At 42.1% G+C, this 144,179-nt stretch overlaps 6 protein-coding genes and 1 long non-coding RNA gene across 9 annotated transcripts in view; 3 read left to right on the top strand and 4 right to left on the bottom strand.

The window, feature by feature from the left end:
• The window catches only part of LOC121577938 (deoxyribonuclease gamma-like), a 24,730-nt gene extending 2,086 nt beyond the window's left edge, over positions 1–22,644 (bottom strand). The window contains exons 1-10 of one of the 3 annotated variants that reach the window (XM_041891926.2): positions 22,574–22,616; positions 21,372–21,543; positions 10,648–10,733; positions 10,413–10,501; positions 10,081–10,167; positions 9,828–9,940; positions 9,535–9,647; positions 9,131–9,288; positions 8,828–8,924; positions 8,581–8,647 (exon numbers count right to left, since the gene is read on the bottom strand). In XM_041891926.2, the coding sequence (XP_041747860.1) occupies positions 8,581–8,647; positions 8,828–8,924; positions 9,131–9,288; positions 9,535–9,647; positions 9,828–9,940; positions 10,081–10,167; positions 10,413–10,501; positions 10,648–10,728 (805 nt within the window). In that variant the 5' untranslated portion in view covers positions 10,729–10,733; positions 21,372–21,543; positions 22,574–22,616. Of the gene's footprint in view, positions 1–8,580; positions 8,648–8,827; positions 8,925–9,130; positions 9,289–9,534; positions 9,648–9,827; positions 9,941–10,080; positions 10,168–10,412; positions 10,502–10,647; positions 10,737–21,371; positions 21,544–22,573 lie in introns of all 3 variants that reach the window. The other 2 variants (XM_041891925.2, XM_041891923.2) reach the window with 2 other exon arrangements.
• On the top strand, positions 11,901–13,899 carry LOC121577942. Its single transcript, XR_006002716.2, has 2 exons — positions 11,901–12,251; positions 13,809–13,899. It is a non-coding gene; the product is annotated as an uncharacterized LOC121577942 (long non-coding RNA).
• Positions 22,645–54,283: 31,639 nt separating the features above from the next.
• On the top strand, positions 54,284–59,182 carry si:dkey-222f2.1 (keratin, type II cytoskeletal 8; the record flags this gene model as incomplete). The annotated part of the gene is made up of 7 exons (XM_041891936.1): positions 54,284–54,415; positions 55,947–56,155; positions 56,895–56,955; positions 57,651–57,746; positions 57,973–58,137; positions 58,540–58,665; positions 58,946–59,182. Coding segments are annotated over exons 1-7 (1,011 nt in total), but the record flags the coding sequence as incomplete, so codon positions are not given.
• A 2,063-nt stretch (positions 59,183–61,245) lies between these two features.
• On the bottom strand, positions 61,246–63,108 carry LOC121577943 (pre-miRNA 5'-monophosphate methyltransferase). Its single transcript, XM_041891935.1, has 2 exons — positions 62,827–63,108; positions 61,246–62,597 (listed from the first exon to the last, which is right to left on the bottom strand). The coding sequence occupies exons 1-2, from the start codon at positions 63,031–63,033 to the stop codon at positions 62,004–62,006; spliced, it is 801 nt and encodes a 266-aa protein (XP_041747869.1). The 5' UTR covers positions 63,034–63,108; the 3' UTR covers positions 61,246–62,003.
• A 34-nt stretch (positions 63,109–63,142) lies between these two features.
• On the top strand, positions 63,143–64,116 carry LOC121577945 (cytochrome c oxidase assembly protein COX14). Its single transcript, XM_041891937.1, has 2 exons — positions 63,143–63,252; positions 63,553–64,116. Exon 2 carries the CDS (start codon positions 63,566–63,568, stop codon positions 63,743–63,745), a length of 180 nt encoding a protein of 59 aa, XP_041747871.1. The 5' UTR covers positions 63,143–63,252; positions 63,553–63,565; the 3' UTR covers positions 63,746–64,116.
• A 13,044-nt stretch (positions 64,117–77,160) lies between these two features.
• On the bottom strand, positions 77,161–87,249 carry LOC121577946 (glycerol-3-phosphate dehydrogenase [NAD(+)], cytoplasmic-like). Its single transcript, XM_041891938.2, has 8 exons — positions 87,143–87,249; positions 81,751–81,928; positions 81,235–81,375; positions 80,821–80,959; positions 80,435–80,547; positions 79,544–79,780; positions 78,185–78,291; positions 77,161–77,365 (listed from the first exon to the last, which is right to left on the bottom strand). Exons 1-8 carry the CDS (start codon positions 87,181–87,183, stop codon positions 77,269–77,271), a joined length of 1,053 nt encoding a protein of 350 aa, XP_041747872.1. The 5' UTR covers positions 87,184–87,249; the 3' UTR covers positions 77,161–77,268.
• Positions 87,250–92,577: 5,328 nt separating this feature from the next.
• Positions 92,578–127,367, bottom strand: LOC121577947 (SWI/SNF-related matrix-associated actin-dependent regulator of chromatin subfamily D member 1). Its single transcript, XM_045223728.1, has 12 exons — positions 127,139–127,367; positions 110,200–110,375; positions 109,806–109,971; positions 109,354–109,476; positions 109,119–109,235; positions 108,825–108,926; positions 104,659–104,820; positions 103,846–103,943; positions 98,432–98,567; positions 97,254–97,376; positions 94,804–94,905; positions 92,578–94,322 (listed from the first exon to the last, which is right to left on the bottom strand). Exons 1-12 carry the CDS (start codon positions 127,322–127,324, stop codon positions 94,269–94,271), a joined length of 1,545 nt encoding a protein of 514 aa, XP_045079663.1. The 5' UTR covers positions 127,325–127,367; the 3' UTR covers positions 92,578–94,268.
• Positions 127,368–144,179: the final 16,812 nt, after the last annotated feature.

The raw sequence follows: 144,179 nt of genomic DNA, 5'->3' as shown, positions 1-144,179 counted from the left end.
CTCTACTAGGTCTTTCTTAACGAACTAATAAACACTTTCTTATAGAAATAAAATCAGGATTTCCCTTTAAAACAAACTCTGTAGGTATAGTTTTGTTTTATCTTTATCGTTTCCTTGGGTCGTTTTTTCTTCCCCAACGCCACTAACGTCTCTCCTCTTTCTCCTCTCAACTTTTCCCTCTCTTTCTTTCCCCAGCAACCAGTCCACTCTCCCATTGGCCACAACTTAACAAGTTACCTCATTGGTCAAAACTTTAACAAGATACGTGGGAAATTTAAACTTAAAAATAAACCAACCTATTACTTGTACATTTTTTTTTAAACATTGCTTCAAAAGAAATGCATTAATGACATTACAAATCAGGAGCTATTCGATCACCTTTTAAATCTAATACCAATGAATTATAACAAATAAACTCTATACTTGGTTTTAGCAAGGTATTACCTCTCCCCCCACCAAAATAGGCATGTCCTCATGACTTGTGAACATAAGTGAAATGTAATGACAAGTAAATGTGTCAACTCTTAACTACAACCTACAGCTGAGACAAAACTTGTTAGATAATTGAAAATGAGATACATTTGTGTTTCCCTTATCCAATCCACTTGTACAATGTGGAACAATATCTGACAACTGGGGCTATACTTGGAACTCCGGGTTTATCATAGGTAAGTAATACAGGTGCTTTCTTTACTCTCTGAGATCTTCTTATCCCTGGTCCTTCCATTTCCTCCGAAGTTTCCACTTCTCCCTGAACTTCTCGTTCCTCTTCTGTAATCTCTTCAACTGAGTTAGATGCCTCATTATCATCTACTTCAACTCCAGTTGCGACCTCAGCTTCTTGACTGGACTCTTTTACTTCCAGAACTTGGTCTGCTCTTTCAGGTTCCCCTGTCATTTGATTCCAAACTATGTCTAAGTCCAAGCTAAATGGTTCCGACATCTCTTCCACTTCTCGGCTTATACAGTTTGTATTTGGCACTTCATACCATACTCCGATGTCTTCATCTTCTGAGTCAAAATCCTTCTCATCTTCTGGATTCTCAACCTCTTCAACTTTCTCATCATTCTGAGGAGTACAGTTTCCAGGCAACTTTTCATTTCCCTTTCTCTTCCTCCTTCTTTGCAGGGTCCTTCTACCAGGTGTTGGTTCTATGTTAACCACAGGTTCTATGCGCACTTTCTGCCCCAGTGGTAGCAGGTGGTTTCGATGAAGAATCTTAATGGGTCCATCTCCAATTTCAGGCTTCAAACGAAACACAGGTAAGTTTGACATCTGACTTTCCACCACATATGGCGTAGAGGCCCAGCGATCTGCCAGCTTATGTTTTCCTTGCAGTCCTAGATTCCGTATGAGAACTCTGTCTCCAGGCATAAGTTGCGTGTAGCGGATCTTCTTATCATATCGCTGTTTGTTTTCTTGGTTTTGCTTTCCAGCAGTGCTCTCAGCAAGTTTGTAAGTAGCTTGTAACTGTTTCTTCATATCAGATACATACTTGAGGTAAGTTCTCTCTGAAGAGCTATCACTCGAGACTCCAAAACAAATATCAACAGGCAATCTAGCTTCACGTCCAAACATCAAAAAATATGGCGAATAGCCAGTCGCTTCATTCCGACTACAGTTATACGAGTGCACTAGATGCCCAACATACTGACTCCATTTGTTCTTTCGTGTAGGATCAAGAGTTCCAAGCATGTTCAACAAGGTTCGGTTGAATCTCTCGGGTTGCGGATCTCCCTGAGGATGATATGGTGTTGTCCTTGACTTCTCCACTCCAAGCATATTCAGTAGCTCATGGATGAGTCGACTTTCAAAATCTCTACCTTGATCACTATGCATCCTCTTGGGCAGACCATAATGGATGAAGTACCTCTCCCACAATACCTTGGCGACCGTGGATGCTTTCTGATCCTTCGTAGGAAAAGCTTGAGCGTATCTTGTGTAATGATCCGTAATGACAAGAACATTCGCTGTGTTACTGGAGTCTGGCTCAATGGACAGGAAATCCATACACACAAGGTCCATAGGTCCATCGCTTTGCATATGACCAAGCGGCGCAACTATCTTTGGAAGTGTTTTCCTCTGTACACAGCGAGCACAGGACTTACAGTACTCTTCTACTTCCATCTTCATGCGTGGCCAGTAGAACCGGTCTCTGACAAGTCCATATGTCTTGTCAAATCCTAAATGACCTGAGTCATCATGCAGCGACGTGAGAACCATAGTTCTGAACTTCTCTGGAAGAAGTAACTGAGCACGACGAGTCTTGTTTGGCGGATGTGTGATCCTGTACATAACTCCATCTTCCATCTTTAGCTTCTCCCACTCTCAGGAGCAAAGAGATGAGTGGATGTTTTGTCTTGGTCACCCTGGTGATATCATGTTTATTAAGAGCAACCCACATCTCTCCTAAGCAAGAATCTTCTTGTTGCGATGCAGAAAGTTCCATAGTGCTCAATCTGGGCATGTTAGACTTCAGCATGCTCAGGTTACAGTATGCTTGAGGCACAGCATGCATAGAGGCTCCCAACTGATCAATCACTCTACTATGAGATGATCCAGGAGTTATTCTAACAACATTAGACATCTGGCACATGGCTCTAACACCGGATGCAGGAATGTCTCTCCAATCTTGTTCCACTGCATATTGCTGATGAGGGCGGCGAGATAAAGCATCGGCATCTATGTTCTGCCTGCCTGGCCTGTACTTGAGACTAAAGTCATAGGTAGACAACGCAGCCAGCCAACGATGACCAGTGGCATCCAGTTTTGCGGACGTGAGGACATATGTCAATGGGTTGTTGTCTGTTCTAACCTCGAACTTGACCCCATACAGGTAATCATGTAGTTTATCAACCACGGCCCACTTCAACGCAAGAAACTCTAACTTGTGAGCTGGGTAGTTGCGTTCAGAAGCGGTCAGGCTTCGACTCACAAATGCCACAGGACGCAGACCCTCACCTTGGTCTTGGTACAGTACTCCACCTAACCCTTCACGGCTAGCATCTACATGTAGAACGTATGGTAACTGAGGATCAGCAAAAGCTAACACAGGAGCTTTTGTGAGGCTTTCCTTCAATGTCTCGAATGCCAATTCACACTTCTCATTCCACCTTGATCCAAATGGTTCTGAGTTGTTGAAGTAGGCTTTCACCTCTTCCTTGGGCTTTCTCCCTTTCTTGCCTGCGGGAAGATATCCACATAAGAGCTGATTCAGGGGGTAACTCACTTTAGAGTAGTCTTTCACAAATCTCCTGTAATATCCACAGAATCCTAGGAAAGAACGCAGAGCAGTCACAGTTTCAGGCCTTGGCCACGTGGTGACAGCTTCAATTTTTGATGGGTCTGTGGCCACTCCATTCTGGGATATGATATGTCCAACATAGTTGACAGATGTGCGGCAAAACTGACACTTGTCAAGGGACAGTTTTAGGCCTTCACTTTTCAAGCGGTCCAACACCTTGAGCAACCTCTGCTCGTGTTCTTCCAGCGTCCTTCCAAACACGATTAAGTCGTCAAGGTAAACAAGAACTTCGAGTAGATTCATGTCTCCAACTGTCTGTTCCATGACACGTTGAAATGTTGCAGGTGCTCCGGACACACCCTGTGGCATCCTCTCAAATTGGTAAAATCCAACTGGACAGATAAATGCAGTCTTCTCTTTATCTGTGTCACCCATTGGGATTTGATAGTATCCGCTTCGGAGATCTAACACACTGAACCATTTGCTCCCACTCAAACATGTCAGAGCATCCTCCACACGTGGGACTGTGTACTGGTCGGGAACAGTGCGCTTGTTGAGGGTCCTGTAATCAACACACATGCGTATGGTGCCATTCTTTTTCCTCACCACCACAATAGGAGATGCATAGGGGCTTCTCGACTCAGATATGATCCCAGAACTTTTCAAGTTATTTAGATGCTTCCTTACATCTTCAACATCAGCTGGAGCCAAGCGGCGAGATCTCTCCCTAAACGGTTTGTCTTCAGTAACTCTGATGGTGTGATGAGTACTCTTTGAACAACCCACATCAAACTCATGTGTTGAGAACACTTCTTTCCGTTCCATCATCTTTTCACATAACCTCTTCTTCCATCCCTCAGGCACTGGAGAATCTCCAAAGTTGAATGAAGAAGACGTCAACTTCTCAGATGAATCCTGCTCTCGTTTCAATGGAAACCCAGGAGCAATATCTACAGGAAACAGATGAGCAATAGGCATACCTCGTTTCAGAGTGATCTCCTTTGTCGAGACATTCCTGACAGTAAGGGTGATTCTTCTAGACGACACAACTGCAACCGTCTGGATTTCAGGCCTCACTAGTAGTTCTTCAGGGAACCGGGGTTCTTTCAGGCCTCTCTACCAGAAGGGTTTGAGTAGAAGGTATCCCAGGAAACTTTGGAATTCCAGTAACTCTCGCCTGCCCACCAGGTGGCAGGGTGACAGGTTTTGTCTGTGCAAACCAGACCGTTCCTTTCTTCTCATCATCATCAGTTGAGCTTTCTCTCATCCTCTCATATGCCTCCTTGATAGCAGGATGAACTTGTAGTGTGCTAAGGAAACCTTCACCTTCCTTTTCTCTACAAGCAGTCATAAGTCTCTTCACTACAGACGTATTTGTGCCGACCAGAATAGACACGTCACCTTTCATGGCCGGATCTGGACATACCAACACAAGTGCTTCAATGGTCTCTGCTACGCCCCACAACCGATCCCGAGAACTCAAGCTTGAGCGACAAATAGCCATCATATGGATACTGCTCAGAGCTAAGGCCCCATATCTCTAAGTTTCCTATAGGAATCAATGGCAAATGCGTCAGGTACTTGTCATAAAAGGATCTGTGAAAGTAGAGTAATCTGAGAACCACTATCTAGTAAAGCTTTAGTATAAACACCTTCAATCTGTACAGAAACGACAGAACTTGGGCCAACTAAACCTGTAGGTAGCATGTCTTTCATGTCTTCATACTTGTGGCACTTTGTGGAACGTGTCTTCACCGGGACGTCAGGCCGCTCCTTTACTGGGTCCCTCTGTAGTTTCCCATAGACCGTTTTTGTTTGATCAGGCGTGTGTTGACTTTCCTCAAGTTCTCTTCACCTTCACAGTTTCTCTTGAAATGGCCATCTTCTCCACATCTATAACAGAACACTCCAGGGTTTCTGTCGGCCTGTGTCTGTTCTTGTGATGGATTTACCCTTTTCTTTTTGGCTTTTAAATGCAACATCTGACCTTTGTGTGTCAGAGTGAGCTGCTGTGACGTTAGCAGACATGAGACGGGTCATTTCAATTTTCAAACCTTTTAGCTCTTTTCTCAGCACTTCTATCTCAGTATTAGCTTCTTCACAAACTGTAGCAACAGGAGCAACAGCTGATGACTTCACAACACTCTTCGTTGTGTTCCTGTCTTGAATCATGTCCTCCTCCTCCCTTACTTCCTGCAGCAGCTCAGTAAAGGTTGGTGGATCACGCAGCTTATAGGTCATGCGAATACGAAGCGCAACCATGTCATGTGAGGATGCACCTCTCGCTACTTGGCCAATGCGTGTGCGATTCATCTCTGACAGCTCAATGCCTCCTTTTCGATATACAGTGTGTAGCAATTTGTCAAGTCTCAATAGGTAAGCTGAAAGCTTCTCTCCTTCACTCTGGAATGTGCTTCTGAACCTTACCATGAGATCAGGTGCACTTTCGGTGGTACCGAATGCGGTTTCTAGAGCCTTCATGTATTCGATCGCTGTAGCATGGGGTTTCCGGTCCTAAAGAACCTCACAATGTCAGCAGCAGGCCCTTTAAGACTTTCTATTATTCTCTGTTTTTTCACATTGTCGGTGCACTGCCATTCCTCTAGAAAATGGGTGGTTTGCTCAGCCCATGCATCATACTCTTCCTCTCCACTAGGAGTGGGCTTCACACCTGAGAACATACGTAGCTTACGGTAACTCTGAGTCTCAGATGGCACATTGTTGCATTTTTCTACCAGTGAACTTATGGCAGTAACCAGTTCAGCGTTGAGGTCAGCACCAGAGGGACTTACCAGGCCTTTAACATCAGCCACAGTCTTCCCTTCATATCTCAGAAAGGATAATAGCTTTGCCTGGAAATCTTCACCCTCTCTCTCAACTGGAGATGTGACTTGTGAAACTACATGTACAGGCCAGGGACCCAACTCTCCAGGTATCCCAACAACACTTGGCACAGCTATTTCGTTAAGGTTGTTTGATATCTCTACCAAAACATACTGCTTTTTACCAGCTGAATAGGAACAACGACCATGCAGTCTAATTTTACCAAAAGCCTTAACATAAGTCAGCGTTTCCAGCAGAACCTCATCAGACACATCATCTGTAACACTGCTAAGGACAACTGCACGATTAGTAGCTAGCTGTTTCTCTCTACACCAGGTAACAATCTCTTCAACATGCATGTTGTAGGTTTATGCCTATACAGCAATGTCAGAAGAAAATCCAAAATTTCAATTCAAAATTGTCAAATGGGGGAGTCAAAAATATCCCATCAACAATAACCAACATCCCGGACGAGCCCCCAAAAATGTAACCCTCTCACCAGGCTCGAATTTGACTCTCAAGATATTACCTTATTTAGAATATCTGAACAGCATGGGATATTAGGTGAGAAGGACATCTCCAATAAGAATCCCTATTGTAAACTTGCTAGGGTGAATGACAAATAGGGTATTAACTTCAGATAGAATGATTATAGACTTGGTTATTGGTATAAGGATATGCTTTCCCATGCATTAAATGAAACTGAAACAGTAAATGACTCCACCAATACAACAGACATAAGGTTCAATATCTATATTAATGAAATGTTCAATATATCACATCAAAAGAAATACAAATTATAAACCCCAATGATTTTCCCACAACCCATGTCCAAATTATTTGCAAGCTTGCTTAAACCCTGGGTGCGCGTTGGAGCTCATAAAAAAAATGACGACATGCATAAAGTCCCGAAGTCCACCACACATTTGTAGTTACTCACTACTTGTAGATAATGCCTCAGCAAAATATAGTAGTTCCGTGCAGGTGTCCTCACAAGATCCACAGCGAACACAGCTATCAATGCAGCCAGTAATCCGTAGCAGCAACAGACATCCGTTGGAAACCCGAACTCGTTGGTCGTCACAAGCAATTCTCTCCAAGTCTTGCACGATGCTAGGCTAACCTCTAGGATGTCGAATGTCTCCACAATGTGACGGCAGCTTCAGTCTCTACTAGGTCTTTCTTAACGAACTAATAAACACTTTCTTATAGAAATAAAATCAGGATTTCCCTTTAAAACAAACTCTGTAGGTATAGTTTTGTTTTATCTTTATCGTTTCCTTGGGTCGTTTTTTTCTTCCCCAACGCCACTAACGTCTCTCCTCTTTCTCCTCTCAACTTTTCCCTCTCTTTCTTTCCCCAGCAACCAGTCCACTCTCCCATTGGCCACAACTTAACAAGTTACCTCATTGGTCAAAACTTTAACAAGATACGTGGGAAATTTAAACTTAAAAATAAACCAACCTATTACTTGTACATTTTTTTTTAAACATTGCTTCAAAAGAAATGCATTAATGACATTACAAATCAGGAGCTATTCGATCACCTTTTAAATCTAATACCAATGAATTATAACAAATAAACTCTATACTTGGTTTTAGCAAGGTATTACACTCAACTCGTCGTGTTTGGAGGACAAAGAATGCTGAGTTGCATCCAAAGAACACCATACCTACTGTGAAGCATGGGGGTGGAAACATCATGCTTTGGGGCTGTTTTTCTGCAAAAGGACCAGGACGACTGATCCGTGTAAAGGAAAGAATGAATGGGGCCATGTATCGTGAGATTTTGAGTGAAAACCTCCTTCCATCAGCAAGGGCATTGAAGATGAAACGTGGCTGGGTCTTTCAGCATGACAATGATCCCAAACACACCGCCCGGGCAACGAAGGAGTGGCTTCGTAAGAAGCATTTCAAGGTCCTGGAGTGGCCTAGCCAGTCTCCAGATCTCAACCCCATAGAAAATCTTTGGAGGGAGTTGAAAGTCTGTGTTGCCCAGCGACAGCCCCAAAACATCACTGCTCTAGAGGAGATCTGCATGGAGGAATGGGCCAAAATACCAGCAACAGTGTGTGAAAACCCTGTGAAGACTTACAGAAAACGTTTGACCTGTGTCATTGCCAACAAAGGGTATATAACAAAGTATTGAGAAACTTTTGTTATTGACCAAATACTTATTTTCCACCATAATTTGCAAATAAATTCATTAAAAATCCTACAATGTGATTTTCTGGAGAAAAAAATTCTCATTTTGTCTGTCATAGTTGACGTGTACCTATGATGAGGAGAACTTGCACAATTGGTGGCTGACTAAATACTTTTTTCCCCACTGTATGTGCATGTGTGTATGGAGTGATATATGCATGTGTGTATGGAATGATATGTGCATGTGTGTAGAGTGATATGTGAGTAAAGATGATGCTGTTTTGTTCTTTGTCTTTACCCCATTTTGACAATTGTCTATAAGAGGAAAGTTTGGGAGATTCAGAATGAAGAGCAATGATGCTGCTTACTCTGTTCTGTAGGTGTTGATCTTTTCAGCTCTACCTCCACAGGGTAATGGTCGCTCACCTTCAGGGCCTAATAAAGCATGGTAGTTACATGTTGAGACATAAGCCAGAGGGCTCAACTTTTACATGTCCTGTATTTCTAGGACATGTTGTCAAAATGTAGGCTACTAACATGTTCATTTCATCTAGTTATAATATTGTAATCAAACCATCTACCAGGATAGAACTCGTCTGTAACGTGCATACTTACATCTTCTTCAGAAAGACCATATGCAATCTGGAAGTTGAATGCTTTGGCAGAGTTTGGCACAATGGCGTCAAGCATGTCATCCCCATATATCACAATCCTAGATGTTGATCAGAAAATGAAGTCAGCAGTCATTCCAAATTACACACAAGTAAATGTGTTTTATAATAGCTCTCATTACAGCTCTTATGACATTTTAACCTACTTTTATCAATACCAAAGAAATGTCAAATTAACTCCATAGGTAATTATCTGTTTCAAACACGAGTCGTTCGTTAATTAATTTCACAAATCACAGTGAGCCACCTGTCATAAGTGTTCTCGTTGCCTGTGTTTGCTGTGGTATCCACGTCATCGTTAATCAGCCAGTGGAAATTTTTGTCACTGCGGATACGGATAGCTTTCATGCCCTTCTTAGAAACGTAGGACCCGTCTGCGTTGAAATCACCTAGGATCATAACATTCTGGTACAGAGAGAAACATTCCACAACAAAGTTACTTACTTGTCAACCAGAATAAGGACACTGTTTTTAGGAGAGCAGTTTGTTCTTGAATCCATGTTATTCTCATACATAGTTATCTTGAAATCACCATGTGGCTGGTTTTGTATTTTACTTGTCAAAGGCTCATAAATAGGATTTGGTGTCAAGTACACTTTCTAAACCCAAGGGTGGTGTTAAACTCTGTCAATGGCTTAGCTCAGAACTTACATCAGTCTTCCATTTCTTTGTCACTTCCAGGAAGACATCATAAAGCTCATCCAGCTCCTTCACTGAGTCGTCAGGCTTGGTGTGCACTGGGATCAGGACCAAGTCCTTCAGCACTGAGAAACACAGGAAGAGATGAGAAGTATATATTACAGCTGTTTATTAATTGTATTTTATTCTCTGCTGCAATCTCCAGCTGTCTGTCTGTTTGCCTGCCATTCACTTTCATATTATTTGCTAAATCAAATGCCATATGGATGGATCACGCTTAATTCTAGTGCTCCTGTGCCCCTTACCAGTGTTGAGACATTCAAAGCGGAGAATGTACGGCTCCCTGGCGAAGGCATCCACATCTCCAGCCTGGTTGTCCTCATATTGCCAGGAGCCGACCAAGCGCACCAAATCATCCCTTTCAGAACAAACAATGCAACACATGTAATAGCATTAGTCCTGCATTAGATGTTTATTTTATCCAATCACAATTTAAAAAATGACTGGCATCAGATAAAGGTTTATGAAGGTAAAGTTGACCATGGGTTTGAATTGTACCTGTACAGAAACATAAACTGCTCCTTGTATCTGCCTCTTCCCAGACGAGTGCTGATTTGCAGAGTGTAGCGCTGCTTCTTATTGGTCCTTTTTGGACAAGAACACAAGATCAAATGGCACACCTGTAATGAGTGATACTTATCGTGTAGGGCCAGGAGTTTTCCCAGTTGTATATTTATAGCGTGAGGGAAATCACATGGCTGGAGTATTCCTAGATATATAGTTATAGTGTCTCAAGGTTCGGAAAGAACATCTGGCTACAGCACCCTGATATGACCATTCAAATCACTGCTATGAAATTACACAGCCTTGAGGGAAATCACTTGACTTACTTATTTAATTCCTCCAGGAGCTTGTTCACTGAAGTGGTTTTCTCATCCACCACCTCCAGAATCACTATGATGTCATAGCGAGACACAATCTGATAGGACGAAAGGAAGGAAAAGGGAGAAAAAATTAATTAGTTTATCTGTTTATGTATAGGACAACGTCCTTGTTTTGAGGATAGTTTGCCAAATGTTTCTCTGAGGGAATTATAAGATCACGAATACAATCATATAACTGTACCTTCACAAGGATAGCAAGAATCTTTGGATCTGATAGCTTACGCTTCCCAAATTTCTGGATGTTGAAAGATGCAACCTTCATGACTGCTGCTGGAAAAAGATAAAACAATTCACATTCATGTTTTTACATCCATGTAAAACTATCATGAACTACTAGTTGATTAAATAAGCCAGGATTCCAGAGAAAGGAAGTCATTACTTAAACCAATAAAAGTTTAATAGCCTACTTGTGTTTACTGCCCTTAATGCACAACAGCAGTGTCTCATAAATGGCTCAACACAAGGAAACATGCTTCAGGACATACATCAGGATATACTCTGTCCATCTGGCTAGATTCTTGTTATATCAATTCCTGATGCGAAGGTAGGGTTTCAATTTTCATGGCCACATGCTCAAACTACTGTATTTTAATGAAAGTGTTGGAAATCATGTCTCTGAGTACACTTACAGTGAGGGAAAAAAGTATTTGATCCCCTGATGAGTTTGCCCACTGACAAAGAAATGATCAGTCTATAATTTTAATGGCAGGTTTATTTGACAGAATAACAACAACAAAAATCCAGAAAAACGCATGTAAAAAATGTTATAAATTGATTTCCATTTTAATGAGGGAAATAAGTATTTGACCCCCTCTCAATCAGAAAGATTTCTGGCTCCCAGGTGTCTTTTATACAGGTAACGAGCTGAGATTAGGAGCACACTCTTAAAGGGAGTGCTCCTAATCTCAGCTTGTTACCTGTATAAAAGACACCTGTCCACAGAAGCAATCAATCAATCAGATTCCAAACTCTCCACCATGGCCAAGACCAAAGAGCTCTCCAAGGATGTCAGGGACAAGACTGTAGACCTACACAAGGCTGGAATGGGCTACAAGACCATCGCCAAGCAGCTTGGTGAGAAGGTGACAACAGTTGATGCGATTATTCGCAAATGGAAGAAACACAAAAGAACTGTCAATCTCCCTCAGCCTGGGTCTCCATGCAAGATCTCACCTCGTGGAGTTGCAATGATCATGAGAATGGTGAGGAATAAGCCCAGAACTATACGGGAGGATCTTGTCAATGATCTCAAGGCAGCTGGGACCATAGTGTAGTATCTTAAACAGTCTAGAAATGCTGATTGTTGCAGAAAGTGTGATAGAGGGAACTTGGCCCTAAGATTTTGCTGATGTGGCAAAATGGTGTACTCTACTGTGCTGGAAACATCTGGAAAGCATTACTAAATTCCTGGAAAAGAGGATATGTAATGGCCAGGGATTGGTTTTTTAGAATCACACCATAATACGTCATAAAGGATATAAAACCATGTCTTGAACAATAGAATAAGGAGAACAGCAAAATACTGATTGGCTGTGCTGTCTCACAGATATCTGCAGAATCTGTCAAATTCTGATGCTGGAACCTTTGTTATAATAAACCTTTGAAAACAGAGTACAGTGTCGGCGGATCTTCTTATCATCACAAGCATGGACCAGCAAAAGTGTTTCTTTTAGTCACTACATTAATGGCGACGAGATTGTTTTCTTTGGGACGTGCTACGTCTCTTCTTTGCATTCCATTCCTGGGCTACAAAACGACTACCTCTCAAGAAGCCGGCAACTAAGGGTGAGTTTTTATCACTAAATCATTGGGCGTTGGTCGTTTTGTGAGTCCAGAGAGTGTGTGCGTTAGAGATGTACCGTTAAATTACTTATGCGTGCATTTTGCTGGTTCTTTTTGCTGTGTGGTAGGAGTTCCGTTCTAAATTTTCTGAATTAGTTTGCGTTGAGAACAACGCAAACAGTGGGGAGTGTCTGTAGGGCACACCGATTTGGACACACATATTTTGCCTTGAATAAAAGTGAAAGGAGTGTCCAATGAAAGGCTTAGAGGATAACGCGTGATATGAGTCAACAGTATACTTTTAGGGCGCCGTTAATTTAAGGAAGCCCTTGTGAGACCAAGGCATCCATATGATGGCCGTAAAACCAGGGGAGTTGTTAGATTGACTCTCTGGTCTGTTCTGGGAACAGTGAGTTTGTACGACATATATTAAATTGTATGTAACCTCTTGGAATATAGTTGACGAATTGTATATCCAATGTCGCCTCTCATTTAATGTCGTCAACTTAAGGTAGCAGAAATTTAGCAAAACAATTTAAAAGACAAAGAAACGGCGATAGGCATGCCTTGTGCGAACGGATCCTGTATGTGACAGAAACGTAGCCTGTGTGTGTGTGTGTGTGTGTTTGGGTGAAACGGAGTGAGTTTGGCTGCGTGCTTGATGACTTCCAGATGTGTGTCGACTAAGGTTTTGAGCAGAGTTTTTAGTCTCTTGTAAATAAATGTGTTAGGTATCTTGGGTTTCAAAAGTTAAGCCCCTAGAGTAAAAAGTTGAAACCCCTACAACACAGTTAAGGTTAAATATCTTATGAGTCTCTGTTTGTGAGAACGTTTGTAATTCTTAAACTATATAAACTATGAGCCCCCTGGAAGGACTATAAGTTTAAAGATCTTATGAGTCTCTATAAAAAGAGAACGTTTACTAACGAATCATGAGCCTACAGGGAGGACTTTTTAAGAGTGTATAGAGGTGTTTTGTAATTGATAACAGCATAACTATAAATCTGCAGATAAGTGAAAGATAACAAGCTTGGTAGTGGGTTTGTGTTCTGTGTTCTGTATGTTCTATGTGTTCAGTTTATGAGCTCTGTTAAAGTCTTAAGTGTTATTGTCTATGGGAGGAGAGAACGGAGCAACAGTCTGCTCTGTCTATAGCTCCTTCCACTCTGAAATCACATTGGTGACTGAACTGCGCACGCGTAGGATTTGTGAGTTTAGCCACTCCCCTGCACTGAACTGGAGAGAGAACGGGAGAGTCCGTTTTCAGTGCAGACAAAATAGAAAACGGGAGGGGGAATTTTGCACACAAGTGAAATCTTCTCTTGAATTAACTATTGCTTGACTGTAAAACTGTTTGGTTGATAATCGGTTGAGTTGGTGAATGACAGATATATTGACGGATTAATAATAATAATAATAAAATAAATGAATAAAATAAAATGATATTGAGCTATTTATAATATTCCTGAGTTAAGCTGTTTGCTTATTTCTTAGCGTGAATGTGGGAAAAAATATATACACTAAACTCTTCTTTGTGCTTTTGTCTTTCTGTCATACGAGAGACGAGAAGGAGGAGACAGAGAGAGAGAGAGAAAGAGGAGGGGCTGACATCAACTGACACCAGTGACGGCAACCCAGTCCAAATCAAGGCCAGTGCTGTCATTATTCACAAATCTACTTTCCCTTACAGGATATCATTGATACATTGTGTTTACATAGAATATTTCATGTTGTGACCATTTCGCAAGAGCTTGGCAACAGACTGATGAATTTATGTAATTGATAATTGCACATTACAGTTTCCGTGAATGACTTGTATTGATTAGAGTTGTCTTGGAAATCCAGCATTAACATTATTCTGTAAAATTAAGGTAATTAGGTGCTTATTAAGCAATTGGGTTGTGAGTTGGTACAGATCTTTTATTTTTAATTGCTCTGGAGTTGACTACTTTCCTTTACCTTTCCTGATCGGATGTGGTAAGACTGCCACCAATCAATAATTTGGTAAAATAAAATTCACAAACAAATTGATATATTGATTGAATTGATGGATTGAATTAGTTGAGTTAATTGGTTGATTGATGTGGTTAATTAGTTAATTGATTGATTGATTTATTGAATTGGTTGATTGATTTTATTTTTAATTAATTAATTGATTGATTGATTTATTGATTGAATTTGTTGATTGATTTTATTTTTAATTAATTGATTGATTGATTGGTTAAATTTGTTGATTGAAGTAATTAGTTGATTGATTGATTGGATTGATTGTTTGATTGATTTAGTTAGTTTATTGATTGATTTAGTTAATTAATTGATTGACTGGTTGATTGATTGATTTCATTGATGATCGATTGATTGATTGATTTGATTGGTGATCAATTGATTGATTGATTAGTAATTGATTGATTGATTTGGTTTAATTAGTTGATTGGATTGATTTGATTGATTGATATAATTAGTTGATTGATTGATTGATTGATTTGATTGATTTGATTGATTAGTTGATTAATTGGTTAATTGATTGATTGGATTAATTGATTAAATATTTTTTAATTTAAAAAAATAAAAATAAAAAATAAATAAATAGGAGGGAAACAAGAGGGAAACACATAACATAGTCATTACAATGGGGAAAAAGGACATCAAAACTACAAAAGCAATTACTCCTCTTCATGTAGTACAGAATAGTAATCCTCTAGTTAATGGTATAGCAAAACTATCTGAGAAATGGAATAAACGTTGGCCTGACATTGAACAACCATGGCCATTGGAAGGCACTTTTAATCCAGACGTCATCAAGATAATGCAAGTGCTTGTATCCACGTATAAGGCAGAACAAAAGAAGGGGAAGAAGGGAAAACTTCGCAAAGAAAAAAGACAAAGAGAGCTGGATGTTCTTAAGCTGTTTGAAAATGAAGGACAAAAACTGATAAAAGATACAAAAGACAGGAGAGACAGAGATACAGAGAAAATGGCAAAAAAGGTGAAGGTGACAGAAAAACTGATTGCAGAAGTCAATACACCTTTCTCATATATGGATTCAGCAAAAACACCCCCACCTTATGAGAAAGAAGCCAAGTTTAAGGACGTTTATCCTCAGCTTCCAGTGATCATTCAGGAAGGTGATTATTGCATCAGAGATGAGGATGAACGAATAATAGAGAGAGGACAAGCAGAAACGACAATAAAGATGAATCCAAACTCCAAAGGCAGGAAAACAACGAGATGTCTGGAGACTAAGGGTAGAGTGAGATCAAGGAGGATGGAACTTGATGATGACGATGATGATGATGATGATCAGAGTGATTCAGAAGAGATCATGGGTGGATATGACCCTGTCATCAGACAGAGGTTGGCCAGAGCGGAAAGAAGGGGTGATGGAAGTTGGAAGAAGAAGAATACAAGCGATTCAAGCCCTGATGAAAATGAAGATGGAGACAGCGATGAAGATTTGGAGACTAAAGGTGCTTCATATTCAAGAGGATTTTATCCTCCATTGACTAACACAGAAGAAGTACAAAGAGATATAGACCGATGCGTATCATTCCTGCATAAGGCCAATAATTTAGAAGAAGTAAAAGAACTGGAAGAACGACTCGAGAAGCTGAAGATGAAGGAAAGGAAGCTGCTGAGAAAAGAATCCCAAAAATCTGAGAAGAGATATACATTGAGGCCAAGGAAAGATGGCACTAGTAAGAAAAATTATGCCGGTGATCATTCGAGGACAAAACCTAGAATATAAGCCTTTGCAGAATACCGATATGTCAGATATACTTGAGAAGCTGCCTACTCTTCAAGATGGAGCATATCCTTGGATTTCAAAGTTGGAAGAAATTACGGTGGGAACACAGTCTGCCATAGGAGACATCAAGAGACTTTTGGCTAATCTCCTTGGGATTCCAGGCATGGAAGAAATTTTTCAGAGAGCTGGACTTCATAGATATGTGGGGACTGCAGTGAACGATCCTGAATTGTTGGCTGCAAGTAGGAATCGGCTGTGGAGAGCACTGAAGGATACGTTTCCAACAAATGTGCATCCTGACAACATTCTGATTGACCCACTAGGACAACAAGAAAATCCAAGAGCCTACGTGTCAAGAGTTCATCAAGTGTGGAGAAATATTACCGGAAATGATCCAGATGTGAGTCAAATTGAGCAGTCAATCTTGAGAGCTAAACTACAGATGGGACTGCCCTTACCGGTAAGGAGCAAACTGGCAGAAGTGGTTGGACTTGGGAGCATGACAAAAGGTGTCTATACAGATCATATAGCCCATCAAGTGGATCTGTACCGGAAAAAAGAACACAACCAGAAAGAACAGGACCAAGAAACTCTCAGAAAACTCAATCAAATACAACTGGTGGAGAATAAAAAGGACAAGAAACAAGCTCTGGTGATGCAGAATCAGGGTAAACCAAATCAACAATCACTGCTACAGTTTCAACTGAACAAGGTCAAATGCAACTGTACCAGCCACAACTAGTGGTACAAGTTGTTTCATATCCATAGATAGTTTCTGGAAAGAAATAATTTCAGAGGAAGATACAGGAGCAAGTGAAGATCATCTGGAGGACAGGTGAACCCTTTAGAGGAAAGGAGCAAGAATTCTAGAGGTGCCCAGAAGATCCGAAAGGAGGAGTTTCAACTGATAGCACCGATTAGAGAAGAAGGGAAAAAGATCCAACAATTGAAGTGAAAGTAAACAATGGACTATGGGAAGTGATGATGGATAGCAGAAAGGCTTTTATCTGTGTTCAGCCTGAAGAGGTTACACATCTCACTATGTCAAATCAATAATTATGAGAAGGATTTGGAGGAGTGAAAATCAGCGATTTCTGAAAATGATGATTTTGGCTCAAGGACAAGGAGAGTCATAAGCTGTACGGAAGATAAACAAATCTATTTGAAGTGTGAAGATGGATTGAGAATCTATGGAAGAAGAGATGTTGAAAAAAGTTCAAGAATGTTTGTGATATCAAAGAAGGACTGATATTGAACTCAATTGAGGTGAAAGTTGAACTTCGACCAGGAGCCAGACATCCTTGGAAGAATCAGTATCCATTGAAAGATGAAGCAATCCAAGGAATTGAACCATAAATTGAAGGACTTTCGAAAGCAAGTGTTTTGAAGACAATGAAAGAGAAAAATCGTTAGAGTAGTAATCAATTATTGTTTTGGAGAAACCATGATGATTTAGGAAGCTATGGGTTAGCTAATGTTGTAAAAGGGGAGATTAGGATAAAGATCACAAAGGAGTAGAGTTTTTGGGAACCATATTTTCTTGAATAGATTGACTATGTCATAGGTAGGTGCATAATCTGTCCGAAAAATAAGGTGTGACTGTTCTTCCTGGCCACATTCCCACACCGAGAGGTCCTATGCGTGAGTTGGTTATCGACTATGTTGATATGATAAAACCAGTTGATGGGAAAAGATACATGTTGGTGGTTGTAGATAGATTTTCACGATGGCCGGAGGCCTGTCCAACCAAGCGAAAAGATGCTCGGTCGGTTGCTAAGTTCTTGTGCAAAGAAGTCATAAGCAGGTGGGGATTTCCCGACCGAATATCCTCAGACAATGGGAAAGAATTTGTGGATAAATCAGTGAAATTGACGTTGCAAAAATTGGGAATTAAGCAACGTCTAGGAGCAGTTTATCACCCACAAAGTCAAGGGATTTGTGAAAGAATGAACGGTGTCTTGAAAAATCGCATTATCAAAATTTGCCAGCATACGGGTCTCAACTGGATAGCGGCGCTTCCTTTAGCATTAATGGTGTGTCGCTCAAGTGAGTTGCGTGATCTACGTATGACACCCCATGAACTGGTCACAGGAAGAAGGATGCCTACGCCTTGTTTTGCGAACAAGCGGAAAGGGTCCAAGCTTGGCTCTCTTGGAAGATGAAATGAGAGCATACGTTACATATATGGCCAATTTTCATAAAAAGCTGTCCACGTATGTTTCTGACAGGCAAAGAAAAGAAGAGGTGCAGGAGAAGCTTGATGAGCAAAAAAGGAGTACAGTGCAACCGGGGGACAAGGTGTTCGTGAAGGTATTTAGAAGGAAGTGGTATAACGAACGTCGTGAGGGACCATTTGAAGTTGTTCGTAGTACTGGAACAGCTGTGCAGGTTAAAGGATCTCCAACGTGGTATCATTTGTCACATTGCGTTAAAGCGCCTGGAGAAGTGGTGCCACGCACAGAGAGACAGGATGTTGAAGGCTCAAGAGAGCAGGATGACGATGGAGATAAACAAGTGGAGCTAGATGGAGTATTGATGGATAGATATCCATTTTAAATATCCGATCATTTTTCACGTCTTTACATATTATTGTGATGTTTAGTGTTTTGATATGAATCAAAGGGGGGAAATGATGGAATGTGATTCATTTTATATATAATCTTATATATACCTTCATATATCAATTTTAGTTGACATTGATGTTTTAATTTGCATGTGTTGTTTTGCAAAAGATACTGTTTGGTATTTTCTTTTCTTCCAGAAGCATATGGGGGAATAAGTAGAGGGACTCAAATACTCAAACATGGACAATATGAATGGACTGGAGGAAGTGGAACAAGGAAGGAGTGGAAATGTTCCGATTCCATCATCAACGTCGCATTGAAAGACGACACTGTGGAGGAAATGAAGTGTTGTGGACTACATTCCAGTGTTATATTCTTTCTGTATTAATTTTTGAAGAATTATGTTTTCTGTGTTGGGTACATGTGGGGACCTCAGATGTTTTTGTTTATTTCGTTGAAGTTTAGGGATATGGGGTCTAGGCAAGGACAGAGAGAATCCACAGGAGGGTCCGATGGGTCGACCAGCCTGAATGTGGACATTTTGATTGTATTTTGTTTGCTGGGGTTTTCATATGTATTCAATTGCATCATAGCTTAAAATGTATTCATGAAGATGTGTGAATTGATCTGGAGTACTTAGGTGGTCGCCTAGGGCAGAGGGGCCGTGAGAGAATTTTCCTGTCTTGACTGACTGATGGATATTTGGAATGAAAGCTGCCAGACAGGTTTTTCGCTCTTACACTCCATGACAATTCATTTACACTCCATGACAATTCATTTACACTCCATAACAATTTATTTACACTCCATAATAATGTATTTACACTACATACAAAAATGTGTCTATATAAACATGTGTTTAATCTCCATTAATTTTGGTTTATTGTTAAAGTTACTCAAGAGCAAGAATTGTTATTTGTCATAATCCTATTCTTTTTGTTTTCGAGACTTAATTAGTCTCGAAGGGGGGAATATGTAGTATCTTAAACAGTCTAGAAATGCTGATTGTTGCAGAAAGTGTGATAGAGGGAACTTGGCCCTAAGATTTTGCTGATGTGGCAAAATGGTGTACTCTACTGTGCTGGAAACATCTGGAAAGCATTACTAAATTCCTGGAAAAGAGGATATGTAATGGCCAGGGATTGGTTTTTTAGAATCACACCATAATACGTCATAAAGGATATAAAACCATGTCTTGAACAATAGAATAAGGAGAACAGCAAAATACTGATTGGCTGTGCTGTCTCACAGATATCTGCAGAATCTGTCAAATTCTGATGCTGGAACCTTTGTTATAATAAACCTTTGAAAACAGAGTACAGTGTCGGCGGATCTTCTTATCATCACAAGCATGGACCAGCAAAAGTGTTTCTTTTAGTCACTACAATAGTCACCAAGAAAATAATTGGTAACACACTACGTCGTGAAGGACTGAAATCCTGCAGCGCTCGCAAGGTCCCCCTGCTCAAGAAAGCACATATACAGGCCCGTCTGAAGTTTGCCAATGAACATCTGAATGATTCAGAGGAGAACTGGGTGAAAGTGTTGTGGTCAGATGAGACCAAAATGGAGCTCTTTGGCATCAACTCAACTCGCTGTGTTTGGAGGAGGAGGAATGCTGCCTATGACCCTAAGAACACCATCCCCACCGTCTAACATGGAGGTGGAAACATTATGCTTTGGGGGTGTTTTTCTGCTAAGGGGACAGGACAACTTCACCGCATCAAAGGGACGATGGCCAGGGCCATGTACCGTCAAATCTTGGGTGAGAACCTCCTTCCCTCAGCCAGGGCATTGAAAATGGGTCGTGGATGGGTATTCCAGCATGACAATGACCCAAAACACACGGCCAAGGCAACAAAGGAGTGGCTCAAGAAGAGGCACGTTAAGGTCCTGGAGTGGCCTAGCCAGTCTCCAGACCTTAATCCCATAGAAAATCTGTGGAGGGAGCTGAAGGTTCGAGTTGCCATACGTCAGCCTCGAAAGCTTAATGACTTGGAGAAGATCTGCAAAGAGGAGTGGGACAAAATCCCTCCTGAAATGTGTGCAAACCTGGTGGCCAACTACAAGAAACGTCTGACCTCTGTGATTGCCAACAAGGGTTTTTCCACCAAGTACTAAGTCATGTTTTGCAGAGGGGTCAAATACTTATTTCCCTCAATAAAATGCAAATCCATTTATAAAAATGTTGACATGCGTTTTTCTGCATTTTTTGTTGTTGTTATTCTGTCTCTCACTGTTCAAATAAACCTACCATTAAAATTATAGATTGATCATTTCTTTGTCAGTGGGCAAACGTACAAAATCAGCAGGGGATCAAATACTTTTTTTCCTCACTGTATTTAGAACCTTTAAAAACGGTCATTTTGGCCAGTAGAACCCTTTATGGTTCCAGAACCTTTTCACCCAACAAATAACCCATTTAGAGCCCTTTATTCTGTAGAGAAGGTCCCTGTAAATATAACTCTTTCTAAGAGTGCAGTCATGCACCTTGCTCTGTGGCCCTTTGAGATCCATAACAACCCTCCATTGTCTTCAATGGCAGAAGATCTCCTCATGGTGTGAAATAACATGACTATTACAGTGCTACACATGAAGCTGCCAGAGGACATATTAGTAGTTTACAAACGATGTAATATGATGGTCATTACATTGTAAATTGAATACAGCAAATCTAATTTGGACCAGTCTCCCTCAAAAAATCAATTATTTATGTCAAGGGACTAAGCTATAATGTCCCTTCATTGTGTTAGGTTAAATGTCCACTATTATGATTTGGTATCCAGAGTACTTGTCATATCAACGGTCACTCACGGTTGGGTGGAGGTGAAACTAGTTGATCAAGGTAGGATGGAGCTAGATAAACTGGAGCTGAGGCTTTCAAATGCAAATGCTTCAAGATGAGTGGATCAGTTGACAACAGAATGGAGGGTTAGTGTAGGCTTTGTCACTCCATATGTGTAATTCCTCACCAGACGTGAAATTCCTGGTTGTGAGGAATTCCACCAAGCAGGACAGATAAAAAAACACATGACATCACTTTAGTCCTACAGTGACTCAGCCTATGGACTGGGACTCAGCCTATGGACTGGGAGTAGGTTACTGTAGTAACAGTCTGTTACTGATGCTAACTTCTATTTGTTTTGCAATGAACAGGGTTTCTTCTCACAGAATAGTAGTTCTGGATGACTGGCTGGAACAGAATTACGAATTCCATGTCATGTAGGTAGCATGCAAAAACAATCCAGCATGTTTCAGGCAAATGAAACCACTTGAGTTGTAAAAGGATGTAACATGATCTCTGTTGACAAGCTCAAACATGCTCAGACATTATCTGTGGTATATTGTGTGGGAAGGGGCTTACAAGAATGTTATATCGGGTTTCTTTCACTGACAAACTTGCAAAAACAAATTATATATTGTTTACTTCCAAACCCTAATAGCACGATAATAACAGAAGGCTTAGAACAGTGGTTCCCAACTCCAGTCCTCCAGTACCCCAACAGTGGTTCCCAACTCCAGTCCTCCAGTACCCCCAACAGTGGTTCCCAACTCCAGTCCTCCAGTACCCCCAACAGTGTTTCCCAACTCCAGTCCTCCAGTACCCCCAACAGTGTTTCCCAACTCCAGTCCTCCAGTACCCCAACAGTCTTTCCCAACTCCAGTCCTCCAGTACCCCCAACAGTATGCATTTGTATTGTAGCCCTGGACAAGATCACCTGATTCAACTTGTCAACTAATCATCAACTTTTTCCAGGGCTTCAACAAAAATGTGTGCCCCTTGGGGTACTGGAGGACTGGAGTTGGTAAACACTTGCTTAGAGAGAATGATCTCTGTAGAGTTGGCTACATTTCCAACATTTCACAATTCCCTAGCCTTTTATTGCAAAGCAAAACAATAATCAAGAAGAACATCTAAAATATTCAGAGAGAGTATTCCAAATAGTTTGTGCTGGAGTCTGCATACGAATGAAGCAATACCTCATATCTGTACATTCCAGTTCGACTTCACTTACCTGAAGGGATGATAGGCTCTACGATGTTGTGGTGCAGTAGAAGATGTGGTATCTTGTTTAGCAATGAAACAACTGTACCTCTCTGACAGGGGCTTGGCCTTCGTATAGCGAGCACCTGTCACTTGATTGGCTGAAACTTGTGTGTGAGCTGATTGGGAGGCCCTATAGAGAGGCCCCAGCTGAACCAGCCAGTACATGATAACCATAACATTAACATCCTGCCCACACACTATTCTCACAGATCTCCTGCAACTATATCAGGCTTATCTCCTCTTGAAAGGAGGATATTGAAGTAATATACATTAGAAACACTCCTACACTTGTTTAATAGTAATATACATTAGAAACACTCCAACACTGGTTTAAGAGAGGTAGGCTCATGTGCTATCTATAGATACAGTAGCCATGTATTTCTGTATGTAATGCTTTTGCATACAGAATGAGAACTTCAGTCTCAGAGAGAGTCCAGAGTCCTGAATAGAGGGCACTCTCTGTTCAAGTCAAGTCATGCTGTAGATGTTTATTTACATTTACATTTTAGTCATTTAGCAGACGCTCTTATCCAGAGCGACTTACAGTTAGTGAATACATTTTTTATTTTATTTTTTTATACTGGTCCCCCGTGGGAATCGAACCCACAACCCTGGTGTTGCAAACGCCATGCTCTATCAACTGAGCTACATCCCTGCCGGCCATTCACTCCCCTACCCTGGACGACGCTGGGCCAATTGTGCGCCGCCCATGAGTCTCCCGGTCGCGGCCGGCTGCGACAGAGCCCGGATTCGAACCAGGATCTCTAGTGGCACAGTTATCAGTGGAACAAGCAGCTAGGGATGAAGTGTCACAACCTATAACCAGAGGAGGAGGCTCTTAGCAACCCAAAACATTTTTACAGTAATAGTCTGTGATTATAAAAATAAGCAAACCCCAGGGGGTGTTAGGAGGATTTGGGGACATTTTCAGAAAATTGGTATGACATTAACCACTTCTTTGAGTCAATAAAAAAGTAAACAATTGTTCACAAAAAAATGAAAAACATAAGCTACAGTGGGGGGAAAAAAGTATTTAGTCAGCCACCAATTGTGCAAGTTCTCCCACTTAAAAAGATGAGAGAGGCCTGTAATTTTCATCATAGGTACACGTCAACTATGACAGACAAAATGGAAAAAAAATTCTCCAGAAAATCACATTGTAGGATTTTTAATGAATTTATTTGCAAATTATGGTGGAAAATAAGCATTAAGTTAACATGAGAAATGTTTGTGTAATATTTCATGTTCATGTTCGTGTGAGAAACCGCTGCGTCTGGCCGCACAGGAAGCAACGACTGGCTGCACAGGAAGTAACTCCATTGTATGCATGTCAGATGTTTTGAGGCTTCCGCTCTTTTTGAGGTAAGACAGTCTGCAAGGCTAGTGTTCTGCTTTCTGTGCGTCAGACACAGGAGGTTAGTAGCATCCCAATTGGGGAGGATGGGCTCGTGGTAATGGCTGGAGTGGAATGAGTGGAATGGTATGAAATACATCAAACACGTGGTTTCTAAGTGTTTGATGCCATCCCATTCCAGCCATTATTATGAGCCGTTCTCCCCTCAGCAGCCTCCACTTATGTTAGATCAACATCTTGTGTAGAAATCTGCAACAACATTTAAAAAAAAGGAATTGTACTGTAGATAAAACTTTTACCATATCCATATAACTCCACACACACATTCACATATCACTCCACACACACATTCACATATCACTGCTGTGAATGTGTGTGTGGAGTGATATGTGAATATGTGTGTGGAGTGAAATGTGAATATGTGTGTGGAGTGATATGTGAATGTGTGTATGGAGATATACAGTATGTGAATGTTACTCAGTTCTGTAGGTGTTGATCTTTTCAGCTCTACCTCCACAGGGTAATGGTCGCTCACCTTCAGGGCCTAATAAAGCATGGTAGTTACATGTTGAGACATAAGCCAGAAGGCTCAACTTTTACATGTCCTGTATTTACATGCCCCTTGAGCAAGGCACTTAACCCTAATTGCTCCTGTAAGTCGCTCTGGATAAGAGCGTCTGCTAAATGACTAAAATGTAAATGTAAGTTAGTGTACTGTTAGCTAGCTGGCTGGCTAGCTAGCTAATGTTACATGTACAGTGGGGAAAAAAAGTATTTAGTCAGCCACCAATTGTGCAAGTTCTCCCACTTAAAAAGATGAGAGAGGCCTGTAATTTTCATCATAGGTACACGTCAACTATGACAGACAAATTGAGAAAAGAAAATCCAGAAAATCACATTGTAGGATTTTTAATGAATTTATTTGCAAATTATGGTGGAAAATAAGTATTTGGTCACCTACAAACAAGCACGATTTCTGGCTCTCACAGACCTGTAACTTCTTCTTTAAGAGGCTCCTCTGTCCTCCACTCGTTACCTGTATTAATGGCACCTGTTTGAACTTGTTATCAGTATAAAAGACACCTGTCCACAACCTCAAACAGTCACACTCCAAACTCCACTATGGCCAAGACCAAAGAGCTGTCAAAGGACACCAGAAACAAAATTGTAGACCTGCACCATGCTGGGAAGACTGAATCTGCAATAGGTAAGCAGCTTGGTTTGAAGAAATCAACTGTGGGAGCAATTATTAGGAAATGGAAGACATACAAGACCACTGATAATCTCCCTCGATCTGGGGCTCCACGCAAGATCTCACCCCGTGGGGTCAAAATGATCACAAGAACTGTGAGCAAAAATCCCAGAACCACACGGGGGGACCTAGTGAATGACCTGCAGAGAGCTGGGACCAAAGTAACAAAGCCTACCATCAGTAACACACTACGCCGCCAGGGACTCAAATCCTGCAGTGCTAGACGTGTCCCCCTGCTTAAGCCAGTACATGTCCAGGCCCGTCTGAAGTTTGCTAGAGTGCATCCAGAAGAGGATTGGGAGAATGTCATATGGTCAGATGAAACCAAAATATAACTTTTTGGTAAAAACTCAACTCGTCGTGTTTGGAGGACAAAGAATGCTGAGTTGCATCCAAAGAACACCATACCTACTGTGAAGCATGGGAATGCAAACATCATACTTTGGGGCTGTTTTTTCTGCAAAGGGACCAGGACGACTGATCCGTGTAAAGGAAAGAATGAATGGGGCCATGTATCGTGAGATTTTGAGTGAAAACCTCCTTCCATCAGCAAGGGCATTGAAGATGAAACGTGGCTGGGTCTTTCAGCATGACAATGATCCCAAACACACCGCCCGGGCAACGAAGGAGTGGCTTCGTAAGAAGCATTTCAAGGTCCTGGAGTCTCCAGATCTCAACCCCATAGATAATCTTTGGAGGGAGTTGAAAGTCCGTGTTGCCCAGCGATAGCCCCAAAACATCACTGCTCTAGAGGAGATCTGCATGGAGGAATGGGCCAAAATACCAGCAACAGTGTGTGAAAACCTTGTGAAGACTTACAAAAAACGTTTGACCTGTGTCATTGCCAACAAAGGGTATATAACAAAGTATTGAGAAACTTTTGTTATTGACCAAATACTTATTTTCCACCATAATTTGCAAATAAATTCATTAAAAATCCTACAATGTGATTTTCTGGATTTTTTTTCCTCATTTTGTCTGTCATAGTTGACGTGTACCTATGATGAAAATTACAGGCCTCTCTCATCTTTTTAAGTGGGAGAACTTGCACAATTGGTGGCTGACTAAATACTTTTTTTCCCCACTGTATGATCTGTGTAGTAATATTATTCGTATCTCAGAGCCATTTGCATTGCTAGTTATAGCCTAATGTTAGCTAGCTTACATTGAACCTGGTTGGTTAGCTACCTGCAGATTCATGCAGGATAGTAACGTTTTGAGTTGGGATTATGGTTCATTGTTTCGCTAGCTACATGTCTAAACTAAAGACTCCACTATGCAAGTAACAATTTCAATAGAATGTTTATGATGTCACTGCGACAACTGTCGATAGACGTAGCTGGTCAATTCGCTCTGGCCATCTACTCCGATTTCAGAGCACTCGTCTGAGTGTGCCAGAGCGCAGAATAACTGAATATTCAACACCCGTTGAATATGGCCGTGTCAGTAAACGTTGGCATAAAAGCGTAATTAAATTGTTGCCAGTAGCACAGTTGCAGTCACCAAATCTCTGGATAACATAAAAACAGCCTAACCAGCTCTGTTAGTGCGAGTCAAATGGTCGAGTGAGCTGTTCTCTCATTTGTGTCTGGAAGTAGCTAGCAAGCTAGCCAACATTAGCCAGTTAGCTTGAGTGCTTGACTGCTGTTGTTAGGTCAGAACGCTCGGATCAACCCTACTTTTCGGCCAGAGCGTCCAGTGTGCGTTCTGAACGCTCAGAGAGCGAAACGCTCAGAATTTAAGAATGGCCAATCCGACAACGCTCTGAGTTTATAAACGCCCAGAGCACACTATGAGCACACTCTGGCACTCCAGATTAAATTAAAGAACACACCCATAGTATAAACCAGCCTTTAGTCTTGAAGTCTTTTTTTGTTTAGTAAATGGCCTCACATGTGAATCCTTAAAGAGATAGGTGGGGCTGAAGCTTAAAGGGTGTGAACGATGCTGAATGGGTGTAGACCAAGAAGAGCTCTCCAGTAGGTACCAAAACATTCAAGGGCATTTTCTCAAAAGTGAGGTTACAATTTATCAACTTTCAAAGCAGAATTACTTTCCCATTGTTCCTCAACTGTGGTGTATGATATGCAATCTAGCTCTGAGTCTCTACTTTTATCCAAAGTAAAAAACACAATTTCAAATGATGTCCTTTTTGGAAAGGTAGGACCCGTCTGCTTGGAAGTCACCCAGAATCAAAATTAGAAACGTGTAATATCTGAAAATGTAACATCAACTGTTCAGAGGAGACTGCGTGAATCAGGCCTTCATGGTTGAATTACTGCAAAAAAACACTACTAAGGGACACCAATAATAAGAAGAGACTTGCTTGGGCCAAGAAACACGGGCAATGGACATTAGACCGGTGGAAATCTGTCCTTTTGTCTGATGAGTCCAAATTTGAGATTTTTGGTTCCAACCGCCATGTCTTTGTGAGATGCAGAGTAGGTGAATGGATGATCTCCGCATGTGTGGTTCCCACCATGAAGCATGGAGGAGGAAGTGTGATGGTGTGGGGGTGCTTTGCTGGTGACACTGTCTGTGATTTATTTAGAATTCAAGGCACACTTAGCCAGCATGGCTACCACAGCATTCTGCAGCAATACGCCATCCCATCTGGTTTGCACTTAGTGGGACTATCATTTGTTTTTCAACAGGACAATGAACCAACACACCTTCAGGCTGTGTAAGGGCTATTTGACCAAGAAGGAGAGTGATGGAGTGCTACATCAGATGACCTGGCCTCCACAATCACCTGACCTCAACCTAATTGAGATGGTTTGGGATGAGTTGGACCGCAGAGTGAAGGAAAAGCAGCCAACAAGTGCTCAGCATATGTTGGAACTCCTTCAAGACTGTTGGAAAAGCATTCCAGGTGAAGCTGGTTGATAGAATGCCAAGAGTGTGCAAAGCTGTCATCAAGGCAAAGGGTGGCTACTTTGAAGAATCTAAAATAGAAAATATATTTCGATTTGTTTAAGACTTATTTGGTTACTACGTAATTCCATATGGGTTATTTCGTAGTTTTGATGTATTCACTACTATTCTAGGGGGTGCTGCAGCAAAAGCTTCCAGAATGTTTTAGGCAAATGTCAACAGATCTGGTTACATCCTTTTACAAGCTCAGACATGCTCAGGATTACCTGAGTTACTGTAGGTATCGGTACAGAATATTGTAAGGAGAAGAGGTTTACAGTAGTAGAATGTTTTCTGTGATTCTTGCACTGATGCCTAACTTCCAGTTAACACATTTATTTTTCCATTCTGTTCTGTCACGCCCTGGCTCTGGGGACTCTTAAAAGGGTGTGGACTTGTTATGTTTAGTTGTCTATGGATGTTCTAGATTGTGTGTATTTATGTTGGCCAGGGTGGTTCCCAATCAGAGACAGCTGTGGCTCGTTGTCTCTGATTGGGACCATACTTAGGCAGCCTGTTTTGCACTGTTTATTGTGGGATCTTGTTCCGTATGGTTTGTTGTATTACCTAGGACTTCACGTATCGTTTTGTTGTTTTTGTTCATGTGTACACTTCAATAAGAGTATGTACGCCTATCACACTGCGCCTTGGTCCGCTGCTCATAACGATCGTGACAGTTCAAATACTTCCAAAACCTCTTAGCATGATCATTTGAACAGAAGGCTTAGAGAGAATTATCTCTGGAGAGTTGGCTACATTTCCCAAAATTCTTTATCCCCTAGCCTTTTAATGAAAAGCAAAACAAGAATCAATACAAGTATTTCAAAGAGCAGAGAGTTTTGGAATCATCAACATACACATGATGGAATACCTAATAAATGTCAATAGACTTCACTTACACATGAAGAGATGATAGGCTCTATGATGTTGTGATGCAGTAAAAAAAAAAAAAGTGGTACCTTGTTTCACAATGAACAAGGACTTATAATGACCACCTGTCACCTGATTGGCTGAAACTTGTGTGTGAGCCAAGCTGCCAAGCACAGCCCCTGGTTATTTGTGAGGCCCTACAACAAGGATCATCAACTAGATTCAGCCGCGGGTCGATTCTATCTTGAGCGGATGGTCGGGGGGCCGGAACATAATTACAAATAATTTGTAGATTGCAAATTGACCGCAAGAAGCCCAAACAGATATAATATTTGACTAAAACATAATCATTTCAAACCTTGCTTTCACGTGTCTCTCTATTATGGGAAAACTTGGGAACAAATTTCCCAAATTAAAATCACTTGGAGCTGATATCCTTTTGTTTTTACAGTTTTTATGTCCAACTATGAAAATAAAAATAGAAATAAAGATTTTATTTTTTATTTTTTTTTGCTCAGAAAACTTGTGAAAGAAAACCGGGCCCTATAGGCCCAGCTGAACCAGCCAGTACATGATAACCATAACATCAACACCAGTCCTACCACAATGTCCCTGCCCACATACCTTTCTCACTGATCTCCTGCAACTACAGGAGCTACAGTGCCAAAAGTATTCATCCCCCTTGGCGTTTGTCCTATTTTGTTGCATTACAACCTGTAATTTAAATGGATTTTTATTTGGATTTAATGTAATGGACATACACAAAATAGTCCAAATTGGTGAAGTGAAAAGAAAAAAATAACTTGTTTCAAAAAATTCGAAAAAAATTAATTACGGAAAAGTGGTACGTGCATATCTATGAAGCCCCTAAATAAGATCTGGTGCAACCAATTACCTTCAGAAGTCACGTAATTAGTTAAATAAAGTCCACCTGTGTGCAATCTAAGTGTCACATGATCTCAGTATATATACACCTGTTCTGAAAGGCCCCAGAGTCTGCAACACCACTAAGCAAGGGGCACCACCAAGCAAGCGGCACCATGAAGAGCTCTCCAAACAAGTCAGGGACAAAGTTGTTGAGAAGTACAGATCAGGGTTGGGTTATAAAAAAATATCAAAAACGTTGAACATCCCACAGAGCACCACAACAAACCTGCCAAGTCCATATGTCTGGCGCAAACCCAACACCTCTCATCACCCCGAGAACACCATCCCCACAGTGAAGCATGGTGGTGGCAGCATCATGCTGTGGGGATGTTTTTCATCGGCAGGGACTGGGAAACTGGTCAGAATTGAAGGAATGATGGATGATGCTAAATACAGGGAAATTCTTGAGGGAAACCTTGTTTCAGTCTTCCAGAGATTTGAGACTGGGACGGAGGTTCCAGCAGGACAATGACCCTAAGCATACTGCTAAAGCAACACTCGAGTCTCCCGAGTGGCGCAGTGGTCTAAGGCACTGCATCGCAGTGCTAGCTGTGCCATTAGAGATCCTGGTTCGTATCCAGGCTCTGTCGTAGCCGGCCGCGACCGGGAGACCCATGGGGTGGCGCACAATTGGTCCAGAGTAGGGGAGGGAATGGCCGGCAGGGATGTAGCTCAGTTGGTAGAGCATGGCGTTTGCAACGCCAGGGTTGTGGGTTCGATTCCCACGGGGGGCCAGTATATAAAAATAAAATAATGTATGCACTAACTGTAAGTCGCTCTGGATAAGAGTGTCTGCTAAATTACTAAAATGTAAATTAGTGGTTTAAGGGGAAACATTTAAATGTCTTGGAATGGCCTAGTCAAAGCCCAGACCTCAATCCAATTGAGAATCTGTGGTATGACTTAACGATTGTTGTACACCAGCGGAACCCATCCAACTTGAAGGAGCTGGAGCAGTTTTTCCTTGAAGAATGGGAAAAAATCCCAGTGGCTAGATGTGCCAAGCTTATAGAGACATACCCCAAGAGACTTGCAGCTGTAATTGCTGCAAAAGTTGGCTCTACAAAGTATTGACTTTGGGGGGTGAATAGTTATGCACGCTCAAGTTTTCTGTTTTTTTTGGTCTTATTTCTTGTTTGTTTCACAAAACAAAATATTTTGCATCTTCAAAGTGGTAGGCATGTTGTGTAAATCAAATGATACAAACCCCCAAAAAATCCATTTTAATTCCAGGTTGTACGGCAACAAAATAGGAAAAATCCCAGGGGGGTGAATACTTTCGCAAGCCACTGTATAGACCGTAAAGGTCAGGATAAACCTCGAGATTATTCCTACTCTAACGTTACAAAATAATCCTCTTGTTTAGGGCCTGTTGCTAACATGTCAACAGTGTTGGGGAAGCTAGTCTGAAAATATAGTTTACCAAGCTACCAATTACTTCACACTGGAAGAAGTTAAGCTACAATTAAAGTTAACTTTTTACGAAAAATATAGTTTACTTAACTAAAGTTACTTTGAAAAAATAGTTCACTACATCCAAACTACTTCCTGATTTTTTTTTTTTATCTAAATCTGAAATGTCATAGACTACAAATCGCTAGAACAGATCACTCTGGAGTGTAATTTTAATTTTAATTTGAAATGTAACCTTTATTTAACTACGCAAGTCAGTTAAGTTAACAAATTGTTATTTACAATGACGGCCTACAAAGAGACAAAAGGCCTCCTGCGGGGACGGGGGCTGGGATTAAAAATAAAAATGTAGGACAAAACACACATCACGACAAGAGAAACACCCCAACAGTACATAAAGAGAGACCTGAGACAACAACCCAGCATAGCAGCAACACACGACAACACAACAAGGTAGCAACCCAACATGACAACAACATGGTAGCAACACAACATGGCAGCAGCACAACATGGTAGCAGCACAAGACATGGTACAAACATTACTGGGCACAGACAACAGCACATAGGGCAAGAAGGTAGCGTCAACAATACATCACGCGAAGCAGCCACAAGTGTCAGTAAGAGTGTCCATGATTTAGTCTTTGAATGAAGAGATGGAGATAAAACTGTCCAGTTTGAGTGTTTTTTGCAGCTCGTTCCAGTCGCTAGCTGCAGCAAACTGAAAAGAGGATCGACCCAGGGATGTGTGTGCTTTGGGGACCTTTAACAGAATGTGACTGGCAGAATGGGTGTTGTAATAGTATAATAATAATATGCCATTTAGCAGACGCTTTTATCCAAAGCGACTTACAGTCATGCGTGCATACATTTTTTTTGTGTATGGGTGGTCCCGGGGATCGAACCCACTACCTTGGCATTACAAGCGCCGTGCTCTACCAGCTGAGCTAAAGAGGATGAGGGCTGCAGTAGGTATCTCAGATAGGGGGGAGTGAGGCCTAAGAGGGTTTTATAAATAAGCAAATTTAGCAATTTAGCCTAGTAAACACAAAAACTATGTTTCAAGTGAGAATTAGGCAGGTCTGATTCCGAAAAATAAAGGAAATTCTTACCTATTTCACCCATATTTTATTTTATTTTTGTAAAAAACTAAATAATGTGTAGTTCCAGTAGTTAGCAACATCGCTACATGGCGAAAAAGTAATTAACTACTGAAAACACTACCAAGAGTTGAATTTAGCTCAACTATCACCAAGCTACTGAACAATGTAAACTATATGTAGTTCACTACTCCCCAACACTGCATGTCCACACATGTATTGTTTTTATTTACATGGAATGCCATCCCAGTCATGGCATGTTGGAACTTGCCCTGATGATCAGAGGGGGCCAAAAGAAACAGGGGCCCAGTAGACTAGGTTGGTCTAGTGGTCTAAGCCTCTGCAACACATACAGTGAGGGAAAAAAATTTATTTGATCCCCTGCTGATTTTGCAGGGGATCGAATACTTTTTTCCCTCACTGTATACCACTGGCCTGCTGGAGCGTGGGGTTTGAATCCAGCCCACTGCTATTTCAGCACACTCTCCTCTCTTTCTATCCTGTCCAATAAACAGGAACAAAATATATATGGAAGGAGTGGGACTGCCCCAGTCCTTAAAGGCCTAGTGCAGTCAAAAACCTAGATTTTCCTGTATTATATACAGGTGCAGCTCAATAAATTAGAATATTGTGGAAAAGTTAAGTAATTTCAATAATTCAATTGACAAAGTGAAACTCATATATATCGTGGATTAATTACACAAAAAGTGAAATAGTTCAAGCCTGTATTTGTTTTAATCTTGATGATTACGGCTTACAGCTCATGAAAACCCCAAATTCAGTATCTCAGAAAATTAGAATATGACATAAGACCAGTGAAAAAAGGAAATGTAATACAGACATGTCGGCCTTCTGAAAAGTATGTTCTTGTACATGCAGTCAGTACTTGGTTGGGGCTCCTTTTGCATGAATCACTGCATCTAAGCAGCGTGGCATGGATTCGATCAGCCTGTGGCACTGCTGAGGTGTTATGGAAGCCCAGGTTGCTTCAATAGCGGCCTTCAGCTCGTCTGCATTGTTGGGTCTCGTGTCTCTCATCTTCCTCTTGACAATACCCCATGAATTCTCTATGGAGTTCAGATCAGGCGAGTTTGCTGGCCGATCAAGCACAGTAATCCAATGGTCATTGAACCAGGTATTGGTACCTTTGGCAGTGTGGGCAGGTGCCAAGTCCTGCTGGAAAATTAAATCAGCATCTCCATAATGCTTGTCAGCAGAAGGAAGCATGAAGTGCTCTAACATTTCCTGGTAGACGACTGAGTTGACTTTGGACTTGATGAAACACAGTGGACCTACACCTCAGAAGATGACATGGCTCCCCAAATCATCACTGACTGTGGAAACTTCACACTGGACTTCAAGCAACTTGGATTCTGTGCCTCTCCACTCTTCCTCCAGACTCTGGGACCTTGATTGCCAAATGAATTGCAAAATGTACTTTCATCTGAAAAGAGGACTTTGGACCACTGAGTGACAGACCAGTTATTTTTCTCCTTAGCCCAGGTAAGACGCTTCTGACATTGCCTCTGGTTCAGGAGTGGCTTGACACGAGGAATGCGACAGTTGTAGCCCATTTCCTGGATACGTCTGTGCGTGGTGGCTCTTGATGCACTGACTCCTGCCTCAGTCCACTTCTTGTGAAGCTCCCCCACATTTTTGAATGGCCTTTGCTTGACAATCCTCTCAAGGCTCCAATTATCCCTGTTGCTTGTGCACCTTTTCCTACCACACTTCTTCCTTCCACTCGACTTTCCATGAATATGGAATGCCATCCCAGTCATGGCATGTTGGAACTTGCCCTGATGATCAGAGGGGGCCAAAAGAAACAGGGGCCCGGTAGCCTAGGTTGGTCTAGTGGTCTAAGCTTCTGCAACACATACAGTGAGGGGAAAAAAGTATTTGATCCCCTGCTGATTTTGCAGGGGATCAAAAACTTTTTTCCCTCACTGTATACCACTGGCCTGCTGGAGCGTGGGGTTTGAATCCAGCCCACTGCTATTTCAGCACACTCTCCTCTCTTTCTATCCTGTCCAATAAGCATGAACAAAATATATATGGAAGGAGTGGGACTGCCCCAGTCCTTAAAGGCCTAGTGCAGTCAAAAACGAGATTTTCCTGTGTTATATACAGTGGGGAGAACAAGTATTTGATACACTGCCGATTTTGCAGGTGTTCCTACTTACAAAGCATGTAGAGGTCTGTAATCTTTATCATAGGTACACTTCAACTGTGAGAGACGGAATCTAAAACAAAAATCCAGAAAATCACATTGTATGATTTTTAAGTAAATCATTTGCATTTTATTGCATGACATAAGTATTTGATCACCTACCAACCAGTAAGAATTCCGGCTCTCACAGACCTGTTAGTTTTTCTTTAAGAAGCCCTCCTGTTCTCCACTCATTACCTGTATTAACTGCACCTGTTTGAACTTGTTACCTGTATAAAAGACACCTGTCCACACACTCAGTCAAACAGACTCCAACCACTCCACAATGGCCAAGACCAGAGAGCTGTGTAAGGACATCAGAGATAAAATTGTAGACCTGCACAAGGCTGGGATGGGCTACAGGACAATAGGCAAGCAGCTTGGTGAGAAGGCAACAACTGTTGGCGCAATTATTAGAAAATGGAAGAAGTTCAAGATGACGGTCAATCACCCTCGGTCTGGGGCTCCATGCAAGATCTCACCTTGTGGGGCATCAATGATCATGAGGAAGGTGAGGGATCAGCCCAGAACTACACGGCAGGACCTGGTCAATGACCTGAAGAGAGCTGGGACCACAGTCTCAAAGAAAACCATTAGTAACACACTACGCCGTCATGGATTAAAACCCTGCAGCGCACGCAAGGTCCCCCTGCTCAAGCCAGCGCATGTCCAGGCCTGTCTGAAGTTTGCCAATGACCATCTGGATGATCCAGAGGAGGAATGGGAGAAGGTCATGTGGTCTGATGAGACAAAAATATAGCTTTTTGGTCTAAACTCCACTCGCCGTGTTTGGAGGAAGAAGAAGGTTGAGTACAACCCCAAGAACACCATCCCAACCGTGATGCATGGAGGTGGAAACATCATTCTTTGAGGATGCTTTTCTGCAAAGGGGACAGGACGACTGCACCGTATTGAGGGGACGATGGATGGGGCCATGTATCGCGAGATCTTGGCCAACAACCTCCTTCCCTCAGTAAGAGCATTGAAGATGGGTTGTGGCTGGGTCTTCCAGTATGACAACGACCCGAAACACACAGCCAGGGCAACTAAGGAGTGGCTCCGTAAGAAGCATCTCAAGGTCCTGGAGTGGCCTAGCCAGTCTCCAGACCTGAACCCAATAGAAAATCTTTGGAGGGAGCTGAAAGTCCGTATTGCCCAGTGACAGCCCCGAAACCTGAAGGATCTGGAGAAGGTCTGTATGGAGGAGTGGGCCAAAATCCCTGCTGCAGTGTGTGCAAACCTGGTCAAGACCTACAGGAAATGTATGATCTCTGTAATTGCAAACAAATGTTTCTGTACCAAATATTAAGTTCTGCTTTTCTGATGTATCAAATACTTATGTCATGCAATAAAATGCAAATTAATTACTTAAAAATCATACAATGTGATTTTCTGGATTTTTGTTTTAGATTCCGTCTCTCACAGTTGAAGTGTACCTATGATAAAAAATTACAGACCTCTACATGCTTTGTAAGTAGGAAAACCTGCAAAATCGGCAGTGTATCAAATACTTGTTCTCCCCACTGTATATACTGTATTTCCACACTATGAGGTTGGAATAATACTGTGAAATTGTTAAAATTATGGTAAATACTTTTTTGTGTAAGAGCTGTGTAGTGTATTGACAATACGATGGTGTTAAATGTTTTTAAATGGAACTGAAGGAATGTTGTTTATGGTAGTATCAAGAGGGAATGTTTTAGGTGTAATACCACATATCACCGACAGGAGGTGGGTTGTAGACAGGGGAGACTGGTGATTGGCCAGAAGAGGGGGCATCAGGGTTTATAAATAGGGGTTAAACGATGAGACGTTAGAACGGCCATAACAATCTGACGAGTCGTTCTCCGGACAACGCGTGTCTGTAATTTATGCTGTAACCTCGTGGTATGAATAAAACTTCTAACATGATGCAGCATAACGGACTCTTTGTTGACAGCAATAATTGCCACCATTCATCATATACGACATAATGGCGCCCAACGTGGGGCTTGGGTTTGCGTCTCTTCCTTGTTTCAGTCAATCGCTGGGCTAACTCTCTCTGAGGCATGGAAAGGGTGAGTGTTCTTACCGCTTCGGAGTTTGTTAGATTGGATATGACTTGTGTACACTGAAGGGATGTTCCATTATAACCTGGCCTCAGGTGGCGGTGTTGCTGGTCGACTAGAGTCTGCTAAAATTTATTCCATTGGAAGCGGCAGTTAATTGGAAGCATTTAGAGCATTAAACGGTAGGATTTAAGTATTGAAAGTGTATGGTCCATTGGTAACGGGTGACAATGGTTGGTAAATTCAGATATGCGCATTCTTTAGGGCACTGGACCGCTTCAAGACCCCGAGGGGGCCATTTTAGATAATGGGCTGGCAAATCCGTGTGTACGATAGAATGTATATTCGGTGGGTTTCTTTTTTTTAAAGAGAGCTCGGATTAATGAGGTTTATCTGATTGTGATTATGATTTGACTCTCGTCCGACGGGATGTTTGATTGGATCTGATTTCTCGGTGTAATGGTCATTAGTCTCGGCAACAAAAACGGTAGGAGAAATAGGTTAAAAATAAATAGGCCAGTGCAGGGTATGTTTCTGTGTAGTAGGCTGCAGTTGGCTAGAGGCTGAAGCTAAGGCTGGATTGTTTTGGGCCACGTGGTAAATCGTTGCTCAGGCTAATCTTTGTAAGGCTAAAGTGTGAATCATGCTATAGTGTACCTTAGGCTAAGCTAAATGCTAATGCTACAGGCTAATTGTGTTGTGTGCTACATGTTAACGTATCCTTAGAGATTCCGTTGCGACGGGTGAAAGTCTCTTAAACTTGTTTATGTGTTTGTAAGTCAGGTTATATGTTTTGTGAGCGCTGTTAAATGTTGTTTGACTATAAGGGGGGAAATGGGGAATTACAGCTGGACTGGTATTCTGTTTGGAGAGAGAGAGTAGAGAATCTTCCTTTCACGGTGAAAGTGTAGTGAGGAATGATATTTGCGCATGCGTTTAATTTTGCGACACTACAGTACCAAACGTGGGAGTTGGAGTTTATGGCACGAGATTAGGGAACGTTTTGTTTTACGGCACCATGAGGGGATGCTGAGACTCAAGTGAGGTTAAAATGATATTTGCGCATGTGTGATTTTACGGGGCTAAAAACTACAACATGTGGTTATGTGCTAAGCCTACAAAGCACGGCATTATGGGTAAGGGTCATAGGTCCCATGTGGGGGGTTTTTTGGGGAAAAATCTCTTAGGTGTTAAACGGCTGTTGTTCGAACGGGAAACTATTTGGCGATATGTAGTAAAGTTATAAATCAAATATATGTTGACGGAGTATAATTAATTAAATTAAAAGACGATTAAAATTAAATGAAATGTTTTGGAGCGATCTATGTAATAAATGATATTTGCGCATGCGTGGGATTCTGCAAAACAACACATGGGTTAAACTGCAGGGGGAGACAGAGGAACACAGACGACGGAACAAATAGGCACAAGGAGAGTTTAACACGAAGTTTACACGGCGGTGGGTTAAGATGAAACTTGTTTTGGGACCTATTGAATTTATAAATTAAATATATGGTGGCGGATTATAATAGAGTGAATTAAATAATTAAATGACGGATTAAAATCAAAATGTTTTTGGGCGATCTATAATTAGTCCTGAGTTAAAGTTTTAGAGTGAATGTAGAACGAACGAATATTGAATGGTTGGAAACACTCAGTGATGGCATTAACTATTAAAAGCTGTTTCTGTGTCTTTGTCCCTTGTCATGAGAGACAGGAGAGAGGGGGAGCGAGGAGATACAGGAAGTGATCACGTGACGCGGTGGAGGGATCAAATCATCAAACAGGTTACTGTTACAAGATATGTGAGTTTATGACGATTTTGCATAGGCTTGGCAAATACTATTTCATTAAAAATTGCATTTTGGATGCTCTGTGTATCACTGGGGTTTAATTACAGTTGGGTTGGGAATCAAGGACTGACATTATTCTTTAAATTTAAGATAATTAGGTGCTTATAGTGCAAGAGCTAATAGAGCAAGGGGTTATGGGAATTGGAGTATTGAAGGGATAGAGGCTTTGTTTTTGGGATTGCTTTAAAGTTGACTAATTTACTTGCAGTTGATGGGTTGTGGTAAGATAGCTAACCCTAATTGATATTGGTGACATAGGAATAGGAATTGGGGTTAATTATTCAGGATTGTTAATGGATTTGTTTAGGTTATATTAAGAATTTGAGGGGGGAAGTCATAGCCATAGGCTATACAGTCTAAAATAACATAGGTTACAATAAAGGAATATAAAGGGTTGATATAGGGGAAAATTGACTAAAATAGTAATTATTTAACTAAGGTAGTGTTAGGAGAGACTAATGGCAGATGTTAGTACACCTTTCTCACATACGGATTCAGCACAAAGACACCCACCTTACGAGAAGGAAGCTTTCAGTGATCATCTAGCATGGTGATTATGGCATCAGAGATGAAGACGAATACGAGCAGAAACGACGATGAAGATGAATTCAAAACTCCAGAAGTAAGAAGAACCGACATGTCTGGAAACGAAGAGAAGGAGGTTCAGAAAGATGAAGGAGAAGAGGATGATGGAGAATGAGAGTGATTGATGAGAGGTCATGGGTGGAGGTGACTCTGTGATCAGAGGGAAGTGGCAAGAGAGGAAAGAAGAAATGGATACTAGAGATTTGATCTCTGATGGAAGTTGAAGATGAAGAAAGCGATGAAGATTTGGAGATTAAAGGTGCTTTATTTTCAAGAGGAGTTTGTCCTACAAGGACTGGCACAGAAGATGATGGAAGATGATATTTCAAGAACAGAACTTAGAAGATAACCTTTTGAAGAATACTGATAGGTCCACAACGAGAAGAACTGGACGAAGAAAACTCAATCAAATACAACTTATAACTGGTGGTGGAGAAGAAGAAAAGTATGAAGAATCAGAGTGAACCAAATCAACAATCACTGTTACAGCTTCAACTGAACAATATCAAATGCAATTGTACCAGCAAAGGGGGTACCAGATGTTCCCTATCCACAGCAACAAGTCAGGAGGAAACAAGAGAAAATTTTTAAGGAAGATACAGGAGCAAGTGAAGATCACCTGTTCTCCAGGTGAACACTAAATATTCTAGAGTGCCTAGAATATCCAGAAGGGGGTATCAGCTGATAGCATCGATTAGAGAAGAAGAGAAAATAGCCAACAATTGAAGTAAAAACAACCGACCATTAGAAGTGATAGTGAATAGGGGAAAAACTTATCTGGGTTCAGCCTAAAGAGGTTAAACATATCACTCTGTAAAATAAACTAATTAGGTTAGGATAGGGATTTGAAGTAGTAAAACAGTTTACTCTTCGGGAATCAATTGAGCTCTGCTATAGAAGTCAAATAGGAATTACAATAGACATACTAATATTAGGACAATAGATCAAGGATATTGTGGGAAGAGATGCATGGTGTAAATTGAAGTGTTCGATCAGAGGCACACTGGACGACTGACTGTCTGGTGGAATATTTTAAGAAGTGGGGTGTTTGGGAATCAGTTGCTTAAAAGATAATATCATAGGAAGGATGATAATGTATTAGATTGCCTGTTAGACAATCTGTCTGGGAAAAAAAAACTTAATAGGGGTGACTGTTATTTTGGGTTATATTCTTATACTAAGAGATTTGAGGTTAGGCTAAAAGGTGTTTAGTCGGTTTTGCCAAGTCTGTGTGTAATGAGTCAGAAGCAGGTGGGGAATTCCCAATCACGTATTCTAAAATTGGTGGGGAAGGAATTTTGTCAATAAATCAGTGGAAAAAGGTTTGTTTAAAGGTTAGGAGAAGATTAGATTAAAATAAGTTAGGAGAACTAGGGGTGAAGGAACTCTGAGACAGTGAGCTAAGTTCAAAGTTAGTAGTAAGAGAGAGAGAGAACAGTAATGAATGACACTTTAGAATAGGAAGATCAAGGTAATTGTGGGTACTTTTTGTTATAATCAAAAGGTTTAAAGTTTAGAGGTAGAACTGAAAGGGGGAAAAAGTGACACTAGTGGTGATGGATGGAAGTACAAGTAAAGAGTTCAGAGCTTTGGGATGAGGTAGTAACAATAATGACATCACCACGTGAGTCTATTAAAACAACAGTGAGAAGTAATTTAACTCTTTCAACATTGATAGTTATTAAAGCCATAAATATAGCGCATTTGATTATAAGGGTTCAGCACCAATTATAGGGGGAAAATACTGTTATTAGAGTTAGGATAATAATAATAATAATATGCCATTTAGGATGATGACGTTTCTTTCACAGAGAGAGAGAGATAATTAGGGAGAATAAGTATTGTTAGCAGGATCAGAAGTAGAAGCTGTTGCACTTAGTCAAATAAGGGATTATTTTGTGTAAGGTTACAGATAAAGATCAGGGAGAATATGTGTACTTATCTAGTGAAAGCATAGAAATTTGTTCCGGTTAAGAATTATTGGTTAAAGGGCTATGTAATTTGTAAGGTGATGCTTATAATGGAAGATTTGAAGTCTGTAAAACTTTCCACAGTCACAGAGGGAGTTAAGGATAAGTTTATTACAGTAGTCACTCCAACAGGGAATAATCGAATAGGATGTTGGTAGTTTCCCACTAGAGGAAATTAAGGGTTTTAATTCATCAACTAAATCAACAACGTTAATGGTAACTTTGGGAAGGGATTAATGATACGATGGTAATAGCAAATGTAGGAAGGATGACGACAACTTTTCTGAAATTAGAGGTAGCAAGAGGGACTCAGGAGGTTATGGAAAATAGGAGGGCAGAGAGAGAGCAATATAGATTAATCTGAAATGGAGAAGAGAGATTCATCATGGAAGCTGCAGGATGAGGTCTTTTGATTTTGATGACGGAGGGGGGGGGGGCATCTGATCAGTGCTGCTCGTTCCTCTGTTGTGAAAATTAGAGATAGATTAACTCATTCTGTAAGAATCAGTGAGGAATCTTGAGGGTTGATGTCTGTTGGGGATGCCAGCCCAAGACGTGTTGGACGGTTGCGCAGCCTCTAGCGGGTCTGGGTCAGGGTTATGCTTTGTCATGACTGTGGTATCGGCAACAGTCATTGACAGATAACATAATGTAGTTGTCAGAACAGTAGGGTTTAAGTGTTCTGGGGTAAAGGGATTACCCTATGGGAATTGTTAGATGGAAAGTAAGGTCAGGTAACAGTGGAAACCTGAAGTATTCAGGTGAAACATTGAGGGCTAAAAGTTATTGTTGTTATAATAAAACATATGAGGTAAGGGGTATGTTTATGGGAATATTATATTGGGATGTTATATGATAACTTTGGATAAGCATGAACATAAGGTTAGAGATGACAAATATAATGTAATTTTTATGTACCAGGTAGTAGAAAAGCAGGACTTTGATGGTTAAATGATTAGCTTTTGACTGACAATGTGACTATTGGGAATTTTAGAGATATTTAGGGGTTTGGGGGTGATAAAGCATCTATATTCTTACATTATGGAGGGATAGGATTTTGGTATGTGTCAACGTTGAAGCTTCCATATGAGGCTTTTACTATTAAAAGAGAGTTAGCACCGAACACAGCTAAATCTAGGGTTAAAAAGGGTGACATGGCTACATGTCATAGACTCATTCTCCAATGGTAGGCTTGGAGTCTAAGGGAGAAGGGGGACCTCTTCCATGATATGGTGTAACATTTGGGAGATTTGAGAGGATTTGGTTGCAAGCTCAATTAGGCCAGTAGGGGCAGTGATGGGTCAGATTTTAGTTTCAGCTTTGATAACACTGTGTAAGATGTTTGTACTGACTTTGGAGAAAGTTATGAGATTGAGATAGGTTGGAGAAGTGGTGCCTGGAGACAACACTCAGATGCCGGTGATGACTGTTCCTGATCTTGATAAAGATGGACAAGTGGAACTGATGGATAAATATCCTTTTTGATTATTTGATCATTTTATTTTTATTGTTTCAAGGAAAACATTTTGTAGGCTGATTTTAATATGATTTTAGAATGATTTTCTGAATAAAGGGGGGAATGGATAATGTGATTCATACATCATTGATATGTCATTTTTATATTCTTTTAAATTGATGTGGAGGTTTAATTTGAAAATGTTGTTTTGCAAAGGATACTGTTTGGTCGTTTCTTTTCATTCCAGAAGCATTTGGGGGAACATGTGACTCAAACAAAGACAATATGAAGGGACAATATGACTGGAGGAGATGAAACAAGGAGGGTGTGGCTGATTCCATCATCAACGATGCAGTGGAAGTCGAGATTGGAGGAGGAGAATACGGAGGAGATGAAGTGTAGTGGACTACATTCCAGTGTCTGCAATGAAATATAGACATATTTGATGTGTAATACATAATTGTGTCATATTCTTAGGTATTGATTTTAGTAGAATGATGTTTGATGTTATTGAATGCAGATGAGGATCTTAGATGCTTTTGTTTATTTCGATGGGGTTTAGGGACAGAAGGTCTAGGAAGGGAGAGATTCATTGTACGATTCGATGGGTTGACCAGCCGTACAATGGATATTTCTGGATAGGATTTTGTTTAAAGGGGAAACATGTGTATTTAATGGCATCATAGTTTCAAATGTCTTAACATGATTTATGAGTTTATCTGGAGTACTGCGGTGGTTGCCTGGGGCAGAGGGACCGTGAGAGAATTTTACTGTCTTGATTGATTGATGGATGGATGGATTTGGAACAAAGGTTGCCGGACAGGTTTTTCGCTCTCACACTCCATAAAGATTTATTCATAATTCATAGTAATGTGTTCACACCTCATAAACAGTTTGTTCATAATTCATAGTAATGTGTTCACACTTCATAAACAGTTATTCATATGTCATAGAAAGGTATTTTACATTCTAGAGGAGAATGTTTTTGGGTTTAAGGTTAAAGATACTCAATGAGATAAGTTGTTACTAGTCATAATCTTATTCTGTTTGGTTTCGAGACGTTTAGTTCGTCTCGAAAGGGGGGAATGTAGTGTATTGACAATACGATGGTGTTAAATGTTTTTAAATGGAACTGAAGGAATGTTGTTTATGGTAGTATCAAGAGGGAATGTTTTAGGTGTAATACCACATATCACCGACAGGAGGTGGGTTGTAGACAGGGGAGACTGGTGATTGGCCAGAAGAGGGGGCATCAGGGTTTATAAATAGGGGTTAAACGATGAGACGTTAGAACGGCCATAACAATCTGACAAGTCGTTCTCCGGACAACGCGTGTCTGTAATTTATGCTGTAACCTCGTGGTATGAATAAAACTTCTAACATGATGCAGCATAACGGACTCTTTGTTGACAGCAATAATTGCCACCATTCATCATATACGACAGCTGTTTGAAAAGACCGCCTGAAATATTTCAGCCTGTTTTGGTGGGACGGAGTTTTGGCCTTCCATGGTGACATCACCATGCGGTAAATGTGTTAATAGACCAATAAGAAAGAGAGTTCCAAACCTCTTTGCCAATAACAGCTAGTTATTAGTTTCCCCTCCACACTCAGAGCATTCCCAGACAGCTATACTTGTTTCATTCCGAACCATTTTCATATAAAACAATCCCAGTGAGCTACTTAATAGTTAACCAGAAATGTGATATTAAGATTGATGAAAAAAAAACGTTAATAAGAAGGCCTTAGATACACCGGGACCAGATGGCAGGTCCCCAAGACTAATGGTCACTCTGGATCCAATAATAACACCTTCACTAACTCAAATACTTTTTTGGTGCACTATACACACGACAGTCTATACCTGGTCTCTAAGGGGCCCGATTCCGACCCGAGTTAAGCCTGGGTAAATGGCACGGAATTCCCTTTCTACGCACTTTTCTCTCTACCTTTATTCTGACCCTGGAACTGAAGCATGAGAATAGCATGTTTTTCACCCGCTAGTCATGTTGGGTGGACATCAAATAAATGAAGGTGTGGCGGAGGTGTGTCTACAGATACACCGTATTCTGGCTGAATTCCCCTCATAATTCCACCATCTTTACGCGCGATGAAACGATGAATAAGGTCGAGCAACCTGTCGGTTCCAAGTGGAACAAAAATCTACTTTCTTCTTTTCCAATAGAAATAACAGCATTCTCCATGCACTGTAATTTACAACTTGATAAGAGCTATCGATAAGAGCTAGGTAAATGAGTGATCTGTTTGGATAAGGGAATTATAAATATAAATTACACTTATTTTAGATCTATTTCACCTTATAATCACTGGAGACAAATGTGAAACCAGTCACATGGTAGCAAACTGAAGCATATCAACATATTAACCTTACCGCAGTAAAGTTAATGAAATGCCGGCCTTATAACTTGCGGATATGAAATGTGGAGACAGCACAGTGTCTGTGTCAAAGTGACACAAATGTAGATGCAGAAAGTGCTATCTGATAAAGTTTTAGCCACCACCGAGGTATGGAGGAAGAGAGAGGGTTATACACTGAGTGTACAAAACATTAAAAACACCTTCTCTTTCCATGATATAGACTGACCAGGGGAATCCAGGTGAAAGCTATGATCCCTTATTGATGTCACATGTTAAATCCACTTCAATCAGTGTAGATGAAGGGGAGGAGACAGGTTAAAGAAGGATTTTTAAGTCTTGAAACAATTGAGACATGGATTGTGTACATGTGCCATTTAGACAGGGAATGGGCAAGACAAAATATTTAAGTGTCTTTGAATTGGGTATGGTAGTAGGTGCCAGGCGCACTGTTTGTGTCAAGAACTGCAACGTTGCTGGGTTTTTCACGCTCAAACGTTTCCCGTGTGTATCAAGAATGGTCCACCACTCAAAGGACATCCAGCCAACTTGACACAACTGTGGAAAGCATTGGAGTCAACATGGGCCAGCATCCCTGTGGAATTCTTTCAACACCTTGTAGAGTCCATGCCCCGACGAATTGAGGCTGTTCTGAGAGCGAAATGGGAAGGTGTTCCTAATGTTTGGTATACTCAGTGTATAGGGCAGTTCAGGTCAGACAAGGGTCTCTCTGAAGCTGATTTCTGCTGTTTACTTAAGGCATCAGAGCATCCTTTGGCTCCTGGGTACAACATCATAACACGGTAAGGACTTGGAATACAGATATACGGTTCAAATTGACTAAATAGAGAAGTTAAGAAAACTATTATCATTGAACTTTTTTCAATCATCTTATTTGAGTTAATGTCATTTAAAAATAGTTAACAATATAATTGTTCTGTACCAAAAAAACAAGAGACCTGAGAAACAATGTAAACTATGATATTTCATGTTGATGTTCTTTGTGTGAGAAACAGCTGTGAGACTGCACAGGAAGTAATTGTATGCATGTTGTCACGATCGTTAGACGGAGTAGACCAATGCGCAGCGTTAGTTGCAAACATACTTAAACTTTATTATCTTTAGTGATAATATAACAACAAAACAACAAACGAAACGTGCAGTCCTACGGTTTACACAACCAACACGGAAACAAACCAAACGGAAACAAGATCCCACAAACACTAAGGGAAAAACAGACTGTTTAAATATGGTTCCCAATCAGAGACAACCAGCAACAGCTGACACTCGTTGCCTCTGATTGGGAACCAATCTGGCCAACATAGAAATAAAACACATAGAACTAAAACACAGAACTAGAACACATAGAATCTACACACCCTGGCTCAACATATAGAGTCCCCAGAGCCAGGGTGTGACACATGTGTTCAACGTTTTGAGGATTCCACTCTTCTTGAGTTCAGACAGTCTGTAAGGCTGGTGATCTGCAAGGCTGGTGGTCTGCAAGGCTGGTGGTCTGTAAGGCTGGTGGTCTGTAAGGCTGGTGGTCTGCAAGGCTGGTGGTCTGCAAGGCTGGTGGTCTGTAAGGCTGGTGGTCTGTAAGGCTGGTGGTCTGCAAGGCTGGTGGTCTGTAAGGCTGGTGGTCTGTAAGGCTGGTGGTCTGCAAGGCTGGTGGTCTGCAAGGCTGGTGGTCTGTAAGGCTGGTGGTCTGTAAGGCTGGTGGTCTGCAAGGCTGGTGGTCTGTAAGGCTGGTGGTCTGCAAGGCTGGTGGTCTGTAAGGCTGGTGGTCTGTAAGGCTGGTGGTCTGCAAGGCTGGTGGTCTGTAAGGCTGGTGGTCTGCGTTCTGTCTTTAAAGCCTTTTAGTCTGTACTGATATCTATTGACAATTTACTGTTGAATTAAATGACCAGGACTGAACCCAACTCCAATGAACACTTTGTGGGGACTATAATAGCAAATGATTTCTACCAGATCATTTCTGCCATAAAACTTCAGGAAGTCTAGCCTATTTTTGTATGGTAAGAGAATGGAAACATATACTGCACTAAAACAATGTTTGTTTAAGTAAAACTTAGTGTGAAATATCAGGTTTAACAAGTCATCTTGACAAACATGTTACATCCAAATACAAGCATTGTGAACACAGACTGTATAAAGACTAGACTCTATACTTACTACTAACATGTATAACAACTGTTATATTACCTGAAGAAATCAGGAAGCTGGCATCATTTAACTTCAGAAGATTGGGCACAAGCAACGTGGCCAATAAGAATGTCCTGAAATATCTCATCAAGGTGATCATTCTCTCATTCTCCAGAAAATGCAAATGTATTAACATGATCTATTCAACATATTATTCTGTTCCATCCCATGTGTTCAGATTGTTCACATGATCTATTCAACGTATTATAAGACGGCTTATAAGACACTATTTATTTAAGTACTATTTTTCTAGCATTTATTTACCACGTAACCTGATAAAGGAAAACTCTGAGGCCTAGTTATATCATTTAACTCTAGCAGATAGATTTATGAGGTCAGGAACAACTCCTAACCGTACTATGGTGCCTGCTTCTGCTCCACACTGCTCACAGTAGACATGGCCTTGGGTCCTAAACATTACATTCAGGATATTACACATTGTCCTGCTCCACACTGCTCACAGTAGACCTGGTCTTGGGTCCTAGACATTACATTCAGGATATTACACATTGTCCTGCTCCAAACTGCTCACAGTAGACCTGGCCTTGGATCCTAAACATTACATACAGGGCATTACATGATCGCTTTATATCCTATAGTGCTGAAAGACCTGGCGTTCATCCCGGTGCACACCAAGCCTGAAGACACAGTGAAGCAGCTGGATGAGCTGTACGACGTCGTCAACGTAGTGAAGAAGAAATGGAAGCCCTGCCTCACCTGTCTCGATACAGGTAGTATTATTATAGTAATGTAGGTTTACTAACTAGTGCCGACCTGGATACAGACACGTGTTATTTTAAAGGTTAAAGTTCAGTCACACTTTATTTTAAGGGACAGCACATATTAGCCACTCATTTGTAGTTTTTAAAGTTTGTATATACAGTTGAAGTCGGAAGTTTACCTACACCTTAGCCAAATACATTTAAACTCAGTTTTTCACAATTCCTGACATTTAATCCTAGTAAAGATTCCCTGTCTTAAGTCAGCTAGGATCACCACTTTATTTTAAGAATGTGAAATGTCAGAATAATAGTAGAGAGAATGATTTCTTTCAGCTTTTATTTCTTTCATCACATTCCCAGTGGGTCAGAAGTTTACATACACTCAATTAGTATTTGGTAGCATTGCCTTTAAATTGTTTAACTTGGGTCAAACGTTTCGGGTAGCCTTCCACAAGTTTCCCACAATAAGTTGGGTGAATTTTGGCCCATTCCTCCTGACAGAGCTGGTGTAACTGAGTCAGGTTTGTAGGCCTCCTTGCTTGCACATGCTTTTTCAGTTCTGCCACACATTTTCTATAGGATTGAGGTCAGGGCTTTGTGATGGCCACTCCAATACCTTGACTTTGTTGTCCTTAAGCCATTTTGCCACAACTTTGGAAGTATGCTTGGGGTCATTGTCCATTTGGAAGACCCATTTGCAACCAAGCTTTAACTTCCTGACTGATGTCTTGAGATGTTGCTTCAATATATCCACATCATTTTCCTTCCTCATGATGCCATCTATTTTGTGAAGTGCACCAGTCCCTCCTGCAGCAAAGCACCCCCACAGCATGATGCTGCCATCCCCGTGCTTCACGGTTGGGATGGTGTTCTTCGGCTTGCAAGCATACCCCTTTTTCCTCCAAACATAACAATGATCATTATGGCCAAACAGTTCTATTTTTGTTTCATCAGACCAGTGGACATTTCTCCAAGAAGTACGATCTTTGTACCCATGTGCAGTTGCAAACCATAGTCTGGCTTTTTTATGGCAGTTTTGGAGCAGTGGCTTCTTCCTTGCTGAACGGCCTTTCAGGTTATGTCGATATAGGACTCATTTTACTGTGGATATAGATACTTTTGTACCTGTTTCCTCCAGTATCTTCACAAGGTCCTTTGCTGTTGTTCTGGGATTAATTTGCACTTTTCTCACCAAAGTACGTTCATCTCTAGGAGACAGAATGCGTCTCCTTCCTGAGCAGTATGACGGCTGCGTGGTCCCATGGTGTTTATACAGTACTTGCGTACTATTATTTGTACAGATGAACATGGTACCTTCAGGCGTTTGGAAATTGCTCCCACGGATGAACCAGACTTGTGGGGGTCTACCATTTTCTTTCCTGACGTCTTGGCTGATTTCTTTTGATTTTCCCATGATGTCAAGCAAAGAGGCACTGAGTTTGAAGGTAGGCCTTGACATTCATCCACAGGTACACCTCCAAATGACTCAAATGATGTCAATTAGCCTATCAGAAGCTTCTAAAGCCATGACATCATTTTCTGGAATTTTCCAAGCTGTTTAAAGGCACAGTCAACTTAGTGTATGTAAACTTCTGACCCACTGGAATTGTGATACAATTAATTATAAGTGAAATAATCTGTCTGTAAACAACTGTTGGAAAAATTACTTGTGTCATGCACAAAGTAGATGTCCTAACCGACTTGCCAAAACTATAGTTTGTTAACAAGAAATGTGTGGAGTGGTTGAAAAACGTGTTTTAATGACTCCAACCTAAGTGTATGTAAACTTCCGACATCAACTGTAAGTAGCTTTGTTATGTCTTATTAGACATATATTAGATCTCAATTAAGTGTTTTCTCATTCAAACAGTGTAAGTCATGTGTTACTGCCCAATTCTTAATAACCTCATTGTTAGCCATAATAAAGACATATTAGTATTTAATAAAGAGCAATTTACACAAGATACAGGCTCTTAGTCAGCTGTCTCAATGTGGGACATAGTCCCTTAAAATGTGTTCCCTATTCTGAAGAGTAACCATATTTTTACTTGCAGAAATATTACACTGAAATGACCTGATTGGAAAGAAAGGGGCACATCACATCTCCCCACAACCACGAGCAAAAGCATATAATGTTTGCCTGAAATTAAGGATTTGTGTAGTTTCATTAATATGTGAAAATGATTCATATTATATCATATACGCCACACAATCCAACATTCAAGTAAACATTTTACATAAACAATTAACAACTAAACTTCCATAGTGTATCTTCAAATCACAATTACCACTTTTAGGACATCTGTGACCATAAAGGACTTATTGGTAATCATAACTTGTCATATCATTGTTGTCACATTGATGTTCCCAGGAAATGAGAGAAAAGTTTACATAAGGTGTACAAACACATATAACGAAGCAAAATCTACAAGAGCAAACTCTCCGTCACTGATTCACAGGCTAATCAAATACAAAGGAAACGTTTTAGCATCACTGTCCAAATACATATAGAGAGCACTGTATACCAGTTGCAGGTAGCCTAGAAGTTAGAGCGTTGGGCCAGTAACTGAAAGGTTGCTGGTTCGAATCCCCGAGCCGACAAGGCTCTATCGACGTGCCCTAGAGCAAGGCACTTAATCATAATTGCTCTTGTAAGTCGCTATGGATAAGAGCGTCTTCTAAAATGTCCTAATACATAGCGGTCATTCTTATTTATATACACTAGTTCATTATTTCATGAAACTACAAAATCCTTCATTTCAGGTTAACATTATATGCTTTTGCTCACGAGTGTGGGGAGATGTGATGTGCCCCTTTATGTACAATGAGGTAATTTTGGGACAATATTTCTGCAAGTAAGAATAAGATAACACTTTAGAATAGGGAACACATATTGAGGTACTATGTATAGCAGGGATCATCAACTAGATTCAGCCTCGGGCCAATGTTTTCTTGAGAGGATGGTCAGGGGGCCGGAACAGCAAATTTGAAGACGAGAAGCTGAAACAGATAAAACATAGTCATTTCAAAACTTGCTTACTGTAAAATATTTTCTCTCTATTATGTGTGTGAATACGGAATAATTTGGAACAGATTTCCAAAATTAAAATCACTCCAGGATTTCCTGGAGTTTTACGTTTTACAGTCTTTTATGTCCAACAAAAAAATGCAAGTTTTTTTTTTTTTCTCAGAAAACTTGGGGGCCAAAAATAATCACCAGCGGGCACAATTCGGCTAGTTGGGGAACCTAGATGTAGGGTGTTCAACCAAAAACGCATATTTTGACCAAAGGGTAAAATAATATGTTAATTGTGCACATTATCCTCTTAGAAAACCAATTGTCCAAACCTCATGTCTCTATAATAATCCGTTAAAAGGTTATTGGAGTTGTTACCCTTGTAGGATACCTGACAGGCTCACTTTCCCGTTGAACTCGTCATATTTCTTCTCCAATCCGCAGGACATAAAACAATATAGAGGTAAGATAGATATCGATTTTGAGACATGACATGTAGTATTTTTTCACATTTTAGTATACGCTTTACAACTTTGAAGACGACCACCACAACATGTAAAATCGTCAAAAGTTACTGCAAGAAAGCTGCGCCACTCTGTCAACAGAGCTTGATGCTTATTATTGGATGACCCCACTGAATGATTCTGAACATTAATAATTATATTTTTCTTGGTAAAATGTATTGTATAACATAAGGAAGTGAAATGTAATCACCAAAGCACATTTTCACCCACTCTGGGCAGAGTAGGTGGACACCCTATACTATGTCCTTATTAAACCCACACTGAGACAGCTGACTAAGAGTCTGCATCTTGTGTAACTTGTTCTTTATTAAATACTAATATGTCTTTGTTATGGCTAACAATTAGGTTATTAAGAATTGGCCAGTAACACGTCACTTATACTGTTTGAATAAGAAAACCCTTAATTAAGGCCTAATGTACGGCTAATAAGAGATAATAAATGCCTTATTAGATACTTATATACAGACTTATAAATTACAAAATGTTACCCACTTTTTTATCACAACATTATATAATTGTTGAGAGCATTAGGCTTGAAATAAAGAGAATATAGAAGTACTTGATTTAGTGTGGTATCACTGCCTGTGTCTCTGGCAGAACATCATGATCTTGGGCGATTTCAACGAGGACTGAAGCTACGTCACCAAGAGATGCATGACAGATATCCATATCCGTAGTGACAGGAAGTTCCACTGGGTGATTGGAGATGATGTGGACACCACGGCCAACACAGTGAATGATCACACCAACGACAGGTAGGCCTACTCCAAACAGGCTATAGACTCATGATGTAAGACAAAAAGGTAATGAATTTCATCAAATAAATCAAATACAGTACAATATAGTCCTTTCTCAATTTCTCATAATCCTTTCTCAAAAAGGTTATCCAAAATAACCCTATGGAACTAATGAAAATGGTTAACTCTTAAGCAAAGTTTTTAAAACATACATTCAGTATTGCAAACAGGTCTCTGAAGACACATACAGTGGGGAGAACAAGTATTTGATACACTGCCGATTTTGCAGGTTTTCCTACTTACAAAGCATGTAGAGGTCTGTCATTTTTATCATAGGTACACTTCACCTGTGAGAGACGGAATCTAAAACAAAAATCCTGAAAATCACATTGTATGATTTTTAAGTAATTCATTTGCATTTTATTGCATGACATAAGTATTTGATACATCAGAAAAGCAGAACTTAATATTTGATACAGAAACCTTTGTTTGCAATTACAGAGATCATACGTTTCCTGTAGGTCTTGACCAGGTTTGCACACACTGCACCAGGGATTTTGGCCCATTCCTCCATACAGACCTTCTCCAGATCCTTCAGGTTTCGGGGCTGTCGCTGGGCAATACGGACTTTCAGCTCCCTCCAAAGATTTTCTATTGGGTTCAGGTCTGGAGTCTGGAGACTGGCTAGGCCACTCCAGGACCTTGAGTTGCTTCTTACGGAGCCACTCCTTAGTTGCCCTGGCTGTGTGTTTCGGGTCGCATAAACCACAGAAGAAGACTGTCTCCACCAGATCATATGAGCGGAGTGGAGCGGGAGCGAGCGTGGAGCGTGAGCGGATGGATTTTGAACAGAGCGCAGAGCGGCATTTTTAAAAGGATGGAGCGTCGCCCTATGTCCCGCTCCAATTTCGCTCGCTCACACCAAGAGTCTGAAGCATGCTCAAGCCTGACCCAGAATCCATCTGTTTAATTTACTATGAAACTATGATAAATCAGTACTTTACTTTGTCAAATTTACATCTGAGATTCCCATTCACATGCTTCAGCTGGCGATCAAAAACGCCGTTAACGAGCACGACAACATTAATAGGCTGTTAGAGAAAGTCGGGCACCTGGTGAAAAGTGTACGCAAGAGCACAGAGGAAACCGACCAATTAGGTGTCCGCCCCACAAATGCCTGCGCCATTCGATGGAGCAGCCAGCTGCGGATGATACAGTCGTTCATCCGGTTGTTCCAAAAAGACCCGTTATGGCAAAACAAACTCAAGTCTAATGTTGCTAACATCACCCTGAATCAAGTACCGCAGCTGACGCACCTTGTCCGTGTGCTGACACCACTAGCAGACCTCACAGACAAAATGCAGAAGCAGCTGGGGAACCTGGGGATGATCCTCCCTGCTGTCACAGAAATCAAATCCCTGCTCACCGATTACACTCACGCTGCACTTCCAATGGGCATCGCTGCTTTTGCAGAAACATTGGCAAACAACGTGTCAATTCGCTATGGAATATACTATACTGATTAACATCTCAATTTAGCGTCAGTGTTAGATCCCCGTTTCAAGACAGAATGGATAATCCGAGATGAGTCTGTATGCAACAAATTCGGGGAGATAAAGTAAGGCTGTGGTTTAAGCTAAAAGTGAAATACATGCAGATTTCGTTCCTTTTTTGGAGTGAGCGGGGGCGATTTGAGTGGAGCGCGATGCAAACTGCGTTGAGCGCTGAGCGATAATGAGCGGACTGGCCTGATGTGGCTTTGAGCGGGGGGAGCGGAGGGGTGAACAACTCCGTGAGCGAGGAGCTGAGATTCTCACCGCTCCACTCCGCTCATATGCTCTGGTCTCCACAGCCTGCATCCTATAAACCACAGAAGAAGACTGTCTCCACAGACTGTCTCCCAGCATAATCCACAGAAGAAGAAAAGACAGGGGAGAAAGCCATACCAAAACATGATCTGTAAGCATCACTCTGATTCTCACACCTCTCCATCTCTCCCTCTCTGATTCTCAATCCTCTCCATCTCTCCCTCTCCACCTCTCTGTCTACAACTCTCCCTCCACCTCTCCCCTCTCCTTCTTCCCTTCCACCATGAGCCTGAGGTCCAAGCATATCTCCAGCTCCAGTGGCCACCACAGCAGCCCTCTCCACTCTGTCTCAGTCATCATGAGCCTGCTGGCCCCTCTCAACCTGGAGATCGACCCCAACCTGCAGGTCACCCGCATCCATGAGAAGGACCAGATCAAGGGCCTCAACAACCGCGTCGCCTCCTTCATCGACAAGGTCTGTGTGGTTGTCGCTTATGATTATGAAGGTCTCTTTTTTACTTAATCAGGATAGTCCACACAGTAGCAATAATTGAACTGTTTTCCAGGGAGTCTTATGTCTATAATGGTTTTCCTCTGTCTGAATGAGCTACAACAGGACTGAAAGCCAACTTGGTTTAGCCATTGATTGGAAAAAGGCAGAACAAACAGTGATTGCCATCTGTTTATTTTTTCATTACCACATTAAAGTAACAGTCTATGACAAATCAAATTCAAATGTATTTAATAAAGCCATTTTTTACATCAACAGTTGTCACAAAGAGCTTATACAGATACCCAGCCTAAAACCCCAAACACCAAGCAATGCAGATGTGGAAGCACAGTGGCTAGGAAAAACTCCCCAGAAAGGCAGGAACCTAGGAAGAAACCTAGAGAGGAACCAGACTCTGAGGGGTGGCCAGTCCTCTTCTGGCTGTGCCGGGTGGAGATTATAAGAGTACATGGCCATTAAGGCCAGATCGTTCTTCAAGATGTTCAAACGTTCATAGATGACCAGCAGGGTCAAAGGATAATCACAGTGGTTATAGAGGGTGCAACAGGTCAGCACCTCAGGAGCAAAGATGATGAAAGTAAAGGATTTTTTGATTGTTTGTTGTTCTGTACTTCGTTTGACTTTGACTTCGTATATCAGTTGGACTCGTGCTAACCCATGAAAACAAAGTCACCTGCTCTTTCACAGCCGGTGGTCAACGATACACCACTTAGCTTACATCATATCTGACGTTTCTCACGGAATGGCTAACAGAGTCACATTAGAGGCTTTGTGCCTGTTCTACTCTACGGATCACCAGGCTAGTGCACAGCCCTAAGCTTCCTGCAATAACAAACTCCTATTCGTCTCAGGAGTTAACCTGAACCCTAGACATTTTTGAGACAAACCATGCCCTATTGGTGCAGGGGATTTGGGATGCGAAGCCCATTTAAAGATGTCTAATAACAAGTAAAATATATTTAAAGCACCATCCCATGTCCCATTTCTCTCAGCTCATTCAGCTGAGCAATCGGGGGAGAAGGGCCTTGGTCAGGGAGGTGACCAAGAACCGATGGTCACTCTGACAGCACTCCAGAGTTCCTCTGTGGAGATGGGAGAACTTTCCAGAAGACAACCATCTCTGCAGTACTCCACCAATCAGGCCTTTATGGTAGAGTGGCCAGATAGAAGCCACTCCTCAGTAAAAGGCACATGACAGCCCGCTTGGAGTTTGCCAAAAGGCACCTAAAGGACTCTCAGACTATGAGAAACAAGATTCTCTCCACATCTGGAGGAAACCTGCCACCATCCCTACGGTGAAGCATGGTGGTGGCAGCATCATGCTGTGGGGATGTTTTTCAGCGGCAGGGACTTGGAGACTAGTCAGAGAAAATCCACCGTGACCAAAATGGGGTATCTTTGAATCAAAGAGAAAGGCCTCTCTTCAGGGCCACTGAAGACCCTGCATTACCACGTGCTATTTCCTCAACTATCTGCTTCTCTTTTCTCCCTGTAGGTGCGTTTCCTGGAGCAACAGAATAAGATGTTAGAGACTAAGTCTGACCTGCTGCACGGTAAGCAGACGGGCCACTCCAACATCGAGCCGCTGTTCGAGGCCTACATGGCCAACCTCCGCCGCCAGATGGACGTGGTCAGCAACAACAAGACCAAGCTGGACGGAGAGTTGAGGAACATGCAAGGTCTGGTAGAGGACTTCAAACACAAGTAGGAGTCTGTCTGTTCTGTTTCTCTGTCTGTCTGTGTCTGTCTGTCTGTCTGGACGGAGAGCTGAGGAACATGCAAGGTCTGGTAGAGGACTTCAAACACATGTAGGAGTCTGTCTGTTCTGTTTCTCTGTCTGTCTGTGTCTGTCTGTCTGTCTGTCTGTCTGGACGGAGAGCTGAGGAACATGCAAGGTCTGGTGGAGGACTTCAAACACAAGTAGGAGTCTGTCTGTTCTGTTTCTCTGTCTGTCTGTGTCTGTCTGTCTGTCTGTCTGTCTGGACGGAGAGCTGAGGAACATGCAAGGTCTGGTGGAGGACTTCAAACACAAGTAGGAGTCTGTATCTATCTGTCTATCTATCTGTATGTCTATCTATCTGTATGTATGTATGTCTGTCTGTCTGTCAGACTGTTTGTCTCTCTCTGTCTGGACTGAGAGCTGAGGAACATGCAGTGTGTGGTGGAAGACTTCCAACACAAGTAGGAACACCTCTAGTTATTTTACCAGGAACGTTGGTTGAGTTCTATTCGTTCTCTTTTTATCTGGCAATGACCTGGGGAAGAGTTGTCAGCGAGAGGGGTTTAGTCTGCAGTTTCATGGAGAAACTCCTGGCCCGGATTATGACTCATTTATTATCTGGTGTCATTTTAACACTGACTAATAACAAAGTGTGACAGAAGATGATCAAAGCCAGAACCTTTCTGACCACAGCCAGTCTCGTGTCATTCTGGTCTTACCTAGACACCAAGATGAGATCAACAAGAGACACAATATGGAGAACGAATTTGTAAATCTGAAAAAGGTGAGAACATCACATTTCTCCAGTGACACCTGAATTGTGTTTTAATGGTGCAGTCTCTGAAGTATAACATTGATGCCTTTGGACTCCTTTATGGACACAATATCATTCTATGACATCAACTTGATGTTGTATTCAGCGATACAGTGCTGCACCATGAGAGTGAGGTTAAGTTAGACAAACACTGCAGATGAAAGGGCACAGAGAGACAGAGACAACAATATGACCAAACCTGCCCCACCTTCTGCGAGATGAAAAAAACATAAGCTCATAGGTATCATATCACCACTGAAAAACGAAAGAACTGGACATGGGGTGTGTCGGGGGGGTCAAAGAACATGTCAAACCACCATGTAAAACGGGTGTGTCGGGGGGGTCAGAGAACATGTCAAACCACCATGTCAAAACCAATTTCAGCCTAACTAGTTGCCTTGCAATGAAACAATCAGTCTTCGATAAATTGCGACTGGTATGATTGGACAAGGTACTTTTACATTTACATTTTAGTCATTTAGCAGACGCTCTTATCCAGAGCGACTTACAGGAGCAATTAGGGTTAAGTGCCTTGCTTAAGGGCACATCGACAGATTTTTCACCTAGTCGGCTCGGGGATTAGAACCAGCGACCTTGTACTTGGTGGCCTACTGTTCTTTCAAGGTATTAGGTTTACAAACAGTAGTAGTATGTTGTCCTATCAGGATGTGGACTCAGCATACCTGGTGAAAGCAGACCCGGGAGACAAGGTGGGAGCGCTGACTGATGAGATCAACTTCCTCAGGTCCATCTATGAGGAGGTAAGGTCATTACTGTATTACCAAGAAACTACAATCCACAAATGTGGTCCTGTATGGCTCAGGCAGTTGGTGAGAGTGAGGGGCTATCAATGCCAAGGTTGTGGGTTCAAATCCTGCAATGATCATATACAAAAAATGTAGGAACTCTCGTTACTGTAAGATCCTTTGGAGTGTTAGAATGTTTGTTTACCTACCCAAATGTTAGTTCACCTCTCCATACATCCAGGAGCTGCGTGAGCTGCAGGCCAGTATCAGGGACACCTCTGTCGTGGTGCAGATGGACAACAGTCGCGACCTCAACATGGACCAGATAGTGGCTGACGTCAAGGCTCAGTACGAGGACATCGCTGTTAAGAGCCGAGAGGAGGCTGAGATGTGGTACAAGTCCAAGGTGAACAACAGTTGGCTATTCTAGGTTTGAAGTGGTTAAGAGGAATTTTGTTTCACTACATGGAAATCAATTCCCATTACACACATACTGAACCGAGCCGTCCTGCTCTGGCCTGGTTACACATCCATCCATAGCAGCTGGAACCATGTTTGAAGGACAATGGGAAAGGAAAAGATCAGAGTCTAAAATGTGTGGTTTGGCAGATAGTGCGAAGAAGATGCAAGAGAACTAGGCCTCTCAGAGTAGGAGTGCTAATCTAGGATCAGTTTATCCTTTTAGATCATAGTGAATAACATTATTTGGACCTGATCCTAGACCAGCAGTCCAACTCTGAGCTACTTTGTGGATACGGGCCCTGATTTTCGGGGCCTTCAAGTAATGCAAGTTGTGTTTTGATCTCAGTTGGATCAGATGGCCACCCAGGCCACGCAGTGTGGAGACGAGCTGAGGAACACCAAGGGAAAGATGGCAGAAATCAACCGCTTGATCGGCCGTCTGCAGAGTGAGATGGAGGCTGTCAAACAACAGGTAGTTCACTTATTATATAATGCTATATGGTTTAACTGCTTTGAGGCACAGTAATTTCAAACAAAAACATGTATGCAGTACATACCCTGCCAGATGGGATCTACTTTATCGGATATAAGATTCAGCAGCCATGCCATGGAGTGCCACTTGGTGTGTAAGTCGCTCTGGATAAGAGCGTCTGCTAAATGACTAAAATGTAAATGTAAATGTAAGCAAGAAAGTAATGCCATGGAGTTGATGCAACCTTAACCCTGGTGTTGATGTCCCTAATGTCCCGTAGCGTGTCAACCTGGATAACCAGGTCGCTGATGCTGAGGGCCGCGGGGAGCTGGCTGTGAAGGAGGTTAAATCCAAGATCAGAGATCTGGAGGATGCTCTGCAGAGGGCCAAGCAGGACATGGTCAGGCAGCTCAGAGAGTACCAGGACCTGATGAACCTCAAGCTGGCCCTGGACATAGAGATAGCCACCTACAGGAAACTACTGGAGGGAGAGGAGGACAGGTATGGAGGGAGAGGAGGACAGGTATTGAGGGAGAGGAGGACAGGTAAGGAGGGAGAGGAGGACAGGTATGGGGAGAGAGGAGGACAGGTATGGAGGGAGAGGAGGACAGGTATGGAGGGAGAGGAGGACAGGCAAGGAGGGAGAGGAGGACAGGTATGGAGGGAGAGGAGGACAGGCAAGGAGGGAGAGGAGGACAGGTATGGGGAGAGAGGAGGACAGGTAAGGAGGGAAAGGAGGACAGGTATGGCGGTAGAGGAGGACAGGTACGGAGGGAGAGGAGGACAGGTATGGAGGTATGGAGGGAGAGGAGGACAGGTATGGAGGGAGAGGAGGACAGGTACGGAGGGAGAGGAGGACAGGTATGGAGGTATGGAGGGAGAGAAGGACAAACCCCTTGAGTTTTTCCATGTTTTGTTACGTTACAGCCTTATTCTAAAATTGATTAAATAAATAACAATTATCATCAATCAACACACAATACCCAATACTGACAAAGTGAAAACAAGTTTTTAGATTTTTTTGCAAATGTATTAAAAATAAACAACTGAAATACCACATATTCAGACCCTTTGCTATGAGACTCGAAATTGAGCTCAGGTGCGTTCTGTTTCCATTGATCATCCTTGAGATGTTTCTACAACTTAATTGGAGTCCACCTGTGGTAAATTCAATTGATTGGACATGATTTGGAAAGGCACACACCTGTGTATATAATGTCCATAGAGCTCCGATACAGGATTGTCGAGGTACAGATCAGGGGAAGGGTACCAAAAAATGTCTGCAGCATTGAAGGTCCCCGAGAACACAGTGGCCTCCATCATTCTTAAATGGAAGAAGTTTGGAATCACCAAGACTCTTCCTAGAGTTGGCCGCCCAGCCAAACTGAGCACTCGGGGGAGAAGGGCCTTGGTCAGGGATGTGACCAAGAACATGATGGTCACTCTGACAGAGCTCCAGAGTTCCTCTGCGGAGATGGGAGAACCTTCCAGAAGGACAACCATCTCTGCAGCACTCCACCAATCAGGCCTTTATGGTAGAGTGGCCAGACGGAAGCCACTCCTCAGTAAAAGGCACATGACAGCCTGCTTGGAGTTTGCCAAAACGCACCTAAAGGACTCTCAGATCATGAGAAACAAGATTCTCTGGTCTGATGAAACCAAGATTGAAGTCGTTGGCCTGGATGCCAAGCGTCACATCTGGAGGTGAAGCATGTTGGTGGCAGCATCATGCTGTGGGGATGTTTTTCAACGTCAGGGACTTGGAGACTAGTCAGGAAGGAGCCTGTAATGTAACAAAATGTGTAAAAAGTCAAGGGGGTCTGAATACTTTCCGAATGCACTGTAAATATACAGTTTATAGAGGTTTTATACAAATGTTCTGTATAAATAGCCTCTAAAATATATGTTAACAGACCATAAATCTACATGTTTGTTTTTGTGGAAAGCTATTATATGATACAGTATCAGTACCTGTTGCATTTACAACTTGTATAAGTCCTATCATCAACTGATTTCAGCCAGTGTATGGCTGTGGATTGACTGCATTGTTGGAATGGAATGTTAGCATATTGGCAGTTAATTTGAAAAATCATTCCTCTAAAACTGACTGGCTAGCTAATAAAAATAAAGTGCAGATAAATTCATTATTTTACATAATATCTTATCACAGCAGTAGCAAACCATGGTTGACCAACTCCCTGACCTTTATACCGTCATAAGAAGGTTCATGTCCATTCTAGTATTCTAATTCTTAATTCTATGCTCTAACCATTAGACTGCCACTGGTGTGTTCTATTCAGGTTCTAAAAGTAGCAGTAACAAATCCCAAGCTGCTGATTAAAACGACTGAACAAAGAGATAACTCCAGATTCAGCTCTCACTGAAGAACCCTCAGATCCTTCTGGCTGAGGATGAAGAACCGTTACCGGTATGTGAGAGTTTATATCAGATCAATTTCACATGTATTGCTCCTTTTGTTTATCTACATTCTGTAATGAGCATGGAGAGTATACCATAAGATTATGATTCACCATCTAATAGTTTTGATTTTGTAGCTAGTTGTTTGTAGCTAGTTGTTTGTAGCTACAAACTTTTGATTGTTCTTTCTGTAAAGAAAACACAAATTGTATGACAAACTTGACAAATATGTTTTTTCCTCACCACAGTTTCAACTGGTCATTTCATGTCAATGTCAAATATTTTTTACATTACAATTAACACAGCTCGTGCTACTTGCTGTAACACATGGGATGCTGTAGAAGTTTTTAAATAAAGAACAAGAGAGTACTCAATGGCTATAATGTAAATAAAAAAGCTTCATCCTCAGGCAGAGAGAGAATGGTTATTTTCTAATAATTTAATATGAACTTTGAGAGAGATCCCTGAAGGAAGGGGGTCATGTTATTTGAAGAGATATCATGCTTTGGAGTAGTAAATTCATGTTTTTTTACATCCCAAAAAATAAAAGATCAAATTAATTTCTCAGAGAGACATACACACATATATTCACACATTGTTGATTAATAACTGTTAGCCAAAACATACCCACTATGAAGAAGAAAATAGAGCAAGATCAGTTAAATGTATAGCTGAAAGCATGCACTAGGTATGGTGGTATTACAAGTAGTAACAAAATAGTATTATTGCCTCCTAGTGTTCAATCGAAATACTGGTCCTTCACTGTGCTTAAAGACTCAGAATCTGGAGTTCCTTCCCTGCACATACACATTTCCTGAGGACCTTGTCACTTCATTGTCAAGGAAGACATTTTCAAAGGTTTTCAGATGACTCCTTTATGACAATCATTATAACAGATACTACAAGTCCAGTCACTTTATCTACTGGGATAGATGTAGGTCTACCGTCTCGCTTCTCCTGAAGAGCAGCAATCTACGATCCCAGCTGGTACTACCAAAACACTGCATCAGTGCCATCCCACAGTGTTTCTCTAAGTGTTCCCTGGCTTGTTCTGCCACATCTCCTCTGATTTTTAACTCCTTGAAGTGGTCAAAGTCAGACCGCCCTAGCTTCCTCAGCCTCCTGGCAGCTGAGCGGTAGCACTTCCAGGGCTGGGCCTCCAGGAGAAGGTGTTGGCTGACGGATGCCAGCCGGGAGAGGAGCCCCAGCAGGGCAGCGTCTCCATGGTTCAGGTGGACCCACATGGTAACAGCCAGGCACAGGGAGAGGTGGAAGCGGAAGCAGCCATGTTGTCTCAGGTAGTCCTGTAGCTGGGTCTGGCTAGCAGCATCCTCAGTGATGTCTAAGGGAATGAACGAGATGCTCTGGGGGAAAGGGTTGGTCTGTTGGGCACGGAGGATCAGGGTTTCGTCCAGGTCGAAGCCAAGGAGCTGAAGATCACTGTCGGGTGGTGTTGTAGCGTCTTCAGATAGGACCCTCTGTTGGAGGTGTCTGTACAATGCCACTGTCAGTTCCTGTTATATATTACACATGGATAGATGAGAAAAATACTTCATTAGTGTCAGACAATTGACTCAAAGTATTCAATGACCGATGATGAAACTCAGTGATTGTTCACTTAACTTGTGTGGGTGGTAGATCAATTTGTAAAGGATGGCTAACATGATTAAATCTTTCTGTGGCTAACGTTAGCTGGCTAACTTAGCTAGCGTTAGCTGGCTAACTTAGCTAGCATTAACTTACCCCTGAATTGCAGCCGACATCCAGCATCAATATGGTTTCACTGCTGTCTTTGCCATACCCCAAATCCTGAATAAGTGTGGTGGGAATGAGGCTTAGACGGTTCTCTGGTGGGTTGAATGTGTAATAGTTTATAAAATTGCCGTAAGGCGCTGCACCGGGATCATCTTTTTCATCCAGAACGTCACTCTCTGCTCCACATGTTGCCATCGTTCTTCTCACGTGTGCAGCATCAAAATACGTCCGACCTAGGAAACATGTACAGAACGTCTATACGGCTCCACCCACTACTGATTACTCAAGAACCGAATGACTTTTGACCCTCGCAAGACTCCATTGCTTTCAGTTACGGAAAAAGTTAGCTAGCTAGGTGTGTTGACATTGAGAGGGGTATCATTAATCTGACTATCGTTCTCTTTTACAAGAAAGGTAAGCAACAATGCAATTTACATAGCAATAATCTGAAACTGGAAATTCATAGAATTTTGATGTCATTTGTTGATAATAGCTTGCTAACCTTGATAGCTAGCCAATTGTTAGCTAGCTAACCTAGCTGGCTAGCTAAATTCCATCAGATACCCTGTGTCTTTAACTAACATCTGATAGTGTTATAATTTTTTGTTGAAATGTAAACAAGGAGATGTATGTAGCCAGCTACTCTTCGTTGTACTACAACTTGTAGTTGCTGGATAACCTCCTCAGAGACCCACATGTATTTGGTTCCGCCAGGAACACCATCACCATGTTGACCACCGCAAAGCGTCTCGCCGACTTCGGATACCGGGGGTTTTCTGCCTCGATGATGCTGTTGACACTCTACGGGGGATACCTGTGTACCATGCGGGGATACCGCTACATGAACAAGCAAAAAGAGCTGCAGGTAGCGGCAGAAAACCAAGACGTGGAAGCCCTCAAGCCATAGAGGACTGGAACTGGATAGTTTGTCCACAAAATCATGGACATTTCTGTTCCTCCCATGGGACTTTTATGTGATAACTGTATTTGGGTGTGGAAGTTTTGTGTGCCCAGAAGAGTAAAGGAGAATCTACTCTTCATTTGCTGTCAACTTCATCCTTTGTCTGCTAAAAGGAGAGTGGGCAGAGGACTGGAGTTGACTGAAAAATGAGTTGACCCCTTCCAGCTTAAACTAAATGTCAAATCTGTCTCCTATCATAACTCTCTCAGGACACACTGAATCACGGTTTGTGTGGTGGGATATTCAAAGTTATGTTACAACCATTAATATGAATAAAAACATCTCTAATATGAATTAAAACATCTTACACAAATAAACATCTATTTTGGTCTCTGTACTCAACACTCACAACACACCAATGGATGATCTCCACTGAAGAGGATTGTGTTGGCTTCTTCACATTAAATTCATATGCATTTTTACCAATTACATTGAGGCAAAGACATTTTAAAACATTAAACATTCATAACAATTCAATAAACATTGGTCTCATATTAATAATATAGAAACAGTCAAAACAGAACAGAAACAAACAAAAACAAAGTAACTGAACAATTAATTCTTAAAATATACAGTAGTAACTCAAGTCCACCTGACCAATAAAACAGGGCGAGAAGAGAAACTGCAGCATCACATTAAAAAAAATGGGACTACTAACAAACATTCTATGCACATAAGGTACTGCAAATATCTACAGATCTACTTGACATCAGGAAATGCAAATATTTGTTTAATCAGTTTTGATTCTCTGGGTCACAGTGTGTCTACTCATCCATTGTCTGTTGTCATAGTTACCGATCTTCTTAAAAGTACTATGATCATTGTCAGTTCTGAAGAAGAAAAATTAAAAAGAGTCAGGTGAATGAAGAAACTGAGTCTTAAACCGTCCAGGGAACTGGATGAGGCTGGAAAAGCGCTTCAAGATGTAATCTAGGATAGGATGAACTAGTAGTGGAAAGGCCTCACAGATATGCCTGATTCTCACTATAGGGCTGACCTGAACAGTACTGGCTCAGATATTGTCCTTTCCAGCACAGTTCCAACAAATAGTGGATGCGCAGCGTAACCAGGCCAGACATATTTGACCTGGCTCGGCTCGGCCCTATAGTGTGAATCAGACAGCAGACTCCTCTCTATCACCTGCTGCTGCTGTGTTTCTGTGGCCAGCTGTTAGTGGTGACGGTGTGGCCATTGGTGCCGTTCTCTGCCTTAGGAGAGAAAGCCATTTTAACCCCCCTGTCGTTGGTCCCGTTGGTGTCAGCCTCCTCTGAGACACCTCTCATCCTTAGACACCTGACAGACAGAAAAATACAATGTTACAATTCAAAGTGAATGACGTGCTTGACATCCTGGAAACATGGTTGCCAGGTCAGAACGAATAAGGCACCTTATTTTCATAGGTAATTACACATAAATTAATAACAGAATCTCTTCATATGTAACCCATTGCCAGTCAAAATGTCACAGACTGCCTTTGTGAATTCTGACTCAAACTGCACATGCTGGAGTTTACCACATTGTTTGGAGGGGAAAGTATATGAAGGCATAAATAAAAGACTTACTGAAGAGAATACATAGTCGTCAGTTAGACAGGGCAAGCAAGCAAAAGAGAAGTGGAGGAGGAAGACTCAGCCGAGAAAGAGAGATGGAAAGATAGGAGGATCCCTCTCACCCCAGAGAGAAAAGAAAGGAGCCATCTCTGCAGAGAGAAAGAGAAGGAAAGGTATGAAGCAATATATAACGTGTTATTCCGTAGTCCTTCCATAGCCTCCAACATGCAACAGGTGTTGTTATTTATAGCCTGAGCTGAGGTCTGACATGATGGAACTTCCACTCCTGAGGTTCTCAAGTCTGGGCCTGTATTCACAACAGTCTCCGAGTAACATTGCTGATATAGCATCAGTTGTGTCTTTTAGATCATAATGAATAAGATTATACGAACAGGAAGGACCTGATCCTAGATCAGCACTTCTACTCTTGAGACGCTTTCTTAATACAGGCCCTGTCCTCATACAGGCTCCGACTAGAACCCAGAGTTGTGTCCCTAATCTGGAGAAGTCAGAGCTGTACTACAACTCCCACTCACCTTTCTACATCTGACCTGTACTAGTCCTACATCCCACTCACCTTTCCTCGGACCAAGGCCTTCCCGGCTATGAGGTAGGACCAGATGACGTAAAATAAAATAACAGAAGGGAGGCTGTATAAAGGGGCGTACCGGTACAGAGTCAATGTGCGGGGGCACCGGCTAGTCGAGGTAATATGTACATGTGGATAGAGTTAAAGTGACTATGCATAAATAATAAACAGAGTATCAGCAGCGTAAAAGAGGGGGATGGGGTGGGGGGGGCAGTGCAAATAGTCCGGGTAGCCATGATTAGCTGTTCAGGAGTCTTATGGCTTGGGGGTAGAAGCTGTTGAGAAGCCTTTTGGACCTAGACTTGGCGCTCCGGTACCGCTTGCTGTGTGGTAGCAGAGAGAACAGTCTATGACTAGGGTGGCTGGAGTCTTTGACAATTTTGAGGGCCTTCCTCTGACACCGCCTGGTATAGAGGTCCTGGATGGCAGGAAGCTTGGCCCCAGTGATGTACTGGGCTGTACGCACTACCCTCTGTAGTGCCTTGCAGTCGGAGGCCGAGCAGTTGCCATACCAGGCGGTGATGCAACCAGTCAGGATGCTCTCGATGGTGCAGCTGTAGAACATTTTGAGGATCTGAGGACCCATGCCAAATCTTTTCAGTCTCCTGAGGGGGAATAGGCTTTGTCGTGCCCTCTTCACGACTGGTGTGTTTGGACCATGATAGTTCGTTGGTGATGTGGACACCAAGGAACTTGAAGCTCTCAACCTGTTCCACTACAGCCCCGTCGATGAGAATGGGGGCGTGCTCAGTCCTCTTTTTTTCCCTGTAGTCCACAATCATCTCCTCTGTCTTGGTCACGTTGAGGGAGAGGTTGTTATCCTGGCACCACACGGCCAGGCCTCTGACCTCCTCCCTATAGGCTGTCTCATCGTTGTCGGTGATCAGGCCTACCACTGTTGTGTCGTCGGCAAACTTAATGATGGTGTTGGAGTCGTGCCGGGCCATGCAGTCATGTGTGAACAGGGAGTACAGGAGGGGACTGAGCACACACCCCTGAGGGGCCCCTGTGTTTAGGATCAGCGTGGCAGATGTGTTGTTACCTACCCTCACCACCTGGGGGCGGCCCGTCAGGAAGTCCAGGATCCAGTTGCACAGGGAGGTGTTTAGTCCCAGGATCCTTAGCTTAGTGATGAGCTTTGAGGGCACTATGGTGTTGAATGCTGAGCTGTAGTCAATTAATAGCATTCTCACGTAGGTGTTCCTATTGTCCAGGTGGGAAAGGGCAGTGTGGAGTGCAATAGAGATTGTATCATCTGTGGATCTGTTGGGGCGATATGCAAATTGGAGTGGGTCTAGGGTTTCTGGGATAATGGTGTTGATGTGAGCCATGACCAGCCTTTCAAAGCACTTCATGGCTACAGACGTCAGTGCTATGGGTCGGTAGTCATTTAGGCAGGTTATCTTAGTGTCCTTGGGCACGGGGACTATGGTGGTCTGCTTGAAACATGTTGGTATTACAGACTCAGTCAGGGACATGTTGAAAATGTTGGTGAAGACACTTGCCAGTTGGTCAGCACATGCTCGGAGTACACGTCCTGGTAATCCGTCTGGCCCTGCGGCCTTGTGAATCTTGACCTGCTTAAAAGTCTTACTCACATCAGCTACGGAGAGCGTGATCACATAGTCATCCGGAACAGCTGGTGCTCTCATGCATGCTTCAGTGTTGCCTGCCTCGAAGCGAGCATAGAAATGGGTTAGCTCGTCTGTTGGGCTTGTGTCACTGGGCAGCTCGCGGCTGTGCTTCCCTTTGTAGTCTGTAATAGTTTTCAAGCCCTGCCACATCCGACGAGCATCAGAGCCGGTTTAGTACGATTCAATCTTAGTCCTGTATTGACTCTTTGCCTGTTTGATGGTTCGTCGGAGGGCATAGCGGGATTTCTTATAAGCGTCTGGGTTAGAGTCCCGCTCCTTGAAAGCGGCAGCTCTACCCTTTAGCTCAGTGCGGATGTTGCCTGTAATCCATGGCTTCTGGTTGGGGTATGTACGTACGGTCACTTTGGGGACGACATCATCGATGCACTTATTGATGAAGCCAGTGACTGATGTGGTGTACTCCTCAATGCTATCTGAAGAATCCCAGAACATGTTCCAGTCTGTGCCTAGCAAAACAGTCCTGTAGCTTAGCATCTGCGTCATCTGACCACTTTTTTATTAACCGAGTCACTGGTGCTTCCTGCTTTAGTTTTTGCTTATAAGCAGGAATCAGGAGGATAGAGTTATGGTCAGATTTGCCAAATGGAGGGCGAGGGAGAGCTTTGTATGCGTCTCTGTGTGTGGAGTAAAGGTGGTCTAGAGTTTTTTTCCTCTGGTTGCATATTTAACATGCGGGTAGAAATTAGGTAGAACGGATTTAAGTTTCCCTGCATTAAAGTCCCCGGCCACTAGGAGCGCTGCCTCTGGATGAGCGTTTTCCTGTTTAGTTATGGCCTTATACAGCTCATTGAGTGCAATCTTAATGCCAGCATTGGTTTGTGGTGGTAAATAGACAGCTATGAAAAATATAGATGAAAACTCTCTTGGTAAATAGTGTGGTCTACAGCTTATCATAAGGTACTCTACCTCAGGCGAGCAAAACCTCGAGACTTCCTTAGTATTTGATTTTGTGCACCAGCTGTTGTTTCCAAATATACACAGACCGCCACCCCTTGTCTTACCGGAGTCAGCCGTTCTATCCTGCCGATGTAGCGTATAGCCCGCTAGCTGTATGTTGTCCATGTCGTCATTCAGCCACGACTCGGTGAAACATAAGATAAATAATAATAATAATAATAATAATATGCCATTTAGCAGACGCTTTTATCCAAAGCGACTTACAGTCATGCGTGCATACATTTTTGTGTATGGGTGGTCCCGGGGATCGAACCCACTACCTTGGCGTTACAAGCGCCGTGCTCTACCAGCTGAGCTACAGAGGACCACATAATATTACAGTTTTTAATGTCCCGTTGGTAGGATAAGCGTAATCGTAGAAACATAAGATATTACAGTTTTTAATGTCCCGTTGGTAGGATAAGCGTAATCGTAGGTAATCTAATTTATTTTCCAATGATTAAAGATTGGCTAATAGGATTGATGGAAGAGGCCTGTGTGTGTGTGTCCGTCCGTCCATACCCACTCACCTCCAGTAGGAAGTCTGATGCATCGTGGACAATCAATCAATCAATTTTATTTTATATAGCCCTTCTTACATCAGCTAATATCTCGAAGTGCTGTACAGAAACCCAGCCTAAAACCCCAAACAGCTAGTAATGCAGGTGTAGAAGCACGGTGGCTAGGAAAAACTCCCTAGAAAGGGCACACATCACCAGGCTCCCGACACGCAGCATGTTGTTAGCGTAGGAGAAACTGATCAGGCTCACTGTTGCTAGGTGATGGATGAACATGATGGGGAAGTCCTGTAATTCAACAACGAACCAGGAGGAGATTATCACAGCAACTGGGTCATTACAGACCAGTTACAGGGCAATTCTAGAATACTGTTAGATATTGTATGCAGATATGCATTTATATGTTGCGTTAAAATGGCAGATTTCATTTATAGGAACTTCCCATAATAACTCTGCTCAATAATCTATGACTTCCTAGTTTATCTCCTATGAACCTCGATTTACGATTTTCTCACGTTCGATCAGAAAATTATACTTGGAAGTGTGGCAACTCAAGACTACTCTCCTTTCAATGTGTGCAAGTGTTTGTGCCTTTGTAGGGAAAACTAGGAGTTGTGTACTCTCACATGATCTACTCTTCTACAGTAGCAGTAAAACATGATCTACTCTTCTACAGTAGCAGTAAAACATGATCTACTCTTCTACAGTAGCAGTAAAACATGATCTACTCTTCTACAGTAGCAGTAAAACATGATCTACTCTTCTACAGTAGCAGTAAAACATGATCTACTCTTCTACAGTAGCAGTAAAACATGATCTACTCTTCTACAGTAGCAGTAAGACATGATCTACTCTTCTACAGTAGCAGTAAGACATGATCTACTCTTAGTAGCAGTAAGACTCCAGGCATATTCCCTGCTCCTGCTGACTCCATGCTGTTTGGGTGTGTTATTCTGTAACAAGGTGTGTAGGACGGAGTCAGGCGCAGGAGGTGTGAATCAAAGAATATGGTGTATTTGGCCAATACAGCAGTCCGCAGCAATGCGTAAACCAAATACAGTGCGACTTAAATGCGTACTGGGAAAACAAAATACACGGGTGAATATCCCGGCGATAAAAGTAACATAATGCTCAACACGAGCTAGCGACACCTCCACATGGAACAATAACACACAAAGACTTGGGGGAGCAGAGGGAATAATTATACAGAGACTGATGAGGGGATACAGTTGAAGTCGGAAGTCTACATACACCTTAACCAAATACATCTAAACTCAGTTTTTCACAATTCCTGACATTTAATCCTAGTAAAAATCCCCTGTTTTAGGTCAGTTAGGATCACCACTTTATTTTAAGAATGTGAAATGTCAGAATAATAGCAGAGAGAATTATTTATTTTAGCTTTTATTTCTTTCATCACATTCCCAGTGGGTTGCCTTTAAATTGTTTAACTTGGGTCAAACATTTCGGGTAGCCTTCCACAAGCTTCCCACAATAAATTGGGTGAATTCTGGCCTATTCCTCCAGACAGAGCTGGTGTAACTGAGGCAGGTTTGTAGGCCTCCTTGCTCGCACACGCTTTTTCAGTTCTGCCCACAAATGTTCTATAGGATTGAGGTCAGGGCTTTGTGATGGCCACTCCAATACCTTGACTTTGTTGTCCTTAAGCCATTTTGGCACAACTTTGGAAGTATGCTTGGGGTCATTGTCCATTTGGAAGACCCATTTGCGACCAAGCTTTAACTTCCTGACTGATGTCTTGAGATGAAGCTGGTTGAGAGAATGCCAAGAGTGTGGAAAGCTGTCATCAAGGCAAAGGGTGGCTATTTGAATAATCTCAAATATAAAATATATTTTGATTTGTTTAACACTTTTTCAGTTACTACATGACTCCATATGTGTTATTTCATAGTTCTGATGTCTTCACTATTATTCTACAATGTAGAAAATAGTAAAAATAAAGAAAAACCCTTGAATGAGTAGGTGTTCTAAAACTTCTGACCGGTAGAGTATTTATTATCTTGAGAGGTGAGGAAGGATAGAGGTCCCTTACATCCAGAAACAAACCCGTATTCTCTTGAGTGGTGAGGAAAGATACAGTTCCCTTACATCCAGAAACAAACCTGTATTCTCCTGAGACGTGAGGAAGGATAAAGTTCCCTTACATCCAGAAACAAACCTGTATTCTCCTGAGACGTGAGGAAGGATAAAGTTCCCTTACATCCAGAAACAAACCTGTATTCTCCTGAGACGTGAGGAAGGATAAAGTTCCCTTACATCCAGAAACAAACCTGTATTCTCCTGAGACGTGAGGAAGGATAAAGTTCCCTTACATCCAGAAACAAACCTGTATTCTCCTGAGACGTGAGGAAGGATAAAGTTCCCTTACATCCAGAAACAAACCTGTATTCTCCTGAGACGTGAGGAAGGATAAAGTTCCCTTACATCCAGAAACAAACCCGTATTCTCCTGTATGGTGAGGAAGGATAAAGCTCCCTTACATCCAGAAACAAACCTGTATTCTCCTGAGACGTGAGGAAGGATAAAGTTCCCTTACATCCAGAAACAAACCTGTATTCTCCTGAGACGTGAGGAAGGATAAAGTTCCCTTACATCCAGAAACAAACCTGTATTCTCCTGAGACGTGAGGAAGGATAAAGTTCCCTTACATCCAGAAACAAACCCGTATTCTCCTGAATGGTGAGGAAGGATTAAGTTCCTTTACATCCAGAAACAAACCCCTTGCCCTTGGGCTGCCCATCTCCTTTGCATTGGTGAAGATCTGGGGCGGTATCAAGCATCTCAGAGTAGATCTAATCTAGGATCAGGTCCCCCCTGCCCATTTAATCAACCTGGACTCAGGGGTAGACGTAACATAGTAAATGTACATCTGGGACCCTCCAATTAGTATGATATGTTACGTTTCATATGGTATGTATCAATTTGTGGATGTCCATCATGCATTTTGTATGATGTGTTACAAATTATAATTTGTATGATATGTTACAAATTGCAATTCATACAATATGTTACGAATTGCAATTGTACAATTTGTTACGAATATGCAAACGCGTGATATGTTAAGAATTCCAATTTGTTGTGGCTAACGTTAGGTTGGCTAGGGGTTATGGTTAGGTTAAAGGGTTAATGTTAAGGGAAGGGTTAGCTAACATATTAAGTAGTTGCAAAGTAGCTAAAACGTAGTTGCAACGTTGCTAATTAGCTGAAATGCTAAAGTTGTCCGTGATGAGATTTGAACATGCAACCTATGGGTTGCTAGACATTCGCTTTATACGCCCACCCATCCAACCATAACCTTCTGTCTTATGGAACCATACAAAGTGTAACATATCATACTAATTTGAATCTCCCGGATTTACTTTTACTATGTTACGTTTAGTCTCTGAGACCAGCCTGATGTTATTTTCAAAATGTAGGCCTATCCTAAAACATCACTCCTACTCTGAGACACTATGAATAAGGGCACTAAAAGTATGACCGACGTGGTGAAATGCACACAATGTCCAGAGCCACAATGAAAAGCCTACAATTTCACTCTTCAGCGTCACAATACTTTGCCTATGATTTCAACCTAACTAAGCCCTAAAACTCTCAAAAGTGAAACAGGCAACTGTTTCGATGCTGTGTCAGTTTCTCCGTTACAAGGGTCTGTTATAACCAGCTTATAAATGTTCACTCTCTCCAGCAGTTTTAAAGCTATAATTGACAGGCGTGATTTGAATTGCAGGCCCCACCTCCCGCCCGCTATTCACAGAGGTATTTTTTTTATTGTATTTTTTATTTAACCTTTATTTAACCAGGTAAGCCAGTTGAGAACAAGTTGTCATTTACAACTGCGACCTGGCCAAGATAAAGCAAAGCAGTGCGAATGTAGGGATCATTGATGGAATCCTGTTAATTTGGCAGCCTGCAGCCACCTAGCTAGCTAGCGTTCTTGTCAAAAGACAAGATAATCAATAATGATCAGTGATTAAAATCGCGTGCTCAAGATTGGTTGAATGTAAGGTAGTAGGGGGTAACTAGCCCCTGCTTGCATCAAATCTCCTCTTAGTGCGGATATTAATGGTGACATGTGCAACACCATTTCCCCCACATATTTTGTTTGAATCATTAAAATAAAACAACTAGCTTTTAAGTATTACTTACTAAATAATTTCTAAATAAAACGGATTAAATGGATTTTAACACACTTGTGTGAAACCCTATGCCATAATCTTCTACCGGGGTAACTGCCACTGAAAAAGTGTAAACTGTAGCCATTTATTTCCCTTTATAGTTTATTCGCCTAAGCATGACCTTCATCCACATACCAATTTTTTTTCAAAATGTTGCTTTTTTTTGGTCAGCAATTAGGCATTGTCCTTAGGGGGGGCTAGTTACCCCCTAGTACCCTATGTTGTATGTAGAAAATTGTCTTGCCCCAGAGAGTTGACTTTACAAGCTGAACAAGATGATGGCACCACCAAGCGGCCATCCATAGTATTACAAGGGAGACGTTCTGAAATGTCATGATTATCCCCCATTTCGATCAACCGACACCAAGAGTTCCATATAGCGCCATCTCACACCACGTGTGAATTAATTGTCACGTGTGCGTACCATGATCATCTAATGTAATTATCCACTGACTTCAAAATAATATGTTTGCCGACAATTGTTCTCATCAGCAGCTTACGCTTTAGCAGCCTACAGAGGATCCTTACATTCAGGAGCCTCTGTATCTCAATAGACCATGGCGCATGTAACGCCAAGGTAGTGGGTTCGATCCCCAGGACCACCCATACGTAAAAATGTATGCGCACATGACTGTAAGTCGTTTGGATAAAAGAGTCTGCTAAATAGCTTATTATTATTAGCCTAATGAACCAAATGATTACAATATCTTAAGGACATTATCAACATAAATATTTAACTTATTGTCTGTTATCAACATTATATGGGTATAATAGGCATTTATCTAAGAAAATTTCCGAACAAATTTACCATTTTCATTCGCTATAGAAATACATGTAGGCCTAAAAACGTAAATGCTGAGGATATGGCTTTTGCACGCGCCATTATTCCTCTCGAAAAAGTTGACAATCCCCAAATGCGAATGAATGTGCATTCATTAACATACGTAAAGAACGGAGGCGCAGTCTGGTAAAAATAATCATCTGAAAGCGTCTCCATAATAATGGACGAATCAACTGACACACAAGACCAATATGTTCTTCATATTTTGTGGGAGAGCTAGATGAAGAAGACGTAAAAAATTGTTCTGGCTGATACAGGCAGGGAACTATTCAGGCAGTGAACTATTCAACATTGTTCCGTGTACCTGCGCTGTGTGGAGGCGGAAAAGCGTAACTCTCCAAATACTGCGGTCTTTACCAAGTTGGAGAAGTTGTTGGGTTTTTATTTCTATAGCTAATGATAATAGGCTAGCCATTTATGTTCTGAAAATAGTCTACATTTCCCACTCTACATTTGCTGATATAAAAATGCCAATCATACCCATATGTATAATAATCTAATGCTAAATTGCAGGTTTTGCAGAATATATTGTTGTTTGCAAAGAGTGTCCCGGCTAGTTATTGGCGCGCTCTTTTTTCGAGCAATATTCAGATTTTGATGTTTTATATTTTCTGGTTGGATTCATAGTCTCTCCCCTTTAACTGTCCTAATTGCTCCATGTTTATAACCTCCGATGATCAGGGATTGAGTCTGTTGGAGAGGATCCGTTTGAGTGTAACTGGTGTGGCTAGCTAGTTAGCGGTGCGCGCTAGTAGCGTTTCAATCGGTGACGTCAGTCGCTCTGAGACCTTGAAGTAGTCGTTTCCCTTGCTCTGGAAGGGCCGCGGCTTTAGTGGAGCGACGGGTAACGGTGCTTCGAGGGTGACTGGTTCGAGCCCAGGTAGGGGCGAGGAGAGGGACGGAAACAACACTGCTACATGAGAAAAGTGAGGTGTAGAATCACTGATCTACAGTAGGCCTAAACCACTCCTGGTTTAGGAGATGGTTATGAACGTGTTATGACGCTGGGTGTCAAGTAAAGTGTTACCAAAAATGGAAAATACTGTGATTGAAGAATTATTATTTAAGTTCATTATCATTTCTACACACGTTCTACTTGGTTTATGTTCAGACTGGAGTATTTTTTCATTTAAATTATTATTATTATTATTTTTACTCTTGACACCCATTCAAAACCTCCCCCAACTCAAATTTGGGACACGACCCATCAGTCGAAAAACGCTGAAAGAGAACGTCCTAGGATTTTCTGCCTGCTGCAAACCCAGTGGATAATGCTGGAAATACTGGTCAAAGAAAAAACCTACAAAGAACATCCAGAACGCCTGGCCCTAGTCATGATACAGTATGACGATAATAGCACAATAACTGTGTAATATATGTCTTAGGTCTAAACAATCACACCCATTGGGTTAGGCTACTCCATGGACCAGTACAATTAATTAGTGGATTTACTGGAAAAAATGGAGGAAGAAAACATAGACAGATTATTCTATGAGACTTTATATTAATTTGTCTGGCTGTATGTTCCCATGGGGGAATCCCAGTCCTACATAAAGTATCTGATTGGGCAGTTGATGTTGTGATGGGCATTTTAGTAGTTTCTCCCTGGTCCACAGCAATCTACACTGAGCCTTACTAAATATAGTTCACCTTCCACCTTTGCCCGATGGAGAGTAGTGCTATTATTAGGAGATCTCATATAGGGTAGCTGATTTAATAACTATGCAAACCATGTCAATTTGGGAATCTAGTAATGATATTACATAACACCAGCTCCTTATCAACTGTTTTGGAGGGAAAAACTACAACGTTTGTTGATCAAAGCCTATATACTGTATTACGAAACAAGTTAGTAATTTGTCCACAAACCTATATGCAAAACTACTTTTGAAATCACATCCTTATTTTGGCATAATGGAACCCTCAGAAATCTGAAAAGAGAAAATGAAATATTTAATTGGCTAATTATTCAGCAAGATTCAATACACACACTTATTCCCTTGCTCCAAAACAAGATATAATCACGTGTTCTGATTATATTAAATTGGCCCCATGCATTTCCTCCAATCGTTTCAGACGAGAGTACTGAGAAATCTACATCTCAGCAGAACAGAAAGGTTGCAGTCGTCCCTCTAGAAAATGGTAAAGGTGAAGAGTTTAGGGCAGCAGACTAGTCAGATTGAGATCACATTTCACGGAGCGGTGCTGAGAGCACAGCATGTGTGGGAAGGTCCTCTGCACTTTACACTGTAGCATCGCACAGGTCAAACCATTGAAGCAGTCCAAAACATTAGGGGGGAATTATTTGAACAATTTATTCAAAAATAAATGTCATCCATTCATATAAGCAAGGCAAGCCATAAGCTACTTCAGTAAAGAGGACATCATGAAGGCTGTAACCAGGGATAAGCAGTGAACAACGGTTGTTTAGTCAAGTCCTTTGTTTAAACATAACAAGTTAACAGAAACTGTTTGCAAGACTAATATTAACCAGTGACTGGGTGAAAAGGCATGTCAAGGCACTTCTTTCATGTGTTTTTGTGTGGGATTGCCAGACTATGTAAAATGCAACTTCCACAAGATAGCTGCCATTCTCATGTTGACAATGGAAACTCTTTTAAGACAATTTGAAGTTTTACTTCCAAAGCACATCCATTCACTTCCCCTCCCAGAAGAAAATTCACCTGTTAAAGACTAAGGGATATGGGCATTCTAAACAAAATGTCTTTCTGACAATTTCTAAACAGCACTGACACATTACTGAAACATTGCCTAGTGACAACGTCACCAATAATAGATGAATAATCAGTTGGAACAGAACAGGGGGTTATGAGTTGTTTGAATATTCCAGCAGCCCAGGAAGGAGCTGAGGTTTCCTCTCCCTTTTCTTAGGATTCATTTCAAACAGAGGTGAGTTAGATGCAGCGCAATCATCATCCAACCTGCTCCTCCCCCTTCCTTCCCTCCCTCCCTCCCTCCCTCCCTCCCTCCCTCCCTCCCTTCCTTCCTTCCTCCCTTCCTTCCTTCCTTCCTTCCTTCCTTCCTTCCTTCCTTCCTTCCTTCCTTCCTTCCTTCCTTCCTTCCTTCCTTCCTTCCTTCCTTCCTTCCTTCCTTCCTCCCTCCCTTCCTTCCTCCAGCTGTTTCCAACATTTAAAGCATCCGAGTAGCAGCATCCTTCAGTTAGTTACATGTGTTCAGGGTGGTTCTGCAAACAGCTGATGAACTCTTTGACGGGGTGTCCGTGGAAACAGATCTGGTTGACAGCGTTGAACAAGGGGAACCTGGAGGGAGGAAAGATGGGATAACAGTTTTAGTGTTAAAATGCCTGATCCACACTATAGGGCCTACCCGAACCCTAGGTTGAAGATACCCAGGTTAGGACAAGTTATGATTCTATGCGGAAGCTTTTAGAAAATGAACAGATTCATGGGACCACCTGTTGCTAACTAGCATAGCTGGTCCCATTGTTTAGAATGCTTCCTCATTTATGCAAAGAGTTATGGGATATTAGAATCCTTGTCTTAACCTGTCATCTTCAACCTTGTCCGAACCGGACTGTCCTGGCTCATATATCGCCTTTCACATGGTTCTTTCCAGCACAGTTCCAGCAACTATGGCTTGGCTCGGTTCGGCTCAGTAGTGTGAAAAGGTTATAAGATTGGTTTATACATGTAATTCGGATGTTCAATTAAGAACATTCTTACGAATTCCCTACCGGTGACTCTTATCAGCACCTCGCAACCCTTTCAATCTGCACACTCCACTTCCCATCCCCCAGGAGTGGTGCCTGAGAGTCTAGGGGGTACCATAAACCAGCCTCTCAAACTCTCTGTGACCTGTGGACCTGGGCCCTGATTGGTTGCTTAGGGGCACATTGTCAGGGGCCATGACACCTGACAGCTCTTCTCACTGTGCAGGTCAGTGTCTCCTCACTTGTGGGATGGAGTGTTACTTGTGTGTTTACTATTTACTGTTGGTAGTAGTTACTGATAGTTGCAGGCCTATCTAGCATAAAAACAAAACTCGTTCTCAGAAGATTCTGAAGCCAAACTCATCCACTATATGAATGTTAACATTAATATACTGTAATTGTAACTCACTTGTCCACCAGGCCCTTCTTCTTCAGAATGTGGTTGACTTCAGCTGCGGTTGCTGGACCCTGGAGCTTCTGACCATTCAACATCTCCTTCTCCAACTCCTCAATTGTCTACAAATTGTGTACATTAGCTTTTTTTATTGAGAAAAGAGAGAGGGAGGGGGGGAGGGTGCGAGAGAAAAAAGAGAGCGAACGACAGAGAGAGAGATAGAGAGAGAAAACAACAGAGAGAGAGAACAACAGAGAGAGAGAGAGAACAACAGAGAGAGAGAGAACAACAGAGAAAGAGAACAACACAGAGAGAGAACAACAGAGAGAGAGAACAACAGAGAGAGAACAACAGAGAGAGAGAGAACAACAGAGAGAGAGAGAGAGAACAACAGAGAGAGAGAGAGAACAACAGAGAGAGAGAGAACAACAGAGAAAGAGAACAACACAGAGAGAGAACAACAGAGAGAGAGAGAACAACAGAGAAAGAGAACAACAGAGAGAGAGAACAACAGAGAGAGACAACAACAGAGAGAGAACAACAGAGAGAGAGAGAACAACAGAGAGAGAGAACAACATAGAGAGAGAACAACAGAGAGAGAGAGAACAACAGAGAGAGAGAACAACAGAGAGAGAGAACAACAGAGAGAGAGAGAGAACAACAGAGAGAGAGAGAACAACAGAGAGAGAGAACAACAGAGAGAGAGAGAGAACAACAGAGAGAGAGAGAACAACAGAGAAAGAGAACAACACAGAGAGAGAACAACAGAGAGAGAGAACAACAGAGAGATAACAACAGAGAGAGAGAACAACAGAGAGAGAGAACAACAGAGAGAGAGAGAACAACAGAGAGAGAGAACAGAGCGAGAGAACAACAGAGAGAGAACAACAGAGAGAGAACAACAGAGAGAGAGAGAACAACAGAGAGAGAGAGAGAGAGGGAGAGAGAGAGAGAGAGAGAGAGAGAGAGAGAGAGATAGAGAGAGAGAGAACAACCGAGAGAGAACAACAGAGAGAGAGAGAACAACAGAGAGAGAACAACAGAGAGAGAGAGAACAACAGAGAGAGAGAGAGAACAACAGAGAGAGAGAGAGAGATAGAGAGAGAGAGAGAGAACAACAGAGAGAGAACAACACAGAGAGAACAACAGAGAGAGAACAACAGAGAGCGAGAGAACAACAGAGAGAGAGAGAACAACAGAGAGAACAACAGAGAGAGAACAACAGAGAGAGAGAAAAAACAGAGAGAGAGAGAACAACAGAGAGAGAACAACAGAGAGAGAGAACAACAGAGAGAGAGAACAACAGAGAGAGAGAGAGAATCTCAGAATATCTACAATGCCCCTTGTATTCCTCTCGCTTTCCACATTCTTCACCTTTCCTGTTTTTGCGAAGGCCTCTGCGATCTTGCGGTTACGTCCGCCGTAGCAGGTGGTGATGAGGTCGGCGACGCCACAGCTCTCCAGGAATGTGACGGGGGAGACGGGTCCAGCGGTGCAGAATATCCGGGCGAAGGAGATCATCTCCATCAGCCCCAGTCTGATCACCGCTGCCTTCGTGTTATCACCGAAGCCCAGGCCGTCACAGAACCCTGCTCCCACCGCCACTATGTTCTGGGGAGGGAGACCTGTTCTTTACTCTGTGTAGATCTAGATTCAAATGGCTACCCCCCTCCTCTTTTACGCTGCTGCTACTCTCTGTTTATTATCTATGCATAGTCACTTTAATAACTCTACCTACATGTACATATTCCCTCAATTACCTTGACTAACCGGTGCCCCCGCACATTGTCTCGGTACCGGTACCCCCTGTATATAGCCTCGCTATTGTTATTTTATTTGACTGCTGTTCTTTAATTATTTGTTACTTTTATTTATTATTTCTTTTTAGGTATTCTTCCAAAAAACTGCATTGTTGGTTAAGGGCTTGTAAGTAAGCATTTCACCTGTTGTATTCGGCGCATGTGACAAATACAATTTGATTTGATTTGATTCCACATGTCTTATAGGTGAAGATCTCCCAGAAGACCACAGGAGACATTTGTGGATAATCTTCCAAGACACTGGTCAGAATAGAGGACCTTGCAGCTTCCATTAAAAACAGAAAGCTATGGCATGCCATCATTAGGCGCATTGTACTACCACTATAAGAAATTAAGCAAGCGATTACTATATCATCATTTCATACTGACAGTGGTGTTTGACTGTGAAGTTAATCTCACCAGAAAGAGATCAATGTAAAAGCATTTTATGAGAAAAAAAGCAGACCTTGAGAGCTCCACAGATCTCTACGACATCGGCCTCCACCACCACAGTGACTCTAAAGTTAATGGTCTGCATCAGTTCCTTCAGGATGGGGCCCCAGTCCTGGTTCTTACAGCCTGGGGGAAGAATACAAACATTATTACACATGAAATATCCCAAATACCATCATATCATATAATGCATCGATACTTACTACTGTAACACAAAAGCATCGGCATGGGCTCTTTTAATGGAAGAGATGTACTGGGTTCTATTTTCCAAAGCAACCAAATACACCTTGATTATACTTCATACGCATCAAATATACAGATGCAGGGCATAGCTTTGCACACACACACACACACACACACACACACACACACACACACACACACACACACACTCCTTACCGATTGTGGTCTCGCAGAATTTCTCCTCTGCGACTTCGTTGGCAATGTTGGCCCCCATCAGTACTGTCATGGTGATGCCCAGCTTCTCTCTGATGACATCAGAAATCAGCTTCAACCCCTCGGGACCCTCATCCACACCCTGAAACGTATATCCCCATGGATACATCTATTAGTATTATCACCCTCATCCACACCCTGAAACACCAGAACACTAGGAATGTAGATCTGCCTCACCCCTCTTCACCCTTTGGGACTGAGAACACATTCTATTTACAGCAACAAGCAACAATTAGAAGCAGCAGTATTCAATTCTGTAAATTAAATCAGAAGTTCGCCCTTCAAAAAGGCAATTGTTTGCTGCTGAATTGAACATCTGGCCTTATTCAAACAGGCCCTGAAAGCAAAGCCACTCACCTTGATAAGAGACATGCCCACAGCATCCTTCTTGATGTGTTCTCTGATGGTGTCACAGATTCTGTTGATGAACTGGTGTGGAATAACGAAGATCAGGATGTCTGCTCCCTTCACAGCATCCGTCACCTCTGGAACAGCCACCTACACGGGGATGACATTAATCGGATGAAGTGTGGCAGACAGCCACCTACATGGGGATGACATTAATCGGATGAAGTGTGGCAGACAGCCACCTACACGGGGATGACATTAATCGGATGAAGTGTGGCAGACTTAAATTTAAAGGTTGGTAATAATACATTATAACGTAATGATTAGTTAATAATCAGGTAATAATAAAAAAAATATTTATTGAACCAAAAAGGTGATATATGCATTGTTGTGATTTCGATCGTGACAAACTGTAAACATAAATGTTAGCTGCACGAGAGATTTGGTTCTGGGTTACTTCTTTAATTATGAATACACATATTCTTTTTCAGAGCATTTTGAAAACCTGAAATGAATGAGTCTTACGATGTTGGGAGGCAGCTTGTGTCCAGGCAGGTACTTGACGTTCTCATGGTCTGTATTGATGATCTCTGTGAGTTTGCGTCCGTTCACCGTCTCCTCAAACACCCACATGTTCACTGTCGTGTCGAATATGTCAAGCTTTCCTGCGTTGGTGCCCACAATCTTGGCAATGGCAGAACCCCTGTAGATGTGAAACAAAAGTGTCCATTTCAAACAATCCCATTGTTTCATTCCTGTTCTCCACATTTTCGGAGCTGAGGAGATTACTTCCAATTGAATGGATGATAGACTTCACACTAGTATTAGAGCAGGGTGCAAAACCCAGTGAGGTATTCCCACTTTGAGAGATAAACAGGCTAGAAGTGAGATGCTTGAATGTTGAATGTCCCCATTGGACCCAACCAATCAGTCTTGCAATTGTATTTGGTTAATGAAGCTTGTCTCTCACTGCTGCCAAGCAGTTAAGCTTTCTAGCACCAAATATTATGCAACAAATGCTGGGAGAGGAAAATAATGGTGTAATTTGTCAAAAGTGGACTCGTAAATTATTATTGTGACAAGAATTAATGTTGCTCATACACCGTTTACAATAAATATACACCACACATAATTAGTATAATGACAGTAGTAGTGATTACTCAAACAAGGCCTTATTTTACGCCAAACAATGAGGCAAGAGTGATATTTTAAAGATCAGACAACTCAATATTGATTCAGCAACTTCCCCCCGATTGTTCTAGTAACCTACACAACACAACACTACACAACACAACCCAACAACACAATCCAACCTCAGAGAACATAAGAGCATTCCTGAGGAAGACCCTGCAGTGCAGCAGTTCTAAGCGTTTGTTGTCATAGCAGCATGGCCTGGTCTCAGACTAGACGTAACATAGTAAATGTAAATCCGGGACACTCAAATTGGTATGATATGTTACATTTGGTCTGGTTACATAAGACAGAAGGTTACTTAAGGCAAAAACGAAAGTTCAGTGGTTGGTCGGGCGTATAATGTGAACTTCTAGCAACCCAAAGTTGCGTGTTCAAATCGCATCATGGACAAATGTACAATTTTAGCAACTTTGCAACTACTTACTACTTTTTAGCTATTTGCAACTACTTAGCATGTTAGATAACCCTTCCCCTTTAACCTAACTCCTAATCCTAACCTTAACCCCTAACCCTAACCAAGCTAACATTAGCCACCTAGCTAACATTAGCGTTAGCCACCTAGCCAACATTAGCATTAGCCACCTAGCCAGCTAGCGAACATTATTTACAACAAATTGGAATTCGTAACATATCATACGTTTTTCTAATTCATAACATACTGTACGAATTTCAATTCGTAACATATTGTACGAATTGCAATTCTTAACATATAATACGAATAGTAATTCATACGAAATGGATGATGGACATCAACAAATTAATACATACCATACGAAACATAACATATCATACTAATTGGAGATCCTGGATTTACGTTTACTACAGTTGAAGTCGGAAGTTTACATACACTTAGGTTGGAGTCATTAAAACTCATTTTTCAACCACTCCACACATTTCTTGTTAACAAACTATAGTGCCTTTAAACAGCTTGGAAAATTCCAGAAAATGATGTCATGGCTTTAGAAGCTTCTGATAGGCTAATTTACATAATTTGAGTCAATTGGAGGTGTACCTGTGGATGTATTTCAAGGCCTACCTTCAAACTCAGTGCCTCTTTGCTTGACATCATGGGAAAATCAAAAGAAATCAGCCAGACAAAATTGTAGACCTCCACAAGTATGGTTCATCCTTGGGAGCAATTTCCAAACGCCTGAAGGTACCACGTTCATCTGTACAAACAATGGTACGCAGGTATAAACACCATGGGACCACGCAGCCGTCATACCGCTCAGGAAGGAGACGCGTTCTGTATCCTAGAGATGAACGTACTTTGGTGCAAAAAGTGCAAATCCATCCCAGAACAACAGCAAAGGACCTTGTGAAGATGCTGGAGGAAACAGGTACAAAAGTATCTATATCCACAGTAAAACGAGTCCTATATCGACATAACCTGAAAGGACGCTCAGCAAGGAAGAAGCCACTGCTCCAAAACCGCCACAAAAAACCTAGACTATGGTTTGCAACTGCACATGGGGACAAAGATCGTACTTTTTGGAGAAATGTCCTCTGGTCTGATGAAACAAAAATAGAACTGTTTGGCAATAATGACCATCGTTATGTTTGGAGGAAAAAGGGGTCGGCTTGCAAGCCGAAGAACACCATCCCAACCGTGAAGCACGGGGGTGGCAGCATCATGCTGTGGGGGTGCTTTGCTGCAGGAGGGACTGGTGCACTTCACAAAATAGATGGCATCATGAGGAAGGAAAATTATGTGGATATATTGAAGCAACATCTCAAGACATCAGTCAGGAAGTTAAAGCTTGGTCGCAAATGGGTCTGCCAAATGGACAATGACCCCAAGCATACTTCCAAAGTTGTGGCAAAATGGCTTAAGGACAACAAAGTAAAGGTATTGGAGTGGCCATCACAAAGCCCTGACCTCAATCCTATAGAAAATATGTGGGCAGAACTGAAAAAGCGTGTGCGAGCAAGGAGGCCTACAAACCTGACTCAGTTACACCAGCTCTGTCAGGAGGAATGTGCCAAAATCCACCCAACTTATTGTGGGAAGCTTGTGGAAGGCTACCCGAAACATTTGACCCAAGTTAAACAATTTAAAGGCAATGCTACCAAATACTAATTGAGTGTATGTAAACTTCTGACCCACTGGGAATGCGATGAAAGAAATAAAAGCTTAAATAAATAATTCTCTCTACTATTATTCTGACATTTCAGATTCTTAAAATAAAGTGGTGATCCTAACTGACCTAAGACAGGGAATTTTTACTAGGATTAAATGTCAGGAATTGTGAGTATAAATGTATTTGGCTAAGGTGTACAGTGGGGAAAAAAAGTATTTAGTCAGCCACCAATTGTGCAAGTTCTCCAACTTAAAAAGATGAGAGAGGCCTGTAATTTTCATCATAGGTACACGTCAACTATGACAGACAAAATGAGAAAAATATATCCAGAAAATCACATTGTAGGATTTGTAATGAATTTATTTGCAAATTATGGTGGAAAATAAGTATTTGGTCAATAACAAAAGTTTCTCAATACTTTGTTATATACCCTTTGTTGGCAATGACACAGGTCAAACCTTTTCTGTAAGTCTTCACAAGGTTTTCACACACTGTTGCTGGTATTTTGGCCCATTCCTCCATGCAGATCTCCTCTAGAGCAGTGATGTTTTGGGGCTGTCGCTGGGCAACACGGACTTTCAACTCCCTCCAAAGATTTTCTATGGGGTTGAGATCTGGAGACTGGCTAGGCCACTCCAGGACCTTGAAATGCTTCTTACGAAGCCACTCCTTCGTTGCCCGGGCGGTATGTTTGGGATCATTGACATGCTGAAAGACCCAGCCACGTTTCATCTTCAATGCCCTTGCTGATGGAAGGAGGTTTTCACTCAAAATCTCACGATACATGGCCCCATTCATTCTTTCCTTTACACGGATCAGTCGTCCTGGTCTCTTTGCAGAAAAACAGCCCCAAAGCATGATGTTTCCACCCCCATGCTTCACAGTAGGTACGGTGTTCTTTGGATGCAACTCAGCATTCTTTGTCCTCCAAACACGACGAGTTGAGTTTTTACCAAAAAGTTATATTTTGGTTTCATCTGACCATATGACATTCTCCCAATCCTCTTCTGGATCATCCAAATGCACTCTAGCAAACTTCAGATGGGCCTGGACATGTACTGGCTTAAGCAGGGGGACACGTCTAGCACTGCAGGATTTGAGTCCCTGGCGGCGTAGTGTGTTACTGATGGTAGGCTTTGTTACTTTGGTCCCAGCTCTCTGCAGGTCATTCACTAGGTCCCCGCGTGTGGTTCTGGGATTTTTGCTCACCGTTCTTGTGATCATTTTGACCCCACGGGGTGAGATCTTGCGTGGAGCCCCAGATCGAGGGAGATTATCAGTGGTCTTGTATGTCTTCCATTTCCTAATAATTGCTCCCACAGTTGATTTCTTCAAACCAAGCTGCTTACCTATTGCAGATTCAGTCTTCCCAGCCTGGTGCAGGTCTACAATTTTGTTTCTGGTGTCCTTTGACAGCTCTTTGGTCTTGGCCATAGTGGAGTTTGGAGTGTGACTGTTTGAGGTTGTGGACAGGTGTCTTTTATACTGATAACAAGTTCAAACAGGTGCCATTAATACAGGTAACGAGTGGAGGACAGAGGAGCCTCTTAAAGAAGAAGTTACAGGTCTGTGAGAGCCAGAAATCTTGCTTGTTTGTAGGTGACCAAATACTTATTTTCCACCATAATTTGCAAATAAATTCATTAAAAATCCTACAATATGATTTTCTCGATATTTTTTTCTCAATTTGTCTGTAATAGTTGACGTGTACCTATGATGAAAATTACAGGCCTCTCTCATCTTTTTAAGTGGGAGAACTTGCACAATTGGTGGCTGACTAAATACTTTTTTCCCCCACTGTATATTAACTTCCGACTTCAACTGTATGTTACGTCTACCCCTGAGTCCAGGTTGGTTGGACATACCACCCTTCAACTTCATCATATAATATGGTTAATATGAGCTAATCACCACTTTGTAAATTGTGGTTTGTGTATCATGAAGAATCATAGTGTTGTTTTATCACAGAGGTTTAAAGCCTGTAGGTTAGAGTTTAGACTTTGGTATTCCCATCTCCTCATCACTGACAGAAACATATAATCAGAAACATTTTATTTAGTCATTATCTGATCTCATGCATACAGTGAATTGGAGGCAGCCTGTGTGTGTGCATGTGTGTGTGTTTAAAACTATAAGGAGTAGAACTGTATTATGCAAACATCCAGTGCTGTCACAAGCTGAAACTAAAATAATCCAGCAATTCCAGTAGATGCAATAAAATTCTGATATTTGCCCCAGTTATGTTGCATTATTACCACCATAGGTAAGCATAATCGAGACAATAAAAGTACTATTATTATTAATATTAGTCTGATAAGGCAAACAAAGAAAGCTGGGGAAAGCAAACAGCAACAGTCATTTTCAAACAGTCATCTGTTTCTAGTGAGATCACTCGATCCACTCTTCTCAAACACCTGCACTTCTATAACCTACAACCTGATACACAACCGACTCAAAGGTTGACAGTATTATTACCAACTCAAATTACAGTCCGGTAAGTGAAAGGCATTTGAAAACCACTGACATGGAAAAACAGCTGTCTCTTGTACAGTACAGTAAGATAATTCTGCATCATCAGTTCAGAAAGACTTCATCAAATAGCCTAAACATTTTAGAACAAATCAATATAAAAAGGTATCTACCAGTTGCCAGAGCCAATGATGCATACTTTCTTGGGTGCCATGATGTACAGTGCGACCGTTCACGGTGTCTGTCGTTCCTCCTGAAGTGATTGCTGAGAGAACGCGTCTGAAGCCGAGACTAAATGTATTTATATCTGGCACGTGGGACAGCAGTCTGGGTCACGCCCTCTTGTATTTACTGGTTAACGCGCTCAGGTCCAGACAGGCTCCAAAAGGACCATTTTTGTTTTGTTTTTTTGTTTTCAAGCGCATATAATTAAAAAGGTATTGTCAGACATTATTCATTCTAATCAGACAGGTTTTTTTTACATGGACGATACATTGGAGATACAGTGAGGGAAAAAAGTATTTGATCCCCTGCTGATTTTGTACGTTTGCCCACTGACAAAGAAATGATCAGTCTATAATTTTAATGGTAGGTTTATTTGAACAATGAGAAACAGAATAACAACAAAAAAATTCAGAAAAATGCATGTCAAAAATGTTATAAATTGATTTGCATTTTAATGAGGGAAATACGTTTTTGACCCCTCTGCAAAACATGATTTAGTACTTGGCAAAACCCTTGTTGGCAATCACAGAGGTCAGACGTTGCTTGTAGTTGGCCACCAGGTTTGCACACATCTCAGGAGGGATTTTGTCCCACTCCTCTTTGCAGATCTTTTCCAAGTCATTAAGGTTTCGAGGCTGACGTTTGGCAACTCGAACCTTCAGCTCCCTCCACAGATTTTCTATGGGATTAAGGTCTGGAGACTGGCTAGGCCACTCTAGGACCTTAATGTGCTTCTTCTTAAAGCCACTCCTTTGTTGCCTTGGCCGTGTGTTTTGGGTCATTATCATGCTGGAATACCCATCCACGACCCATTTTCAATGCCCTGGCTGAGGGAAGGAGATTTGACGGTACATGGCACCGTCCATCGTCCCTTTGATGCGGTGAAGTTGTCCTGTCCCCTTAGCAGAAAAACACCCCCAAAGCATAATTTTTCCACCTCCATGTTTGACGGTGGGGATGGTGTTCTTGGGGTCATAGGCAGCATTCCTCCTCCTCCAAACACGGCGAGTTGAGTTGATGCCAAAGAGCTCGATTTTGGTCTCATCTGACCACAACACTTTCACCCAGTTCTCATCTGAATCATTCAGATGTTCATTGGCAAACTTCAGACGGCCCTGTATATGTGCTTTCTTGAGCAGGGGGACCTTGCGGGCGCTGCAGGATTTCAGTCCTTCACGGCGTAGTGTGTTACCAATTGTTTTCTTGGTGACTATGGTCCCAGCTGCCTTGAGATCATTGACAAGATCCTCCCATGTAGTTCTGGGCTGATTCCTCACCGTTCTCATGATCATTGCAACTCCACGAGGTGAGATCTTGCATGGAGCCCCAGGCCGAGGGAGATTGACAGTTATTTTGTGTTTCTTCCATTTGCAAATAATCACACCAACTGTTGTCACCTTCTCACCAAGCTGCTTGGCGATGGTCTTATTGCCCATTCCAGCCTTGTGTAGGTCTACAATCTTGTCCCTGACATCCTTGGAGAGCTCTTTGGTCTTGGTGGAGAGTTTGAAACCAAAATAGAACTTTTTGGTAAAAACTCAACTCGTCGTGTTTGGAGGACAAAGAATGCTGAGTTGCATCCAAAGAACACCATACCTACTGTGAAGCATGGGGGTGGAAACATCATGCTTTGGGGCTGTTTTTCTGCAAAGGGACCAGGACGACTGATCTGTGTAAAGGAAAGTATGAATGGGGCCATGTATCGTGAGATTTTGAGTGAAAACCTCCTTCCATCAGCAAGGGCATTGAAGATGAAACGTGGCTGGGTCTTTCAGCATGACAATGATCCCAAACACACCGCCCGGGCAACGAAGGAGTGGCTTCGTAAGAAGCATTTCAAGGTCCTGGAGTGGCCTAGCCACTCTCCAGATCTCAACCCCATAGAAAATCTTTGGAGGGAGTTGAAAGTCCGTGTTGCCCAGCGACAGCCCCAAAACATCACTGCTCTAGAGGAGATCTGAATGGAGGAATGGGCCAAAATACCAGCAACAGTGTGTGAAAACCTTGTGAAGACATACAGAAAACGTTTGACCTGTGTCATTGCCAACAAAGGGTATATAACAAAGTATTGAGAAACTTTTGTTATTGACCAAATACTTATTTTCCACCATAATTTGCAAATAAATTCATTAAAAATCCTACAATGTGATTTTCTGGAGAAAAAAAATCTCATTTTGTCTGTCATAGTTGACGTGTACCTTTGATGAAAATTACAGGCCTCTCTCATCTTTTTAAGTGGGAGAACTTAAACAACTGTAGCTATTAAAATCAGATCCAACAATAATATCAAGGGATTAGAAATCCAGGGCTTAAAAACAAAGGTGTCATTGTACGCTGATATTTCATGTTTTCTTTTAAATCCACAACTTGAATCCCTCCACAGCCTCATAGAAGATCTAGATACATTTTCTAACCTCTCTGGATTACAACCAAATTATGATAAATGTACTATATTACGTATTGGATCACTAAAAAATAAAACATTTACATTACCATGTAGTTTACCAATAAAATGGTCTGATGGTGTTGTGGATATACTCGGAATACATATTCCAAATGAAATAAAGGATCTCACTCCAACACATTTTAATAGAAAGTTAGCAAAAATAGATAAGATCTTGCTACCATGGAAAGGTAAATACCTGTCTATTTGTGGAAAAAATCACCCTGATTAACTCTTTAGTATTATCCCAGTTTACCTATTTGCTTATGGTCTTGCCTACGCCTAGCGAACCGTTTTTTAAATTATATGAGAAAAAAAGATTCCATTTTATTTGGAACAGCAAGCCAGACAAAATTAAACGGGACTATTTATATAATGAATATGAATTCGGAGGACAGAAATGATTAAATATTAAAGCATTAGACCTATCACTAAAAGCTTCAGTCATACAAACGTTATACTTAAATCCGAACTGGTTCTCTAGCAAATTAGTAAGATTGTCTCACCCCATGTTCAAGAATGGCCTTTTTCCCTTTATTCAGATTACCACCTCTCACTTTCAGTTATTTGAAAAGGAAATAATCTCCCAAATATCGCTATTTCTAAAACAAGCCATAGAAAGTTGGTTGCAATTTCAATTTAATCCTCCCGAAACGACAGAACATAATGCAACAAATATTGTGGTTAAACTCAAATATACTAATTGATAAGAAACCATTATTTTTTTGAGAAAATGTTTTAAAAAGGTATAATCTTCGTAAATGATATCATAGGTAGGACTGGTGGAGTTATGTCGCACATGCAGCTAACAAAAAAATATAGAAATGTCTGCTCTACCCAAAGTTACAACCAAATAATTGCAGCATAACCGCAAAAATTGAAGAGGAAAGTGGAAGGGGGAAAAAGTAAGGAACTTGTCTGTTGGCCCTGGATTAAATAACAAAATTGGTTAAAGAAAATTGTGATAAATAAAAAAGTATACCAGTTTCATTTAAGGACCAAAGGATTGACAGCCGTCCCATAGAGATTGCAAAATAGTTGGGAAGAGATTTTTGACGTACCGATTCCATGGCATAGTGTTTATGAACTGATACGCAAAACGACGCCGGATTCAAAACGTATAATTTTTCAATGTAAATGATTATACAAAATTCTTGCTGCCAATATAATGTTATTTATATGGGGGATACAATCTTCCCAGCTCTGCAGATTTTGCTGCGAAGAGACAGAATCATTAGATCATTTGTTTTGGTACTGTCCATTTGTAGCTTGTTTTTGGTCACAGGTCCAGGAATGGCTGAAGGATTGCTATATTTACCTGGAGCTAATCCTGCAGATAGCACTACTGGGTGATCTGAAAAGTCATAGTCAATCGATCAATAAATTAATAATACTTTTAGCAAAAATGTTTATTTTCAATTTACAATCTATAGAAACAATGAGAATAGAAGGGTTCAGAACTTTTGTGAAACATCACAGTACAGTTGAAAAATATATGGCAAATTGAAATCCAATATGGATGGTGTTAAGAGATAGATGGGAGGTGTTGAATGGAGCTGAAGGATGGGACTAATAACAACTAACAACAACTAATAACAACAAGATAACTAATGTAAAGCATACTGTGTCCATAATAAGTATATAGGCTATAGGTTGAGAGCTTTTGTGAAAGAACACAGTTAGAAAGATATGGCATATAGAAGCAAACCGGATGGACATCATGAAAATGATCGGAGAGGTTGAGGGTAGAGGAAGTTCAGGAGTAAAAACAAACAAAATAGATTTTTTGGTAAAATTGACTGTGTTCATAAAATGTATATAGTATGTATAAGCTGGAAGTAGAGGCCTAAGCGTTGTTGTTCACTAGTTTACTCCAATTAGGGAAGGGGTGGTGGGGTTGGAAAGTAATAAAGGGAAATATATTTTTTTAAATGGGAAATGTATATATACACTACCGTTCAAAGTTTGGGGTCACTTAGAAATGTCCTTGTTTTCGAAAGAAAAGCAATTTTTTTGTCCATTAAAATAACATTAAATTGATCAGAAATACAGTGTAGACATTGTTAATGTTGTAAATGGCTATTGTAGCTGGAAATGGCTGATTCTTTAATGGAATATCTACATAGGCCCATTATCAGCAACCATCAGTCCTGTGTTCCAATGGCACGTTGTGTTTGCTAATCCAAGTTTATCATTTTAAAAGGCTGATTAAAGAAGCAATACAACTGGCCTTCTTGAGACTAGTTGAGTATCTGGAGCATCAGCAATTGTGGGTTCGATTACAGGATCAAAATGGCCAGAAACAAATAACTTTCTTCTGAAACTCGTCAGTCTATTCTTGTTCTGAGAAATGAAGGGTATTCCATGCGAGAAATTGCCAAGAAACTGAAGATCTCGTACAACGCTGTGTACTGCTCCCTTCACAGAACAGCGCAAACTGGCTCTAACCAGAATAGAAAGAGGAGTGGGAGGCCCCGGTGCACAACTGAGCAAGAGGACAAATACATTAGTGTGTCTAGTTTGAGAAACAGACGCCTCACAGGTCCTCAACTGGCAGCTTCATTAAATAGTATCCGCAAAACACCAGTCTCAACGTCAACAGTGAAGAGGCGACTCCGGGATGCTGACCTTCTAGGCAGAGTTGCAAAGAAAAAGCCATTTGTCAGACTGCCCATCTTAATCTTTTATTTTTATTGGCCAGTCTGAGATATGGCTTTTTCTTTGCAACTCTGCCTAGGTGGTCAGCATCCCGGAGTAGCCTCTTCACTGTGTGTGTGACAGGTGTTTATAGACCGGTGTGTGTGTGGTGTTCATAAGAACCCCAGAACTATACTGTGATGCTGAGCACTAGACAGCTAACATATTTAATGGAAAGACAGTTTGTGCATCAATTGGTAGAAAACATTACAAACTTTAAATCATTCATTCACAACCGAGAAGTTATCATTGAAGATATCCTTTATTATAGCATAGGATTAAAACATACAGGAAAAAATAGGTTTGGTCCACAAGAGAAAAATACAATTTAGGTCTGAAGATTTCAATCAGTCGTCAGTATCATCCTTTACAGGCTTGGGGGCAATTCAGGACAATTAGAACACGGATTGAAATTACAATTACATTTAGGAAAAACAAATCAATTGAAAATAAATGGCACTTTATTTCACTTGACTACTGAACTGATACCAAATTGAGCCCAACCATAAAGCTTCATACATCCTTTACATGTCATCACATCTAAACCGCAACACAACAGGCGTAAGCTTTCTATCATACTATCAAAAAAGATGAAATTCTTAAATATGTCACATCTACTAGTGAACCCAGCTCTACGCTTCTCTTCCTTCGGTGCCGATGGCTTCTGCACACTAACAAAGAGGAAAACCCAGAGGAATTCATCTTAACCCAACAATAGAACCTTGAATGTTGTTCCACACAGGATCAACAAGCAACTGCAACTTGCTGCTAGGTTATAGACAATGTTCTGGATTAAACCATTGAGATCACTCGAAGGGGAACGTCTTGGGAAAACGATAGGAGTATTAGACAGTGAGTCAAAATGATGGTCTGCCCTTTAAAACATACATTTTTCCTTCACATCAATCATCAGGTTGTTCTGCTCAATTTGACAAAACTATATAGACTTGAGGTAATTACTACTAACACTACTTCCTTAATATTTTTTACTTCTAACAAGACACGCCTTAATATAATTCATACTTTCGAAACATAAAAAAAAGATAATTAACAAAAAAACAAAGCTCCACAAAAATAGTTTCAAATGAAATGGCCCCTTAAATAATGAACTAAACCAACAGACTGAATCTTCACAATATCGTGAAGCCTGCCCGACATCATGCTTTGAAGTGTTCAGGGGAGAATTTTTGAAGCACACAACATTCTAAAAGTAGAATATTCTACAACAAGAATTCTAGAATACTCTTGAACCATTTCAAATAATCTTGGTAAGAAACGGATAGCTAGCACGGCAATAAAAGACCACTGAATACTCACAACCCTATCAATACCAAACAAACACCGAATATCGATTCCAGACCAAAGCCAGAATGGTAGTGCGTGTAGGTTATCACCTGATCAGTTATGAGTTAGTTTGGACTCAGAGCGGGTTCGAGACAGTCAAAGCATTTAAAATTAACCCAACGCTTTTTCACAATGGCCAAATGTTACGACTTTAATTGAAGTTAAAATACCCAATATTAGTTGTTGTGGAGTAGCATCAAAACTTAGTTGGGGGTCATTTCAACCTTAGGCCTGAATATAGATTCAAGATTGGCGATTTGTGAGAGAGTTCAGCACAACAAGGGAATGCATCGAGGTAAGGCATAGAGATAGACCATTGAGAGAAAATAAGTCAAAAGATCTTTTAGCGGGACAAATATAAATCAAACATTGATACATAACCATAACAGCCTGCTAGGTGACTTTCAAAAAGATATCCTATAGTTACCACCAGCAGTAAAGGAGATCTATATCTAAGATGTTTATCTACGTTTTCCTAAAAAAATCAAGGGCGTATTTATGAATGTCCCACACTTCTCTTCCTCCTCCCAGAGAGAATGGCCACTCTTGTTCCTCTGTTGGCCTGTTTTTCTTCGACATCATCATCATCTCTAAGTGTTTCTGATTCCCAGGGCTTGTTCCAGCTCCTGCCTTCTCTGCTGGACCTGAAATACATACAAAAAATAAAAAAATTAAGAGATTAAAATGCAGATAATTAACTATATTAATTTCATAAATGGAAATTCAATTTCATAGAGCACTTTAGAAGGGATTACAGCATTTGCTATAAGTGAAAGGAATACCAGGTTAACATCAGGCAAATACCAGTACTGTAAAATAAAGTACAACTGAAAATCATGTTCAGAGATTGTGTTTTCAAGTATTTAGTATGGCAGAAAAAACACTTGGTGATTCAGCGATGACGACCCTCATGGAGAATGAATGGCAGAAGAGAGAGGGCTTTCCCTTGGCGTAGGTGTAGCGAAACACCCCCCCCCCCCACCTTACACACACACACCACGGTACACACACACACACACACACACCACGGTACACACACACACACACACACACCACGGTACACACACACACACACACACACCACGGTACACACACACACAGAATGGTGGGAGGTGAGGAGGTTACCTTGGAGTAGAAGTAACGACACACTGCCTCCTGGGCCCAGGGTTGGAAATAGAACTCTGCTCTCCTCTCCTCTTCTGGGTTCGCAACCACATCAGTCATAGTCTGTAAAAAATAATCATATACATTAGAAACATACAACTTTTAGTAATACTTCCTTTAATAAAGCCTTTGGTTGTCATTGACAGTCCAGTCAGTCTGGGGTTTGGTCCTTGTCCAAGAATCAGCTGAACAAACACTACACATGGAACCTATGTCCATGGCAGCTAGCTAGTGCTAATGGCTAACATACGTCCATGGCAGCTAGCTAGTGCTAATGGCTAACCTACGTCCATGGCAGCTAGCTAGTGCTAATGGCTAACGTACTTCCATGGCAGCTAGCTGGTGCTAATTGACTAACCTACGTCCATAGCAGCTAGCTAGTGCTAATGGCTAACCTTTGTCCATGTAACTAGCTAGTGCTAATGGCTAACCTACATCCATGGCAGCTAGCTAGTGTTAATGGCTAACACACTTCCATGGCAGCTAGCTAGTGCTAATGGCTAACCTACGTCCATGGCAGCTAGCTAGTGCTTATGGCTAACATACGTCCATGGCAGCTAGCTAATGCCTAACCAAGTCCATGACAACACAAGGAGAGGATCACGTTCAGCAAGACACACATCAAAATGTTTTGCAAAAGAAAACAACAAATCTGTATTTAAATGGACACAATTTCAAGTAGTATCTCCCTGTTTCACTTAATTTCAATGTATTTTCTTCTTAATGAACACGACCCAGATATTATGTAAAGGGTAATCAGTAACTGAACAGGACTACAGAGCTGTGGTTTCCCAGTGTGTTTGTTTACCTTAGGGTAAAGAAAATATAATATTGCTGCTCCCCACACATGGGGGCCTCTCATTTCTTATCTGAACTAGAATCAATCCTCAGCACCAGTTCTCTTAAATTTAGTTCATAGTTGACCTTGAGGTCCCTGCTCTGTGACTGCAGCCAGTGATTGGGGTACCTCCCTGTTTCCCGTTTTCTCCCTACTGAACTATGCCCCATAGTGGTGTTCCTGTTAGTTTACCCTGCGGCCCCTGAATTGTGACCACAGCCAATTAAAGTTAGTCCTAAATATTTCAAAAACTAAAAGCATTGCATTTGGGACAAATCATACACTAAACCTTAAACCTGAACTAAATCTTGTGATGAATAATGTAGAAATTGAGCAAGTTGAGGTGACTAAATAGCTTGGAGTAACCCTGGATTGTAAACTGTCATGGTCAAAACAGGTTGATACAACAGTAGCTAGCATGGGGAGAGGTCTGTCCATAATAAAGTGCAGCTCTACCTTCTTAACAGCACTATCAATAAGGCAGGTCCTACAGGCCCTAGTTTTGTAGCACCTGGCCTTCCGTTCAGTCGTGTGGTCAGGTGCCACAAAGAGGGACTTAGGAAAATTACAATTGGCCCAGAACAGGGCAGTACGACTGGCCCTTAAATGTACACGGAGAGCTAACATTAATAATATGCATGGCAATCTCTCATGGCTCAAAGTAGAGGACAGATTATCACTGCTTGTATTTGTGATAAGTATTGACATCTTTAAATGCAACGAGCTGTCTGTTTAAACTACTAGCACACAGCTCGGACACCCATGCATTACCCCACAAGACATGCCACCAGAGGTTTCTTCACAGTCCCCAAGTCCAGAACAGACTATAGGAGGCGCACAGTACTACATAGAGCCATGACTACATGGAACTCTATTCCGCATCAGGTAACTGATGCAAGCAGTAAAATTTGATGTAAAAAAACAGATAAAAATGGAACAGTGAGGACTGTGAAGAGACACACACAGGACCACACAGACAATAACATACGCACTGTACACATGGATTTTCTATTGTAGATATGTAGTAGTAGAGTAGGGGCCTGAGGGAACATATAATAATATATATATAATATGCCATTTAGCAGACGCTTTTATCCAAAGCGACTTACAGTCATGCGTGCATACATTTTTGTGTATGGGTGGTCCCGGGGATCGAACCCACTACCTTGGCGTTACAAGCGCCGTGCTCTACCAGTTGAGCTACAGAGGACCACTTCATGTGTTGTGAAATCTGTCCGTCATGTAATGTTTTTCATTGTATATAACTGCCTTAATTTTGCTGGACCTCAGGAAGAGTAGCTGCTGCCTTGGCAGAAACTAATGGGGATCCATAATAAACCCCAGGAAGAGTAGCTGCTTCCTTGGCAGGAACTAATGGGGATCCATAATAAACCCCAGGAAGAGTAGCTGCTGCCTTGGCAGGAACTAATGGGGATCCATAATAAATACAAATACAGCCAGTCATTGATAAAGCCCTGAAGTACCTCCCTGTTTCATTCCCCGTTTCCTCCCTACTGAACTATGACCCACATGCAGCACTATGCCCCATAGTGGTGTTTTCCTGTGTGTTTACCTTGAGGTCCCGGCACTGTGACTGCAGCCAGTCGTTGATGAAGCCCTGGGGGTCTCTGGCGAAGCTCAACATGAACTCTCTCTGGGTCTTCAGCTGGTTGATCGTCTCTATGGTCTCATGGATCTACAGGGGAGGAAGAGAGATGGAGGGTCAATCCTAGCTCAACATCTAAATACACTGTATTGTCTAATGGATCTAATGGTCTGATGGATCTGAAGGGGAAGAAACAGCAAGATGGACGTCCAAACCAAGATGGATTAAGAGTTACTTTGTTTAGTTAGGTTTATTAGACCAGACAACAATGCAAATGGATCAATAGTTCAGTAAGATGTACCAGATTTAGCCAGCCGGCTAAACATCACCTGTAGTCCCTGTAGTAGAATATGTTCACTATAGCTCCTTCAGTAGAGTAGATCATTCTGTCTCATCTCTGTTGTGTTTAATTGGCCTTTGTCACAGCAGCTTGTCGAGGTCTCTCTGACCTTAGCTATGACCTCTCTACAATTACAGGGATAAGACCTGCAGCCAATGCTACTGACAGGGTGTGTGTGTGTGTGTGTGTGTGTGTCTCAGAGTCCTTCCTGTGGGGTCTTGTTCTCTGTCTGTATTAACAGTCTGAACTTGAAGTAGGTGTACTGCTGCTGGAGAGGGAGGAGGGCTGCCTATTTGTCCCTTTATTTCAGGTTCAGTGAGTTTCTCTGTACAGTCGGTTCCTGTCTGCTCCCAGTTCCTGCTGACTGTATTTAGTATCAATCAAAGGAATGCAATTTTTTTATTTTTTTATGTCGCCTCTATTTCTCACTCCTCCAGCGTTCTGACGATGGGCTGTACAATAGGAGAGACAAAAGGAGTGCGGAAAAACAGCTGTTTATTGCCTCAGCAACACAGCCTCAGAAAATCTCACCATAAGTGGGCGGCAGGTAGCTTAGCGGTTAAGAGCGTTGTGCCAGTAACCGAAAGGTCGCTGGTTCTAATCCCTGAGCCGACTAGGTGAAAAATCTGTCGATGTGCCCTTGAGCAAGGCACTTAACCCTAATTGCTCCTGTAAGTCGCTCTGGATAAGAGCGTCTGCTAAATGACTAAAATGTAAATGTATAAGAGGTTGTAGGCTAGATTCAGTCCCTTGATAATTAACGGACCACTGTAAACTTCAACTACAGCACGAGCACCATACATACCTTGTTGTCCAGGCCAGCTATGTCCTGCTGGCTGGTGGTGGACAGGAGGAAGGAGTTCATCTGGGTCTTTAGGGTGTCGTCCACCTCCACATCGATGTCATAGCAGGCAGTCTTCTTTTGGTCGTTGGGATCCACACTGTAGAGACAGCGAGAAGTTAGATCATGCCGAATATCTTACACTATGGGTTCGTTCCAGATTGTATTTTCTTGCAGTCACGCCGCACACATCTCAGCAGAGTTTTAGATCATATTAACGTGGTTCCTGAGACATTTGAACACTTTTGTAGGCATTGTGAGATCTGATCATCTGAGCATTAAGTTATAAAAAAGGGCCAGGAGTTCTTCCTGACCACGGGAAAACTCTGGACCTTAGTGATGACATACTGAGGTGTTGACCCTAGTGGCGAGGACATACTGAGGTGTTGACCCTAGTGACGAGGACATACTGAGGTGTTGACCCTAGTGACGAGGACATACTGAGGTTTTGACCCTAGTGGTGAGGACATACTGAGGTGTTGACCCTAGTGGTGAGGACAGTGAGGTGTTGACCCTAGTGGTGAGGACAGTGAGGTGTTGACCCTAGTGGTGAGGACAGTGAGGTGTTGACCCTAGTGGTGAGGACAGTGAGGTGTTGACCCTAGTGGTGAGGACAGTGAGGTGTTGACCCTAGTGGTGAGGACAGTGAGGTGTTGACCCTAGTGGTGAGGACAGTGAGGTGTTGGCCCTAGTGGTGAGGACAGTGAGGTGTTGACCCTAGTGGTGAGGACAGTGAGGTGTTGACCCTAGTGGTGAGGACAGTGAGGTGTTGACCCTAGTGGTGAGGACAGTGAGGTGTTGACCCTAGTGGTGAGGACAGTGAGGTGTTGACCCTAGTGGTGAGGACAGTGAGGTGTTGACCCTAGTGGTGAGGACAGTGAGGTGTTGACCCTAGTGGTGAGGACAGTGAGGTGTTGACCCTAGTGGTGAGGACAGTGAGGTGTTGACCCTAGTGGTGAGGACAGTGAGGTGTTGACCCTAGTGGTGAGGACAGTGAGGTGTTGACCCTAGTGGTGAGGACAGTGAGGTGTTGACCCTAGTGGTGAGGACAGTGAGGTGTTGTTGCTGGAGGTTAGTGTTAGTCCTATCTGATGACATGGTTAATAATGATGGTCAGAGGTTAGCCCTACCTGATGACATGGTTAATAATGATGGTCAGAGGTTAGTCCTACCTGATGACATGGTTAATAATGATGGTCAGAGGTTAGTCCTACCTGATGACATGGTTAATAATGATGGTCAGAGGTTAGTCCTACCTGATGACATGGTTAATAATGATGGTCAGAGGTTAGCCCTACCTGATGACATGGTTAATAATGATGGTCAGAGGTTAGGGTTAGTCCTACCTGATGACATGGTTAATAATGATGGTCAGAGGTTAGCCCTACCTGATGACATGGTTAATAATGATGGTCAGAGGTTAGTCCTACCTGATGACATGGTTAATAATGATGGTCAGAGGTTAGCCCTACCTGATGACATGGTTAATAATGATGGTCAGAGGTTAGTCCTACCTGATGACATGGTTAATAATGATGGTCAGAGGTTAGTCCTACCTGATGACATGGTTAATAATGATGGTCAGAGGTTAGTCCTACCTGATGCCATGGTTAATAATGATGGTCAGAGGTTAGTCCTACCTGATGCCATGGTTAATAATGATGGTCAGAGGTTAGTCCTACCTGATGACATGGTTAATAATGATGGTCAGAGGTTAGGGTTAGTCCTATCTGATGACATGGTTAATAATGATGGTCAGAGGTTAGTCCTACCTGATGACATGGTTAATAATGATGGTCAGAGGTTAGCCCTACCTGATGACATGGTTAATAATGATGGTCAGAGGTTAGTCCTACCTGATGACATGGTTAATAATGATGGTCAGAGGTTAGCCCTACCTGATGACATGGTTAATAATGATGGTCAGAGGTTAGCCCTACCTGATGACATGGTTAATAATGATGGTCAGAGGTTAGCCCTACCTGATGACATGGTTAATAATGATGGTCAGAGGTTAGTCCTACCTGATGACATGGTTAATAATGATGGTCAGAGGTTAGCCCTACCTGATGACATGGTTAATAATGATGGTCAGAGGTTAGGTTTCCTACCTGATGACATGGTTAATAATGATGGTCAGAGGTTAGCCCTACCTGATGACATGGTTAATAATGATGGTCAGAGGTTAGTCCTACCTGATGACATGGTTAATAATGATGGTCAGAGGTTAGCCCTACCTGATGACATGGTTAATAATGATGGTCAGAGGTTAGTCCTACCTGATGACATGGTTAATAATGATGGTCAGAGGTTAGTCCTACCTGATGACATGGTTAATAATGATGGTCAGAGGTTAGTCCTACCTGATGCCATGGTTAATAATGATGGTCAGAGGTTAGCCCTACCTGATGACATGGTTAATAATGATGGTCAGAGGTTAGTCCTACCTGATGACATGGTTAATAATGATGGTCAGAGGTTAGCCCTACCTGATGACATGGTTAATAATGATGGTCAGAGGTTAGTCCTACCTGATAACATGGTTAATAATGATGGTCAGAGGTTAGTCCTACCTGATGACATGGTTAATAATGATGGTCAGAGGTTAGCCCTACCTGATGACATGGTTAATAATGATGGTCAGAGGTTAGCCCTACCTGATGACATGGTTAATAATGATGGTCAGAGGTTAGCCCTACCTGATGACATGGTTAATAATGATGGTCAGAGGTTAGCCCTACCTGATGACATGGTTAATAATGATGGTCAGAGGTTAGGGTTAGTCCTACCTGATGACATGGTTAATAATGATGGTCAGAGGTTAGCCCTACCTGATGACATGGTTAATAATGATGGTCAGAGGTTAGTCCTACCTGATGACATGGTTAATAATGATGGTCAGAGGTTAGCCCTACCTGATGACATGGTTAATAATGATGGTCAGAGGTTAGTCCTACCTGATGACATGGTTAATAATGATGGTCAGAGGTTAGTCCTACCTGATGACATGGTTAATAATGATGGTCAGAGGTTAGTCCTACCTGATGCCATGGTTAATAATGATGGTCAGAGGTTAGTCCTACCTGATGCCATGGTTAATAATGATGGTCAGAGGTTAGTCCTACCTGATGACATGGTTAATAATGATGGTCAGAGGTTAGGGTTAGTCCTATCTGATGACATGGTTAATAATGATGGTCAGAGGTTAGTCCTACCTGATGACATGGTTAATAATGATGGTCAGAGGTTAGCCCTACCTGATGACATGGTTAATAATGATGGTCAGAGGTTAGTCCTACCTGATGACATGGTTAATAATGATGGTCAGAGGTTAGCCCTACCTGATGACATGGTTAATAATGATGGTCAGAGGTTAGTCCTACCTGATGACATGGTTAATAATGATGGTCAGAGGTTAGTCCTACCTGATGACATGGTTAATAATGATGGTCAGAGGTTAGCCCTACCTGATGACATGGTTAATAATGATGGTCAGAGGTTAGCCCTACCTGATGACATGGTTAATAATGATGGTCAGAGGTTAGCCCTACCTGATGACATGGTTAATAATGATGGTCAGAGGTTAGCCCTACCTGATGACATGGTTAATAATGATGGTCAGAGGTTAGTCCTACCTGATGACATGGTTAATAATGATGGTCAGAGGTTAGTCCTATCTGATGCCATGGTTAATAATGATGGTCAGAGGCTAGTCCTACCTGATGACATGGTTAATAATGATGGTCAGAGGTTAGTCCTACCTGATGACATGGTTAATAATGATGGTCAGAGGTTAGGGTTAGTCCTATCTGATGACATGGTTAATAATGATGGTCAGAGGTTAGCCCTACCTGATGACATGGTTAATAATGATGGTCAGAGGTTAGCCCTACCTGATGACATGGTTAATAATGATGGTCAGAGGTTAGTCCTACCTGATGACATGGTTAATAATGATGGTCAGAGGTTAGTCCTACCTGATGCCATGGTTAATAATGATGGTCAGAGGTTAGTCCTACCTGATGACATGGTTAATAATGATGGTCAGAGGTTAGTCCTACCTGATGACATGGTTAATAATGATGGTCAGAGGTTAGGGTTAGTCCTATCTGATGACATGGTTAATAATGATGGTCAGAGGTTAGCCCTACCTGATGACATGGTTAATAATGATGGTCAGAGGTTAGTCCTACCTGATGACATGGTTAATAATGATGGTCAGAGGTTAGTCCTACCTGATGACATGGTTAATAATGATGGTCAGAGGTTAGTCCTACCTGATGACATGGTTAATAATGATGGTCAGAGGTTAGTCCTATCTGATGACATGGTTAATAATGATGGTCAGAGGTTAGGGTTAGTCCTACCTGATGACATGGTTAATAATGATGGTCAGAGGTTAGTCCTACCTGATGACATGGTTAATAATGATGGTCAGAGGTTAGCCGACATGGTTAATAATGATGGTCAGAGGTTAGTCCTACCTGATGACATGGTTAATAATGATGGTCAGAGGTTAGTCCTACCTGATGACATGGTTAATAATGATGGTCAGAGGTTAGTCCTACCTGATGACATGGTTAATAATGATGGTCAGAGGTTAGGGTTAGTCCTATCTGATGACATGGTTAATAATGATGGTCAGAGGTTAGCCCTACCTGATGACATGGTTAATAATGATGGTCAGAGGTTAGTCCTACCTGATGACATGGTTAATAATGATGGTCAGAGGTTAGTCCTACCTGATGACATGGTTAATAATGATGGTCAGAGGTTAGTCCTACCTGATGCCATGGTTAATAATGATGGTCAGAGGTTAGTCCTACCTGATGACATGGTTAATAATGATGGTCAGAGGTTAGTCCTACCTGATGACATGGTTAATAATGATGGTCAGAGGTTAGTCCTATCTGATGACATGGTTAATAATGATGGTCAGAGGTTAGTCCTACCTGATGACATGGTTAATAATGATGGTCAGAGGTTAGTCCTACCTGATGCCATGGTTAATAATGATGGTCAGAGGTTAGTCCTACCTGATGACATGGTTAATAATGATGGTCAGAGGTTAGGGTTAGTCCTACCTGATGACATGGTTAATAATGATGGTCAGAGGTTAGCCCTACCTGATGACATGGTTAATAATGATGGTCAGAGGTTAGTCCTACCTGATGACATGGTTAATAATGATGGTCAGAGGTTAGTCCTACCTGATGACATGGTTAATAATGATGGTCAGAGGTTAGCCCTACCTGATGACATGGTTAATAATGATGGTCAGAGGTTAGTCCTACCTGATGACATGGTTAATAATGATGGTCAGAGGTTAGTCCTACCTGATGACATGGTTAATAATGATGGTCAGAGGTTAGCCCTACCTGATGACATGGTTAATAATGATGGGTTCTGGAGGCATCAGGAGAGCATGTAGACGCTGTGGGATCTCAGAGAACTTCATACGCTGGGTCTCAAAGATCTAGAACATAGATAAAAACAGAACTTTATTCATTTACTCAAGAACTGGACATGCAAGGATTCAATATTGTGCTTTGTAAGTTTCAGCTATGGACAGTTAATAAGGATCATATGTCGGAGGTCTACAGTGTGTTTAGGCTAAGGACAACATAACAGGGCCATTTACCATAACCATAAAGATCATGAAATGGCAAATCCCATTACTTACATACTGTCCATCAGGTTATATAACAAAGCCTCAACATTACAGATACAAAAGTGGGGAAAAGACACTGGTTCTACTCTCCCTAAGAAAGGCTTATATCTTCCAACCAGCTGTGAACATAGAGACTTGCTACTCTCTGACCTGCTGCAGGTACTTGTCACAGTTGATGAACTCTGACCTGCTGTAGGTACATGTCACAGTTGATGAACTCTGACCTGCCTCAGGTACATGTCACAGTTGATGAACTCTGACCTGCTGCAGGTACTTGTCACAGTTGATGAACTCTGACCTGCCGCAGGTACTTGTCACAGTTGATGAACTCTGACCTGCTGCAGGTACTTGTCACAGTTGATGAACTCTGACCTGCTGCAGGTACTTGTCACAGTTGATGAACTCTGACCTGCTGTAGGTACTTGTCACAGTTGATGAACTCTGACCTGCCTCAGGTACATGTCACAGTTGATGAACTCTGACCTGCTGCAGGTACTTGTCACAGTTGATGAACTCTGACCTGCTGCAGGTACTTGTCACAGTTGATGAACTCTCTCTCGTGGGGGTCCTGCAGCTTGTGGGTCTTAACGTACTGCCAGAGGGCCTGGATGATGACCGGCCTGGTCTGGGTGTGGATCCCCAACATACGGGCCAGGCGAGGGTCCAGCTTGAACTGAGGGGGCTGGGGAGGGGAGGGGAGGGGAGGGAGAAGTGAAATTAGCTGTGACATTACACCATCAAACTGAAGACGCAAAAGACAAGCATGTATTTGGGAGAGATGTTGAGAAAGGTGCAGCAGTCACAAACGCCTGGTTCATACGCCTGGTCGTCATCAATAAAACCTCACATTAAGGTGAAGAGCATAGAACTACAAATGTCCAATTATTCCATGCAAAACAACTGCTCACATTTAGCTCAGAGTTATAACAGCAAGTAACTGCATACTTTCCACGATCAGTAAACATCAATTGATCGTGTAATTTACAGACACAATACGTGAGGATCTCTCTCAATATTGGCCACCATTAATTGGATATTTGAGTGATATGAAATAAAAAAGTGTACTCTACCCGACAAGTGGTTTAGGTAAATGTTCCATCCTTTGTGGGCTCTGCCTGTCAAGCAGCAGAAGGGCACATATGCCCATGTTGGCTAGCCTACTGTTGGCAAGTAATGCACTTTTCTCCAACCAACATACCTAGCTTACAACATTATCCCCTTTTTCAACGTTGTTTTTAAGAGCGTTCAACCGCAATTGCTTCTGGCAGACATGATAGGCTACATTGATTGATGGACCACGTCAAATTGGCTAGCTAGCTAATAACAGATCACGTCAATATGGCTAGTTAACAAGCTACCTTTCAGGAGATAAACTAGATACCATCTATAGTGGTGATGACTAGGGATGTTGCGGTGACCGTATTACCGCCACACCGGCGGTCACGAGTCACTGAAGGCAGTCAAATTCCACGTGACCGTTTAGTCACGGTAATTAGGCTTCTCCAAGCTCTGATGCTGCTGATGGTCATTAGTAGCCTACCAAACTTGCTAACTGCCTGGTACTCAGCACTCTATTGTCCCTCTAATCACTCTGACATCAATGCAAATGCAATCGAAAATCTAATCAAACACTTCATGAGAGCCCATGAGCTCATGTTAAGCAACATTTCAATAGTCTACGCAATTGCGCGAGAAAACAGAGTGATGTAAAAAGAGGAGGATCAGCTTTCTATAGGCTAGGCCTACTATATTTATTTCTCAACTTTCCTAATATTAAGCACATTGCTTATATTTACAACAGGAGTATAGCCTACCTGGCTGGCATGAAAATAAACCACGGGAAAAGCGTCCTCCATTCGCTATTTAAGTGCATCGACATGTATTTTTTCCCACTACCCCTGTTTCGATACAGGTGCATGATAATCGTCCATTCTAAATCAAAACAAATTTAACATACACTAAATAATATATGTAAAGACAAGATGAAATCAAGAACAGCCTGATAGGTGACAATATTAGCCTATCACTTGTGAATGATATATTATCACTTGTGAATGATGCCCATCTTAACAATGCCTTTTTTTTTTGGCAACTTTTTCTAATCATAGTCGCACACCTCATGCAGCACAGCCCATAGGCCTATATGTTTTAATAAGGTTTGTATCACAACTAAAGTGGCCAAATAACTTCTTAAAATTAAGCACATTAATCCACTTTTTATTTAATTTTTTATTTAATTTTATTTTTTATTTAACCTTTATTTAACCAGGTAAGCCAGTTGAGAACAAGTTCTCATTTACAACTGCGACCTGGCCAAGATAAAGCAAAGCAGTGCGATAAAAACAACAACAACACAGAGTTACATATGGGGTAAAAAAACAGTCAAAAAAAATACAACAGAAAATATATATACAGTGTGTGCAAATGTAGCAAGTTATGGAGGTAAGGCAATAAATAGGCTATAGTGCAAAATAATTACAATTAGTATTAACACTGGAATGCTAGATGTGCAAGAGATTATGTGCAAATAGAGATACTGGGGTGCAAAAGAGCAAAATAAATAACAATATAGGGATGAGGTAGTTGGGTGGGCTAATTACAGATGGGCTGTGTACAGGTGCAGTGATCGGTAAGGTGCTCTGACAACTGATGCTTAAAGTCAGTGAGGGAGATAAGAGTCTCCAGCTTCAGAGATTTTTGCAATTCGTTCCAGTCATTGGCAGCAGAGAACTGGAAGGAATGGCAGCCAAAGGAGGTGTTGGCTTTGGGAATGACCAGTGAGATATACCTGCTGGAGCGCAGACTACGGGTGGGTGCTGCTATGGTGACCAATGAGCTAAGATAAGGCGGGGATTTGCCTAGCAGTGATTTATAGATGGCCTGGAGCCATTGGGTTTGACGACGAACATGTAGTGAGGACCAGCCAACAAGAGCGTACAGGTCACAGTGGTGGGTAGTGTATGGGGCTTTGGAGACAAAACGGATGGCACTGTGATAGACTACATCCAATTTGCTGAGTAGAGTGTTGGAGGCTATTTTGTAAATGACATCGCCGAAGTCAAGGATCGGTAGGATAGTCAGTTTTACGAGGGCATGTTTGGCAGCATGAGTGAAGGAGGCTTTGTTGCGAAATAGGAAGCCGATTCTAGATTTAACTTTGGATTGGAGATTCTTAATGTGAGTCTGGAAGGAGAGTTTACAGTCTAACCAGACACCTAGGTATTTGTAGTTGTCCACATACTCTATCTAGGTCAGACCCGTCGAGAGTGGTGATTCTAGTCGGGTGGGCGGGTACCAGCAGCGTTCGATTGAAGAGCATGCATTTAGTTTTACTAGTGTTTAAGAGCAGTTGGAGGCTACTGAAGGAGTGTTGTATGGCATTGAAGCTCGTTTGGAGGTTTATTAACACAGTGTCCAATGAAGGGCCAGATGTATACAAAATGGTGTCGTCTGCGTAGAGGTGGATCTGAGAGTCACCAGCAGCAAGAGCGACATCATTGATATGCACAGAGAAAAGAGTCGGCCCAAGAATTGAACCCTGTGGCACCCCCATAGAGACTGCCATAGGTCCAGACAACAGGCCCTCCGATTTGACACATTGAACTCTATCTGAGAAGTAGTTGGTGAACCAGGCGAGGCAGTCATTTGAGAAACCAAGGCTATTTAGTCTGCCAATAAGAATGCGGTGGTTGACAGAGTCGAAAGCCTTGTCCAGGTCGATGAAGACGGCTGCACAGTACTGTCTATTATTGATCGCGGTTTACAAGGGGTGTATTGCCTAACTGGCATACATAAGCAGCGTGTGAGTTTCAAGTTTGGGGAAGATAATGTTCACCATAAAAATGTACCTTTACACTAAAAGCATTACATGCATAATTGCATTTGCGGTCACTTTTGATAAATTGTGTTTTCCGCTAATGGAACATTTCCGCTTATAGCCTACTACCATGTGTGCATTGCTGCACTTATAATGTGAAGAAACAGCCTAATAGTTGATCAAAATGTTAAGCTAAACGTTCTGATCTGTTGCGTCAGCCACATTGCGCACATTTTTTGGGGGGGATGCTAGTGGTTGCATTAAATTTGGGATCTATCGCATCCCACAACTGTCCCAGACTATGTTTGGAATATTTATTTATTGCACAGAATACAATGAGAGATAGTAGATTGACATAGGCTAGTGCTTTTGCTGTTCGTCAGGCCGACTCATCTTGTTGGCTGACGAAAAGTAAATGTGGACAGTTCTTCCAATATCTTCAATATGCACCTCGGAATATGATAAGGACACGTGCAGTTGCGTCCCCCGATGTGTCTGTCTTCACTTGTAGCTTGTGAGAAAGACCCGAACACGTGATGGGGAGCCATGTGAGTGAGAGGTGATTCGGAGCGCACAGCACTCAGGGAGAAGGGTACAACGGCCACTGGCCGCTCTGACTACGCTCTTTAATACGCCATTTAGCAGACGCTTTTATCCAAAGCGACTTACAGTCATGCGTGCATAAATTTTTGTGTATGGGTGGTCCCGGGGATCGAACCCACTACCTTGGCGTTACAAGCGCCGTGCTCTACCAGCTGAGCTACAGAGGACGTGCTGATATTACAACCAAATAGTTAAAACATTACCTTTAGTGACAGCTAGAGGGAGTGTGTGAGGTTGTAGCAGGTTGTGAATCGAGGTGTGTTTACCTGGTAGTCCAGCATGAGCAGGACAGTGCAACGTACGCCCACATCACCTGGTCTCTTCACCTGGAACCCATCCGTCTCCTGAGTGGTCGCAGTCCTGTGCCACTAAACAATATTTAAAAAAAACTTTACTAGTCCTTTTAGTTTCTTTAGAACAGAATATCATTAGAGAGATTACAATAGAGAAAGCGGTTAAGAAAAGTGGCGGTGGAAATGAGCTAATATTGATCGCCTTATTCATGAAAACAAATCTAATCATACATTTTTATATCTGAACATTAAACCGTATCTTCTTACCTCGACCAAGTGATTGTCAGGCCCATATAGGTCCTTGTCCAACTCGATGACCAGAGACTTGAAGAAAGAAGAGAACTTTCTCTTCTGCTTGGTGGCTTCATACTTGGACACAGCAGTCTGAGAAAGAAAACAATTATCAGATACATTTTACCAAGTTATAAACACACACACACACAAGACACTAACCTTCAACACACACCCTCAACACACACAAACGGCTACTAATTAGTCTTACATCTTCAAGCAGGCGCCCTTCGACACGCAGTTCCCATGATGCAACAGTGCCCTCTCCGTCTTCTGCGTCGGGCTTGGCAGGGTTGAAGGTGTTAGATATGAAGATACGAAGCTTTCGCTTTTGCTGAAACACAAAAAGCCCAGTCATGTTGAATTTCACTACCAAAATCTGTATTATCTTCAGAGCAAAACATGGGACGTGATGACCATGGAAAACTCCAGGTCCCATTTTATAGGCTACAACTCAGGCCCTGAGCTTTCCTGGTCAGGCCACCTTGTTGGTAAGGAAAAAATCCTGGGCCTGAATTGTAGCCTATAAAATCATCCCTGTCCATATAATGTTATTCATTAGGATCTAAAAGGCAACAATGATCCCAGATCAGCACTGTTGCTTTGAAATGCTTTATGAATACATGCCTTGGCCCTAGTGAGGACATTACTCCATCTTTTTACCTTGATGGGTCTCTTGAGTGCCTCCTGGATGTCCAGGCGTTTCCTCATGATGGTCTGATCCAGCTTCCTCTCAAACGCCAGCAGGTCCATGTAGGCCTGAGACTCTGGCACCAGCTCCCGGATCCTCTGAGGTAGAATCTTATCCGCCATCTTCTTCTTCTTGGTACTGCAATAGAACAAAACAATACAGTGGGAGTTTATAAGGAACGAAAAGGCCTGTATTTTTATTTATTTTTTACAAAGATACGGTCAACTGAATGAGGACAAATAATTATAGTAAACTAATAATCATTTATAATGTCCCTCATCTCCTGGTAGCAATGTAAAAGATCACTGTTGAAGTAAATCCATTCAAGCCTAAAATAACAAATACTGACAGTTAGTCAGATCTTACTGTTGGTTGCGCTGTTGCTGGACCTGCTGGATCTGCTGGGGGGCAGGCCTCTTACGGGAGGGATCCATGACGCCAGGCATCCCTGGTCGGGACACGGGGCTGGAGCCGTAGCCTGGAGGCCCCATGGGCGGACCCTGTGGTGTCATACGGCTGGAGGGTGGCATCCCACCTGGTCTCTGGAGGGGGAGAGGAGAGACAGGGAGGGGTTAGAGTCTGGAGGAGAGGAGACAGGGAGGGGTTAGAGTCTGGAGGAGAGACAGGGAGGGGTTAGAGTCTGGAGGAGAGGAGAGACAGGGAGGGGTTAGAGTCTGGAGGAGAGGAGACAGGGAGGGGTTAGAGTCTGGAGGAGAGGAGAGACAGGGAGGGGTTAGAGTCTGGAGGAGAGGAGAGACAGGGAGGGGTTAGAGTCTGGAGGAGAGGAGAGAGGGAGGGGTTAGAGTCTGGAGGAGAGGAGAGACAGGGAGGGGTTAGAGTCTGGAGGAGAGGAGAGACAGGGAGGGGTTAGAGTCTGGAGGAGAGGAGAGACAGGGAGGGGTTAGAGTCTGGAGGAGAGGAGAGACAGGGAGGGGTTAGAGTCTGGAGGAGAGGAGAGACAGGGAGGGGTTAGAGTCTGGAGGAGAGGGAGGGGTTAGAGTCTGGAGGAGAGGAGAGAGGGAGGGGTTAGAGTCTGGAGGAGAGGAGAGACAGGGAGGGGTTAGAGTCTGGAGGAGAGGAGAGACAGGGAGGGGTTAGAGTCTGGAGGAGAGAAGAGACAGGGAGGGGTTAGAGTCTGGAGGAGAGGAGAGGGGGAGGGGTTAGAGTCTGGAGGAGAGGAGTGACAGGGAGGGGTTAGAGTCTGGAGGAGAGGAGAGACAGGGAGGGGTTAGAGTCTGGAGGAGAGGAGACAGGGAGGGGTTAGAGTCTGGAGGAGAGAAGAGACAGGGAGGGGTTAGAGTCTGGAGGAGAGGAGAGGGGGAGGGGTTAGAGTCTGGAGGAGAGGGAGGGGTTAGAGTCTGGAGGAGAGGAGAGCAGGTTAGAGTCTGGAGGAGAGGAGAGAGGGAGGGGTTAGAGTCTGGAGGAGAGGAGAGACAGGGAGGGGTTAGAGTCTGGAGGAGAAGAGTGACAGGGAGGGGTTAGAGTCTGGAGGAGAGGAGAGACAGGGAGGGGTTAGAGTCTGGAGGAGAAGAGTGACAGGGAGGGGTTAGAGTCTGGAGGAGAGAGAGGGGGGGGGTTAGAGTCTGGAGGAGAGGAGAGAGGGAGGGGTTAGAGTCTGGAGGAGAGGAGAGACAGGGAGCGGTTAGAGTCTGGAGGAGAAGAGTGACAGGGAGGGGTTAGAGTCTGGAGGAGAGGAGACAGGGAGGGGTTAGAGTCTGGAGGAGAGGAGACAGGGAGGGGTTAGAGTTTGGAGGAGAGGAGAGAGGGAGGGGTTAGAGTCTGGAGGAGAGAAGAGACAGGGAGGGGTTAGAGTCTGGAGGAGAGGAGAGAGGGAGGGGTTAGAGTCTGGAGGAGAGGGAGGGGTTAGAGTCTGGAGGAGAGGGAAAGATGGATGGTGTTTGATGATAGGAGAAAAGAGGAGAGGGAAGAGGAGGATAAAAGAGATGATAAAATGCAGAAGAGGAGAAAAGAGGGAAGTAAAGAGGTTGTGGTTGAAGGTAAACTCGATTAAGTATTCAATAATTTCACTGTGTATTTGAGATGGAATCAAGGCATTAGAATGTACCAGATGCCACCAAAATAAAGCTTATTCGGCGAAGGGCGCCTGGCTGGCTACTTTTTCTACTTGGCTGGCTACTCTATGCTGTTCCGTACCATACCAGTCAGGGTCAAGGATGTGGCTTGGTGAGGACGGTAGTGGAAGGAATCGTACAAACAAGGTGATTCTCTGGATAGAGGCTGTTTCAATGGCATGAAAACTACGTTAAATTCCTCACCATTATTTATAAATTACTAAAGGACTCGAATAGGACAGGCATACAGGAAACATTGGTGAGCAAACAGGAAACATTGGTGAGCAAACAGGAAACATTGGTGAGCATACAGGAAACATTGGTAAGCATGCATACAGGAAACATTGGTGAGCATGCATACAGGAAACATTGGTGAGCATGCATACAGGAAACATTGGTGAGCATGCATACAGGAAACATTGGTGAGCATGCATACAGGAAACATTGGTGAGCAAACAGGAAACATTGGTGAGCAAACAAGAAACATTGGTGAGCAAACAGGAAACATTGGTGAGCATACAGGAAACATTGGTGAGCATACAGGAAACATTGGTGAGCATACAGGAAACATTGGTGAGCATACAGGAAACATTGGTGAACATACAGGAAACATTGGTGAGCAAACAGGAAACATTGGTGAACATACAGGAAACATTGGTGAACATACAGGAAACATTGGTGAGCAAACAGGAAACATTGGTGAGCATACAGGAAACATTGGTGAGCAAACAGGAAACATTGGTGAGCAAACAGGAAACATTGGTGAGCATACAGGAAACATTGGTGAGCAAACAGGAAACATTGGTGAGCAAACAGGAAACATTGGTGAGCATACAGGAAACATTGGTGAGCATACAGGAAACATTGGTGAGCAGCAACAAGTGAAAATAAATCCATGTGTTGAAATACGGGCAGACATGCTCTGATATTTGATGTAGATCGGAACTAAATTGAACAATCATTCAAGGACAATATAACAAACATCAGCACTAGCCAACACAATACAGATTGAATTAAAACAACCTTATATTGAATCAAGGCCACCTTATTTTGCATTCACAATAAAAAATATATTAGCCATCTTAAAATTGTAAATAAGAAACTAAATGTATATTTTCACTACCCAATAAAACATATTTCAGGTATAAGGATATAGGCGAAATACCCTGGAAATTCTACAGCAAAAAATCCCAATAAAAACGCTAACAACAAAAATCCTCCACAACACACAACCATATCACTCACCAATCCATGTGCTAGGAACTCAAACAGGCGACTTCGTGTTTCTGAAAGCATGAGTGCTTATAGAGGCTGTAGCTACTGGGTAGCTAGCGGGCAGAGGAGAGGAGAGACCCCCTCAGAACATACCGGCAAGCCTCCAGCCACAGGCACACCCCTCTTTCCCTCTCCTCTCTGCAGCCTTGGATGGAGGGCTGTCTGATGTGTTCTGCTCACGTCAACGCTGATGCACTCTCTCTCCTTTCCCTCTCCTCTCCACAGACTTGGAGGGAGGGCTGTGAGCCTTGCTCATCAACACTGCTGCCCTCTGCCCTCTCCTTTCCCTCTCCTCTCCACAGACTTGGAGGGAGGGCTGTGAGCCTTGCTCATCAACACTGCTGCCCTCTGCCCTCTCCTTTCCCTCTCCTCTCCACAGACTTGGAGGGAGGGCTGTGAGCCTTGCTCATCAACACTGATGTCCTCTCCTTTCCCTCTCCTCTCCACAGACTTGGAGGGAGGGCTGTGAGCCTTGCTCATCAACACTGCTGCCCTCTGCCCTCTCCTTTCCCTCTCCTCTCCACAGACTTGGAGGGAGGGCTGTGAGCCTTGCTCATCAACACTGATGTCCTCTGCCCTCTCCTAGAGCTGGGCAATATGGACAAAAACCCACATCGCGATAAGTTGACCCATTTTTTGCAATAACGATAAATCAATAAATTATTTTTGGGGGTGCTAGCTGGGTGATATGGATAAAAAGTAATATCGTGATAAATGTAACCATTTTGCACGACAACAAATACAACGATAAGAAAATGTTTTAATGGACAGTTACTTTCCATTAGCGGCAGTGCTCTAGACAATTTTCTTCCAGTGCCAAGTAAGACAACTGAGATGGTATAGCCTATGATTAAAAAAGTACGCTAGTTCATTCAACACACTCAGGAAATGCATGATTGATATTTTGATGTGCAACCTGTCAAAATATGATCCAGAATTAGGCTAACATTTATTTTTTGATCTTCAGAGAATTTGCCGACATCTTTCTTGGCAAATCTAGGCTATATTATTCACCACCTGAGGAAGTGGGAACTCAAAACACTTCGCTAGATTGATAACTGTAAAGATATTGCAGCTAGATAGATTAATCAATTAGCCTACACATGGCTATCAGTAAATGTAGGCTAATGTCCTACAAAAACTTTCCACCGCTAGGCATAGGCTACTTGATGTAGGCCTACTCACTGCAAATGGAGCGCTGCGCAGGCACATCAAAACCATACTAACTACAGCCTACACCAGTTGTAAAGTGGTTCCATGAACACCATATTAAGAGGTGAGTAATTGATTTAAAACACTTTTTTGCAATGAAGGTCTACAGTACCCTCAACAGCACTCTGTAGGGTAGCACCATGGTGTAGCCAGAGGACAGCTAGCTTCCGTCCTCCTCTGGGTACATTGACTTCAATACAAAACCTAGGAGGCTCATCGTTCTCACCCCCTTCCATAGACTTACACAGTAATTATGACAACTTCTGGAGGACGTCCTCCAACCTAGCTGAGCTCTTGCAGAATTAACTGACATGTTGTCCACCCAATCAAAGGATCAGATAATTAATCTAGTACTGAAAGCATAAGCTACAGCTAGCTAGCACTGCAGTGCATAAAACGTGGTGAGTAGTTGACTCAAAGAGCGAGAGACAATAGTTGTACAGTTTTGAACAAATACATTGCTTCCAAAAAATGTTTCACACTTACTTAGCTAGCAAATGCAGCTAACTAGTTTAGCCTACTCAAACAACCTGCTCAAACAGAGGGATGCTATGTTATCTAGCTGGCTATGTATATCCAACACAACACCGGAACACTTCCAAGCTGGGACCGAGAGAATGAAAAACAGCTTCTATCTCAAGGCCATCAGACTGTTAAATAGCCATCACTAGCACATTAGAGGCTGCTGCCGCCTATTGAAATCACTGGCCACTTTAAGAAATGGAACACTAGTCACTTTAATAATGTTTACAGTCACTTTAATAATGTTTACATATCTTGCACTACTCATCTCATATGTATATACTGCATTCTATTCTATAATATTCTACTGTATCTTAGTCCATGCCGCTCTGTCATTGCTTGTCCATACAGTTGAAGTCGGAAGTTTACATACATCTTAGCCAAATACATTTATACTCAGTTTTTCACAATTCCTGACATTTAATCATAGTAAAAATTCCCTGTCTTAGGTCAGTTAGGATCACCACTTTATTTTAAGAATGTGAAATGTCAGAATAATAGTAGAGAGAATGATTTAGCAACGGTTGAGTGTTTTTGCAGCGCGAGTACTACAGTCGATGTGTTGATAGAACTTCGGCAGCCTTGTCCTCAAATTTGCTTTGTTAAATCCCCAGCTACAATAAATGCAGCCTCAGGATATGTGGTTTCCAGTTTGCATAAAATCCAGTGAAGTTCTTTGAGGGGGGGGATATACACGGCCGTGACTATAACCGAAGAAAATTACCTTGGGAGATAATACGGTCGGCATTTGATTGTGAGGTATTCCAGATCGGGTGAACAGAAGGACTTGAGTTCCTGTATGTGACCACAATTACACCATGAGTCGTTAATCATGAAACACACACCACCGCCCTTCTGCTTCTCGGAGAGACATTTATTCCTGTCTGCGCGATGAACTGAGAACCCAACTGGCTGGACCGACTCAGACAGTATATCCTGGAAAGAAACCCTCGATCTGAGCTTGTCAACTTTGTTATCCAGAGACTGAACATTAGCGAGTAATATACTCTGAAGCGGTGGGTGGTGTGCGCGCCTCCTACGTCGGACCAGCAGGCCGCTCTGAGTACCTCCCCTCCGCCGGCATTGTTTTAGGTCGGCCTCTGGAATCAGTTCAATTGCCCTGGGGGGTGCGAACAAAGGATCCGCTTCGGGGAAAGTCGTATTCCTGGTCATAATGCTGGTAGTGCTGGAGAGTTACCTTCGCTCTGATATCCAATAGTTCTTCCCGGCTGTATGTGTCACAGTGGGGAGAGGAAGTGAGTCAGCAGCCGATAGCCAAACAGGGACAGGCTGATACTTTCATAGAAGGTATCAACATAATGTATAGGATATTACTGTTGAACAAATAATGGTTTTAGAACAAATCTACAGGAACGTTGTGTAGCATAATCACCAAAAATAAACGACGTAACGCTAAATGCAATGTCGGTAATTTACCCTCTCCTGTACTGCAAGCTGCTGCTCTCACTCTCTCTACGTCTGTATGTCTGTCAGTCTACAGACCACAACACCTGGGTCATGTTCATTAGGGCACACTGTGGCCAAATGTTTCAAAATGTTATTTAATGGAAAACAAAAATGAGCGTGCATTTACACAGGCAGTCCACTTCTGATTATTTTTCCTCTAATGGGTCATTTGACCAATCAGATCTGCTCTTTTGCCAATAACTGGGCAAAATATCAGAATTGGGCTGCCTGTGTAAATGTAGCCTTATCGGATAAGATCAGTTCATTTCTACCTGTTTCAGTATGTTTGATATCTAATGAACATGACCCTGCACCCTACCTTCAGCCTCTGCTGAAAAGCTACCATCTGGTGCCCTTTATTTATCCCTACGTTTTCACAGTGGAGAACGTATTCTCACATTGGTCACCATAGTGATTTCAGTGAGTCATGTAGATAGACAAAGTTCTAAAGCAGAGGTTTGTGAATCTGTCAACTAATAAATGGGGTTGCTGGATGAGAGCTCACCACTGAAGCGTGCCTCAAAAGCTATATGAAAATATGTTTTCTTTATTGCCTGTCCATCTGCAAACCTTTTGCCCGGTCTTTGAGGTAGCAGAAGGACATTGCAGATAACATGCCAACAAAAATCAAGATGGATGTATCTTTTCAGTCATAAATGGACATTACTGTGTGTGAGTGGAATGAAGAATTCAACAACAACCATTCAATTCTCAATTAATCGTTTTACACTCTATTCATCACATCTCTGTGCAACCTTGGATTTCTACACAACAACTGGGGAGTGGTTCTGAGGCGTACAGAATGGCAGAGTGACTAGGAAGGATGCCACTGCTGCTGTCGGTAAGGTATGCTTATGTGATCCATGGCCCCAAAAAAGCTAGGGCCGGCTCTGACTGCATATGTGGGTACAGCTGTGGGTACATAAACCCCCAAGCCACTGCGACCCCACGTGTTCAGATATTGTGGTCCCCACCCACCCCCATCAAAGTTGCCCATCGCTGGGTTAGCTTACAAAAAACGCTGCCATAGACGTTTCAACTAACCTGCTCTTAATACTAACTGCATCAGAATGGCACTGCAATGGATAGCAGCCATTTTGTGTGTTTGTTTGCGCTGATCTTAACTGTTTTGGACATAATGTTTCCGCGATTGTTTCTTACGACCAAATAGAGTTTCATCAGAACAGCGATCACTAACCTCGATTTGGATGAAGATTCCTACTTCAACGAGTCGGAGGCTCGGGACATACTGCTCACCACGGACAGACCAGGACATAATCCCTGAGACTCGGAAGCGAGAGAGGCCGACGTGCGGGCAACCCTGACAAAACTACGTTGGCGAGTAAATAAACCCCGTCTACCCTCCGTTCTATTGGTGAACGTACAATCACTGGAGAACAAACTGGATGAGCTCCGTTCGAGACTATCCTATCAACAGGACCTGAAGAACTGTAATATCCTATGTTTGTCGGAGTCGTGGCTGAACGAGGACATGGATAATATACATCTAGCTGGTATTTCTATGCATCGGCGCAGCAGCGTCGGGTAGGCTCAAGGGGGTAGGTGTGTGTTAACAACTGGTACGCAATCTCTAATATCAAGGAAGTCTGGAGGTTCTGCTCGGCTGAGTTAGAATACCTCATGATAAGCTGTAGATGATACTATTCAACAACAGTTGATCTATATTTTTCGTAGCAGTATATTTAACATCACGAATCGATGCTGGCACTAAGACCGAACTCAATGAGCTGTATGGGGCCATAAGCCAACAAGAAAATGCTCACCCAAAGCATTTTCCAGAAAACTGAAACCAGTCACCTCATTTCTACCAGCATGTCACCTGTGCAACTAGAGGTGAAAAAAATCTAGATCCTCTTTACTCCACACAGAGATGCATACAAAGCTCTCCCTCACGCTCCATTTCGAAAATCTGATCACAGTCGTGAAGAGGGCAAAACACGGCCCTTCCCCCCTCAGGACGCTGAACAGATTTGGCCTGGGTCCTCAGATCCTTACAGTTCTACAGCTACACTATTGAGAGCGTCCCGACTCGCTGCATCACCACTGGGTACGGCAACTGCTTGGCATCTGACCGCAAGGCGCTACAGAGGGTAGTGCGTACGGCCCAGTACATCACTGGGGCCGAGCTCCCTTCCATCCAGGACCTCTATACCAGGCGGTGTCAGAGAAAGGCCCAACAAATTGTCAGACTCCAGCCACCCAGCCACCCAAGTCAAACTGTTCTCTCTGCTACCGCACGGTAAGCGGTACCGCTGCACCAAGTCTGGAACCAACAGGACCCTGAACACCTTCTACCCCCCAAGCCATAAGACTGCTAAATAGTTAGTTAACCAATAGCTACCGGGACTATCTGCATTTACCCTTTTTGCAATAACTTTGACTCATCACATACGCTGCTGCTACTGTTTACTATCTGTCAATGTATTCCTAGTTATATCTACCTCGTCCCCCTGCACACAGACTCGGTACTGGTACCCCGTGTATATAGGCAAGTTAACGTTACTCACTGCGTATCTACTACAGGTTTTACTTTTCTATTATTTCTCCATTTCCTTTCTCTCTACATTGTTGGGAGGGGGCTGTAAGTACGCATGTTACTTTGTTTTGGTCGCACTGTTACTCTATACCTATTGTTTACGAAGCATGTGGCGAATAAAATTTGATTTGTGTTCGTTCTCGATTCAGGGAAAAGGGTATCTTATAAATGTCCGTGTCCAGTTGCAGGTGGTTCTACAAAAACCAGAGAAAACTCAGAAAGATATTAATCCAAATGTTGTACCGCTCGAGTGTCACACAGTGCGACCAAAACAAAGACCTACACACAGGCAAGAGGTATTTCTCACTTGATACAAAATATGCATTTAATATATTTCTGCTTTTATAGAACCACATGCAACTGGACACCGACATTTATAAGATACCCTTTACTCCGGATCGAGAATTAAGCGAGTATCGTCAAGAACAGGTTAATTTAAACATCTATGACAGTGTTTTGTATAAACCAACATTACCATGTAAAGCCCAGTAATAGAAACATAGTTATCACATATACTACATGACCAAAAGTATGTGGACACCTGCTCGTCAAACATCTCATTCCAAAATCATGGGCATTAATATGGAGTTGGTCCTGTTTGCTGCTATAACAGCCTCCACTCTTCGGGGAAGGCTTTCCACTAATTGTTGGAACATAGCTGCGGGGACTTGCTTCCATTCAGCCACAAGAGCATTAGTGATGTAGGGCGATTAGGCCTAGCTCACAGTCGGTGTTCCAATTCATCCCAAAGGTGTTCGATGGGGTTGAGGTCAGGGCTCTGTGCAGGCCAGTCAAGTTCTGCCACACCGATCTCGACAAACCATTTATGTATGGACCTCGCTTTGTGCACGGGGGCATCCTCCTGGCATCCACCAAACCCAGATTCGTCCATCAGACTGCCAGATGTTTAAGCGTGATTCATCACTCCAGAGAACGCGTTTCCACTGCTACAGAGTCCAATGACGGAGAGCTTGACACCACTCCGACCGACGCTTGGCATTGCACATGGTGATCTTAGGCTTGTGAGCGGCTGCTCGACCATGGAAACCCATTTCACGAAGCTCCCGATGAACAGTTATTGTGCTGATGTTGCTTTCAGAAGCATTTTGGAACTCGGTACTGAGTGTTGCAACTGAGGACAGACGATTTTTATGCACTTCAGCGATCCCATTCTGTGAGCTTGTGTGGCCTACCACTTCGCGGCTGAGCCGTTGTTGCTCCTAGACATTTCCACTTCACAATAACAGCACTTACAGTTGACCGGGACAGCTCTAGCAGGGCAGAAACTTGACGAACTGACCAGTTGGAAAGGTAGCATCCTATGACAGTGCCACGTTGAAAGTCACCGAGCTCTTCAGTAAGGCCATTCTACTGCCAATGTTTGTCTATGGAGATTGCATGGCTGTGTGCTCAATTTTATACACCTGTCAGCAACGGGTGTGTCTGAAATAGCCGAGTCCACATAATTTTGGTGACTTAGTGCATCTGGTGTACAATCTGTAGCAACTAGGCAGGGCAAACCCATTTAGGTGATTTCTGGTATATCATCAAAATAAATCAATCACAGCACGTTTTTGGACTAATTCAGCAGTTTTTTTTAAAATTGGAAATTAATGTTGAAAGTTCCATTTATATTCCTAAAACTGCAGTTGGAAATGATGTAACCAATATGCAGAATAATATAACCAATAACATATAACCAATATTCAGAAACAGTTTACGATACTGAGAACTTAAAAATGACTATGTACACATACATGTGCAACAATAGTATATATTTTTTTTTAAACGAGCACCTTATAAACTGCACACACTTGCCAAAACCCTGTTTTGGCAAGTGGCAATAAATCACTCATATCAATTAGGGGGGAAAAATCAGGTTGTATGCACTGTTGAAACTACCACTGCTCAAAAACCACACGGAATCTGGGAATAATGTGTACGTTTAGTTAAGAGGACAACTTGTAGAAGACACCCAGCTACATTTTAAAGTGTTGTATTTTGATTCAAGTGGGTCGCCAACGAGGTAAGTGTAACGTCATTTTTGTTGTTTCATCACTTCCATCGATATCATGTTGAAACAATAGAACAGGGGACAAACATTTGGGGTGAATGCGCTGTTTAAACCAAAACTATTTAAAAAGAACCCGTGCACATGCGCCGATACTGTGTGTAAGACTGAGCGAAGTTTTGCATCTCGCTCATCTCAACATCTGCGGTGCTGCTCGTGGCAAGGTCATTTCGCTGAGCCTGCCTTTAAAATGTATAACTGCTTTTTAAGTGCTGCGACGGACAGGCGCGTATAACAAAACCAACCTGTTTACTAACCAGCACTATGTACATAGTCATTGAACATAATGTTTAGGCTACATACTGTTTAACTCACTTCATATGTATACTGTATTCTAGTCAAGGCTCATCCTATATAACTGCTGTACAGACCTTTTCTATTCATATACTGTCCATACTGTCTATACAAACCAATATATACACATATTTATATTCCGGACTCTGACATTGCTCGTTCTGATATTTCTTAATTTCTTTCTTTTAACTTTTTGGGATGTGTGTGTGTGTGTATCGTTTTGTAATATAACTATACAGTGAGGGAAAAAAGTATTTGATCCCCTGCTGATTTCGTACGTTTGCCCATTGACAAAGAAATGATCAGTCTATAATTTTAATGGTAGGTTTATTTGAATAGTGAGAGAGAGAATAACAACAAAAAAATCTAGAAAAACGCATGTCAAAAATGTTATAAGTTGATTTGCATTTTAATGAGGGAAATAAGTATTTGACCCCCTCTCAATCAGAAAGATTTCTGGCTCCCAGGTGTCTTTTATACAGGTAACGAGCTGAGATTAGGAGCACACTCTTAAAGGGAGTGCTCCTAATCTCAGCTTGTTACCTGTATAAAAGACACCTGTCCACAGAAACAATCAATCAATCAGATTCCAAACTCTCCACCATGGCCAAGACCAAAGAGCTCTCCAAGGATGTCAGGGACAAGATTGTAGACCTACACAAGGCTGGAATGGGCTACAAGACCATCGCCAAGCAGCTTGGTGAGAAGGTGACAACAGTTGGTGCGATTTTTCGCAAATGGAAGAAACACAAAATAACCGTCAATCTCCCTCGGCCTGGGGCTCCATGCAAGATCTCACCTCATGGAGTTGCAATGATCATGAGAACGGTGAGGAATCAGCCCAGAACTACACGGGAGGATCTTGTCAATGATCTCAAGGCAGCTGGGACCATAGTCACCAAGAAAACAATTGGTTACACACTACGCCGTGAAGGACTGAAATCCTGCAGCGCTCGCAAGGTCCCCCTGCTCAAGAAAGCACATATACAGGCCCGTCTGAAGTTTGCCAATGAGCATCTGAATGATTCAGAGGAGAACTGGGTGAAAGTGTTGTGGTCAGATGAGACCGAAATCGAGCTCTTTGGCATCAACTCAACTCGCCGTGTTTGGAGGAGGAGGAATGCTGCCTATGACCCTAAGAACACCATCCCCACCGTCAAACATGGAGGTGGAAACATTATGCTTTGGGGGTGTTTTTCTGCTAAGGGGACAGGACAACTTCACCGCATCAAAGGGACGAGGCCATGTAACGTCAAATCTTGGGTGAGAACCAACTTCCCTCAGCCAGGGCATTGAAAATGGGTCGTGGATGGGTATTCCAGCATGACAATCATCCATAACACACGGCCAAGGCAACAAAGGAGTGGCTCAAGAAGAAGCACATTAAGGTCCTGTAGTGGCCTAGCCAGTCTCCAGACCTTAATCCCATAGAAAATCTGTGGAGGGAGCTGAAGGTTCGAGTTGCCAAACGTCAGCCTCGAAACCTTAATGACTTGGAGAAGATCTGCAAAGAGGAGTGGGAAAAAATCCCTCCTGAGATGTGTGCAAACCTGGTGGCCAACTACAAGAAACGTCTGACCTCTGTGATTGCCAACAAGGGTTTTGCCACCAAGTACTAAGTCATGTTTTGCCGAGGGGTCAAATACTTATTTCCCTCATTAAAATGCAAATAAATTCATAAAATTTTTGACATGCGTTTTTTCTGGATTTTTGTTGTTGTTATTCTGTCTCTCACTGTTCAAATAAACCTACCATTAAAATTATAGACTGATCATTTCTTTGTCAGAGGGCAAACGTACAAAATCAGCAGGGGATCAAATACTTTTTTCCCCCTCACTGTATGTATATATATATATATATTGGTGTAAATATACTTTTATTGTATTTATTTAAAGCAATTAATTTAATGTAAACTGTTATATTAACATCACCAATCTGAAGCAAAAAGGATGTGAAATTCCACTACATTTTATGTGGTGAAAATGTGAGCTTGTTTAACGTAGTAACATGTTTTTGTCTATAGGGAAACTAGCATAATATAACAATGTAATATGTCAATGTAATTCAATATTTTAAAAAAATATATATGATAGTAAATGTAGCACACACATTTTAACAACAATTACATATATTTCTTCCTACTTTAACCATGGAGAGTTGACGTCCTTAGAACCACAGGTTGAGAACCACCGTTATAAAATCTTAGCAACAAATATAAGCTCTCTTTGCCGACCAGTGCATCACAGGATTAACAACTTGGGTTGAATCATATTAGCTAGATTTGGCTGATTCAAAACAGAGGTTTGCCTAAAAAGTGTCAATGAATTATTAAAAACTAGCTACCTAGCTAGATTACATTAGTTTAGATCAATGGTTGCCAAAGTGTGGGGGGCCCAGGGGTTACAAAACTGGGGGTCTTGGGGGGCCCAGGGGTTACCAAACTGGGGGTCCCCACCCCAAAAAAGGACTCAGTCCGGCTTTCAACTTACTCCTGAAAGTTGTAATAGTAGAATGCACAGGGTGCAATTTCTAAATTGGGTAGTGCATCATCAGTTTTCCTCTTGTCATGTTAGTCATTGCATACCTTAGAGAGCTATTTATAATTGTCAGAAACGTCCAGATCAACTAGCCCATGTCAGCTAACGCTTTTTTAGCTAGGTTTTTTAGCCCTTAGATTGTTGTAATGTTTGAGTCACTCAAATATAACATGAATACACATTAGACATGGCAAAATGTATAGAATTGCAAGACAATAAGCCTTAAACCTGCAAAATGTTCTCTTCGCTAACAAGAGGGTAGGGCTGGGAGATATATCGAATTAATTCGATTAATTCCAATGTATGTTTTTGTGCGATATTCCAAATGCCTGTATCGCAAGAATCAAGGTTTTGTTATTTATGAGTGTTTATGTCTGTCTGTGTGTTCTCATGTTGTATTCTTGGTCTAGTTTCCATTGCTCGGCACCTTCTCATTTACACCAGAGATCTGTATATAATGACGAGATCCACGTCTCCTCCCTAACAATGGGAGTCACTGTTCCAAAGGCATGAAGGCAGGCGTCAAGCTTAGGTGGAAAATAAGCCCACAGAAACGCATTGGCCTTTTTTGGACATTTTTTTGAGAGGTTCACTCTCGACCTTCTTTTTCTCTATGGTTTACACACACACACACCAAGCCCCTCCTGCCACTCACAACAACAATGATGACAGATCACATCTTCCTCTTTGACAAGCGGTTTCAACTTGCTATTTGCATTTGAGGTTTGGTCCAACAGAAAAGGGTCATATGGACACCAAAACACATTTGAGACATTATTTTACTGTAATAGAGGAGAATTTTACCCTTTTTACGTCTCAACTACTCAAATTATGCGCAGAGCAGACACTACTAAAATGAGAGAATCAATTAACATTGATTCTGGAAAATGAGTGCTCAGTTTGTTGCGCGCGGCATTGGGGTACCATGTACCGCTAGCAGCATTTTAGACAAAGACTGTTATACTAGCTGTCTAGTCTGTTTTATAAAAGGTGCAATAAGCATAAAACAATTATAAAAGGAATTGGCAACTTGTTCTCATTCTGAGAAATAAAGTAGGCCACTTGATTTCAACATCTGAACAAAGTAGACAGGCTAACATGCTTTTCAAACAGTTGAAGACAGACAGAAGGGTGTGTTCATAACAATTCAACTGTTCAACCACGTTAGCTAGCAAATAGATCCAAGTCCGCTAAACTAGAAATATAAAGATCACTAATCACTAGCACGTAGGCTTGAGAGATTGTTGATGAGACCTGTGTTAATTTTCTACAGCCTAATGCCTGCTACAAGAAGTTAGTCATTTTTTTGTGAATGTGCATTATGCATGTTTCTGGTTACATTTGTAACAAAAAATGGCATTTTAATAGACTTGAATGCCAGATCAGTGATTACTGCAAAGAAAGCAGGTTAAACTATTTTGATAATTTAATTATTAGTGGGTTTTGGTTGTGGAAGGCTTATATTTAGCCTATGTATAACTTCACAAGCCCTGAATTCATTCGATTATTGCTGACTGTTTGAAATGTAGTGTATTTTACCTTTAATTGTACAACAACGCTTATTTAGAGAAAACATGTTCCCCAATGCTGGAAGGAGGGCCTGAGTGAAAAAGTTTGGGAACCCCTGGTTTAGATGACTACATTAACAGTAGAGACAAAGATTTTAACTAAACCAAGATAAGCTGTGGTCTGTAGTTTCCAATGGGAACAAATTAGTCATAGTGGGCAGAACAAGCAAGGAGGTGGGCAGGGCCAAGCACGAGCTAGCGAGATCCTATTGGCATGTCCTAGCATACCATCTGCATATTTCCGTTAGGGAACGCCTCCTCTGTGAAGTGTGTGCAATAACTAAATTCGCCTTTGCACTCCTTTTGCAAAGGGTAAAGTCTACAAAACGTAGTCCACTCTGTTCATAAAATATTTTAGTTTTGGGAATAGAAAACTGTATTGAGATCAAATGTTTCATTGATGAGAAAATGTGCAGAATTTCAGCCAAAATCCATCTCGATACATCTTCTCCCACTGCCGGCCAGTGGCCTTTCTCTCACTACCATATTTGTTAGTGAGTGGAAACACCAAGCAGATGCTTCACATTTATACATCTGGTGAAATATCTGTCTCATTGTTCTATCTGTGGTAGAGATGCAAACACCATCCACCTTTCATTCAAACATCTGCAGATGTTGCCAGAATATACAGACCCTACCGTTACGCTTGTTTATACGGAGCTGCACTAGGGTCAGAACGCAATCATGGTTACATTAAGACCCCATGGGGAGCAGCGCGAGATATGGGTTAAAAAACAACTCAATGCTTAACTGGCTTAAGTTGGCTAGCTTGCTAGTTACTTCCAGACAATTGAGAGAACACCTCACTGACCATTTTACTTGCCCTATAAGAGCTGGTTAGGCTGTTTTCATGTTATCTAGAGCGATAGTCAACGTTGCTGGCAACAATTTTATTACGTTTTTGGCTGACTTTTACTGACAGTCATATTCAACAGGTGTTGCACGTTCAAATTCAAATAAAAAATCTAATTTTATTTGTCACATGCGTTGAATACAACAGGAAATGAAATGCGCACTTACAAGCCCTTAACCAACAATGCAGTTAGGAAAAATAAGAGTTAAGAAAATATTTACTAAATAAACTAACATTTAAAAAAAGTAACAATACAATAACAATATATAAAGGTACCAGTAATGAGTCAATGTGCTGGGGTACAAGTTAGTCGAGGTAATATGTACATGTAGGTAGGATTATTCATCAGTTATTCTGCGCTCTGGCACACTCAGACAAGAGTACTCTGAAATCAGAGTAGATAGCCAGAGTGAATTTACTAACACACTCCTAATGTAACCATGATTGCGTTCTGACTCCAGTGCAACTCAGTGTAAACGGCAGTAATGATAGGGTCGGTATCTTCTGGCAACCGCGGATTTAATACTAGCCAGCTAACATTACTTAGCTAAATGCTATCTTGGTAGCTAACTAACACACGCCAAACAACTAGCAAATGGGCTAGTTAGTTAGACAGTTAGCTAGTTAGTTTAGCTAGAGTATTAGTTATAACCGCCACTTGGGGACAGACTTATATCATAACTAGCGCGGTAGGTGGTGGTGGTGGTAATCTACAAAGTGTAGTTAGCTACAATAAATCAAGGACGACAATCAGTAATCAGTAACGTTACGGGCCCACATCGTTAACTACATACCGTTAGTACAGTATAGGCTAGCTACCGCTTTGAAAAAGGCTTTGTTCTAGCTAGCTAACGTTAGCCGTTGAATCGTGGCTCACCGGGTATCCAGGCCCAGGCATCGGAGAGCGGTAAAGGTGGTTCTGTGCTCCCGATGAGGGTCCCATCCTTCCTCCAGGAGTTCCAGGTCCCATGCCTGGTCCTCCACCTTGCACCTGGGATCCGGGTCCCATTCCCCCGCCACCACCTCCCGTTGGAGCCGATTGAAAATTACCTCTGGCCGCCATCTCCCCTGGTTGTCTCCGCCGCCGGATAGTGGAACGGAACTATCGCGACACGCGAGAGGAGAGTAGCTGATGTAGCGGAGCGATTCTTTTTACAACAGTGACCTCTGCTGTTTAATTTCGATATAAGCAGCCCTTATTGTAGTAAACATTTTACAATCTACAGCAGCCAATGAAAGCAGTCTCAAAATAAAAACAACCAAATGCATTTAAAACCTTTCTGTATGGGGGCATACGGTTTCTCTGCCAAGGGGTCTCAGGAGTCTGGAGCTTCACAATTAGCACAGGTTATAAACCAGGTTAAAATGTTTTTATTACTGTATTTCTAGTATGTCTACCAGAGTTGTGGACTCGAGTCACATGACTTGGACTTGAGTCTGACTTGAGTCACACATTTGATGACTTGAAACTCAACTTGATTTGGAGCCTCAAGACTCGACTTTGATTTGAGACTGATGACTGGAAATTATCTGGCCAGGTTTTGTAATGTTTTGTCACTCATTTGATGGCACAGTCTACGTGGATTATGCTACACGCAGCCAGAGACAGTGGAACGCACACTCGGCACTCTGATTGGACCAGCAAACTGTCAATCAACACAGGTCGGGTGAGCTATCGAACAGAGTAATGATTTGCTGTACGGCTATAGGATCGGGTGCAGCGCAAACGTCAAATTATAGGGAGAGAGAGGATTGCCATAATAAATAAATATGCAGCTCCCAAAAATGTTGGTGATCAAGAATATTGACTGTTTACTTTGCAAGCTCATAAGCAATGGGGCAACAATTACTAGCGTAGGCCTACTGGTCTTTTGGTATGCAAAAACTGCTTGACATTGATCATTTACTTATGACGCTTGCATTTTGAATTTGTTGTTAAAAATTAATTATTACCGTGGCGAAGACGCCAGTGCAGAGTGCCTTTTTTCTCTCTTGTTGAAATGCTTGCGGTTGCTTTCACACGTTTAAATGCATAGGGCCTGTGTGGTAAATCTGTATCCTATCTAATACTACAATAATTGCTAGCGTTTCATCATTCCATCCCCGTACCGTTAATTGCAACACGTATATATTTCTGTTTCAAGTTTTATAGGCCTACGATACAGTTTCATTTTATAGCCAACTATTTCTTACCCTGCTCTGAGTGGGAGCGATGTTTATAGTGCACATGAACGTTGGCAAGACTCATGGGGTAGAAGTTCTGTTTATTTAATTAAATGTATGGTTTCCTTTGTTAATATTTCCAGGGTTATGTCGGAGTTCCGTTTGTCTGTGTTCTATGTCATTTTTGTTGTGCGTAATAGGAGCGCGCGCGCCTCAGTGGGCATAGAAATAACCTGCGCTCCACGCTTTGGAGTCAGAAGAACGTTGAATAAGAGAAAATGATTGTTCCATGTATGCCTGGCGTTTAAATATCATTAATAATCATTACGTCTGATTAAGACTAATGTACCAATGTAACAATGGATGTGGACATTTCCTTTTACATTGTAGAACCAGTTTATTGGTTGTAATTGCCAATTGGGTAATTGTATGGTCCTGGGGGCCAAGTGCTCCTGTTAGACAGATTCGATTTGGTTTCTCAAGGGGAGGGTGTACAGTCTTGCCCTCTACCCGTGTCCGTTCAGATAGGACAGGTTACGCCTGATACCGAGCTATTTTGGGGGGGCTGTTGTCCATTTACAGTGCCATCGGAATGTATTCAGACCCCTTGACTTTTCCCGCATTTTGTTACGTTACAGCCTTATTCTAAAATGGATTAAATCAAAACAATTCCTCAGCAATCTACACACAGTACCCCATAATGACAAAGCGAAAACAGGTTTTTAGAAAATTTTGCAAATTTATTAAAAATAAAAAACAGAAATATCTTATTTACATTAGGATTCAAACCCTTTGCTGTGAGACTCGATATTGAGCTCAGGTGCATCCTGTTTCCATTTATCCTCCTTGAGAGGTTTCTACAACTTGATTGGAGTCCACCTGTGGTAAATTCAATTGATTGGACATGATTTGGAAAGGCACACACCTGTCTATATAAGGTCCCGCAGTTTACAGTGCATGTCAGAGCAAAAACCAAGCCATGAGGTCGAAGGAATTCTCCGTAGAGCGCCGAGACAGGATTGTGTCGAGGCACAGATCTGGGGAAGGGTAACAAAACATTTCTGCAGCATTGAAGGTCCCCAAGAACACAGTGGAACCAACAAGACTCATCCTAAAGCTGCCTGCCCGGCCAAACTGAGCAATCAGGGGAGAAGGGCCATGGTCAGGGAGGTGACCAAGAACCTGTTGGTCACTCTGACAGAGCTCTAGAGTTCCTCTTTGGAGATGGGAGAACCTTCCAGAAGGACAACCATCTCTGCAGCACTCCACCAATCAGGCCTTTATGGTAGAGTGGCCAGACGGAAGCCACTCCTCAGTAAAAGGCACATTTTGCCAAAAGTCACCTAAAGACTCTCAGACCATGAGAAACAAGATTCTCTGGTCTGATGAAACCAAGATTGAGCTATTTGGCCTGAATGCTAAGTGTCACGTCTGAAAGAAACCTGGCACCATCCCTACGGTGAAACATGGTGGTGGCAGAATCATGCTGTGGGGATGTTTTTCAGCAGCAGGGACTGGGAGACTAGTCAGGATCGAGGCAAAGTACAGAGATCCTTGATCAAAACCTGCTCCAGAGCTCTCAGGACCTCAGACTGGGGCAAAGGTTCACATTCCAACAAGACAACGACCCTAAGCACACAGCCAAGACAACGCAGGAGTGGCTTCGGGACAAGTCTCTGAATGTCCTTGAGTGGCCCAGCCAGAGCCCAGACTTGAACCCGATCGAACATCTCTGGAGAGACCTGAAAATAGCTGTGCAGCGATGCTCCCCATCCAACCTGACAGAGCTTGAGAGGATCTGCAGTGAAGAATGGGAGAAACTCCCCAAATACATGTGCCAAGCTTGTAGCGTCATACCCAAGAAAACTCAAGGCTGCCAAAGGTGCTTCAACAAAGTACTGAGTAAAGGGTATGAATACTTATGTAAATGTAATATTTCAGTTTTTATTTTTAATAAATTAGCAACAATTTCTAAAAACCTGTTTTTGCTTTGTCATTATGGGGTATTGTGTGTAGATTGATGAGGGGGGGAAAACAATGTAATCAACTTTAGAATAAGGCTGTAACCTAACAAAATGTGGAACAAGTCAAGGGGTCTGAATACTTTCCGAAAGCACTGTGTATTTGGTGTATCTGCTTGTTTATTTTGTATAATATTTCGCTTTCACCATTAGATCACCAAGAGCTGTAAATAAATCTACACTCTGAGCACGTTAGCCTGCCTTGCCGTCAGCTGATTTCATGCCCTTAACAGCTACAAGGTTAATATTTTACAATTACATAGACAAAATAATGAAAAGAGCTGTCTGGTATCCTCAGTAAATAGACAAAGATTTGTAGTTGAACAAGTCGTTGCATGTATAGATTTTTTAAAAACTTGTCTTGAGGCTTGACTTGAAAACATGTGACTCAACTCGAATTAACTTGCTCTTAGAATGCACGACTTGGACTTCACTCGAGTCTTGACCCGTTCTACTTGGGACTCGACTTGAGACTCGGGCCTTGTGACTTGAGACTTGCTTGTGACTCGAATAATAGTGACTTGGTCCCATCTTTGATGTCTACTGAGAGGTTAAACAATAGCCTATGTTTAAACTGTAAATTCCTCCACCCCAAAAAAAGAAAACACTCATTGAAATATTTGAAACGTTTTGTTTTATCCTCTGCTGCTAAAAATCAAGACATTATAACTTAAATAATATTTCAGTGAGTGTGGGCTTTTCCTTTCATCCAGGAAATATGAACCCACTGAACAAAAATATAAACACAACATGTAAAGTGTTGGTCCAATGTTTCATGAGCTGAAATAAAAGATCCCAGAAATGTTCCATACGCACAAAAAGCTTATTTCTTTCAAATGTTGTGCACAAATGTGTTTACATCTCTGTTAGTGACCATTTCTCATTTGCCAAGATAATCCATCCAGCTGACATGTGTGGCATATCAAGAAGCTGATTAAACAGCATGATCATTACACAGGTGCACCTTGTGCTGGGGACAAAAGGCCATTCTAAAATGTGCAGTGTTGTACACAACACAATGCCACAGATGTCTCATGTTTTGAGGGAGCACGCAATTCGCATGCTGACTGCAGGAATGTCCACCAGAGCTATTGCCAGATAATTTAATGTTAATTTATCTACCATAAGCCACCTACAACGTTGTTTTAGAGAATTTGGCAGTAGATCCAACAGGCCTCACAACCGCAGACCACGTGTAACCACGCCAGCCCAGGACCTCCACATCCGGCTTCTTCACCTGCAGGATCGTCTGAGACCAGCCACCCAGACAGCTGATGAAACTGTGGGTTTGCACAACCAAAGAATGTCTGCATAAACAGTCAGAAACCGTCTCAGGGAAGCTTATCTGCGTGCTCGTTGTCCTCACCAGGGTCAGGACCTGACTGCAGTTTGGTGTCGTAACCGACTTCAGTGGGCAAATGCTCACCTTCGATGGCCACTGGTACGCTGGAGAAGTGTGCTCTTCATGGATGAATCCCGGTTTCAACTGTACCGGGCAGATGGAAGACAGCGTGTATGGCGTCATGTGGGCGAGTGGTTTGCTGATGTCAACGTTGTGAACAGAGTGCCCCATGGTGGTGGCGGGGTTATGGTATGGGCAGGCATAAGCTACGGACAATGAACACAATTGCGGTTTATCGATGAAAATGTTTAATGCAGAGATACCGTGACGAGATCCTGAGGCCCATTGTCGTGCCATTCATCCGCCGCCATCACCTCATTTTTCAGCATGATAATGCACAGCCCCTTGTCGCAAGGATCTGTACACAATTCCTGGAAGCTGAAAATGTCCCAGCCAGCATAATCACCAGACGTCACCCACTGAGCAAGTTTGGGATGCTCTGGATCGATGTGTATGACAGTGTGTTCCAGTTCCCGCCAATATCCAGCAACTTCATACAGCCATTGAAGAGGAGTGGGACAACATTCCACAGGCCACAATCAACAGCCTGATCAACTCTATACTAAGGAGATGTGTCATGCTGCATGAGGAAAATGGTGGTCACACCAGATACTGACTGGTTTTCTGATCCATGCCCCTACGTTTTTTTAAAGGTATCTGTGACCAACAGATGGATATCTGTATTCCCAGTCATGTGAAATCCATAGATTAGGGCCTAATGAATTTATTTCAATTGACTGATTTCCTTATATGAACTATAACTCAGTAAAATCTTTGAAATTGTTGCATGTTGCATTTATATTTATGTTCAGTGTAGATAATAGTAAACAGTAGTTGTTTTTTTGAAGAGCTGAATATGTCAAATTCAGATTGTGATCGAACAAATGTTCCCAAAGTTTAGAAGCAGTGGCTGCCTCTTCTCCTTGCATTCCCTCAGTGTTGAGAGAACAGCAGAACAGTTTTGAGGAGGCTTGTTGATATGAACACTTAACGCCGCGGCTGGAGGCAGGCTGGAGGGTGTACAGCAGGCTGTTAGTCAGGCTGACAAGTCCTAAGCTTCACCCTGAGATGAGAAAAACCTCCATCTATAAATCCAACCGACAGATATCTTTATTGTCCATGTCTGACAGACACACAACATTCGTCTTAACGCTAGCCTAGCACTCCGCTCACTGAGAACAGCTAAAACACAGACAGACGACTGTTGGTTTTTGCTGTTACTGGTGTTAATTTTTATTTTCCTGCGTGGACAAATAGCACCAAAGTAAGATGGTTCCTTCTTGGTATCTTTCAACACCAGAGAGTCAACAACTAGCAGTAGCTATGAGTCAGGCACTTGAGATTACAGTAGTTCTGTCTCAAAAACACTTAAAAGTTTCTACTTTTGGGTAATGGGCATAGAGATATCCATAAAATGCAGGTATAATACACTACATGACCAAAAGTATGTGGACACCTGCTAATCGAACATCTCATTCCAAAATCATGGGCATTAATGTGGAGTTGGTACTGATTGGTTCTGATCCACGCCCCTACCTTTAAAAAAAAATAGATATCTGTGACCAACAGATGCATATCTGTATTCCCAGTCATGTGAAATCCATGGATTATACTGATTTCCTTATATGAACTGTAACTCAGTAAAATCGTTTAAATTGTTGCATGTTGTGTGTATATTTTATTACTACAAACATTTGAGCTGAGCACGCCAATTTATTTTTCTATAAACTGCAAACATACACACACAAATTTAACAGACAAGTCATTTACATTTTAGTAGACGCTCTTATCCAGAGCAACTTATAGTAGTGAGTGCATACATTTTCATACTGGTCCACCGTGGGAATCGAACCCACAACCCTGACATTACAACTGAGCCACAGGGGAGCCTCTTCAGCTCCACAGGTGTGTCGTCATGTATTCAGTTACAGACATATCTCATAAGGTAATTCTGAATTATTGACTTGTTCTTTGAATGGAACGACAAGATGATCAGCCTGCATGGCTGCCTGCCATCAGTTTTATTAGAACATCATTAATGGAAGACGTTACATCAAAATAATCTTCCTTATGTTGTCATGTTGATTCACTCACATTAATTGTGATGAAATCAGAGAGAGTGAGAGAGAGAGATAAAGAGAGAGAGAAAGGTAGAGAGAAAAAGTTAGATAGAAAGAGGGGGGGAGAGGGAGAGAGAGTATTGGGGAGGAGAGAATTGTTTATCAACGAACGGTCAGTTCAGCTTGCTCAGTCAGCTCGCTTGGTCACCGGTCTGGACATGACTGACCACTGAACATCTGGCAGACAGTGTCTGAAATCTTGGTTGGGAAAACATTGTGTACTGTATATACTTTTATTAATCCAATAAAATGGCAGAGAGAGAGTAAGACAGCGATGGAGAGAGAGCGCGAGAGGATTGGGGAGTTAGTGTTGTTTATTAACAAACAGTTAGGTTAGCAGTGGCCAGGCTGGAACATGACTCAATGCTGAAACAGCTTGCACACTGTTAATTTCTTCTCAATTTGACCTTCCACAAAAACAACAGGATTTATTGGTTGGCTTACCACACGGGAAGTATCATTGATAAATTCACTGTACGTACGCAGAGAGAGAGCGAGAGAGGGAGAGAGAGAGAGGGGGAGAGATGGAGAGAGAGAGAGAGGGGCAGAGAGGGAGAGAGAGAGAGGGAGAGAGAAAGAGGGAGAGAGAGAGAGAGAGGGAGAGAGAGAGAGAGGGAGAGAGAGAGAGAGAGCTAGTTAGACTTGAGCAGGCAGGTAAGTAGACAGAACATTGTTGTCATCCTCTTGGCCAGTGAAGCGCTTGGTTCTGTTTGGCTGATTAAACGGTCTGCTAGCTTCCTTCCTGCAGGTGGAGCAGGGCAGGGCCAGTGTGTGTGTGTGTGTGTGTGTGTATTACAGTGCAGGGCTAGGGTCCAGACCACTGAGGTACAATCAGAACTAGAGACTGTGTCTAAGATGTCCGACCGTTGTTTTCAACGTAATCTACTCACGTTTGCAAACGCCGATTCATGAACTGTCTATATCTGGGTTGCATCTGGTTTACACTGCCCAACTTCACACATGCACTAGCACACAGTGCACACATGGAGTAACGCGAGCAGCAACGACGTCATCATGTCATCCAAAAACATGACAGACATTGGATGAATATAAAATATTAATATCTTTGGCTGTAAGTGATGTAAAAGAAATCGGCCTCAGCGACAATTATTTGAATAATTCAATGGATGTTTTGTGCACAACGGTGATGACTAAAGTGTCTTATTAGGAATTTTCAAATCTGACTTCTCTATGTGCCCGTCTATAGAAATTGTGTTTCTGGGCCGTCGTCAAATAAACTGCAGTACCAAAGTAAAACTGTAGGAGCAGTCGAAACCGTGCTTCTATACCGGAACCCTGGCCTGGCCCCTTGGTCCAGACAGGGCCTAAGTCTATAACTCACTATAGTGTAATGGCCCGGAATTAATCAACACAACACACCCTTTTACAGACTCGCTTTGATGATGTCATTAATGATGTCATTAAGTTCCTGGCTATTAGCAGGCTTGCAGTCCTAAAGATCTATACCATTTTATCTTCTTCTGGACCTTTTTGCACTGTAACAAATGTGTGTCGCCAAATTGGGGCTGGGATTTTGTGTGTGTGTGTCTGTGTCTGTGTCTGTGTCTGTGTCTGTGTCTGTGTCTGTGTCTGTGTCTGTGTCTGTGTCTGTGTGTGTGTGTGTGTGTGTCTGTCTGTGTGTGTGTGTGTGTGAGAGAGAGAGAGAGAGCTGCAGAGAGAGAGAGAGAGAGAGAGAGAGCATGTATGTCTGTGTCTGTGTGTGTGTGTGTGCGAGAGAGAGAGAGAGAGCTGCAGAGTGAGAGAGAGAGAGAGAGAGAGAGAGAGAGAGAGAGAGAGAGAGAGAGAGAGAGCATGTATGTGTGTGTCTAATGCTGTTTGTGAGCTAGTGATAATGGCCATCTGCCTCTAGACTCTGTACTGGTTGTGTTTGACAGAGTGGTTTCATTGACGTCACGGTCCTTTTTTCATGTGGTAACATTAGAAAATAAAACATTAAACATTTCTCAGCTTTTCAGACACAATCTGTACCAATGAGCCAGGTAGTTACTGAGTGTTTTAAGGAACACATCTTACAGGATACTGCACAGTCAGTAGAATCGTATCATTGAAGCCTCAACAGCCTAATTTGTTGGCTCGTCCTTAAAATGTTTACAACATGCAAGGGACAATCTTCACTGTGTAAAAACATTGTTGATGAAGCCTCCTTACTGAATGTGTGTGTGTGTGTGTGTGTGTGTTAGTGTGCATGTGTGTGTGTGTGTGTGTGTGTTAGTGTGCACGTGGGTGGGTGGGTGGGTGTTAGTGTGCACGTGGGTGGGTGGGTGGGTGTTAGTGTGCACGTGGGTGGGTGGGTGGGTGTATGTGTATTAAACCTGTCTTGACAGCTTCAACTACATGCATTGAATGCAACAGATGCTACTACATTTTTAAACCAATGAAGCGAAAGAAGAACCCAAAATCTGAAATAATAAAAATAGTCATTACAGTTGAGACATGGTTTGCATCCCAAATGACACCGTCTTCCCTATATAGTGCAGAACCCTGGTCAAAAGTAGTGCACTATTTAGTAAATAGTGTGCCATTCGGGATGCTACCATGTCTCAACTGTAATTACTAACCCTCTTAACTACAGCTCTTAACGAACAGGAGGCAAAGTAGAGGAGCACTAGAGCACTACTGACGCCTTGTCTAAGACAAAACGGCTGGCCTACTAATTGTGGAGTAGAGGAGCACTAGAGCACTACTGACGCCTTGTCTAAGACAAAACGGCTGGCCTACTAATTGTGGAGTAGAGGAGCACTAGAGCACTACTGACGCCTTGTCTAAGACAAACGGCTGGCCTACTAATTGCACTGTGAGATCTGACATACATTTACATTTTAGTCATTTAGCAGACGCTCTTATCCAGAGCGACTTACAGTTAGTTAGTGCATACATTCTTTTTTATTTAATTTTTTCATACTGGCCCCCCGTGGGAATCGAACCCACAACCCTGGCGTTGCAAACGCCATGCTCTACCAGCTGAGCTACATCCCTGCCGGCCATTCCCTCCCCTACCCTGGACGACGCTGGGCCAATTGTGCGCCGCCCCATGGGTCTCCTGGTCGTGGCCGGCTACGACAGAGACATGATATTCATACTTAAGTGCTGCTGCCTGGAAAACTCTGACTCAGTGTTCTGACGGGCTAGTTGTCTGTTAGCATGGAAGTGATTATGAGAAGTTGGAATGCTTTCTCTGTCTTAGACAACTAGCTCACTTGTGAGGCAGAAAAGTGATAGTACGTAGTCTGGTATGTGTTACGAAACCAGTGGGTAAGAGCGTTGTGCCAGTAACCGAAAGGTCGCTGGTTCTAATCCCAGAGCCGACTAGATGAAAAATCTGTCGATGTGCCCTTAAGCAAGGCACTTAACCCTAATTGCTCCTGTAAGTCGCTCTGGATAAGAGCGTCTGCTAAAATGACTCAAATGTAATGTTGTTGCACTCGCTACGTCTAGGTGTCTTGGGCCTAGTTAACTGGTCTGTCACCTGATTTGATGTGTGCATTAATATGAGAAGTAAGAATATGCAACCAGGTGTTGACTGTAGGTACTCAGGAGACAGCCACCCTACATTAGGTCTAGGGCCAGCTCTTGCCTGACCTCTTGGTCCGCCAGTCCAAGCAGATTAGTATTCGTTCAATGCCGAGTCCCAAAATAAATTAAAAAGCATGCCCAAACTAAAGACTCAAAATCAAACGAAAGGCCTCATTGACCAGCAAACAAACCAGCAGCCTCATGACCAGCAAACAAACCAGCAGCCTCATGACCAGCAAACAAACCAGCAGCCTCATAACCACCAAACAAACTATTCTATTCTACCCATGTAGTTATATATTATATTATATTCTACTATATGGTTATCTATACTATTCTATCGTACCTATGTAGTCATCTATTCTATTCTATTCTATTCTACCTATATATTTGACTGGCTTTCATCAAGCTGCCCACTCAAGAAAAAGCTTCAAACTGTAACCAGTGTCTGCAACCTGGTTCAGGTTATCAGTCAACCTACCAGGGTATTTACAAACAGCACAGGAATGAAATCATCAACAAGTATTGATCACATCTTTGCTAATGCTGCAGAAATCTGCTTTAAAGCAGTATCCAAATCCATCGGATGTAGTGATCACAATATAGTAGCCATATCTAGGAAAACCAAAGTTCCAAAGGCTGGGCCTAATATAATGTATAAGAGGTCATACAATAAGTTTTGTAGTGATTCCTATGTTGAAGATGTAAATCATATTTGCTGGTCTGTGGTGTGTAATGAGGAGCAACCAGACACTGCACTGGATACATTTATGGAATTGCTTATTCCAGCTACTAATAAGCATGCACCAATTAAGAAAATGACTGTAAAAACTGTTAAATCCCCGTGGATTGATGAGGAATTGAAAGATGGTTTGGTTGAAAGGGATGAGGCAAAAGGAATGGAAATTAAGTCTGGCTGCACAACCGATTGGCAAACGTACTGCAAATTGCGAAATAATTTGACTAAACTGAATAAAAATAAGAAACTATACTATGAAACAAAGATAAATGATATAAAGAATTAAAGTAACTTTGGAGCACCTTAAATGAAATTTTGGGCAAAAATGCTAACTCTGCTCCATCATTCATTGAATCAGATGGCTCGTTCATCACAAAACCCACTGATATTGCCAACTACTTTAATGATTTTCTTATCGGCAAAATTAGCAAACTTAGGCATGACATGACATTAACAAACAATGACACTACACATCCAAGTATAACTGACCAAATTATGAAAGACAAGGATTGTACATTTGAAATGTAATGTTAGTGTGGAAGAGGTGGGAAAGTTATTGTTATCAATCAATAATGACAAACCTCCTGGCATTGACAACTTACAGTAGATGGAAAGCTACTGAGGATGGTAGCTGACTCTATAGCCACTTCTATTAGTCATATCTTTAATCTGAGCCTAGAGGAAAGTCTTTGTCCTCAGGCCTGGAGGGAAGCCAAAGTCATTCCGCTACCCAAGAGTGGTAAAGCGGCCTTTACTGGTTCTAACAGCAGACCTATCAGCTTGCTGCCAGCTCTTAGCAAACTGTTAGAAAAAATGGTGTTTGACCAAATACAATGCAATTTCTCTAAACAAATTAACAACAGACTTTCAGCATGCTTATAGAGAAGGGCACTCAACATGTGCTGCACTGACACAAATGACTGATGATTGGTTGAAAGAAATTGATAATAAGAAGATTGGGGGGGCTGTACTGTTAGATTTCAGTGTAGCCTTTGATATTATTGACCATAACCTGTTGTTGAGAACTTATGTGTTATGGCTTTTCAACCTCTGCCATATCGTGGATTCAGAGCTATCAATCTAGTAGAACTCAGAGGGTTTTCTTTAATGGAAGCTTCTCTAATGTCAAACATGTGAAGTGTGGTGTACCGCAGGGCAGCTCTCTAGGCCCTCTACTCTTTTCAATTTTTACCAATGACCTTCCACTGGCATTGAACAAAGCATGCATGTCCATGTATGCTGATGATTCAATCCTATACGCATCAGCAACCACAGCTAATGAAGTCACTTAATAAACTAATAAACCCTTAACAAAGAGTTGCAGTCAGTTTTGGAATGGGCCGGTAATAAACTGGTCCTGAACATCTCTAAAACAAAGAGCATTGTATTTGGTACAAATCATTCCCTAAGTTCTAGATCTCAGCTGAATCTGATAATGAATGCTGTAGTTGTTGAACAAGTTGAGGAGACTAAATTACTTGGTGTTACCTTAGATTGTAAACTTTATAAGAAACATTAATGTGTTGGAAATTCCAAATTGTTTGCATAGTCAGCTTACACACAGCACTCACACATACACTTACCCCACCAGACATGCCATCAGGGTCTTTTCACAGTTCCCAGAACAAATTCAAGGAAACGTACAGTACTATACAGAGCCATGATTGCATGGAACTCCCTTCCATCTTATATAGCATAAGTGAACAGCAAACCTGGTTTAAAAAAACAAATATAGCAACACCTCACGGCACAACGCCTCTCCCCCATGTGACCTACTTGTTGTGTGTATGTACTGTCATGTATGTGTAACTGCTAGATGCACACACATGCACATTACATGTTAATATTTTTAACTGTATGTAAATTGTAAAGTATTTTGTCTGTAATGTATTTTTCGTTATGTGTCGGACCCCAGTAAGACTAGCTGTCGCCATCGGCGTCGACTAATGGGGATCCTAATAAAATAAAACATGTATTTACCTATTCTATTCTACTATATAGTTATATATTCTATTCTATGTAGTTTTCTATTCTATTCTACTATATAGTTATATATTCTATTCTACTATATAGTTATATATTCTATTCTACTATATAGTTATATATTCTATTCTACTATATAGTTATATATTCTATTCTACTATATAGTTATATATTCTATTCTACTATATAGTTATATATTCTATTCTACTATATAGTTATATATTCTATTCTACTATATAGTTATATATTCTATTCTACTATATAGTTATATATTCTATTCTACTATATAGTTATATATTCTATTCTATGTAGTTATCTATTCTATTCTACTATATAGTTATATATTCTATTCTACTATATAGTTATATATTCTATTCTATGTAGTTATCTATTATATTATATTCTTGTGTGGCAGGTATCCTAGCGGCTGGAGTGTTGGGCCAGTAACCGACAAGATGAGCCGACAAGGTGAAAAATCTGTGCCCTTGAAATCAAATCAAATCAAATCAAATTTGCCACATGCGCCGAATACAATAGGTGTAACCCTAATTTGCTCCAGGGGCGCCGTACTACTATGGCTGACCCTGTAAAACAACAAATTTCACTGCACCTTTCCGTGACTGAGTCAATGTGCAGGGTACGAGTTAGTAATGAGACTATATACAAGGAGTACCGGTACTGAGTCAATGTGCAGGGGTACCAGGTAGTAATGAGGCTATATACAAGGAGTACCAGTACTGAGTCAATATGTGTGTGTGTGTGTGTGTGTGTGTGTGTGTGTGTGTGTGTGTGTGTGTGTGTGTGTGTGTGTGTGTTAGAGTGCTGAGCAATTAGTGCTTTTTGAGGTCGGATCGGTTTCAGTTTGGTTATTACAAAATAATCACGGTTTCTAATATTTTTTTTAAACATTCAATGCACTACTGTATGTATTCTGTTGGTAGAATGCTGAAACATAATAGTAACATAATAGAACAATTCATAAAAGTCCCATGATGGTAGTGACTTCCCATTACTGCTTATCACTTATTAACCATCATTTATTCACATTACTTTACTTTTATAATATATTTCAGTTGTTGTATATTACATTTTATTTTTATTTGATTACTTTATTATTTCATTCCAAGTCATCATCTCATCTCTATAGAGCTGCTGCCTATGCTGTCTGATAAATCACTATTTTAGTAGTTTTAGTAGAGGTTGTTGTCCTGGCACCACACTGTCTCTTCTGTTCATGCTCATTCTTCTGCCCCACACTCATTTAACGTAGGCTGCGTTTACACAGGCAGCCCAATTCTGATATTTTATTCGCTCATTGGTCTTTTGACCAATCAGATCAGCGCTGAAAAATATATGATGTGAAAAGATCTGATGTGATTGGTCAAAAGACCAATTATTGGAAAATAATATCACTAAAAAACGGAACGAAATGGAATTCGTGGTCCTCTGTAGCTCAGCTGGTAGAGCACGGCGCTTGTAACGCCAAGGTAGTGGGTTCGATCTCCGGGACCACCCATACACAAAAAAAAAATGTATGCACGCATGACTGTAAGTCGCTTTGGATAAAAGCGTCTGCTAAATGGCATATTATATTATATATTATAAATATACTGAACAAAAATATGATCGCAACATGAAACAATTTCAATGATTTTACTGAGTTACAGTTCATATAAGGAAATCAATCAATTGAAATGAATTCATTAGGCCCTAATCTATGGATTTCACATGACTGGGCAGGGGAGCAGCCATGGGTAGGGCTGGGAGGGCATAGGCCCACACACTGGGGAGCCAGGCCCAGCCAATCAGAGCTTTTCCCCACAAATGGGCTTTATTACAGACAGAAGTACTCCTCAGTTTAATCGTGGTCCTCTGTAGCTCAGCTGGTAGAGCACGGCGCTTGTAACGCCAAGGTAGTGGGTTCGATCCCTGGGACCACCCATACACAAAAGAAATGTATGCACGCATGACTGTAAGTCGCTTTGGATAAAAGCGTCTGCTAAATGGCTTATTATTATTATTATTATTAATCAGCTGTCCGGGTGGCTGGTCTCAGACGATCCCCCAGGTGAAGAAGCCGGATGTGGAGGTCCTGGGCTGGCGTGGTTACACGTGATCTATGGTTGTGAGGCCAGTTGGACATACTACCATATTCTCTAAAATGACGTTGGTTGCGGCTTATAGTAGAGAAATGGACATTCAATTCTCTGGCACCAGCTCTGTTGGACATTCCTGCAATCAGCATGCCAATTGCACGCTCCCTCAAACCTTGAGACATCTGTGGCATTGTGTTGTGTGACAAAACTACACATTTTAGAGTGGACTTTTATTGTCCCCAGCACAAAGTGCACCTGTGTAATGATCATGTTGTTTAATCAGCTTCTTGATATCCCACACCTGTCAGGTGGATGAATTATCTTGGCAAAGGAGAAATGCTCACTAACAGGGATGTAAACACATTTTGAGAAATAAGCTTTTTGTGCATATGGACAATTTCTTTTATTTCAGCTGATCAAACAAGGAACCAACGCTTTACATGTTGCGTTTATATTTTTGTTCAGTATAATTGAACCGATGATGGTCAATTAGTTCTTTAAAAAACGAAGAAATAACCAACATTTCGGTTAATCGCTTAGCACTAGTGCGTGTGTTGGAGTGTCAGTGTAGTATGTGTGAGAGTGTGGGTAGAGTCCAGTGAGTGTGCATAGAGTCAGTGCGAAAAAGGGTCAATGCAATATTCTGGGTAGCCATTTGATTAACTGTTCAGCAAGTCTTATGACTTGGGGGTAGAAGCTGATCAGGTGCCTTTTGGTCCCAGAACGGTCTATAGTTGCGTGGCTGGGGTCTTTTGACCATTTTCCGGGCATTCCTCTGACACCGCCTGGTATAGAGGTCCTGGATGGACTGGGCCGTCCGCACCACACTCTGTGGCGCCTTGCAATATGAGGGGCCATGCCAAATCTTTTCAACCTCCTGAGTGGTTATCGTGCATTCTTCACGTGATGTGCTGATGTGATGTGGACACAAAGGAACTTGAAGCTCTCGATCTGCTCCACTACAATCCCCTGGATGTGGATGGTGGCATGCTCGCCCTTCCATTTCCTGTAGTCCACGATCAGCTCCTTTGTCTTGCTGACGTTGAGGAAGAGGTTGTTGTCCTGGCACCACACTGCTAGGTCTCTGACCTCCCCCTGTAGGCTGTCTCATCGTCATTGGTGATCAGGCCTACCACCATTGTGTCGTCACCAAACTTGATGATGGTGTTGGAGCCGTGCGTGGCTACACAGTCATGGGTTAACAGGGAATACAGGAGGGGCCTAAGCACCCTAAGGGGCCCCCGTGTTGAGGGTCAGCGTGGCGGATGTGTTTTTACTAGGGCTGTTGCAATGACCGTATTACCGCCACACCGGCAGTCATGAATCAATACCTCAGTAAAATTCAAGGTGACCGTTGAGTCACGGTATTCTCCTGTTATGCACTCTGGACATGTATTGGTAGAAGCCAACTGGCTAATGACCATCAGGTCGCTAAAGGCCTGGTACTCAGGGCTCTATTATCCCTCTAAACACTCTGACATCAATGAAAATGCAATCAAAAATCATATCAAACACTTATCATCAAAACAGTATCTTGCTTTTAAAACTCACCTCACTGTGATTGATCAATTTGAAGAAAGAAGTTCAACAACAGGTTGAAACTGAGTGGAAGACATGGTCATTGTGGATGCTGTTTCAAAGCCTAACACAACGAAATGGACAGAGCTTTCTAAGGTGATGATTAACTGAAAACACCCATATGCATATTAGAGCTGATACATATAAAGTATGAGCCCAGGCCCGAAAAAAACGTTTTTAAAATAATGATTGTGCCATTGTACAAAACATGGCCTATAATGCATGGCAGAAAAACATTTAAAAAACCGATTTAAGATGTCTTTGGTACATAGTTGGTCTAGC

The sequence above is a fragment of the Coregonus clupeaformis genome, chromosome 12 (genome assembly GCF_020615455.1).
Source record: "Coregonus clupeaformis isolate EN_2021a chromosome 12, ASM2061545v1, whole genome shotgun sequence".
In the NCBI taxonomy this organism is placed as follows: Eukaryota; Metazoa; Chordata; class Actinopteri; order Salmoniformes; family Salmonidae; genus Coregonus; species Coregonus clupeaformis.
This window is presented reverse-complemented; position numbering and strand designations above follow the sequence as displayed.

Bases quoted from the DNA above. Each gene is read 5' to 3' on its own strand.
- LOC121577943 (XM_041891935.1), bottom strand. From the start codon at position 63,033: ATGGCAACATGTGGAGCAGAGAGTGACGTTCTGGATGAAAAAGATGAT. The intron at 62,598-62,826 runs GTAAGTTAATGC...AATATATAACAG, and splicing joins ATGTCGGCTGCAATTCAGGG to GAACTGACAGTGGCATTGTA.
- LOC121577945 (XM_041891937.1), top strand. From the start codon at position 63,566: ATGTTGACCACCGCAAAGCGTCTCGCCGACTTCGGATACCGGGGGTTT.
- LOC121577946 (XM_041891938.2), bottom strand. From the start codon at position 87,183: ATGGCACCCAAGAAAGTATGCATCATTGGCTCTGGCAACTG. The intron at 80,548-80,820 runs GTAAGGAGTGTG...TTCTTCCCCCAG, and splicing joins ATTCTGCGAGACCACAATCG to GCTGTAAGAACCAGGACTGG. The intron at 78,292-79,543 runs GTGAAGAATGTG...CACAATTTGTAG, and splicing joins CCTTCGCAAAAACAGGAAAG to ACAATTGAGGAGTTGGAGAA.
- LOC121577947 (XM_045223728.1), bottom strand. From the start codon at position 127,324: ATGGCGGCCAGAGGTAATTTTCAATCGGCTCCAACGGGAGGTGGTGGC. The intron at 108,927-109,118 runs GTAAGAAGATAC...AATATTGTTTAG, and splicing joins CTGACAATCACTTGGTCGAG to TGGCACAGGACTGCGACCAC. The intron at 103,944-104,658 runs GTCAGAGTTCAT...TCTATGTTCTAG, and splicing joins GTGACAAGTACCTGCAGCAG to ATCTTTGAGACCCAGCGTAT.